General features: G+C 45.4%; 2 protein-coding genes across 3 annotated transcripts; one reads left to right on the top strand and one right to left on the bottom strand.

The window, feature by feature from the left end:
* Window positions 1–28,230: 28,230 nt before the first annotated feature.
* LOC146863815 (mitochondrial amidoxime-reducing component 1-like) lies at window positions 28,231–63,802 on the bottom strand. Of its 2 annotated transcripts, none has more exons than XM_085628153.1 (2): window positions 63,674–63,802; window positions 28,231–29,753 (listed from the first exon to the last, which is right to left on the bottom strand). In XM_085628153.1, exon 2 carries the CDS (start codon window positions 29,522–29,524, stop codon window positions 28,517–28,519), a length of 1,008 nt encoding a protein of 335 aa, XP_085484279.1. In that variant the 5' UTR covers window positions 29,525–29,753; window positions 63,674–63,802; the 3' UTR covers window positions 28,231–28,516. The 2 variants fall into 2 exon arrangements, with proteins under 2 accessions (XP_085484279.1, XP_085484285.1); XM_085628159.1 differs by having other exon boundaries at window positions 63,433–63,738.
* LOC146863814 (uncharacterized) lies at window positions 52,420–80,915 on the top strand. The gene is made up of 3 exons (XM_085636958.1): window positions 52,420–52,501; window positions 76,672–78,023; window positions 80,096–80,915. Exons 1-2 carry the CDS (start codon window positions 52,420–52,422, stop codon window positions 77,817–77,819), a joined length of 1,230 nt encoding a protein of 409 aa, XP_085493084.1. The 3' UTR covers window positions 77,820–78,023; window positions 80,096–80,915.
* Window positions 80,916–144,179: the final 63,264 nt, after the last annotated feature.

Below are 144,179 nucleotides of genomic sequence, written 5' to 3'. Positions count from 1 at the left end.
AACTGTTCAGAGAAGGTGGGTATTAGGAACTTTATTGTTTTTAAAATGTGTGTCTGTGCGAACTACTTAAAATATGAACAAGTATGCAGCATAATCTCACTTTTATTCAGGAAGAAGAGGACGTTTGTGACTGTGACTCCGGGCTCACTTGGCAGAAACACCCCCTGACCCTCCACCCCCCATCGCAAAATGTAATGCCCGTGAAAAGGGTAGGTGGACGCAGTGTTATATAGAACATAGTCCTGAGAGCACGATTGAAAATGAAAACTAGATATAGTATATGGTATAAACTATGCACCAAAAAGTGTGATATAAGATGAACCGGGCGTGAAATATAATATGCAATACATTGTGCGCAATGACAGATTCATTGGAGAGCGCGAGATAGCACAGGCACTAGCGCGTGCTATGCGATACGCGCCTTGGAGTGTAATATGCACAGGGCAGTGTTGTGTAACCTAACTAGTCTCTAAAGTTGTAATATAAAATATGTGCTGGGGAGTGTAACGTTGCATATGCACTGTGAAAAAGATATGGATCCCAGATTGTAATATGTATGGCATAGCGCTGTGCGTTATAACATAGGCATCGAGGAAGGCACGTTAGATGGGGCAATATAACCCGTGCGAAGGCAAGTGTGGCATGACATATTCACGGGGTGGTGTTACAGTGCACATGGGCTAGAGAGTGTCATAGCATACGCACTAGCTGGTGGAATACAACACAGAGGTGTGAGGCACTCGGCGGGCACTGGTGGGTGTAACACAGCATTGGGCACAGCTAGGAGCATGCTGTGACTCTCAAGTGAGGTTCGTCTCCTTTCCAGAGAGTAAAACAAAAAGTATTACACATCCGGCGGTGGATATGTGTTTTATTAACCGTGAGGGTTTTTTTTTGCATAGTTTGGTCGAATTTTTGTCGAATCCCCTTTGAATGGCTTGATGTGCGTGTATATTAAATGTGCCCGTCAATAGCTACCCATGTTTGTATAAATAAACGACAAGGGTGTCTACTTGGAGAGTACCCACCGGCGGGGGCGCCGGGATTAGGCACGGTAGGGCGTCAGACACGTCAGAGCTTCACTAACGGTGTAAATACATTCCATGTGTATTCATTCTATGCATAGTTGCCTTTTAATGAATATCACGCAAATCGTCATGGTGATAGGTACATACGGTTTGTCCAGCATGTCCTAGGTGTTTCTATAAATATATATATTTTTAAAATAATAAAAAACAAAGGCCGGCCCTGGGGGATGGGGTCCCCGGGGCCATAAGAGGTCTGAGGAGGGGGCAACGCAGCCCCCTCCTAAAGAATTAAAAAAAAAAAAAAAAAAGGCCATGACCCGGGGGTTAGGGTCCCCGGGGGCCCATTAAGGCCTTGGGAGGGCCAAATTTATTTTTTTCAACAAAACAAATTAGGGTGCAGGCCCTGGGGGATGGGGTCCCTAGGGCCAGTAAATTAGAAAAAGAAGGGGGGCCACACAGCCCTCCTTCTTAAAAAAATGAAATAAATAAAAGACCGGCATCGCGCTGGAGGCCACGCCCCCTCCTTGCAGCACTCTGCAAACGCGCCCCCTGGCCAGTTGTAAGTTGGGGAATTAATTACCCTTCAATACTGAGGGTCCCTGAGGGCCAACTAGCCCAACAGGTATCTCCAGTATGCGCCAGGGAACTGCGTTGCAGACAGGTGTTCTGAGGCCACGCCCCTTTTTACACCTCTATGCAACGCAGCTCTGTGGCGCTTACTGGAGCCTAGTGGGCTAGTTTGACCCTAGGGACCCTTAGGATTCAAGGGGACTTAATCTCTCAACTTAAAACGGCCACAGGGCGCGTTTACGCAGTGGTGAAGAGAGGGGACGGGGCCTGAGGTGACATGTGCAAACACGCCCTGTGGCGCGTTTTAAGTTGGGGAAATAATTCCCTTTCAGACCTGAGGGACCCTGGGGGCCAACTAGCCCACCAGGTGCTTCCAGTAAGCGCCACTGCTCTGCGTTACAGAGAGGTGGTGCAGGCCGTGCCCCTTTTTACACCTCTCTGCAATGGCGCTTACTGAACGTACCTAGTGGGCTATTTAAGTCCCCTTGAATCCTGAGGATCCCTAGCGGCAAATCTCCCAACTTAAAAAACGGCCACAGGGCGTGTTTACACAGTGGGGAAGGGAGGGGACGGGGCCTGAGGTGACGTGTGCAAACACGCCCTATGGCGCGTTTTAAGTTGGGGAAATAATTCCCCATTAATCCTGAGGGCCCCTGGGGGCTAATTAGCCCACCAGGTGCCTCCAGTAAGCGCCACTGAGCTGCATTGCAGAAAGGTGGTCCAGGCCGTGCCACTTTTTACACCTCTCTGCAACGCAGCTCTGTGGCGCTTACTGGAGGTACCTAGTGGGCTAGTTGGACCCTAGGGACCCTCAGGATTCAAGGGGACTTAATCTCCCAACTTAAAACGGCCACAGGGCGTGTTTACACAGTGGGGAAGTGAGGGGACGGGGCCTGAGGTGACATGTGCAAACACGCCCTTTGGCACGTTTTAAGAGGTAGTTTTAATCCCCTGCCCTATTATATACTAGGGGCTTACAGAGGAGGTCATGTTGATCACAGGGGGACCCCAACGCATAGTGTTCCCTAGTGTATGTAGGTGTTTTCACTGTATTCGGAGTGTCTTTTAACATAGCACTGGCTCTAGGACTGGTTAGTCAGACGCAGTTACCACCAGTATCCGTCTGAAAAAGTTGAGGGTACTGGATGATTTTGCAACAAGGTTTCTTTCTGCTGTTCTGTTTGTTCTTTCTGCACGTTATCCTTCTTCCTGCACTTTTCTTCGTCTTTAAGGACTCCTTTCTGCATTTCTTTTTCTTTCTGTGCGTTTTTTCTTCTTTCTTCACATGTCCTATCTCTGTAGGCATAGTTAGAAATTAGCATTTAAAAAACCTTAAAAATTCACTGAAAAAACCATAGGTTTCAGGGGCGTTCTAGTTAGCTGGACTTTTCACTCGTACAAAACCATTGAAATTCCCCCGTTATAGTTAGTTCAGCTAACTAAAACTCGCGCGCCCGCAATGCACTGCTGATGACGTCACATATTACATCACTCATGACATGGTCAGTGACATCACTCATGACATCACTGATGACATCTCAAATGACATCACTGATGACATCATCCTTGTGATAGAGTGGCAGACCTCCTCTCCCCCTAATATAACCTTTGATGCACACATTCAAAAATAGAAACTAAAATTTTCAAAACAATGGACATACCAATATCAGTTACAACAACCTATTCAGTAATTCTAAGATCCACATACACATCCACTCATTCACCAACAGTCCTTTACAGTCACTCATACATGTACTCACTCATCATATGTACTCATACACATATACATCCTGTTACACAACACCACTCATCCATAGTTACTCACACACATAGTCACTCATGCTAATATAGAATCAAACATCCATTTACTTGCATATACAGTTAGACATACACCACCACACTTACTTCTACAGAAACTTATACATACTTAGTCTTTAAACAATCACTTATAGAAACACATACTTATTCATACAGGAACTCTTTCAATCTCTCACTCTCACATCTACTCATTTATATACACCAATAGTCACATATACTAGTTTAAAACATATGTAGTTACTCATAAAGACACTATTGAGACAGTCATTCACTCACTAACACACCCATGCACACACTCATCCACCCATACAGTCCTGCACACATGCTGTCTTCAACACATACAAACAGTGAGTCACTCATTCACACACCTATGCACTACGTAATACCCCCCACCGAACCATACAGACACTCATACTGATACTCAAAAAACCAACTAATAACCTATATAGACACTCATGTAGCTACTCACCAACCCATGCAGCCACTTATACACAAAGTGAGAGACTGATACAGATATTTACAGATTTAAACATTACTCACTAAGCCATGTATTCACAAAGATACACTTAATTAGTCAGTTATACAATCAATTTTTCAAAAACAAATCATCCATTTAGACACTTATATACCCATTTATTCTTCCATTGACCTTGAGATATACATATATAAAAACATATGTAATTTTCAGAAAAACACACATTCACTGGATGATGTCATCAGTGATGTCATTTGAGATGTCATCAGTGATGTCACTGACCATGTCATGAGTGATGTAATATGTGACGTCATCAGCAGTGCATTGCGGGCACGCGAGTTATAGTTAGCTGAACTAACTATAACGGGGGAATTTCAATGGTTTTGTACGAGTGAAAAGTCCAGCTAACTATAACGCCCCTGAAACCTATGGTTTTTTCAGTGAATAATATAGACATTAGGTTTATTGACTATATACAGGATTGATCGCCTCTTGTTATGATTTGGACTTTTCCCCTGGTGCTGTGTTTCCATTGCCCAGCATATCTACCACTCTTTCCCTTGTTTTCCCATTAGTTTTTTCTTGAAATTCGCTATTCTTCCTTTTTTAATTACTTCTTTATATAACATATAAGTGATCCCTCTATAGTCCTTTAATTTCTTTGACTTTTCTAACAGACTATTTGCCCTTTTCCTCTGTCTCTATCCGGTACTTATTTCTCTTCTTTATTCTTCCCCTCCTCTCTTCAACTCCTTCCCCTTACACTCTTCCAATATTGGTTTAGTCCCTATTTCTACATTTTCTATATTGTATTTGCTTCTTTATTTATACCATCTTCACAGCTTAACACCCCTTTTCTCCTTACATTCCTAACACATAAATGGCTACTAATAAATGTTCTTACTCTCATCCGTTACGCATAATCTCATGGAATGTTCATGGTCTTACACACTTTATAAAACGCAAAAAAGTACTCTCTTACAGAAAAAAGAAAAAACTGACATCGCTCTCCAACAGGAGACTCATCTAGATGCTTTGGAGTCATCTAAACTACAACGAGAATGAATGGGAAAAGTTATCCAGTGTGGCTTGACCGTATAATCCTCGTCTGATAAGAATCAACCACTGAAGTGTGGTGTGGCTATCCTGCTACATAAATCTATACCCATCGCAACTATCAAAACTTGGATTGACCCAGAGGGTAGATATGTCTTTGCCAAACTAAAAATTGATGAAAAAATCTTTTGCGTTGGTTCAATATATGCACCAACAGGTGCCAAACACTCCTACTTTCTCAATTTAACTCGCCTTCTTGTAGACATTGGAGCATCCAGCTACGTCATCGGTGGTGACTGGAACCTAATATGCAATGCGATTCTAGATAGAACAGGACCCTTAGACAAATGCAATAATGGTGCCAGAGCACTACTGGGTGATATAACATCAAACCATGGCCTGGTAGATCATTGGCGCCTTTGCCATCCATCAGACCAAGAATATACCTTACTTTCTTGTGTTCATGGTACACAATCCAGGATAGATTATTATCTTATCTCCCATTCAGTAGTTGCAATTACTAGTGAATCCCGTATCTTAGAAGCTGCCATTTCTGATCATTCTCCAGTTCTACTCACTATGGAAGTGGGTATAGCTTCTCCAGGTAGAAAACCGTGGCATATGAACATTCAAAGATACTGTTCACCTCAGGGTAAAACTCAATTACATTCCCATATCTCTGAATACTTAACTAATAACAAATCATCAGTTACTTCTTGTAGAACTGTCTGGGCAGCTGCAAAAGCAACTATCCATGGACAGCTAATGAGGGATGCAGCCTTGGCTAATAAGGCAGCAGCTTTGCGTAGTACTGAACTTGAGACTCAAATTGATTCTCTTACTCATGTATACACTTCTTCTCCTACTGTAACCAATCGCAAAAGACTGGAATTAGATAAAATGGCACTTAATGACATATACGTCCAAAGAAGAGTATGCTTTACAACGTCTAAAAGGTAGACATGAATAGGGTGAGAAAGCGGAACGCTTACTTGTGGCACAGCTGAAGCAATGTGAAGCTTCCTGTGATAAAGTCCTTGTTAATCTGTGGTATTGGCTGGGGGAATTGTTGATATTCTAATATCTTTTTAACATTTTTTTAAAATTCGCCGTATGTTTCATTCTGTATCCGGGGCTGTGTTCAATGCTCCTTAGGCCATTTATGTAGGGCAGGTCACAGCTTCAGCTGCTGCAGACACACCCCTCCTCACGTGACTCGCACTCGGCAATATTAGCAGTCGAGACGCGAGCGCCCAGCGGACATTCCTGTGATAAAGTCCTTGTTAATCTGTGGTATTGGCTGGGGGAATTGTTGATATTCTAATATCTTTTTAACATTTTTTTAAAAATCGCCGTATGTTTCATTCTGTATCTGGGGCTGTGTTCAATGCTCCTTAGGCCATTTATGTAGGGCAGGTCACAGCTTCTGCTGCTGCAGACACACCCCTCCTCACGTGACTCGCACTCGGCAATATTAGCAGCCGATGACGCGTACGCGTAGCGGACGCGTGCAGCGGGTGCGCCGCGGGGCCCAGGGCCACATCCCCTGGCCGTGCTGACCTAGTTCACCAGAGCACTAGAGTTTAGCTCAGGGGTTTCTAGTGATCAGTGTGTAAGTCTGCCCCTTGCTTCCTACCTAACATCCGTACCTGCCATATGCCCAGGTTGTAAATTTGCTCTTCCCTTTCCCTTCCCTGCAAAGCATACTCCGGGTCCTGGACTCATTCGCCATATTCATGTAGCTCTCATTAACGCTCGCTCTCTCCCTAGTCATTGCTGGGAAATAAGGGAATTTATCGCATCTCAGGAGCTTGATATCCTGTTCATTACAGAATCGTGGGGAGATGCCTCTTCAGGCCCGTAGTTCTGTTCAGCCACCCCGGAGGGATACTGTGTGGTGAGACAGGACAGAACTACAGGGAGAGGAGGTGGCTTAGCCATAATTTATAAAGCCGACCTAAGAGTCAAAATTGACCCTTTAAGTCGACAAGATTGTGAAGCACTTCTTTTTTCTATCTCACTTAATCACAATCAGGCCTTTAAAGGGATTCTGTTATATCGTCCCCCTGGCCCACACTCGCGCTTCCTTCGGGCCCTCGAAGAATTCCTAGAACTCTCCATAAGTCATTCGGATTTTACTATTTTAGGAGATTTTAATTTTCATTTAGAGGACCTAGGGGATAAAGACACTGCCCAACTAATAGCTGACCTACATGTGGCCGGTCTATCGCAATTGGTCGATGTTCCTACACATCAAGCTGGACACACGCTGGACGGGCTGTTTACTAACAACCCTAAGCTCTCCCTCTCTTCAGTCAGTTCGGTGGTATGGTCGGACCATTCCGCAGTAATTTTCACCATTCAAGCTAACAACCGTAACCTCTCCAAAATCCTGCCCCGTACTTCTATCCGCTCTAGAGCCTGGAATAACCTGGATCATTCACTTCTCTCCCAGACTCTAGTAGACTCCCGGTATGAGGTCTCCCCTAATCCCAGCGTAACGTCCAGCAGATATCAGGAATGGATTTCTGACGCAGTGAACCGTGTGGTTCCGGTGAAATCTTTCATTTCTAATAGTGTATCACCATCTGCTCCATGGTTCACGGATGGTCTCCGTTTACAGCGTCAATACTGTAGGAACCTAGAAAGGCGGTGACGAAAGCATTATAATCCTGTCGATAGGCAGACTTATAAAGATGCCCTTGCACTATACAAAAAATCCATTGTAAAATGCAAAAGTATTTTCTTTCTGGCCCAAATTGAATCAGCTCAAAATTCAGCCAAAAAGCTGTTTCAGGTAGTTGATACCCTGTCCAACCCCCCCACAGGCCCTCCGACGGAACCCTCTCAAGTTCTGTGTAATGCGCTGGCTACTTTCTTTTTTACCAAGGTCTTCAAGATCTATTCGTCATTTTCCCTCCCTACACGTTCCGTTGCCCTTGACCTTCCTTCTCATACGCCTAAGTTCACCAACTTTCTTCCTGTTTCATCTGAATATATTGGTAGGTTGGTTGCTTCCATCAAGTCCGGCTCCCCCTTTGACCCATGCCCCCCCGCGATATTGAACACTCTCACTGAGGTCATAGTACCTCCTCTAACGGACCTTTGCAACTCCATTTTTCAATCAGGCATCTATCCGGAAATCTGGAAAAAGGCAGCTATTAAACCATTATTGAAAAAACCATCTTTAGACCCTACCGAATCAGCCAGTTACAGGCCTATTGCTTGCCTACCGTTTCCGGCCAAAATATTTGAGTCAGCTATGAACCTGCAACTATCCGAGTTTATTGACCATCACAATCTTCTGGATGATACGCAGTTCGGTTTTAGGAAATATCATGGCACAGAAACGGCTTTGATAAAGGCCTCTGATGAGATTAGGACCATCATGGATCAGGGGGGGGCGGCGGTCCTGGTGCTCCTTGATCTGTCCGCTGCCTTCGACACAGTCGACCATTCCATCTTGGTCGACCGTGTCGCATCCATGGGGGTAACTCATCATGCAAAGGATCTTATCGCTTCGTTTCTGGCCAACCGAACTCAAGCGGTGAAGCTGGGTAATTTCTACTCACCTACTTTTACTCTCCCTAGCGGGGTTCCTCAGGGATCCCAGCTAAGCCCCACATTATTTAATATATATGTGGCGGACCTGGCGAGGGTTTTAAAAGCCTACAGGCTGCGGCTAACCACCTACGCTGACGACACCCAACTGGTGCTGTCTATTCAAAAAGATGGTCCCGCAGTCGCCGCCCAATTCCAAGAAGGGATGATGGCCATTAGCTCGTGGATGGCGGATAACAGTTTAAAATTGAACTCGGACAAGACCGAGGTGCTGACCTTTGGTAGGCTTTCTCCAGAGTGGTCTGCGACCTGGTGGCCCAGTGATATGGGTCCCCCTCCCACTCCAGTAACCAAGGTCAGGAATCTCGGCATCATGTTCGATAATAAACTGTCTTTTAAGCATCACGTCAACGCTGTGGCGGCATCTTCCTTTTATATGCTGAGAAAGATCAAGAAGTTGCTGCCATACCTCCCCTCAACTGCAGGAAAAACTTTAATTACCACCCTTGTTTTCTCAAAAATGGATTATAGCAACGGCCTCTTCGTTAATGCTCAGGAGCAGGTTCTAGCTAAGCTGCAATCAGTACAGAACGCGGCAGCTAGATTAATGCTCGACGTTCCATTTCGTCATCCTACATCTGCGGCCATTCACCAGCTGCATTGGCTGAGGGTAAAGAGTCGGATAAAATTCAAGGCTTTATGTATTGCCCCGGGGCCAGATGGGATTCCTCCAGATTTATTTTTATCACAGGTTGAGCTGTGGGCCCCTATACTAGTGAGAATTTTTAATACAGCAGTGGAAGAGGGATTGCCCAGGTCCTGGTCAACTGCCAATATTGTCCCCATATTTAAAAAGGGAAACAAGAGCAACCCTCAATGTTACCGCCCGATTTCTTTAATCGACGTGTCGGCAAAGGTGTTAGGGAAGGTGATTCTAAATCGTTTAATGGACTGGGCGGAGGAAAAGGAAATCATTACAGACACCCAGTACGGTTTTAGAATGGGCCGCTCAACATCAGACCAATGCCTCAACTTATATAACCTGGTCGCAAAATATACTGTGGCTGGTGAAGGCACAGTTTTTTTAGCCTTCATGGACCTGACAGCAGCCTTCGACCGGGTTAACCGAGGAAAATTATGGGAGATTTTAGAGTTGCTAGGGGTAGACTTAAGTTTGATATTCATTTTAAAAACATTGCACATGAATACTACAGCCCAGGTTAGGTATAGCAACGAGGGGAATCTCACCGACCACTTTTCTTGCACAGGGGGCGTGAGACAAGGCTGCATTCTGGCGCCTTTTTTATTCACACTGTACATAAATGGTTTGGATAAAGCTCTAAGAACATTGGGAGTTGATTGCCCGAGAGTGGCAAATAGAAGTATACCGGTCTTATTATACGCGGATGACGCAGTACTCCTCTCGCGTACAGGGAGGGGACTGCAGTCTCTTATCGATGGCTTCTGTGAGTTTATGGCAAACCTAGATTTATCCCCTAACCTAACAAAATCCTACATCTTGGAAGCAGGAAAAAGACCAACTAAGAATTTTATTTTTAAAATTGAGGAACACAAACTAGAGAAGGTCGAGGTTTTCAATTATTTAGGGATCATCTTCGATAAACACCTCAATTTTAATATACTAATTACAGAAAAATGCAAGCAGCATGTGAGCATAATGGGCTCAATCATGAACCGAGCCACGAGATTAGGTCGTTGGTCAGTGATGGAAATATTGAACTTATATAATTCAATCTGTTGCTCCAAAATCATGTATGGGAGTGAGGTTTGGGGATTTAGAAACATTTCCACTATACAACTAGAGGAAAATAAGTTTCTTAGGAGGATTTTGCAAGTTCCTCAAAGCACCCCGGCCCATATTATCCACGAGGAGCTAGGGCTCCCCTATATCTCCGACAGATTAAGTCTTAAACCATTATTGTGTTGGATTAAAATCTGGACCAACCCTGAAGCTAGTCTAAGTAGAGAAATATTAATAGACTGTATCAACAGGGAAAAAGGTCACAAGATACCATGGCTTAAATACGTAAAGGATAAACTGGAGTGGCTGGGTTTTGCAAGATACTTCAAGGAACCTACGTCCCTAACGCCGCAGCTAAAAGTCACGATAAAAGCAGAATATACGAGGCGGATAGCCTGCGCCCGGGAAGATAGCGAAATACTGAAAGGGTCAGTGCGATCACATATATTAACAAAATCTGTTGTAGGTTTAGAACCCTACCTGGCACAGATCTATAACAAAAACGATAGATTTTTAATGACCAGATTTAGACTGGATCTTTTACATCACATTTTAGCTGTTCCTGCAGGGTTCACGAAAGATATTGGTTCAAAGGGTCCCTATGGCTGCGATCTGGGATCTCCACAGGATACCCTCCATTTTGTATTCTTTTGTCCATTATATGAATACCCGCGGGCTCTTTTTTTAAAAACCATCCTAAGAGTGAATAAATTCACCCAAGTTAGAGTAGCACTCCTATACTTAAAACTCTCCGCGGAACCTTTTACCTTGTTCTGTACTGTAAATTTTTTAAGATTAGCAGCTAAATTTAGGAAATCTAGAAGAGAGGCGTAAGTTATTCTGTTTGCCGGATACTGCAGTCGAGGCATCTGGATTAAAGCTCCTCCGCAAGATTGTTATACATTGTACACAGAATAGGAGATATTACGTGGAGTTTTTGCAATTGTTGTATTGCAACGTTTAGAGTACTTGGGATGTTATAAGAAGTTCTTTTTTATTTAGGCCATGGCTTATTTTAAAATGGATTGTTTTTATGTAAACTACGATCATGCATTTTAATTAATGTTAATGTGTTGGTATCCCATATTTTTATAGTTGTTAGCACACTGCACTTTATAAAAACCATGAATTTGTAATCTAGTCCGAAGCTCAGGCCCAACCCTGCTATTGTGATCTTGGAATGGCCCATTAGATATGTTTTATTTTAATGTTTTATGATGAACTGCTCATATTATTGTATATGATATGTGTAAATATATTGTTCTTTTCCTGGATGTTTTAATATCCGAATAAAGATACTTTTGATGATGATGTATTGCCTACTAAGCCATTCATGACTCAGGACCTAAGTTCCTGAAGGATGCTTTTCGGATTTATGTTCCCAATAGAACTTTAAGATCAGCCTCCACACATCTGCTCCCGGTGCCACGCACCAGAACCTCCACATGGGGAGACAGACGTTTTTTGGTAGCAACTCCTAGGCTGTGGAATTCCCTCCCATTTGCTATAAAAACTGCCCCTACCCTTATCATGTTCCGTAAGCTTTTGAAGACTTGGTTATTCAACCAGTGATCCCTACAGATGCCTTTGTCAGTAGGAAGTTCTGTATGCGCTGAGACACCCTAGGGTATTCGTGCGCAATAAAAATCGTAAAAACATAAACATATCCGCAATACGAACGGAATCGGGTGAAATTCTCACTAAACCGCAAGATATAGTAAATATTTTCACATCAAAGAACTCTACACTTCTGAAGATCCGGCAACTGAAGATCAAATAGCTACATATTTCGGAAAAATTGATCTCCCATATCTTACAGAGGAGGGTAGACATTTACTAGATGGTGACATTACCAAGGAAGAAGTTATTGCAGCCATCTCCAAATTACCTTATCATAAATCCCCAGGTGAGTATGGATTCCCTGCGGAATATTATAAGTGGTCTGGAGAAGAAACGGTTGATGCTCTTCATTCTGCCCTCATTGAAGCTGTCCAAACATCCTTAGACCCATTTCTAATAGAGCATTAATTGCAGTTATCCCTTAGCCGGGCAGAGAGCCGCTTGTTTGTGGTAGCTATCGCCCCATTTTCTTAATAAAGTTATATTAAAATGTTGGCAAGTATTCTTGCGTCACGACTCCGTAAAGTTATCCCTTCCCAAATACACCATTCACAGGTTGGCTTTGTCCCAGGTCATTCCTCTAGAAATCATCTCCGAACACTAGCCCATACTTTATGGTCTGCTAAGGAACTGACGGAAGACGGGGTCACTCTCTCTTTAGATGTGGAAAAGGCATTTGACCGTATTGAATGGGTTTATCTTTTTGTCGCCATGAAACGCTTTGGCGATCAGTATATTTCCAAGGTCTGCTTATTATATGACAATCCCATAGCCCAGGTCAATTGTGGAGGTTTTCTCTCTGATCCCTTTCCAATTCGGAGAGGTACTCGCCAAGACTGCCCCCTATCTCCCCTTTTATTCCTTTTAACGATGGGAACCCCTGGCCTCATTCATTTATCAATCGTCACAGATTCAGGGTATACCCATAATGGGAGGAATGTCAAAACTGTACTTATACGCTGATGATATTCTTCTTACTCTTAAAGATCTTTCTCATTCTTTACCCACTCTACTTGAGATTATTAATGCGTTTTCAGCCCTTTCTGGGTATAAGATAAATTGGGACAAAAGTGAAGCCCGCCCTCTCTCTCCAGGTACCACAAAAGCCTCAATTGATGGATTTCCCTTTTGCTGGAAATCGTCTCAATTAAAATATCTAGGAATTTTGATTAATCGCAGTCTAGTGGGGATGGTTTCGGATAATCTTTCGCCTCTTATAGTGCAAATGGAAATGGGCTTTGAAAAATGGTCACTCTTTGGCTTCTACAGGCGGTAAGAATGGTCACTATACCTCGCTTTACTTATGCACTAGGAATGCTTCCTATCATAATACCTCTGACCACACTTCGTCGTATAGATTCCAATATACGGACCTTTGTTTGGGGATCTATGCGTCCTCGTTTAGCTGCTGCTAGATTAATTGCTCGTCCTTCCCATGGAGGATTAGGCTTACCATCATTAGAACACTAGTCCTTAGCCTTGCATCTTTCACAGTTGGCTTACCTACTCCCAGGTGTGAATGATCCTCCGCAATGGGTCGCAACAGAACGCTTAATACTTGAATGTGATGATGACCTTTTTAACTTATTATCGTAAGCTTCGAACTTCCCCTTTGCGTCCTGTACTTCAAGCCACATATCAAGCATGGCAGCGTACACATCGCCTTTTAAGGACTGCCCATCGTTTGCACCCTAAAGCTACAATATTGGGGAACGAAAGTATTAGAATCAATGGTCATGCACTTTACTGGACTGATTGGAGTTCAAGAGGTATACAGACGTTAGATCAGATTATACTAAATGGTGAATTGAAATCCTTTGATCCCCTTCGTGAAGAATTTGACCTTCCTTTGCATCAAGCGCCAAAACATCTGCAATTACAGTAGTGCCGGAGATGTTTTGGTTCTTCTCCATGGACATTAGAAACATCGCTGATATTGGATTATCTCCATACTTGGGGTCGACATAAGGGGGTAATGTCGGGGCTCTACTCCACTTTAAATCATCACCTATACGCACAACCACTCCTTAAAGAGCTTCACGAACATTGGCAAGCACGTTTACATATTACCATAGACAAAGATGCCTGGCCGGACATATTAGAAGCCCTAGATAAAAACACTTGTGAAGTGCATCTGAAATTTTGTCTTTTTAAAACTTTACATAACTGGTACTGGACACCATCGAAATTACAACGAGCAGGATTACTATCGCACTCTAAATGTTGGAGATGTTCTGGTACTAACTGCGACCATCTCCATATACTCTGTAAATGTCCTTGTATACAATATTGTTGGACACAAATAGGAAAAACATTTAAAGAGACTATTTCTCTTTGACTTCCTCTTACCTCTTATATTATTCTATTACATGATCCTGGGAGACCACCTGTCATCTCACGTAATAAGTGCCGCCTTTTACGTACTACACTCTCTACAGCCAAAATCTTTCTCTTACGATTATGGCAATCACCTAGCCCTCCCTCTATGGAGGATTGGATGGTTGGGATGATTCAAACAGCATCACATGAACTTATAATATATAAGCTTCAGGATCAAAAAGAATTATTCCAACAAGTATGGGCTTCTTTTCTCTGAGATTCTTAAAATATTTTCCTCTTTTCATCTTGTCTATTACCTTCCCCATCCTCCTTTCCCTTCATATTCTTTTCCCTTCTGTCCTTTCACTCTTTACCTCTCCTTACCGAATAGAGAGATGGCTTTGACTTTCATTTCACTCCCCTATCTATTTACTTTTTCAGTTATTCAATCATATCTCTCCTCATCTATTTCATTTATTTCCCAATTATCCATTGATTTATCTATTTATTGACTTATTTAATATCCTTTATGATCTTTCATCACTCCCAGTATATACCATACAACATATTTTATACATATAATAACTTAGTGGCTCTAAATACTTTTGCCCACTTCACAACTCATTCTAACTTATTCTGTGATTATAATAAACCATAGTCAGGATCTTTTAAGATACTTCAATTTATCATGTTCAATACCCTTCTTTCTCAATATTAGCTTTCTTTTATCTTACGCCTTTCTTACCCTACTTTCCTTTCTTATCTGGTATTCTTTTTATCTGTCTATATTACATTGTATCTGTAATACCATTAGACCACTGTGGGTCTATTATGTTGCACTATATGTATTTATTTATATATCTTTAATTTCTTAATTAAGAATTACGACACAAAAAAGGATGGGTGAGTGAATACAATGGATGTACTTGGTTGTAGGTTTTTAGTTGAGAACAAGCCCAGTGGGGTCTATTCCACTATCTCATTGCTCCAGTTGATGACGAAACTCTCTAGGCATCATTGGAAATGTAAACTTAGTTGAAATTTCCAGTATAATGAGTTATGTCAAATACAGGACAAGCTGCAGATGTAAAATAAGAAGAAATACTAAGAGATATTTGCATTACAGAAGATAACAAGTATTTAAAATCCATTAACTAAATGATATAGTAAAAATACGCCCTGTGACCTGGAGAGGTGTAGCAAGCATGCCAGCACAGTGGACAGAGGAATACTGATCATCTTGGGGACAGCCCAAAAAGCTGTGGCGGTGACATCCTGAGTTTGAAAGTATGATCACATTACAGAGTGTGGCTCACATATCCCTTGTGTATAATGTTCAGCTGTTATGTGTATGACCAGAAGCTTGCAAATACATTTTATCTGTCAACCTGTAATGAACAAACTCTTTAGAGAAAAAGGCATATGTGTACCACATGCCTACATTTGAAGAATAGGCAAAGTTGAACTCAGAAGTGCTATAGTTAGAGAAGCAGTAAACTGTGGACCTCAAATCCATTGATCACAGGTAAAAGGAGTCATCAAAAACAAGGAAACATCCTCAAACACTCATATTGCAAAGCTACTACCGACCATCTGGTTTTGATATTACTGAATTCCTGCCTGTACCGGCAACCATACTTGGAAACTTTGTCATTATTAATCTCTCTTTGGATCGGACTGAATTTCATTTGAAATCAACATCTCCAAGATATTTTGTGGATGCTGTGTTAAATACTGGGTTATTATTCCCCCTCAAGACATGTAGTAGATGACTATGCAGATTATGATTCTTATGTTAGGGTCATAAACACAATGTGATATGCACTGATATTACTGAACCAAAGTGTGAGCACTCCGCACCTCTTCACTGTTTACGTATCTCATGCTTTCTCAATTCTGTTTTGTTTTTTATTAAACCTGCATATTTTTGATATTGCTCGTTTTGTTGTATATTATCTCCATTACTTACGCATCATTGTTTCTTGTATTGCATATGTAATATGAGGCATTCAAAGATCCACAATGCCAGGAAGTCATTAAAAGACTGAATAATTGGGGGGAGAGGGGGGAATGGTATCCCACCCAGATGGATTAGAGAGACTCATTGTGATGATTAATCAATTACAAAGACTTATACAGACGCTTATAACAGCTTCTTATATCTAACTTATGCAGTCACCATTTGTAAGTCACATGGTCTTACCGGGCCATCAAGTGAATTTTACAATACACCTCAAAACCACAGGTTACGTCCTCAAACAAAGCAACTTTCTAGAATGCCCGCTGTTAGTGATTGTTAGAGGTGCAGGACTAGTTGACGAAAACAGTTTTTTTTCTCAACATGGCTCTTAATCTAAATGCAGCCATTGATAGCACTGGAATTAGCGTACATGCTTGAAGGACCTTTGGCCTGGCACAGCTTTTTGCTGTAGGACTCCAAATATTTTGCCATCTTGCCATTTGGGAGGAGGAAACCTAGCATTTGAGGGGAACTGCCATCTTCAGAACACATTAAACTAGAGACATCAGAACATACATACCTTACTTTTCTGGTACCAGTGTTTCTCGATCAACAGAGTCAAAATAGTCTTGGCTTTCAAAGAGTTGTACCGCTTGCTTGTGTTCACAGCACAGTGGACACTAGTACCAGAATCACTGTTTGGGCCCTCGAAGCATGACCTCTTGCAGCGAAGAGGAATGGACATTAGATCAACAGGAACCTTGCCTCCATCCATGATGGTCAAGCTGATGTATCAGGAGTAAAACAAGTGGAAGGGATGAGTTCGACTGAGGAACCTCAAGACATGGCTTTTTGACTGAACCAGAGCTGCACCCCCTCCCCCCCTCTCAGCGCCTTGAGACTTTCACAGGTGAGTAGCGCGATTTATAAACCCCAATTGATTGATTGAATTCAGAATGACAAAGCCACAAAGATGAGACACTGGGGTGAGAAGCATTAAGAGGTTGACACAGTACACCTTTACAATATAATATTACTGAGATACCACAGCTGTTTGGGCCATGCGTATCTATGTAGAGTACTGGAGCAGGTTAATTTTCCACAGTACCTTAAAGAAAATAGTATAACAATGGCAGCGTGGGAACCTGAAGAAGGTGCCAATGCAATTTTAATGTTCTTCCTTTATTTTGCTTCTTCACAGACCCTGAGTGTATTTGGACTCCACAAAAAAAAGACCGCTGCTTGTGATTCCTGTGTTTTCATATTGGCGAAAGGTAATACACGTATTTTGGGACACTCTGGGTAGCAAGTCAAGAAGTTACAAAATACCTTCTTAGTTTCATTTGTCATTGCTGAAGCGGTTACTGATCACCATACAGCACATGTATACTACTTCTGTGTTTGTTCAGAACAGATGTGATCCCTGGTTCTCTGGAAGAAGTGAAAGGCCCTTACACCTCTCTCTTTTACATTCAGAAATTGGGAGATGCAGAGATATTGGACGACTTTCTTGTTTCAGTAAATACTTTAGCCACTACCTCTGATCTTGAGGGTTTTTATTTTAGATGTGACATTTAGGGCCTCATGTAGGTAGCGAAATACCGGTCGGTAACGGCCAATTTTCGGTAAATATGCCGTTACCGACCGGTATACAGACAAGTGAGATGTAGGAGTCCAAAAACCACTTTTCGGTAACTATGAGGCGGTAAATACCGATTCATAGTTACCGAATTCTAAAATACCGATTCATACTTACCGAATACAGAATTAACGAATCGGTAAACATGAAGTGGTAAATATGAAGTGGTAAAAATTTAAAATGACATGTAGGAGCAGTCGGTAATTAAGAAATCCATTAAAATCGGTAATTAAGAGTCGGTAATTAACACGGACTAAAAGCAGGTGGTAACCATCAACAATGGATAAAAACAAACCCAAAATTCAACAGCGTGGACAACATGGCCGCTATGTACGTCATTGCAAGGCGCCTACGTCTACAGGCAGCAGGACTGAGGGTGTGGCGACGGGAGGAACAAATCTACAGACAGCGCATCACACTATTCCAGCTGACTGATGCAGAGATACATGAGAGGTACAGGCTACACCCCGAAACCATCATGGACTTAATCAGGGACCTACACCCACTCCTGGACCAGCCAGTTAGAAGGGCGCACGCCATACCCCCACATGTGCAGGTGCTCTGCAGCCTACATCTGTTGGCATCCGGCAGTTATCAGGTGGTGATAGCTGCGGTGGGTGGGGTATTCCAAAGTTGCCTGTCCCGTTTCTTCAGGAAGTTCCTGGATGCCATGATGCAGAGAATGCACCACTACATAAGCTTCCCGAACTCACAGGCTGCACTGCAGAAAACAAAAACTGACTTTTATCACATGGCACAGTTCCCCCATGTCCTCGGCTGTATTGATGGTACCCACATCCCAATCTGTCCACCAGCAGATACAGAGCACATCTACAGGAACAGGAAGTCCACCCACTCCATCAACGTGCAGGTGATCTGTGATGCAGGGAACATCATCACAGATATTGTTGCAAAGTTTCCTGGGAGCACCCACGACTCTTACATCTTCCAGAATAGTGGGATTTACACACGACTGAGTGCCGGAGAATTCGGAGAGGGATACCTGCTAGGTAAGTCACAGTGACGCCCCTTGAAACATGCAAACATAGTGTATAGAGGCATGTTACTGATGGTTCCCTTTCACCCATCCAGGCGACAGTGCATATGCATGCCGGTCATTCATCCTCACTCCCTACCTACACCCAGCTACCCAGAGTGAGAGACGATACAACGTGGCACACAAAACAACACGCAATGTGGTGGAGCGCACGTTTGGACTACTGAAGAGCAGGTTCCGCTGCCTGCACAAGAGCGGAGGCGCACGCCAGTACAAACCCATCACCTGCTGCAAGATCATTGCCACTTGTGCAATGCTGCACAACCTTGCCACGAAAAAAGGTACAGATGTGGAACTAACATATTTTGAGGACAACGAGGATGAGTCAGGCCAGCCAGAGGGCAACGCAGCTAGAGTGCCAACTGCAATCGATGGGAGAGAGAGACGGGCAGAGATCACATCCAACTATTTCTGAGTAAGTAAGGGGACACAGCGAGTTGTGAGCAGTCATGACGTAGTTTAATGTGGCACCACGCCATGAACACATGATCAGGCCAATCTGGCAATATATCATCTATACAAGGAGTATGTCCAGGGTTACGTCACCCATTGTGAAGTGGCTAGGCAGGGCGACATCAATGTTTGCGCATACGCGCTGCAGTGGTGGATTGCACGGCCTGTGCATCCTCACTAGAGCCAACCCCAAGCCGCCTGCTGCTCCTGCGTGTTTCTGGGACGGGGGGTGTGATGCTGCTGGTGGTGTCGATGCTCTCCGCAGGATCCCCTGCAGCAGTTGTCGACGCCTGACTCGTCAATAGCACCCCTAGTGCACTTGTCACCTGCACCATCCCCCGAGACAGGTCGCTGCAGCACTGTGTTAGGCCCTCCTGCATCGTCACAGAGCGCCGGCACAGTAGGGAAGTGGCAGTTGCCAGACGGTTGAGTGCCCTGCTGGTAGTGTCCCTTCTCTGGCGTTCCCGGCGCCGTGCTTCGATGTCAGCATCTAATTTGCTGCACAACTGCTGGATAGACTGGGACATGTCCCGAATGCCCGCAGCCATGCCGCCAATGTTTGTGTCCATGTTGACTATGCTTGTCTTCATCACCCGCATGTGCCTCTGGACTGACATGACTGCCTTTGATTGCAGGCGCTGTTGCTTTAACATTTGGCCCTCGAGCCCCAAGAAGACACCATGGCCGTCAGTGGGTGCTGGTGGACTCTGGACACGCGACCTGCGGCGCCCTCTTGTTTCCGTCTGTGCTGCCTGTGAGGTGTGGGGCACAGTGGCATGGCTCCCTTCCTGGGGCCCGGTGCGGTCTTCAGGGCCCATGCTGTCGTCTGACGAGGTGTCCAAGGCTCGTAGCCTGGCTGCTGGACGCCTCCTCTGTCTCACGCATGCAAGCGGAGATGTGGCCGGTGAATCGAACATGAGTGGCGAGGCTGGCTCTGGTGGTGGTGATGCTGGCTCTGGGTGAGGTGATGCTGGCTCTGTGTGCGGCGATGCTGGCTGTGTTGGTGGTGCGGCTGCCAGTGGGCCTGCTCCCCGGTCTGTACTTGTGCTGGCTGGAGGTGTTTGATGTTGCCGTGGTGCCGTCTCTCCTGCAGCATGCCCTGTCCTGCATGATGTCACATCTGTGGACAGAAATACAACATTGGCTCAGTGTCCCCGAAGGGCTGCATTGCAAGCGGCACAATAAATAATTTCACATTCCAACATGTCCCCTGTCTCCTTGTGCCTCGAGTGCGTGACATGCCTTGTTGCCCTGTAACATTTACGTCATGGTTAGTGTTGCCCTGACTACATCTCCCGAAATGCATTGCCTGTCTGCACTGACACGTGTGGACTGCAGTGTGATTCTCGTTTCACATTTGGGGGATGTGGGATGGGGTAGGGGGGGATACATTGCTGTGCTTTCGTCTTACCTTGGTGTGTTGCGGCTCTGGCAGAGCTGTCGGCGTCCCCAAGACCCACGACGCTCTCTTGCTCGATTGTGGCCGCCACCAGCTCCTCCAGTTCGGTGAGGGCAGGTGCCCTGTTGGTTCCACCTCCGGTCTGGCTGGCCTCCTTCTGGATGTCGCCCATCTTCCTCTTGGTTACAATCCTCAGGTCATACCAGCGCTTTTTGAGGACCTCAATGTCCCTGTGGGTCACTCCCACAGCATTGACCTGCGCCTGGATGGCCAGCCATATGTTGCGCTTTTCCACCTCAGGCACTTGCAGGGATTGCCTGCCGAACAGCTTCTGGTGCTGCTTCACGACCTCCTCCACCAGCACCTGGAGTTCCTTGGGGCTAAATTTCAGCTTCCTCCTCCTTTCCCCTCCGTCTTTCTGTGTTCTCTGGCTGGACATGCTGTTCGTTTACCCGCTCGCACATGCAACTGCTCCCTGCCTCTCCTCTGCACTCCAAGCCTCTCCAGGGTCGGCTAATTATGTCCACCTGCCTGGGTGTGGCCACTTCGGCTAATTGAGTACACCTGCCTGGGTGTGGGCAGTTCCAGGTTGGGTGGGCTGTCGTTGCACTGGATTCGCTGTTTCGTCAAGTCATGTGATTTTCTTTACCGACTCCGTACATACCGAATCGGTATTTTCCGGATCGGTAACTACCACCTCGGTATTTTGCGATTCGGTAACTTCCACCTCGGTATTTTCCGATTCGGTAAATACCACCTCGGTATTTACCGATTCGGTGAATTCCGATTCGTGATTACCGAATGTTACCGAATCGGTAACTGTTACCGAATTTTTACCTACATATAACTTACCGATTCTAATTTACCGATTCGGTACGGCTCGGTATTTTAGAACCGGTAAAATTTATTTACCTACACGAGGCCCTTAGAATATAACTCATACCATTAGCTGAAGAGTAAAATACATTTTATGGCTGATTGGGGTCCACGTATTGAATGAGTTAATCGTGAATACCAAGAATTAAAACAATCTATGCACTGGGAGAATGTGATCAGTGAAAGAAAAAAGGGCGCAATAGCTCTAGAAGACACCTAGAGCATGGGAGTGATAGTCAAAGAATAGAAAATACTACATTTGTGTTACAGGTGTGGGTGGTGCGCATGAGTAGCTACGATTACATACAGAATGTGGCCATTAAGAACATTTTGCATCCATACAAAGGGGAAAAAACTAGGGCTGCATGAAATTTGCATACTTTCCTTTGCAGAAATTACATGAAATGACCAAAAATAATACAAGCCAGTATGTTGCACAATTTGTTAGCATGAAATACATCCTTGAATCCATTTTGGACACAAGATGGCATTACATGTTACAAAAGAAATCTCAAAATCGCATGTGACAAAAGCAACAGCCACGCATGTTCCATTCATTCTTGTTGGTGCCGTGTTCCTGGATTCGAATATGCCTCCTTTAAACGCTTGTCTTCACTCTGCATGCAATTACAACACGGTCGTTACAACGACCACGTTGTAACAACGCATACCATTACCCCGCAAGTCGTAACAACGACTTGCGGAGGGGGGCGCTGGATGTTGGAATAGTATAATTTACTATTCCAACTCCAGTCTGTGCAACAGTAGGGAAGGTGTTGGATTTTACATCCAACACCTTCTTCCCCCTCCGCAAATCGTTGTTACGACTTGCGGGGCAATGGTATGCGTTGTTATAACACGGTCGTTGTAACGACCGCGTTGTAATTGCATGCGGAGTGAAGGGTTCGGTGTCAGGGTTGTTTACCCCTGGATTCTAACCCGAACGACACTTCAGCTACACAACATGGTGTAATGACATAATCTCATACATTTCGCATAACAAGCATAACACAAAATGCTGGAAATTAAATGAAATTACGCTGGTGTGAACAAAATTTCACCCGGGCTGTGGCAAAACTGGGGTTGCAGGATGATGACCAAGAGCCTGAAGTGCATATTGATAGCCAGGTTGGTAGTGCAAGGGAGAAGGAAGAGAACTCACTACCCAGTGAGTGATGATATTCTTGGCGAAAGAACTGTTTGCAATAGCGGACGATGTCTGGAAGCGAAGCTATCTGTTAAATATTAACACAATGTGAGGGCACTGGTAGTTCCAGATGTTGTAATCTTTTTTTTTTTTCTTTTTTTTTTTTACAGAAAAACGATAAGCTTGTGTGGCTCCATTCGGCCAAAGTCACTTTAGATGGAGAGGCAGGCGTACATCAAGAGTGTTGGAAAAGTAAGTCCTAGTTTTAGGACAGCTGCAACAAAGAAATCTGCAGATCAAAGTTGGACTTCTTACAGGAATGAGACAAAGCAGAAAATGCAATTAATAGACCTGGGAGTAATTACACTAGAGTAATCGGAGTAATTCAGTATTACTCTTTGACATGAAATTACAGATAATTATGCCTGCTCGTGTCATGTAGTTAAGAGTATTGGGGTGGGGTTAGCATAAAAACAATTAAAATAGCGATCACAAGTACCTGCTCATGCTGCTGTTCATGTTGTTTTGCATTTACCGCTAAGAAAATAGTGCTAAATGCCCGTAGTAAGTTAGGGGGAAATTCTATCCCAAGAGCAAATTTAGCAAGCACGAGCGGGTGCTTACACAGCTGTTCATATTCAGTTGCATTCAGCACCATCTCTTAGTGCAAAATGCATCCTCACATCTATTTTTGACAAGGAGGGAGCATTTCTGCGCAAAGAAAATAGCGCTAAATGAAGACTTACTCTTCTCGCATAATTCCCCATAATCTCATGGAATTTTTAGGTAATTCGATGTGGTTGTGCTAAAACAGAAATACCCGAGATATCCCTCCCCTAGTTATTAACTATTTCCAGGGCTTTTTGTTGTTGTAGGAAAACAGGTATGTTCTTAGATAAAATTGTACCCCAGGAATAGAAGCAGAAGTAGAAGCATCAATATGAATTCTCTCCCTTGCTGTGGCTCAGAAAATTGGTAGTAGATTAAGGATATGCATTAGCCATAAGGGATTAAATAGTAATGTCCAAGTGGATGCATATTGTTTTCACTTGTAATAAGGTTACATTGTGTTGGGAGTTGTGGTATTTTGACTACACTTTCTTTCAGCTTCCAACCAGGTGCAGCTGTCTCGTGAGTCTAGACTGCTTACATAACCATTTCAGGCCAGTATGGATTCAAAGAATTCTGGTTGGTCTGGAATTTGTTTCCTGGTTTTTCCAGAGTAATGCACAACATATTCAAGGACACAAGTGACAATGTTAAGTATTTCCATTATGATGTTCTTGTGTATACCAGAGATTAAAGATCACATGTTGAACAATGTTTGCTGGAGGTGAAGTAGAATGGTCTGTTGTCAAATACATAGGACGTAAAATGTGGGATTATGGAGTCAATCCGAAACGTGTTGTTAGAAACAATTGAAAAGGCAGCCTAGCCACTTAACAAAAAACATTTCCAATTATTGCATGGCCCGTCTGGTTATTATTCCACATCTGCAGGGCATTTTGGTGACTAGATGGAAGCACCGAGGAATCCACTGTATAGGGGTACAGTGCGAGTGTGGAAGCAAACAGTAAAAAGCATTAACTGATGTGAAAAGGCAAATATAACATTTATAATTGGTACCATTGAAACGTGTCGACGCACTTCACAGAGACACAATCCGTGTTTAGGCTGGAATTACAGAATTTTATGATTATAGTATCGGATTCCTGCCTTAATCATTGTGGGATCACGGATGTGTACATTCCAATGACATATTTCTTTGTCTTGTTCTGATGTACTCTCATTTTATACAGTTACAATTTTTTTTTATTTTATGTCCTTTGTTTTTAGATACCAATTGTATATAAAGTGTCAAATTGTTCTTTAAAATATTTCAATCTCTAGGAAATTGTGAAAATATTGACTAAGGATGAATTTTTATGTATGATATTAACATGAATAGTTATATTTTTTCATATAAACTTTGCTTCTAGTCTGCTGACCTTGGGGTTTGTATGTATATTTCTCTTGTGGTATGGTGAGAACCTGAATGTTGATGAATGAGGATAGAGTGTGAGCGGATAAATTATCACATCCATTTAGGTTCTAGTGCTTTCCAAAGGATAATCTTTGTTTACAACCAAATATTAAAGGCACCCAAATTAAGACAACTTGCCATTTGGGGGTGTGAATGGCAGTGCTAGGTTGTACCCTATAGTAGAAGGCTGGGCCATCCTGCCAACACTCCTGCTGCACTGGCCAGTGCTTACGTCACTTTTCAAAGCTTGAATTCAAAGATATGCAATGCCTCAATCTTCAGTCATGTCTGGAGATAAACCTCCACGTCTTATAAAAGGCATTGTTACATCAGATTTGTCTATAGTACTGTATTACAACTATTTCACAAGGTTAACCACTGATAACCAGATTACCACTGGCGAATGCATATATTGTCAACAGACGGCTTGGGCTTTCTCACAGATTTGTTTTGCAACAAGCTCCTTTGAAACCCACATCTGCAACCCATATCAGGTGCTCTCAGCGTTTAGCGTGTGTAATATGGAGTACAGCTTGCACGCCAAACTTTAGAGTGAATTGGAAAAGGTGTATCATATAACTTACAATATGCACACCCACACTTGCCTCCGGGGCTTACACTATTGCCATGCTATGTGCACGTGTACATAGTAACTCTGGATAGGACTATGGTGTTATCAGTGATGTCATTTAACATGCCATGAGTGATCAAATAAGTGAGGCCATACACAGTTAATGGCAGGGGCACAAGTTATAGTTAGCTCAGTAAACTAAGACTTGTGAATTTCAGTGTTTCGTTTCCGTTTTAAATGTTATTTGTTATCTCATTTCAACACCAAACTATAATTTTGCTAAAACCTATATTTTTTCTGTGAATATATATTTGTGTGGGGGTGTACACAAACATGCAGGAAGTGTTTTTAGAGTTCAGGGGTATACGTGTAGGTGCAATTATGTATGGGATAGTAAAGTGTGGGAATAGGCAAATGTGCATGGATTGTTAGGGTGTAGTTGAGTATAGGGTAAAAAATAAGTTCTAGGTTTCTTTTAAAGAGGGATATGTCCCTCATGAAAAAAACAGTAAAACTCATATATATTTATAGTGCCTTAGGATTCAAGGATAGGATTTCAGGGCTTCGTGACTAGACCTAAACATTTGTTAATTACATTTTTTAAAAAAACGAGTTATAGACTTCAAATTAATTTTAACAATAAAACACAATGAGGTAATCAAAAATAATCTTACAAAACTATTATCTGAACTAATTACCATCCGAAATAAAAGATTCACATTATGGTATGGGAGGACTTGTAAGGGAAAATAGGTTATAAGACCTGCTTAGAATCTGTGCAGGTTTGAAAAAATAGTTCACAGCTTGAGCAAGTTTTGATAAAAGTTCAAAGCTTGTGAGTAGAGAAGTTGACCTACGTCCATCAAAAGCAGGCAAGTGAAATCAAGGTCTTTATACCAGGTTTTCGGGTGAGGTTTTGCTGCAAAAGATAAGACTATTATTTCTGAGCGGTTTGAGGGGAAAACTAATATTACATAGTCTTAAGTAACAATGTCATACATTATTTAATGCTAATGAATTGCAAAATAAACTGTCTGATTTGAAGTAAGAAAGAAGTGATTATACACTGATAAAAAGTCTTCGAATCTAGATAAAAATGGGTCTAGTTGCCTGCACAGGGTTTACCTAACAAGAGAAATGCTGGCTCAGATCCACAATGACTGATGAAAAAGAGTAAAGTGATGAGGATGCCTGTAGTGTCAGGAGTCCCCAGCATACCCATGCAGCCATTATTCATGACAGGCAGGGTATGTTTTCCTGTACATTCAGACTATTGTCTCAAATGCCCCAATATTGCCTACTAGAGTGCTCAACGTTGTTGGAGCAGGAGCAGCCAAGTGTATCCATATGCAAGGGAGACCCCTGGTTCATGGGAGATGATCGCCCCTAGGGTAGAGGTCTCTTTAGCGTGGATCTGGAAGTAGTATCCTGGTCCTCCTTAAGAAAAACAAGTCTGGTGCAAATGAAACCCTCTCCCAAGGCACCAAGCAACATAAATGTGATGCGTGTGTACATGCAGGATTGGATGGGTGTGGGGGGGTTAGGGTGGTGTGTGTGTGGAATCCACAAATGCTGCAATGATCAGGGAGGAGCCCTTTGTGTTCCACATACTGGTAGGTAAGACTACAGGAGGCAGATCCCTGTTTCCAGGGACAGCAGTGATGCCCTGCAGAGCCATGCCACTCCAATCATGGTCATACACATGCCAGCTGCAGGAACCCCTATCTGGCATCGCCTTGTTCTACAGTCGAGGTGAGTATTCCAGGTCTATCAATAATCAAATCATAAAATTATTTTAACTACATAAAGGCAGATGTACTTTATTGTTCTGATCATCCGGTAAGGTCATGAAATTGGTGCACAACTAAGACAAAAGGCATTATTACATTCATCCCTGTAATGTTTACAATGTAGTCAGGAATGTCCCCTCAAGCATATTCAAAGGCTTTGGGAGTGTAATGGACAGAGTTTAACCCCTTCTGCAAGTCTCCTCTATTACTGATACATGTAGAAGCCTGTTGCCTGTGCGCAATGTTAACCTTATGCGTAGCATTCTGGCATTAATGGAAATACGTTCTGTTGCCCTTTTCCAAGTATTCCCATCTATAGAAGAGCTGATTTTCCAAGATTAAAAAGTGTATTATAGTTGAGTCAGGCCTTGTTCCATGATTCGCTAACTGTAAAGCCCCTCCCCCAGCTATATCACAATGTACATCTGTTAAAAACTGTATACTTCTTTTTTGCAAGTTTTCCATATTGCCAGTCCTCACTCGGTCATCCCTGCTGCCAGCCTTTTACTTTAAAACGCTGCTAGGCCTCACGGGTGGCACATAAATACACAATTTGAAGAAAGAAGGAAAAAAATATGATTAAATAAAAGAAATTGGAAACTGAAAGAGTTAAAAACATCTGGAGAAAACAGATAAATTTAAGGGGTATGGAAAAACTAGAAAAAGGACACGTAAAGATATAAATGTGCATAGATGTGTACCTGTATGTATGTGAATATATATATATATATATATATATATATACACACACATATATACACACACACACAGACAAACATATGTATGTGTATAATACAAGAGAAGTATATAGAGGGGGTGGGAAATAAGCTCCCTCCATGAATAAAAATCTGAATGAAGTAACAGGAACATCTACGGTTAAAAAAGCGACAATATCGTTTTAATCCGATATACCTAATGCTATATTTTTCTAAACAAATGAACAATACAGCATTCTGAAATTAATTACTCCATTATTACCCCCCCAACCACGAGATTAATAATAAAGCAATTATTGAGTCATGAAATATATAACATAAAACCGGACACACGAAGGTTAGTTAGAATATAGCAAAACAAACTTAAAATATGCAATGAGATGCCCACAATTTCTTTCATTATCAAAGTTTATGAAAGTATTTATTCAAGAAACAATGTCCTGCTCAAGCAAGACTTTAGCAAAAAGTGGTTGATTACTACAAATCATTACAAAGTTTTAGACCACGCTTCAGGACCATAGTCAGTAGTTGTTATACATGGATAATTGCTTCCTTCAAAATAAGGTCACGGTCACATTTCAGTCATATTTCAGTGACATCTGCTTATAAATCTACGTCAAGATTAGAAGGCGCTTGTGAGAATCCAATCACGCTCTACGCTTGGGGAGATCTTCTGTTATTGGACCATTTTGAACACTGGGTCACCAACATGAAGCACTCCTGTTTTATCAACACCAAAATACTGTCCAAACAGTGGAGACGATTTGTATAGTGGTTTCTCAGAGGGATCACACATCCGGTAAGTCTTCAGTGTGTCCAGGGGCTCTTTACGATCCAAGATTCCGGTGTCCGGGTCCACGGTGGTGAGGATGCACCTTGAGCAGGCCATTATTCTCTTCAGCTCCACGCTGCCGATGAGGACTTGATCCCATGAATCCTCCTGAAAGGCATTGCAATTCGAAACTACAATGCAAGGTCTGAAATTGTGTATGGACACTTTTTTATCCAGCTTTGTGTTCAGATCTTCAAGAGAGGTCTCCGAGAGAAGCATGACTGGGCTGGCGTCCGGATACGCTACCTTGTCAGTGGATCGGAAAACATCAGCAGTGTCTTTTGAGGACCTCGGTGTCATGTTGAGCTCAAACTGGACCAAACGATACGGTTCACTGCTCTTCAGGAAGGTGGTGATCCAGTCACCAACTTCATCCCCGCAGTCTCTGCCCTGGATGTCTTTGCCAAAGACCCGGCAATCTTTTACTGGATTCGATTTAGACAGCTTGAGTGGAACATGTACATCTTCTTTGTCAGGGGCATGGAGCACCAAGTGGCCTTTTTCTTCGGAGATAGATATAAAGACCATGCGAGGCTCCTGTCGAGCAGTGACCATGTGCCCATCTTCTTTTACCACGAGCCAGTGTCGATCCCGGAGTGCTCCATTCTTCAGTCCCAGCGGCGTGCAGTCTGCTTCTGAGACAGAAACGCCTTTGCAGGACTTGATGGGGTAAATCAAGAGCTGCGAGACTACGCCAACCTGTTCCAGCTTGCCTCTCCCTCTTGCGCCGTTCGCTCTCTTCCACAGCCACGCAGCAGCAATGGAAGTTCCCAGCCCGGCTGCGCACAGCCAAGCCACGCGATGCTGAGACAGATGCTGAAGGCCAGCCTGAAGAGTGGCAGAAATACCCATGGCTTGTAGTCTGAGGCCTAAATTGCAATTAAAAAATGAGCTGTATTAGGCCTGGATCTACTAAGTATTAAAGCTGGGACGTAGAATCAAATATTGCTTGGTTCTTTGTCCTCTTCTCTGTTGAACTGCAGTGGTTGAATTACAGTTAGCATCAGGCAGGTTAGACCCTGTTACAAGACGTCTGTTCTCAGTTCAGATGAATAGTTCAGTCGTGAGTGCTGGGCTGGACCTGTTAATTATTAAAAAGGAGATTTCAATATAGCACTTTGCTAGACATCTATCAAAACAGACATTAAATGTAATGTATTTAGACAGCGGTTTGCTTGTATATATTAAAAAACACATTTATTGAAATACTTGCAAATCTACCCATTTCTGAGCAGTTCCTTTGTTCACAGTTATGGGAAATGGGTGATGGAGAGACAAAGCGAGTCGCTAAAGATTTCACAAATAACTGAGTAAACCAGGATTTCTGCCTACCTGTGTCACACTCTACAACTTATCTGCTAGACCACATCTCCTAATGAAAGGTGGTTCTCAGTAGTTATAATAAATTACTGCAAAGGCAAAAAGTCTGGGACTCCGAGCCCTTACTCAGCTTCCACTGTGAGCAAATATTCCATTTTATTCCAACAAAATTCAATTTGTCAGCATTCAACAAACCTATTTTAAAATGCATCTGACTGCATTCCACATTTTGATATGCAGCTCATCCAATTCCAAAACACAGACATTGAGAGCAAACCTTTTACCTTAAAATGATCTTGTGTAGGTTATGAAGAAATGTAGGATTCAGATTAGAACTTCATATTGGATGCAAGAACATGATTTACAATGACCACACATTCCATCTGCACCAGGAGCTTGACTGAGTATGCCCTCAAAAGTAACTCTCCTTGGAACTATCAGCTCTTCTCCTCAGCCGGTAACCAGCAGGCTTCCGTCATACTCAGCAGCATTAACAAGTATCCCGAATCAGGATTTTAACTGTTCCTTTTTCTAATTATCATGTTTTTCCTCTTGGGTATACCCCTTTATGAATTATATATGTGGAAACCGGAAATACAGAATGCCCATTTATTCACGCCATTATACACTGCAATGCCATACTGAAGGGTGCTTGAATATGTTCATGTGGTTTAGTATGAATCAGAATTCTCAGGTTGTTTCAATAATGGACAAGGTTTCACGGAAGCAGCGAAGTTCACTTCTCCTTTATGCTTTTCAAACAAAGAGCAAAGTTCTAAAGAATGTAAGTAAGTGGAAGGGTGGCAAGGCATTTTCTGACGATTGTTTCTTCTGAAGGGTTCAACAATAATCAGATATGTTATGTAAACTAAGAACATGACATGACAGAGTAACTTTGTACAAAGGCTCAGGATAGAGGCTCTACAGAACAGTTATCACCTTCCTTTGCTGAAGGCGGTACATTTCGCCTTCTTTTGGTGGGCGGGTCAGCCTGCCTGTCAGCGCCAATGAGAATAGCAGACACTGCTACTTTACTGAACAGGGGTTCTGTTGTTCAGACGAGGTATGGGGGTGTGAACCTCTTTAAAACTTGAATTAGGCACCTTCTTTAGTGCCAAGATTAGTTTAGTTATCCAAAGAAATGAGCGTGGAATTGTAAATACTGATATAAACAAAGACATACTTTACTAATATGTTACAGTATAATATGTGATATCTAATAGGCTTGATTGTTATCCAAAACACATCTCCCTCCAATAGTGCTCAGTGGGTTGCGGGTTGGTTGCAATTCAATTGGGTCTCTGTATCGGGTTGGCACATTGACAAAGTCCTTAGGTGGCAGGGGGTCGAGCAAACCTATTCTCGGACCGTATTCTGAAAGATATCTAGTAAACGCATAGTTGTCTTGGGAACACACATTTCTGTGAAACTTTGACTCAGGAAACATTTTAAATCCTGTGGATGCATGGGGGGGAATACAAATTCAAGGAAGGATCAACCTTCTAGACCGAAGGCATATAGCGCTGCTCATTCATACTTTTATGAGAACTCCTAATCACTTAGAATTATAAGAAGCGTGCTCATGAACACTCAGTGACCACTGAGACAAACCTTGTCATGCAGCTAGATACATCATTTACCAAGTGAGAAATGTCCTGGTTACCTATAGGTAATCTTCATTACTCTGAGTTCTACCTCTTCCCAGTCCTTCCTGAATGAGAAAAGGTTTCTCCTGGCAGACACAGTTTAGCTTATAAGCAAATAAGCACGGGTGGCTCCTCCTCTAAGCCACCCTTGTGTAAAAAGGGAAACAAAACGTTACGTTATCATTTTCTTCTTCTGTAAGGAGCCAGCCAGGTTGGGGCAGGGCTGGGAAGGTCAGAGTCTGGAAGAGGGAGAAGGACTGGTTGCTGCTTCACCTTAAGCGCGCATGCCGGTTTGGCCGGCTGTCTTGGGCCCGCCAAACCATCATGCGCACTTTGCATGTTCTCCACGGGCTGTATTGTACAGCCTGTGACGAGAACATGCACAGCCTCCCAGTCCCCATCCGAGTGCGATGCTTCTATAAGGCAGCGTCGGGATTGGCTAGGGGAGTCTGGGAGCCTGGGTGCTTCCTATTCCTCTGTCGTAGGAGAGGCCGTGGCTGGCAATGACAAGGTAAGTCTCCCCCCACCACCGTTCCCTACCAGCCGCCACTGCAAGTAAGCTTAAAGCTATACATATGGCTCATTTCTTCTTCTAGTGCTATTAAGGGGGTAGACCCATAAAACATTCCTAGTATATATCAAGCTGATAAACCTTTTTCTCTTTGTTGTCTCATACCCTGGGTAAGTGCAGAAAGGCAACCTTGGATTGAGATGAGGAAGACCCGAGCTCAGAGTAATCAAGATTATCAGTAAGTAACTGGATCATTACTTCCTCGACGGTCTTACTTGTCCCAGTTTATATTGAATGAAAGAATATCCAAACAGTGATGCACAACCAGAAAAAAGAACATACAACATATATACTGCAGTCACACCATGTACTGCAGTCACACCATGATTTAAGGAGCATTTTTCATTCAAAACTAAATTGAGATCTAGTTCATAAAAGCTTGCAGAAACACCACCCGTGATCTGGAGACTGTAATATACCACAAACGTATATGGGGTTGCCCACGTTTATGTGTTTTGTAAAGCGCATAGCTGCCCAAGGGCTACACAGCCCTGCGGAACAGGAGAGAGCGGTTACCATAGACTCAACCTGGAAACAACCATGTCTTCAGTTTTTTTCTGAAGGCAATCTCATCCGTGAGACGTCTTTGTTCTATAGGCATGGAGTTCCAGAGTTTTAGCACCAAGTGCGTGAATGATCTTCCTCCCCATCTGGACCGCCTAATCCTGGTGGTTTTGGCAAGGCGATCTGAAGAAGATCTTAGGGCTCTTTCCGGTGTGTATGGTATGATCAGTGCCCTGAATAGAGCTGGCCCTTTGCCATTCAAGGCCCTGTGGGCATAGTGCTTTGAATTTGACCCTGGCCTGGACCGGCAGCCAGTGGAGTATTTTCAGAGCCTCTTTCGCCGATTCATGCCTGGGTATGCTTCTGAGTACCCTGGCTGCTGCATTTTGTACCACCTGCAGTCTATGCAACAAGTATTTGTGTGACCCCAGGAAAAGAGTTCCCATAGTCTAGGCACGAGACCACCAGTGACTATATCACTGTTCTCCGGGTCTCCTCTGGAATGAGGTCTAGGATTTTACAGAGCATCCGTAGTATGCCAAAACAGGTGGTGGACGGTTTCCTGGTTTGAGTTTCCATGGTGAGATTGTGGTCCATCCACATTCCTAAGTTCTTTATGTTGTTTTTATGAACTGGTGGACATTCCAATTCTTTTGGCCAGTCAATGGTGACTCGTGGTGGAAGATTATTCCCTAGGAACATGAGTTCAGTTTTGTCACCATTTAGTTTTAGTTTACAGCTTGTCATCCAACTAGCTACCCTTTCCATGCAAGGAGACACTAGGTTGTGTTTCGAGTTGGGGCCCTCTGCCACTGAGACTACCAATTGGGTGTCATCAGCATACGATACGATTGACAACCCAAATTCCTGGACGATCCCGGCCAGAGGTTGCATATACAGATTGAACAGCGTAGGGCTGAGGGCGGAGCCCTGTGGCACTCCGCACACAACCTCAAGAATATCCGAGTAGTGTCCGCATTTTGTGGTCTGAAAGGATCTGCCCTTCAGGAATGACACTATCCACCTTAGCGCTCTGTCTTGTATACCTGCTTTCTCTACTCTAAGAATGAGTATTTTGTGAGCCACCATATCAAAGGCTGCACTTAGGTCGAGCAACAGGATGGCAGCAGTTCCTCCTTGATCAAGGATTCCCTTAAGTTCCTCTGTGACCAGTAGTAAGGCAGATTCGGTGCTATGTGCTGGTCCGAAACCCATGTGGATCTGGTGAAGCACCTCATTCTCCTAGGAACTGGGACAGAGTGTGGTCGATATATTTTTCAGCAATCTTTCCTAAGATGGGTAAGAGTGAAATGGGACAGAAGATACCTAGGTCTGTTGGGTCTAAGTGTGGCTTTTTTAGCAATGGTCGGACTATGGCGGGTTTCTAGGTTTTCGGCACTTTCCCTTGCGTGAGGGATAGAGTGAGTAACTCTGTGGCAGTTGTTAGTATAGTGTCTCCACCCTGTAACAAAATATGTGGGGGTATCGGATCTTTAGGGGAGCCTGATTTGATGCCTTGTAGGATCTTAATCATGGTGTCTTTTTTTAATCGCTGGAAATTCCTTTAATATGGGTCTCGCTGTGTGCCCTATGGAAGCCTTGGTGCCTTGAGGGCCTCGATTATCTCTACTCCCTCATGGAGTGGTAGATGTTTTCAACCTGGTCTTTAAAAAAGACTGCAAGTTCATTGCATCTCTAATTAGATAAAGATTGTGGAGAGGCATCAGGTTCAATTGACGTGAGGTATTTAACCACCTTGAAAAGTTCTCTGGAAGAGTGGGTGGCCGAGTTTATTTTTTCCTGGACATATCTAGCTTGGGCTATTTTGATTTCATCGTGGTAGTGTCTAATCAGTTTCTCATCTTTCATATTGTTCCTTTATGGCGGTATCATATGTAACAGCTCAGCAGACATCTCTCATGGTTGCTCCCTTTAACATTACCCAGGAATCACCTATGCCCCTGGTACATCTTACTTGTACTTTTGAGAGCAAAGATAAACCCTCAAAGGCCAAAATCGTCTGCTTGAGCCACCTACTCAAAGCTGATGAAGAGGTGCATAATCCTTGCTCTGCCAAGCCAAAAGTGATAAACAGTGTCACCATCTTTCTAAAGGAGCACTCCTAAATAGGGCATTCATAAATCATGAATGCCCTATGGACATCAAGCATATGTTAAACCACTCCTCAAGAAACAAATAAATGTGTAACCACTGGTAACACCAAATCTTCTGAGACGTAGACTGGAGAAGGAACCTTGGGCAAAAAAGGTGGGACTCTCAGGATTACCTTATTGGCAAAAGAAAAAGAAAAGGTTTTATATTCTCCTATTCTTCTACCAGAACAGATATCGGTCAAACAAGTACCATAAAGCCAGAAATTTTAAATCTGCAGAATCCAAAGGCCTCGACATCCCTGGTTCCCCATACTTGTTTGTTTATCTGTCGGCCCACAAGGGCTACTTTCTCTCAAACACTCCCCTCTCAAGTTCCCAATCTCGAGCACAGCAACTTTGCTTTGTTCAGGAGAGGACCAAAGTGAAGACGAGCCAGTTGAACCACTGTCAATTTCTTGAAAATCCTATTTGCCCTGTACCTCCCTTCGAATTTGGACTCACCACACTCTGACCAGTGGCATGTGTCATAATTACATTGGCACGGGGAAGGAGAAACACAACCTTTGTTCAGAGATTCTGGACAAAGCCACCACTGAAGGTCTTGTGAAATCGGAGATTGAACAGGTATCATGAAATTGTAATCCTGTGAAACTAGAATCCAATTCCTTTACAGATGATTTTCTAAAGGATAAAGATGCAGCTGTGCCTATGGAACAATTGTCACCTTTAGAGTCATGCTGCCTTGAACAACCAACCACTTCTAGGCTGGGACTTGCGGCTTGGCCAAAAGCACCCTCACATGAGCCACAGATTCACCTTTCTAAGTTCTGGAAGAAACATCTTCCCCAACAATGTGTAGAACAAAGAGCCTATGAACTGGAGAGTCTGGGAAGGAATCGGATTGAATTTCTCTCTCCATAGAAGGCTTGGAAGCTCATTACACCAGAGCAAAGGCTTATTTCACTGCGCTGGTGCACATTGTGCCAGTTCTGGACATTTGCCAGGCAGCTCAGTGGACGTCCCTCCACACCTTCATGAAGTACTATTGCCTGGACAGCCAGTCTATCAGAAGAACAAGTTACCTGCCTTTGGTAACGCCTTTTCTAGTAGAGCCTCTAACTGCTGATTCCCCACCGACTCATCTTCCTCCCCATTCTGTGGAATGGTCTCATACAATCCATTATTAAGATTCCAAATCTGAAGGTCTGCACACTGCCATTATTCTGATTTCAATGGCTTTGCATCAACCGGAGCAGATAGATATCAGAAAACAAGTGAGTGGAGGTAGAGCTTATATGGGGGCCCCCAATGTCACATCCGGGGAAGGACTGATCAGACATGGAGCTGTATGTCACCAGCTGGCATGTAAGAAAATAGGTAGCAAAAGTTTCCAGATCCAGTCTGGCGCCTTGAAAATTTTACAAGGTGGGGAGTCTATGGTTAGATAAGAGTTTCTAACAGAAAAGGCGTTACCAAAAATAAGTAACTTGTTCTCTTTGCCCAGCAACCTCCGAATTCTCTCCAAAATTGCTCTTCTATGGAAGTGGATTCCGAAGTAATGGTGTTTGACAGAAAATAAATTGTTCTGGGACAGTATAAATCTATAAGCAACCCCCCTGTAAAAATCCACGGCCTACATTTCAGGAACCATCTGTTCCCAAGTCTTTGCAAACATGTCAGATAGTCAAGCTTTTGGGAGCTGGGTGTATTGGCTGGTGGAGAAGGCTGGAACCAGATATTGCTGTCTAAGTAGCCCCAGGCAATAAACCCAGCCCGAAAGAGCTTGCAGTAGGGCAAACAGCTCTCTTAGAGGCAAAAACTGTGCGGCTAAAGGATGATCATAACAGTTTTTATTATTCATACTGAACTCTTCACTAGTTCCCCAGCTGGTGGCCAAACAGATTTGCTCCAAGAGATGGACTAGGGTCATATGTGATCATTTGTGCTGTGTGAGCCCTTGCCCAAAAACATGTTTTTCCCAAGGAGGGAACTCATCCTAATTTGTTTCCCCAAGCATAGGATATGAGAGTTCTCTTGAGCCATCCCTACAGTCATTATTCATAGTGGGAAATCCTACTCGCACCACAACTGTCAGCACCTGAACACAATACTGCTAAGACCGTGATATGCCTGGATTACTTGTAGCATCAGACTCAAGGTTAAAAGTTGTATTAGACAAATATTCCCACAGCACTGTCAACATTGGTGGACGGAGCTCCTCTAATGACTGTCAGAAAGCCATAAAGAGCCAACAGATGCATGTGTGGCAGTGTTGACAACAAGGCTGGTTCAAAAACAACCACAACCAAATTCCGGTTCCACATTCCAGCTCCATTCTGCTTTTCACAGGAGAAGAACTTCACTAGTCGCCAGTGTGATGATGGAGCTTGATCAAAAAAGTTCAGATGTGAGGGCAGATCTGCATTCTGCAGAACTCAGGTGCAATACATCAATACTACAGAAGAAAACAAATCGCCCCCTTTAATCACTTCCGGATTCAATGCATATCTGATAGATAGTCATTTAAAGATGGAGCACATCTATCTTTCTATTACAGAAAGATAGTCTAGCAGCACTATCTTAAAGACATGTATTTCTCAGCCCTCATCGTCTCACTGGAGAGTCTTCCAGTTTATCTGGAAAGGACAGGTCCACAAGCTACACAGCTATTGCTGGATCGCTGATGCGATGTTCAGGGCTAAATTCTTCCCCATAATCCAGGTCTTTCGCTGTCCAAGGTAAGGGTAGCTGTTTCTAGAATCCACAATGTCATCACACACTGGAATAAGTGGTAGGCAATTGCCCTCGAGAAACTTCTACCTTCTCAGGAGGAAGAAGCCAAAAGGCATAAACTCCTTGCTGATGAAGCCTTCAGAGGGTTGGCGATAACCAGGAGTCGGGAATCTAGGTCAGGGAATACCGGTATCGAAGAGTCAGTATCAGCAAGTGGACAGAATGAGGAAACAAGCAATGGAACACAGCATTGTTGTGAAGCACCCTCCAACCAGATTGAGGCCTTTAAATAGTAAAAAAACACATAAGGGAAAGGACATCGAACAGCACATGACAGAATCTTATAAGGAATACTAACTCAACACAAAGTCCTGTGGACAGCCTCACACATTCATCCTTTCTTTACATGGTACCTCTTGTGTTCCTTAAATACAAATAACATCAAGAAAGCAATCAATACACCAATGACACTCTACTTTAAAATTTCCAGGAACATTTATCCACCCATTTCCTGCCTCAAGCTACTCCAGGATTGGACGATCAGTTCTCGTCTAAAGCTCCACCAACCACAGGTCCAAGCCTGATTATTCAACAAAAATCTGAACAGCTTCATCCCACAGCTGATAGCAAGCTCTCCTTAACACCGTCGTTTGCTTCAAAGACCACATAGTCAAGTAAAAGAAACATGCATGGTTTAAGTATGGTATTAGCTCGCCCTCCTATAAAGAGTAAAACTCTTCCTTTTACAAACCAGTTACAGAAGAAGACTGCCTCTGATTCACTCACCTGGATGAAGACACCTCCCAAATACACCCTACATGCTGCCACAGGTAAAAACACACAACCTCAAAAAGAAGCAATTTGATTGGCTCCTCCTCCAAGCCTGCATCTTCTACAGATCCCCTGATTACTTAAAAACCCATCATAATGGCACTACAACTGACCTGGCAAAAAAAACTATTGATCTCAGATGGGCAGTGAGTGCCATACCAGATGCAAGAATATTGCCAGACTGGAGACACAAATTGTTCAAGATAGAAAAACCCAAAAGGCAGCTTTTTGTTTATAGTCCCAGGATATGAAACAGCATCCACACTGCCACCAAAAATGGTCCAACCCTCCTGCAATTCAGTCTCTTCAAAGAATTACTATACCAACCCCCAATAGGCAAGAACACACCTTTTACATGCCTCTCTGTATATTATATCCCTGGTCTCTCACCCCTGTTCAGCACTCCTTTGCTTTGTAGCTAAGCTAATCCATCCGCATTCATGTTTGCACAAATGTGGAGGCCATTTCAATGGAAATTGTGCTGTCTGTAAAGGACAGTGCACTACCATACCATGTGTTAGTGATATATTTGCAACAGTGTGCTCCAAAATGCACCACCAGCTACACCCCGCACACTTACTGCTCTCCTGCTGAATGGGCGAAGCTCATTTACTACATTTGGATTTTTCACAATCTCTATGTCATCAGTGATGCAACATTGGTGGTAACACCCCCAATCTGAAAATTGTTCCAGCACTAGAGCTAGTAGGAAGATATAGGTTTCTAATGGGTAGAAGGAAACTATAATTGTGGTAGGTATATAGTAGTAAAGTTGTATCATTATATAAAACAATCCATAAAAAAAAGTGTGTTCAGTTTGGACAATGCTGGACTGAAAAGAAATGTGCAGCAGAAGTCTTCTTGCTGTAGCAGGTGAAGGTAACTGTGGATAGGAAAGGGTGCATTAAGGAGCACACATGAGAGGGAAGCTTCTACACTTACTGTCTATTAATGATCACACAGGGTCCAAGGTTCACTCTGTAATAAATGTCGCGTATTGCTCACACTGGCAGATTGTCAAAGGATGGGGTGGTGCTACTCCAAACACCCTCCCCCACCCCGGTGAACTACACTGCCGCTAAGTCAGAAAGGGATATGTGGGACCCATCCCTGGTGCCAAAGAGCTCACCTCTCGTGCTCCCAGTGTCTGAGATCCAGAAGATTAGATCAACAGCACGCGCCTGAACAACTAATAAACCCATTATTGATAACAGTAATAACATTATTATACTGCATTTAGCACCACAGTATGTGCCATTTCTAAGCACTGTCCAGGGGTTACACATTATGCAGTGTAAGATTACTTAATTCACCAACTTCTAAAGGGTTAAAGGCCTAGTGGCCTTGGCAGGATTCGAATATTCAAGTCATAGCAGATATCAACAAGGAGAGTTTACTTCACTGGTCATCTACCCAGCCAGATGTGTTTTAGCCAGAGGAGACAATGTGAAACATGATTAAAACATCTTCTGAGGAAAGGTTATGACATGTGAACAGGATGGCATTTGTTTCATAGTGCCAGAACCCTGTGATACTGAATTGCTAGCAGCTTCATTATATCAAACTATACCATCGGAAACAGATGAATCTTCAAACAGTTCTTCAACTGGGCAAGATTGGGAATCAAATGTGGTTCAACAGGAAGCCAATTCCTGTATTTCAAACCGCACGATTACATGGTTCATAGAACTCACACCCAATTGTTGCCAAATTAAAAAGAAAAAAAACTTATACCAGCGAACAAGTTGGCCCGCAGTTGACAAATGTCTGGTTGGTACGTACAATTTTACTGAATTAGTCCTTCGAACCAGAAATTGATGCAAGGAGCTCAGACTCCAAACATGGAAGTGCTCACAGGATTAGCAACATCAAACTGCACTAGCTACATAGTTGTGTACCTGCTGCAGTCTAATTAATGTTAGCTGATACTCCCTCATATGATGAACGTCATCTAGAATGCCACAAAGAAAGAAGACGGTGCAATACTGTGAAGGGTGAACACCCTTGAGAAGTGGACCCCAGTGAAAGCATTTAAATCTTTGAACTGGTGAAAATGCAATCCAGATCTCTCAGTGCCCCTGAGCAGTCATTCGATCCTGACAAGAAAAGAAAACACAGTGGCCAGATTGCATGTGTATTCACAGAGGACAACAGATCAGGAGCCATGCCGCCTGATGAGCAAGCTGCGGTGTGGAGCATCCCCCAATCCTGAGAGCAATCTATATCCTGAGAGTAGGAAATAGTTGGCTGCAGTGTGAGCAGGGCTTTCCCCATTTCTTTGTACTACTACTACTTGTGGATAAAAACACCTCCCTTCTCTATGTGCATCATTCCTCTGCAATGTCCATAGGAAGGTAGCACGAGGTCTTGTGACCCTACAGTGGTTTCTCCTTCTAACCCGCAATGTATGATTCCATCGCCCCAACCCTTCTCAAGTAGGTACCCATTTTCAAGTTGAGCCATTTGACATTATAGATTGGTCATCTGAATAGCTCTGCCAGCAATGGAAAGCTTTGTACACAGAGGCGGTCATCCTGCAGCATTCAAAGCACATCCAAGTCAGTGGGTTTCTTTTTGATCCTGGCGTCTAAACAGTCAGATTCTTGCAGAAATGTTTTTCACCTGGATCTTACAACTGCCATCCTGAGGCACCAACCGGTATATATTGGGTACAGCTATCCTTCTCGCTGGGGGCTTCCCATCATCCATAACTGGACCCCGGTACTCCTCACATGCCACTACCCCCTCTCTGCTATGAAGCTCACCACCTATAGTATCCCAGACAGAACAAGGAGTTTATAGGTGAGTTCTATAAAAAAAATATTTAAAAAAAAACAATCACCCACGTGTCTTCGCTGCGGCGACGGGGATGGTACATTTCTCCACACGGTGTGGGATTGTGGTCGGCTACGCCCGTTCTGGGAGGCGGTTCTGTCCTGCTTGGGGGGGGGTGCTGGGTTGGGAGCTTCCCCCTGATCCCCGCTTAACACTGTTGCACTGTACCGAGGAGATAGGGGGTAATATCTATAAGCGACACCTCCTGTTTCTGGGTTTGACGCTGGCCAAGCGAGATATTGCCCAGCATTGGAAGTCCTCTGCCCCGCCCCCGGTTCAGGCCTGGACGAGGGCATTGGATCGCTGCATGTCCACGGAAGAGGCGGTATTCCTGGCAAGGGGTTGTCCGGCCAAGCATGGTAAAGTCTGGAAGAGATGGGCGCGATATCGGGGCATCGTATTGTCTGTGCGGGAGGGTGCAGTGCCATTGGACCCAATAGAGAGGCTAATCAGAGCCCCGGTGGCTTCCCCTCCGGGGCCCCGGGCCCTAGGACTTGGAGGGAGAGTAATCAGAATATGGAGCACATGCTGTTAGGAAATGTTGCATATTTGTGTTGGACTCTGGACTGGTGTGATGTGCGGGCGGGGGGGGGGAGGGTTTGGGGGTCTGATGTTTTGCAGACCAGGGGGGGGTTGAACAAGGATGCCAATTCTCACTGTTCTTCTATCCATATTGGTACCGTGTATGGGGACGAGCTCCCCGGTGTCCTTATAAATGCCAATAAAGTTTGTTGTCAAAAAAACAAAAAAAACAAAAACAAACAATCACCGTCCCATCCATCCAGCACACCCACACACCATACTTGGTGAATCAACGTACAAAACAAATCAAGCATGAAAAGAAAAAAAACACACCACATTCCTCAACCTCATTGACACAGTCAACCTGGTACAGCATGTCATCCAATCAACACACTCCAAAGGCCGCATGCTGGACCTCAACCTCTCGACTATCAATCGTCCTTTGCAGGCCTCCCACACCCCTGGACTGAAACGACCACCTCACTATCCCAACCTCTCACCCTATTTCTTTCTGAACGAATCGGATGCATTTTTGGAAAACCATGCGAGTAACCACCTCCAACTAAAAATCGAAAGTGTAAGCTTAACCCTCCAGCACCCTGGTACAAAGACCTCTCCGTCAAAAAGAGCTCCATCCAAAAGCTGGAAAGAAAATGGAAGAAAACACAGAATCTCCGATAACCTCATGCTATGCTACTGAAGTCCCTTTATAGAACACACAAACAACTTATCACTTGGGCTAAAGTGAAATACTACACAAACACTATCAGTGAAGTTCCCAATCAAAGCAGGACACTCTTCAACAACAATTGCTTGATCCTACAAGATCACACTGCACAGACAAGTTCAATGCCACTAAACTCTTCTTCTCCGAGAAAATACAAAAAAACAACAACAAACCTGCGTCTTCTCTGAGACGAACTCCTCCATGCTGCCTCCCACACTGGTCACCCTACAAATCCACCCGTCTCTCAAAGAGCTTGCCAGCTTTCTCAACTACCTCAAAGCCACCTCTTTTATCCTTCCTAAAACCCCTTTCTAGCGAAGCTTTCTCACCCCTTACTAACCAGTCTCAAACCTCCTTCACAAGGCATTTTCTCAGACGTTCTCAAGTCAAACCAAATCCCCCAGGTCTTGAAGAAGCCCCCACTGGACCCAACATTCATCTACTCCTCATCCGCAATATCCACTGAAAATGCAGGCTGGGCTCAACTTCAGGATCATATCCGTGCCAACCATCTCCTGAATGACTACCAATCTAGATTTAGATCACGCTGCAGCAGAGACAACTACCTTACAAATCACAGCCAACGCCCTCCTGACCACAAATAAAGATATTCCCAGTCTCCCAATATTACTGGACCTCTCAGCTACTTTCGACACTGCCAACAACTCCACAATCAGTGACACTGTAAAGTCTCAAATGGGATTCTCTCAAAACATCCATCATTTTTAGGTCTCGCCTGACCCAGCGCATGTGCTGGTCTGGCGAGACTTATTGAGAGGGCTCCAAAAAGTGCTACCAGGCCAGCCTAGAGCTACAGTGCATGTGCGCGGGCGCGCGCACCGCGCTTTACCACGATTACTTTCACTTTCGCGGCCGCACGGCCGCTTTGATGTTTGATCGTGATCGCGATCACTTTCGCTTTGCATAGCCAATAGGTCTCGCTTTTGGGACCTTATAAGTATTTAGTTATGCAACTGTTGCATGGCTAAACACTTATAAGGTCCCAAAGGCGAGACCTATTGGCTATGCCAATGCTTGTTTCTCCTTATAGCTATCCAAACGACTCCAGTTGGTTCATGCATGCACCTCCAAGTCAAAGATTGATTGATTTATACCTTGAATTAGATCAACAATTTTAAAACAATAAATCCATTCCTCATTGCAGATAAGAATTTTAAAACAATTTGACGAGAAATATTTCTTTTTTTTTTTTATAAAAAACCTTGTAATATACATATTAATTTAGAGGAAACTTTACTAAATAGATCAATTTATCAGCTTTTGTTCTATTACATTTAAAATATTGGGTAGTTATGTAATGAACATGTGCCGCTGCAAGCGCAGGGCAGATATACAGTGCATACCTCAGGTCTTGTATCCCTCCTTGGCACAGGTTACATATAATAAACTTGTTAGTAGAACTGGACCAATAACGTTTGTATGCATTTAATGGAAGGACACCCAACCTGAGTAAAAGGATTACTCTGCTAACGCTGTGATCCAATGTAATAAAGAAATATTTTTGTAGTTGCTTATTCGCTAGGATAGCATAGAAATATTTATACATTGCACCTCCAGGTTCCAGAAGTTCCCTAAAAACCCATGAAGTCCCCAAGGAATCCATCTGCCACCCCTCCCCCACGCCATCTTTGACCTGTACATTGAGCCCCGCGGGCTCTACTCGCAGATAACACCAAAACGAACCAATACGCCAACAGCATTCAACAACCTTTGAAAGTCTCCTCTGCTTAAGATATCCAACACCTCAGACACTACCTGCACCTCATCAAGGCCTGACTATTCAACCTGAAGATTAACTCCACCAGAACATAATTCTTGCTGTTTGCCAAGGACAACAGGCAAAATGAAACCCCGACGCAACCACAGGAATCTGGGCAGGTTAAAATGACTACTTTCAAACAGTACAAAGTCACTCAGATTCACCCTGGACATCAATCTCATGCAACACACTGCCAACAAAACTAAGATGGCCTGGTACCAGCTCTCTCCACATAAGAAGGTGAAACCATTCTCTCAGAAAGTGAATTAAGAACTGCCTTTTAAGCCCTCCTACTTTTACCTCTGAATGATGGCAATGCCTTGCTCTATGGTCTCCCGGACTCCATACTGACTCCGTTATCCCCCTCGTAGAGACATACTGACCTTAGTCCTATGTCAAATCTATAGTGTATGTTATTCCAATGCGCAGAGCCTATCAGGGTTATAGGAACTACACTACAAGGGCAACCTACAAGATGTAGCATGTCTCATTAATGACCTGAACAAATGGGCCCACACTAATTCCTCCTCCCTCAAACACTGCAATGTCTATGATAACCTTAAAGGGGTGAAGAGCAGATGTTGGGAAGTTGGGGCCAGAGTACACATCCAGAGACCTGAGGCACCATATAGTGATACATCCAACGTTTTCTGCCCCAATGAAGATCGTGAGGGTGGGATGTCATGTGGTATGTCTCGAAAAGGGGCAGACATGGAGCAAGAACAGGGTGTGCGCAGCTCTGTAGGATGAGGCACAGGATAGTGACAGAGAGAGTAAGTGGCTGATCCACTGGCGGATATCAATGCCTGGAGAGTGAGTGAGTGAGTGAGAAGTATCCTGGCATTATGAAGATTTGTAACAAGGAATTCTTGATCTTCTAGTGGTTTGTTTACAAGAGGATAGGTTAGTTTATGGCTCCTCCTTGGAGGGCCTAATCCTTTAATCAATTGATATATATTACCGATGTTCTTTTTTGTTTAAAAGGAGAGGGATCTCATTCAGTACATTTTTGCGTAGTTTGAGATGTTTTCCCTTTCATTGTCCAGGAGGGGAAATGTGTTATAGATTCCCTTCTTCCACCCGCTTCCCTCCCCTATTATTCCACTCCGTGTTTTCCTTTCTCTCTTACCCTGCAGAGTCCACACTTGGACGGCTCCATCTCTGGGGTTTTGGAAGGTTGGTGTGAGGCGATTAACAGAGGCCGCTGTGCAAAGCCGAGTGTTCTCCCTTGTTGTTTCCTTGATGGCGATAAATAAATCCTACACTTCTCTACCTGACTAATGCGTGTCTTTATTTACAACAGGCTCACCCTTCATTGTTGCTATATGGCTTATGGTATTTGGTACAGGCAATGTGTCATATGGCAGGATGAGGAGTGGTGTGGGCAGTGGCGGAGGAGCGTCGCCCCACTGCTTTTAAGCAGTGCCAAGTAGAAACAAACTGATAACAGAGATATTATCATTTTATGCTTTGTGTCCTGCTGCTTTGCAGGTGGGCGGGGCTGCTCTGCTCTCGGAGCAGGAGAGGAGTGGTTTGCCAACTCCTAAGTGCGCAATGACTTTTTGGTCGGCCCATCATGCGCACTTTCCCTTTCTCCATGCAGGCTGCATTACAGCCTGCATGGAGAACATGTCCACTCCTCCAGCCCCTGGCTGAGTGCCGTGTCATGGCACCCAAACTAGTAGCGTTATGAATAGTTTAGAGGAGGAAGCCGGGCTGACTGCTTCCTGTTCCTGGAGTCGGAGGCAGGAGCAGGACCAGAGATGCGGGACCTGGCCTCAAGGTAAGCCCCCCCACCATTTATCTCCCCCCTCAACCCCCGCCACCCACGAGCCATACTGGCCGCCGCTGGGTGTGGGTGACTCCCAACATAGTCGAAAGTGGAGCATGGAGACACAAGGTACTTAAAGTTCCCAGGCTCACCTTGTGGCAGACACCTGATGGCTGTTTGTAAATGGGTGTGTTTTATCGGAAGACAGGCCTCAATAAATTTAGAGTCATATTTTATCAGGGTAGGCTATTTTTATGGCCTACTGTCCTGATCAGCTGACAAACAGGTGTTCGGTTTACTCAGAAAGTGAATGAGCAGCAAAGACGCCTTTAAATCCTGTTTTTATCTTGTCACATTTGCAGTGCATTCAAAGACAGAGGTCAAATGTCAGCATAGGTCCTACAATTTGCTGCTTATTTTATCCTGGAGGTTGGTATTTACTTTTAGAGTTAGAGGATTTTGTGAAGTGAACTTCCTCGCAATCATGCTTTACAACAAGTGTAAAATGAAAGGCTGTAGGAGGTCAGGTTTTTTCCCTAACCGCTAGTAAGTGAACTCTACTAATATTTCAAAATATTTCAGTAGTTAGAAAAGCACATTGTAATTCTGTGTGATGGAAACAAAGATTTTAATAGGAACAAAACAATTCAGAACACTTTTCTTGGAGATTTGCAAATTACAAATATTTTTCCTGAAATCCAATTTCCCCACATTATTGTTTATACGCTATAAAGTTGTATCAATAAAACTGCATGTTAAATGGGAGTATTCGTGGCCAATTCAATGGAAAATGTTCTGTCAATGACTGTAGTTATAACATCACGCTATAGTAATATATTTATTAAAAGTGAGTTTTTAAAGATGAAATGATAACCATTCCTGCCCCCGCCCTGATAACAATGCTATTAATGAACTAAGAGGCAAGGCACCATCGTGTGAACCCTATATGTGAGCTAGGTTTTTATTATACATGGAGAAAAAGTTTAGTCTATTAAATACAGCACACATGCTGGGCTTACTTGCTTGAAGGTTCTCTTGTATGTCATAATGAAGAAAAAGGCAAGCACATGGCAGTTAGATCCAAGTAGATCATTCAAGTCACTATAGACATGCAGGTCTGTTAACGTCCTTATGGTTTTAAGGGGCCTGGACGGGTTGCCCTGTTACAACAGGGAAATATTCAAATACAAGCAGGACCCTTGGAATTATGCGATAGTGCAGCAGTGCTTTTTTCTGCAAAAGGATGGATTTGCCACATACGCCATCATCCGCTGTAAAATGTACAGAATTTAACAGCAAAAAATGTAACTGAATGGATCAAAAGTTACTAAAAATATCACGTGTAGTGGAAGACCTTTCACAGACGTTGATTGGTCACCTTTCAGAGACTTAATATTGTATTTTGGTGCTAAACTGGTAGTAATGAGGTGAACGTTTTGCCCACTGCTTATATGTGTAAAAATGACCAAGCAATAATGTAATATGGATCTACCCTAATTGCAATTTAGGACGACCTCAAAAACAGTAGTCAAAATGGAGACGCTGCATTACTACTGTTGGCACTTAGTGCAACTTTTGACACTTTATACCATGACACATTACTTCTGAGACTGAAGTTGGTGCAGATGGCATGCCCTCTACTGGATTTCTTCTTACAACAACAGATCACACCACAATCACACACCAGCTTTCTCTTCAAATCCTTACTGCGTAAAAGCAAGTTCCACAAGGATCTATCATCGCACATCTACTTTTCAACATATACATGGAAGCACTTCTAAGTCTTATCAACAGTTTCAAACTCACCTGCAGACAATGGATAATTCTCAAAACAGGAAAACTCTAGACGAAGGAAAATCAAAACTTAACACTTGCATCATAGCTATAGAATGAGTGACGTGGACTCACCTCAAGCGGAATGCTTCAAAACCTTAACTACTGACCTGCGGTGATTGGAAAAACTATGACCGTATAAATTTCTGCACAGATGTACTGGGACCCCTCCAAACATAGCCACAGAAGTGACAGATCTAGGAATTTTCTTTGACTCAACACTTTCCATGAATACTTCAGTGACAGGCTGTCCCTGTCAACCTTCTTCTACACAATGAAAACACCTAGACAAATGTTTCCACATCTCAGATTTCCTCAAAAGGTACAAACATCACTCATCCTCTCAAAACATGGCTATGTGTACTGACTGCACCACAGCAGTCCACTCTAAGCTATCAGACTGCTACAAAGAATCTAAAACTCAGCAGCAAGGCTACTTCTAAATATATGAAACTGCTGCATTAATTGGGTAACCCTCTCTGGCCACGCTTGCTTTCGTTACCCCTGGTGATTTCCTGCTTAAGTTGGGCTTGGCTCCGCTCTGCTACCACAGGTGATACCCTCTACAGCCGGGCTTAGCTCCGCTGTACGGTTCGCCCGGACTACATCCCCCAGCATTCCTGCAGCCCCGGACGACGCCGATCACGCAATTCCCAGGCGCCAGGGGGCGCATAAAGGACTGTGTGGAACTTCGTCCCGCGGGACGCGCCGGGAGAAGCCCGGGACAAGGGCGGGCCGTCTTAGGCCGTCAGAGGCCGAAGGAGGCTGGGCTGGGCCAGTTCCTTTGCCTGGTAGAGTGAGGTTATTCCCAGGAGATCTAATGTCTTGTTTGAGGTTTGTTTACAGTGCAACTTGGGTGTACTTATTATATTGTATTTCTTATCTTTGTGTTGCCAACTGCTTCGATTAATTTGGTATAACAATTGAGGGGTGTTATATTGCTGTATTGGTTTTTGCTTTGAGAGTGTGGTACTGGTTTATACTGAGCACTAATAGGCTTGAGATAATGGGCAAAACCAAAACAGTGACTAGTCGTCCTTGTACTAGACAAAATGTGCCTCACAACACCCCTCTTCCAAGCCTTACGGCAATCGATAAAATGCTGCAAAAAACTATTGGGGTGGTGGCAAATGCAATTGAAAATACTGAGCGGCGTCTATCTCTTACCCCAAGTTTAATTTCTTCTCCTACTCTTGGGAATGTCTCTATTCCTTTAGACAACAACTTGGTCTCGTCTCTTGTATCCTCTTTTGCTGAGCTTCCCTGTGCCCAAACCATCTTCGTGTCCAGCCCTGTGGGTACTCTATCAAACACCATATCATTACCCCAGGATCTCCATGTTACATCTAGTACCCAAAAGCCCCGGGGGGAAAAAAAAAGAAGGCTAAACCATGTACTAAATCTCCTACGAATAACTCTGCACCCAGAACATCTTTCAATGCAGGTCCAACTCAACTGTCTGCCCCTCTAACACCTCCGATATGGGCTACCCATCTCCTAATTGACTTACAAACCCAACTGGAAACACTCATCAATTCTCAATTTAAAACTCTGATGAGTAAGATTGATCGAGTGGTATCTTTAATTAACTGTAAACCATCTGTGTATCTAGTTGCCCCCCCTGGAAGTGGGTCTTTCCACAAGCCCACCGCAAATTCTTTGCCTAGCTATCAAGGTACCAGCTCTACTGCTCGCCCTTCTGGTTCTAATGACAGTGGGGTACGGGCATTACCTAGCATGAAGATACCCCCTCCTACTTTGGATCCAAGCGTATCCGAACCCCATTTACCTGCTAGGTTGCCTATACCTGTTCCTAGTATGCCTCCACCTCCTTCTACTCTTTTTAATCCAACATTGGGTAAGAGGAGAGAGGATAGTGCTTTTACACCCCAATTTAAAGATGGGAATGTTCATAGTACTGGGCAACCACCACCATCACTTTCTCCACACTTACCTCCAGAGGCCTCGCCATATGTGGTGGTTCTTACTGGTGTTCCCCCACTGTCTGGTGCATGCCAGGAATCCTACCACGAATTGAAGAATAAGGTTACCCATTGGTTGAATACTCATAGATCTTTACCAAGAGGGAGTTCCGGGGAAATTTTGTTCGTGCGAAGGGTGGGATGGCTGGGAGTAAATTAAAAAGACAAAGGAGGGGATTGTGTTATTATTAATTTCAGGGATCCTAGAGTGGCCAATTTTATTCTAGAAAGGCATGATCGGTCTTTCCAGAGTTTAATTTTACCTTTGCCTCTGAGTTATTTCTATCAACGGCCAGTTGGCTTGGTAAGGTCCGATCTAAGGAACCCCCATTCTGGTCCTCTTACTGTTGCCTATAGTATTCCTGTTGCTAACTCTTTTGGCTGCTTGGACAATGAGGCTTGACTAATATTCCCTGTGTGGGGGCAACTGATCTACTTTATGGTCGGCCTAACATTTTCAAGCCGGAGGGGGCAAGTGTAGAGGGAGGTCTTTCTATGGCTTGTGCTGTTAAAGCACCCGTGACCCCACCGGGCTTCAATATTGGTACGTCTGATGGTGATGTAGGTCTGTTTCCAATATCTCAACGAGGTGATTCTGCAAGTACAGAGATTGTATCTCCTAGCTTCCCCGACAATGCAAACTCTGGTTCCTTAATAGGGTCGTGGAATGTAGCGGGGCTGGGTACTAAACTTTCCAACCCCGACTGGGAGGCACTGATAGATCAGTACGACCTCTGTCTCTTTCAAGAGACTTGGATGACGACTACCCCGGTCAAGGCTGGTTTTGCTTCTTATAATGTCTTTGCTTCTTATAATGTCCCGGCTGTGCAGAGTCCCAGGGGGTGTCCCTCGTGGGGTCTATGTACTTTGGTGGCTACCAACTTGGGGTGTACAGTTACTGTTATTGATTCCCATTCTTTGTATAAATCTGAAGTTCGGGGATGGCACTTCGATACTAGTAATTAATATCTACTTACGTTCCACTCCTTTACATCTTGGACTTACCATTCTTAATGCCCTCAATGACCTTTTGATTTTGTTTTCTGCACTTCCATATAAGATCATTGGCGGTGATTTCAATTGCCACTTTGAACCCTTGGTTGGCATACCCTCTATTACTTCCGAGGTTGATCTATCCTGGAATATACAGGACTGTCTTATGTACCCTGTTCTGCGTTTTACACCTCTGGCTATGGAGAATAACAAGCTCGTAAGATCTCATTCACTGCGAGCCTGCAATGGTAGACTTGCCCCAGATACCCCCGGGAAGCATACTTATAACAGACTGGGCAAAAGTTCAACCATTGATTACATCTTGGTATCTGTGGAGTTTTGGTCCCATCTTAAATCCCTTACCATAGTGGACAGGGTTGATAGTGACCATAATCTCCTCAGTCTGGAATTTTTACATCATCTGGATCCAGCTCGAGCCCTAGGGACTTTAGTTCAATCTGTAGCACCCAATTTACTAGCGGTGGCTGATGGACGTCGCATTAGGTGGGCTCAGTTTTTGTCTACCCCAAATAAAATTGCGGCTTTTTATTCACAGGTGGTCACCCATTTAGCCGAAGTATCTGTTCTCATGGAGGCCAGACAGGGTCCACTTAATTTTGAAGCCCTGGAGACTATCCACATGAAACTTTTTTCAATGGCCGCTAGTTTTTTTTACATCACGACAAAACCTAAGGCAAATAGGGTACGGAAACAAGCCAATTGGCATAATTCTAGTTGTAAGGATGCTAAACGGGCCCTCCTATGGGAGGTGAAACATGGGACGTGTCATAGTATCAGAGGAGCTAGATTTTTCTATAAATCTGTTATATCTATAGCTAAAAAAGACTGGGAGGTTGACAGGTGGGCTAATATAAAGGATGCCCTGGATAGTCATGATTCCAGGACTTTCTGGAATTTAGTCAGGTGTGGTAGTAGTGCAGGATCCCCAGCTATAACACCTGGTCTTAGTGAGGAGGTTTGGTTGAGGCACTTTAAGCCCCTCTTTAGCAATCCGACAAGTGACGCTGTGGTTGAACCTCTCCATGCCCCTATCGTAGCAGGGGACTCTGATCCAGTTCTCTGCACCTCTTCCGAAATCCAGGCTGCCCTACTGAGTCTTTCTTCTGGCAAAGCCACTGGTCTAGATAGGATCCCTGGGGATTTATTTAAAAGTGAACCAACGGTTTGGGTTCCATACCTGATAATATACTATAACGCAATTATTTCTGGTATGGCTACCCCTCATACTTGGAAGGGCGCAGAAATCATCCCTATTTATAAAAAAGCCTCCCCTTTAGATCCAGTAAATTATCGGCCTATCAGCCTTATTGATGTCCTCCAGAAGGTGTTCGCCCGAATCCTATTAACTAGGCTAGAAAGCTGGATGGAAGAAATCCATATTCTATCGCCCTTCCAAGCAGGCTTTCGTCCTAGAGTTTCCACAATTGACCAACTGTTCAGGCTGCAGTTGGTTCACTGGAAAACGGTGTTCCTGGGGAAGGGTTCTCTCTACCTGATCTTTGTGGATCTTAGATCCGCTTTTGATCTGGTACAGAGGGATAAGCTTTGGTCAATTTTACTCGAGATGGGCGCCCCCACTTACCTTTGTGACCTCTTCAGGCGACTCCATTCTGGAACGTTTGCAAAGGTTCGCTATGGTAGGAATGGTGAGCTCTCTGCGCCCTTCCCGGTGGACAGGGGTGTTAGGCAGGGGTGTGTGTTGGCCCCCACCTTGTTCACTCTATTCATCAACGGTTTGATTACTCATCTTTTGGAGGCAAAGGATCTTGATTCTCCGGTTTTAGCAGCACGCAGAATACCGGCCCTAATGTTCGCTGATGACACCCTCCTACTTTCAAAATCTCCAATGGGAGCCCAGCGAACATTGGAGTGTTCTTTCTGCTCTTTGAGAAATTTGGAATTAAATCTTTCTAAAACCAAATATATGGTTTTTAATTCTAAACCATCAACTTATCCCCGTCCGCATTTGGAGGGATGTTCTCTCGAGAAAGTCTCTACATTTGACTACTTGGGAGCTACCCTGAATGACAGGATGGAGTGGGATTCCCATATGGTCAAGGCTAATCTTAAGTTAATACAATCATCAGGTGGAATCTTTTTTTTTTTTTTTTTTTTTTTTTTGAAACCGTTTATTGCAATCTCAAGAATATACAAGGATGGGCCTACAACCTTCCGGCCGGCCGCTAGAATGACAGGAGCATATGACATTTATACAAGAACCCTGGGCGGTGCCGAGAAGCAAAATCAGGAGGTATCGACATCGTGGGCCACATCACTCTGACCCCACAATACGGTTTCATTTTATACACACAACACAAAAACCACACCCGCAAGGCAACCCGCAGTCGAAAGTAACAGCACGTGCTCCCCGAATGGGGGACCCCAGCCATCAACAGGAGTCTAAAGAGGGGAAAGGGAACAGATCGAGGACTGGGGGAACTCCGTGCTTGGGGTTATGGAAAGGAGTCAACTAAGGGGACGGGGCTGGTGAGGCCGCAGGCAGCAATGGTGGCGCGCAGATACCCCCGCGGTAGGCGTTCCAGGGGCCCCATACTTTCACCCACACCCCAGGCTTACCCCTCGCCACATACACCACCTTTTCTCGGAACATGCACCAATCCATGTGTTCTTTCCAGGCCGACACCGCCGGGGGCCTCTGGGATCCCCACAGTTGAGCAATGTCACGCTTAGCTATCATATATCCCAGAGTCACCCATCGCGTCTGCGGAACCGAGTAGTCAGTTGGTTCCCACACATTCAGCAGGCATCTCCTCGCTTCAGGCAGCAGCGCGACATGCGTAACCACTCGCAGGACCTCATGCACACCACGCCAGAATCGCTCCACCTTCGGGCATTCCCACAAAATATGAAAAAAGGTCGCCAAAGCACCACACCCACGCTTACTCAACCCATCCTCAACATAACCCATACGCAGAAGCCTTGGCCCCGTCATGTAAACCCGGTGGAGTATCTTAAGCTGGACGAAGCGAAGGCGAGCCGGTATGGCCACCTCCTTCGGAGAGGCCACCGCGGAAATCCAGTCCTCGTCGTCCAACTCCAGCCCATCGGCAACCCAAGCCTCGCGGAGGCCAGTCAGCAAGCCCGAGCGGTCATTAATCAATTTTTTGTAAATAAGGGAGATCGTGCTGTCCGGAACGTGGCCATCCAGCACTCTATCCTCCAGGGGGGGAAGACTCCGGGATGGAGGCGACGTCTGGGAAGACGGAGCCCAGTGCGTGACGGACCTGCAAGTACCGAAAGTATTCACTGCCCTGCAGCTGAAACTCCGTCTGCAGCGTCTCGAATGTTTTAAATCCCCCCCTCGTCCAAAGGTCCCCCACTTTACTAATGCCGATCGTGTCCCACTTCTCGAAGCCCTTCGAGGTCCACAGGGAGCCCAATCTCTCAGACGCGTACAACGGTGATGCCCGGGTCAAACGGTCCTTCCACCCCATAGCTGCGTTAGCCGCGTGCCATACTCGTACCATGACACGCGTAGGTCCCGTCAGGCGGGGTCCGGGCGCGCCAGAGTAGAGCGCTCGATTATAGTCGCCACCAGGCAGGAGCATCTTGTCCATTTCAAATGCCGGGTTTAAGGCGGGCCCGTAAAGGCCATGATTAATTGCAGCTAGCTGGGAGGCCCAGTAATACCGTTTAATATCCGGGAGGGCAATCCCCCCGTCGTACCATGGGAGCGTCAACTTCGCCAGGGCAATACGCGGCCTCCCGTCCCAGAACAGGCGGCGCTGGAGACTCTCCACCTCACGGAAGTAGCGCGCCGGGACTAAATCCATAGTATTCTGGAGAGCGTACAGGAAGCGTGGCAACGACATCATCTTAAACAATGCCGCCCGGCCGAGCGGCGAAAGCGGCAGGCGCCGCCAGCGCGCGACGTCCTCCTTCAAACGCTGGAGGGGGGGAAGCAAATTCCGCTCGTAGCGGGCCTCCGGGTCCAGAGTAATGTAAACCCCCAGGTACCGAAACCCCTGCGAGGCAATCTGGATCGGACAGCCCCGCGGGAGGACGGGAGCCTCCCCGGAAAGCACATACACACATGATTTAGCCCAGTTGATGACAAGGCCTGAGTTGCGGCCGAATGAGCGCAAAACATCAACCAGGACAATCAGTGATTTACGCGGGGAGGCTAAGTACAATAGGATATCGTCAGCGTATAGGGACACGATCAGGTGGAATCTTAAAGGTTTTTAATGAATGTTTTTATAAACCCGTGGGCCCCTCAGTGGAAATCTATAGGGCTCAGGGTAGGGGAGCAGCACTATACGGTGTAGAGCTTTGGGGCCATGTTAACGCCAGCTCCATGTCCGTCACTGAAAATAATTTTATTAGACGTCTCTTAAATCTCCCTAAGAGTACCCCTTTGATCCCCCTAAGACTGGATTTGGGATTGTTCCCTATTCAGGAGACTATTCTTCATCGACCTCTGTTTTACTGGAGGAGACTTTGGTCTACTCCAGAGTTATTAAGCTACAAGGAGGAGTTAGTCGACATTTTGTCCGTAAGGGGATCGGGTAAAATTGCGTGGCTTAAACATGTTAAACAACTCTGCTACGATATACAAAGGGAAGATTTGTGGATCTCACCAGACACATCCTGCCCTCTGACTAGCAAAAGGGTGCTGGGGGGCATTCCCAACCTGATCACCTGAATCTCCGCGATCTGGACTCTAGCATGGGCAGGCTGTCTCTTAAATTTTTGGAGGTGAAGGAATATTATGTTTTTGAAAATTTCTTAGATGACATCCAGCCCTCGCTAGCAAAAAAACGTTATCTCCAGTTCAGACACGGATCCTTACCTTTGCGGGCTTTTACAAACAAATGGATGCCCTCGTCATCTAGGTGGTGCCCCTGCCCTGGTTGCGAGCATGTAGAGGAGACTGATGTGCATGTTTTGCTTTTCTGTCCCTCTTATAACAGGGCGCGATATAAATGGATCATTTCCCTTTGTAAATTAAGAGGTCTTAGGGATTACAGGGAAGTTTTTAGACTATTAAAATATGATACGACCCCTGTGTTTGTCTTTGCCACTTCGAGATTCCTCCTCTCCATGTGGTTCGTAAGAAATGCAATGATTAAGGCAAACCACGTGTAGTATTATGTTGTTTTATCTATAGATTTACTGTTCCTCTTTTTTGATCACTAACTGTTTTTTTACTGGTGATATTGCTTTTAAGCATATTTTAATTATCTTACCTATTGTATCATGGCTGAGTATGTATTGTGAATTTTTATCATTGTATTATATACCTGTGCTTTTATGGTTTTTAACGGAAATAAAAGCTATGAATGATGATGAAATATATGAAACCACATTTTTTCAAACTTGCAGGCTTTAAACTGACCCCAAATTAATTTAAGAAAAAATAATAAAATTGCAACACAAGCCCAATCCGGAAACTTATGTTCCACACTGGCACCGAGCTTAATAATTCCTGCGTATAGAAAGAAAGCCAATGGTGGCACCACTTCCTCTTTGCACGCAGCAGATTTTGGAATTCCCTACCTATAAAGATATAACACAGTACCTCGTATTAAAGATAAAGTACAAAGTCAACCATTTGTAATAATAATAATTCCACATTTGTAAAGTGCAAACCCTAGGGGTATCCAGCCACAAGGGCGATAAAGTGAGCTATTGCCTAGAGTCACATGATAGAACTGTGAACCCCACGCCCCGGATCCAGCTGCTCTGGCCGCTGCGCCACACCACACCAATAATGTTCAAAATCTAAGTAAAGAAAACAGACCATAAAAAACCACTGATATTCAAAACAGAAAAAACTAAGACGGAACAACATATCAAATGCCCACATGTAATTAAACTTTCTGTGTTTCTTCTACTTTCTCAGACTGCATCGTACCTCAACTTTGCAAAAGCTACAGGGTATTCTCTCGCCTTCCTTTCTAGGTGAATGATACTCTCTTCACACTCCCTCCTCTGCCTGCCTTATTGTTTGAGTTGACCCTACTCTTTTACATGCTGCTGCCTAATTCTTTACTCTACTACAGTAAACTAACCGTACCTCATTCAAATCATAAACTCTACTTCCGAGTAACCATTCCTGCAACACCAAAACCTTTCTGACCTGAAATCATTTTTTTTGTAAAATATGTTTATTGATTAACCTTGTACAATACTTCAGGAGCACTTCAATCAGGAGCTTCCGCTCACATACCAGTACCCTAAATTCTGACCTGAAATCATGATGTCTCGTTCTGTGTAACCTCTCCTTGCTCTCCACCCTATTTCTTCACCCCTCTTTAAAAACTTACATTAACTCACTGAGTCACTCTGATAATTACACCTAACTCCTTTTAGCTTAATATATTACTGAAAGTGAGTAAGAGCGCACTGCTTGCATGCAACAGCGCCATTACCCCACAGGATCTTGGTAGTTGTTGTTCAGTTTTTCAGACAAAGTTCATAATCTTTTTCAGCTAATGCCGTCTTTCAAAATCGTATCTCTAGACGCCAGAGTTTTGGGATTCCTCCATCATCAGTAGTAGAGAATATTTATGGGTTGCTGTCCACCAATTTTTTTTCACGTATAATCCCACTCATAGCGTGCAGGCGTTCTAAAGCTCGTCAGCTTGGGGGGGGGGGGGGGCCTCATGAACTACATGAGAAACAGGGTCAAGACTGATTTGGATATGGCAGGGTCTGAACTGGGGTGGCGAAGTGGGCAAAAGAATGATGATGGATTCAACCCAGATCTGTGACTGGGGGTGAGTGCCTGAAAGGTTTCAGCACTCCGTCCATCTACTCCCTGCGATTGCTTTGTTTGCCCTAAGTTGGCAGGGTATGCCCAGACGTGTGTCCTTTGTTCACTTTGCCACTAAATTCAAGCAAGCCTGGCTGATGAGGGCTGTTACCATAAGATGATCCACAGCCGCCTGCGTGACTACGCAGCACTGCACAGAGGAGATGAAGACAGCGACGACGAAACCCGAGGACCCAAAGGGGTCTCCTTGTACCCTCACACGGGGGGCGCTGGAAGGCTCAGGCAATGAAGAAGACGACGACAGCTGAGGACCCAAGGGGTCCCCCTACCCTTGCCGGAGGGACGGGGGTCCGGAGGGGCCACTAACCTGTTTTTTTGCCCTTTTTCCCTATGCCCACGAACCGGTCGGTGACGGGAGAGGAGAAGGCGGATGAAGACAAGTGGAGTAAATGTAGTTATTTACTGTATGTATTTGACTGACGTGACATATATCTTGTGCACTTGTTGTCAAGTTTGTTACCAACGACTTGCGATTAGGGTTTTTTGGAAGGTGACGATTGACGTATCTGAACCATAAACGAGGCCCTAACAAGGGTTAAAAAAAAAAAGAAAAACAGTCCCAAGATGCTCGTTTCTGGTCCAGGGCAGACCTAGCTTGGCAGTTCGGGCTGGACTGTTCCCATAAGGATCAGGGTCATGACTGATTTGAATATAGCTGGGTCTGAACTGGGGTGGCGTGGTGAGCAAAAGAACATAATGGATCTGTGGCTGAGAGAGAGTGTCTGGAAGGTTTCAGCGCTCAGTCCAACATCTCCTTGTGTTTACATAATTTAGCAAACCCTGCCACATAGTTTGGTCCTCCCACATGATGCATAATTTCAGTGGCCCCGACTACAGATTGCGACCATTTAAATCGACCCAAGGTGTAGCAACTTTTCTCTCTTTTGAGTCCTGTTACTCGGCATCTCCGAGTTATTGTGTGCATTAATTATAGTAATAAATGGATTGCTTTTACAGCGGCATGGAAGGAGGAGGGGGGCGTGCTGGTGAAAGTGGCCTGCCCCTCTCCCAGCACAAACCCCCGCTGCCCTGGCCGTCGGTGCAGCCAGTGAAAGAGCTGCGTGCCCGGCTCCAGGAGCATGAACACCGAGCGAGGTCCGCGTTTCGGCCCGAGCTTAAACTAAAATGGAGATTCTGTTATGTAATCACGTCTATGCTGCCAAGCATGTGTTGCAGTTTGTGTTACAGGATTATTTAAAAATCTGTGGTTTCAAATTGTAAAATGAACCTGGTACTTAACTTTGCTCATAATATTCGGGGCGATGGCAGACCCCCGTCTCCCCAACCTCGGGGCTCTATGAGAATGCCCCCTCCTTCCCTGCCTCGTCTGTGGTGTTTGGGGCCCTAGGCCCTCATGCTAGTAATCATGGACCCAGACACGTAGTTGGATGGTGGGTTAACTGGCCACGAGCACGTGCGCTCGGCCCCTTTTATTGACAGCGTCACCTGACACAGTGACGTCTGTGGTGGGTGGGTGTACAGTGTAATACAGCAGGTCGGAGCACTAGAACGTGTCCATGCTTGGACACTACATCCCTCCCAATTTTTAATAACAAAACCAAACGTCAAAGTTCAACCTGGGGGAGAAAGAAAGATATACACAGTTGTAATACAGTGACCAAACTTCTGCAGAATCGCTCACGCTTCAGCTGCTTGGAGTCGCAGAAGATGTTCTTCCTGTCGCGGACGATGCTCTTCCTGTCGCAGACGATCACCAGTTCACTGTGGCACCAGTCATGGGTGCTCGATGGATCTAGTCTGTTTGACGGCTCTGCCTTGAAGTTGTTCTCACAGTCTTTCCTTCGCTTTTACTTTCTTGGCGACAAACGCAGTTGAGTTCTTGTGGTTTTACCGCTAGATGTTGCCGTTCGTCTTTTCGTCCAGTCCTTTTCTTTACCTGTGGCGTGTGTTCTGTTTTGCAAAACGGATTGGTTGCAAGACACCCCTCTCACCAGGATGCCTCTCTCGCAGGTGTTCCCCTGCCACGGGATATCCCTGAGGCCCTCTGGCTCGTCCTGAGCTGGGTGTACTGTGTCGTGTTACTCGCACGCCGATCCGTGTGGGTGCAGAGGAGACGACAAGTCTCACCTCGGGTTCTGCAGTCGTGCCTGGAGGGTAGCTGTTGGCTCCTGTCTTCGCACACAATGTCTTCATCCTCCTGGGACCTTTGCTGGAGGGCGGCTGATGACCATCTCTCGTCGCGGGGACGCTCTCTCACTGGCATCCCTGAGGCCTCTGCCCCTGGGTCACCACGGCTGGCGTTGTCCAGTGTCCGTGTGACCCCAAAGGTGGGTGTTTCGAATAGTCCGGCCTGCTCACCCCTGCAGATCCCAGGTGCGCTGAAAGCATCATCAAACAGATGGTCTTTTCTCCGTGCCACGGGTGTTCTTCAGGACTTGCGCACCGTGCTTGTCACCTTCCTTGTCTTTGAGGTGTGAGTAGTCTCGCCACCCTCTTCTCTCTTTCCTCTATTTCTTTCTCCGTGAGGATGTCATGTCACTCTGACTTCTTCTTTGTTGCAGTGGCAACCGTGCCACTCAGATCTCTTCCTTTCCCCTTTCTTTTGGTGGCAAACGTGCCACTCCGATATCTTCATTCTTCTTTTCTTGTAGTGGCGAACGTGCCACTCAGACATCTTTTTTTTTCTTAGTGGCGGACGTGCCACTCTGGTCTCTTCATCTCTTCGCTTCACGCCCTACTCTGGACCGTTCCTGTTCTCCTCTTATCTGGCCAGGCTTCTCCATGCAGCGCGCGCACTCTGCACGTGTTCCCCCTGGTCTTGTCCTCGTCCGAGAACACTCTCTTCATCTTCCTCAGCATTCCGAGTTAGGGTCGTGACCTTCTCTTCATCTTCACCTTGTCACCAGTTACTTCGGTTGAAGTTCGTGGGGCCATGCTCATGGTCCGCTTCGGTCTTCTCCCTTTCACCAGTTGCTTTGGTTCATCTTGAGCTTCTTTGGACCACTTGACGGTCCGCGCTGCCGATCACTGGCAGGATATCTTCGGTCTTGCGTCAGACCTCTTTGTGCGACTCCTGGCGAGTCGGCTTCTTTGGTGCGACCATGTGGCAGGTCGGCTGGGCCTTTGTGGTGCGACCGTTCGGCTGGTCGGCTTGACCTTTGTGGGGCGACCGTTTGGCAGGTCGGCTTGGCCTTTGTGGTGCGACCATTTGGCTGGTCGGCTTGACCTTTGTGGGGCGACCGTTTGGCAGGTCGGCTTGGCCTTTGTGGTGCGACCATTTGGCTGGTCGGCTTGACCTTTGCGTTGCGACCGTTTGGCAGGTCGGCTTGGCCTTTGTGGTGCGACCATTTGGCTGGTCGGCTTGACCTTTGTGGTGCGACCATTTTGGCTGGTCGGCTTGACCTTTGTGGTGCGACCGTTTGGCAGGTCGGCTGGGCCTTTGTGGTGCGACCATTTTCTGCTGGTCGGCTTGACCTTTGTGGTGCGACCGTTTGGCAGGTCGGCTGGGCCTTTGTGGTGCGACCATTTTTGGCTGGTCGGCTTCACGAGGTGTGTCACGTCGTGTGACTACCTGTGTCCGCTGCCTTGTCAGGCGCTGGTGCGTGCTACTCTTCGTACCGTCGTGGTACAGCTTCAGTGTAGCGTTGCTCCTAGTATCATGATCATTTGATGTGGTGGCTTCTTGGCGCCACTGGGTGTTGCTCTGCATCCTTGGCCGCCAGTGTCGGATACTTGCTGCGCCCATCCTCTTCAGTGGGTTCCTCTCGTGTAGGCGCTGCAGTGTACTGTCCGCGTCCGGGGTACCTCTGCGCTGAGTCCGTTTGTTCTCTCGAGGGTTCGCTCCACTTGATGCGGCGACAGCGCAGTCCTCGCTGGGGTGGATGTGGCTCAACACCGTTCTTCTTTCTTCCTCCTTGTTGCTGCGGGATGACGCTGCATCCCTGTGGCACACCGTCTCTTCTTCCTGTGCTTCTGTCGCGTTCCTGCGCTTCTGGCACATTCCCGTGCGCCTCCGTCGCACTCCCGTGCGCTCACCTTCGCGCCTCCGTCAGACCTTGCGGTGCGTGCCTTGCTGCCTCTTCTCCCACGCCGTCGGTCTCTTGTGACTGCTGGACCTCCTTGGCTTGCTGTAGGCTTGTTGATCTTCCTCTTGCTGCAGTACCACCAGTGGCCACTGGGTGGCAGTGTTGCTTTTCTTCGGCTCCAGCAGCAACCTTCTGCGCTGCCAGAACTCTATGCCTTGTTTTCCTTTTCTCCAGGCTTCACTCGTGAGTAGGAAGGCTGGAGGGGAGCTGGAGCCAGGCAGAGCAGTGGAGTCCAGGACACGTGGCAGCAGGTAAGTCCTTTACGTTTTTTTTTGTATGGGGGGCAGGAGGGCACTGGCAGTCTGTCCAGTTTATCTCAACTTCTATTGCAGGTTGCAGCGTGCTTCTCTGGGCCACATTTCTGCCTCTTCCCCACAGCTCCTGACGGTCACCCGGGAGGACTCTTGACTCGGTGTGTGCCGTCCTTTCTTGGAGGGAGGGGCTCAGTAACTTGCTCTCTCGCGCTTCCCTGGCTGCTCAGGGACACACGTTGCAGCTGGCAGCCCGTTTACTTTGCTGGGGGCGGGGCCGGCTTCAGTGCATGCTGCCATTATCTCTTTAGTCACTGCAAGTGGGGAGGGGGGGGCCCCTCGCAGGCTGTCCGTCCTGCTCTGTCCTCACTGCGGGGTCTGTCTTTCGCGTGGTTACCGGCCACGCGCGGAATGTCTCAGGGGGCGGGGCACTACCCCGGACTGCAGCTCACGCTAGGACGCCTCACAGGCAGCCCTCTCGCCAGAATCACCGCACCGCCTCCCGAATCCCGGTAAGCTTTTAACTTCAGGCTCACCCGCCGCCGCAGCCTCACCTTCTCTACGCTGCGCGGCGGGGAGTAGGGTGTTGGTGAACTTGGTGCAGTCGCGCTTTACTGCGGGTGCTGTCGCTGCGGGTGGGCTCCGCTTTTGCTTACGTAGCTTTGGCAGGACGGTGGCAGTGATCCACTTCGCTGCACCTTCGTGCTCGCTCTCCGGGCTCACCTTCTGCCCGGTTGGGCGTCCTCTAACGCGGGTGGGCTCCGCTTGATACAGGCTCCGGTGAGGGGGTCGTGGCCGACGCGGGTGGGCTCCGCTCGGTCCACTCTTCGAACCGGGCACAGCTGCAGGCTAGACAGGCTCGGGTGGGCACCCGACTTTCTCCGGCTGAATCACGGCGTCGCGGCCGGTGCGGGTGGGCTCCGCACGGCTCGCACTTCTCCTCCTTCACCGGGCAGGTCGCGGCCGATGCGGGTGGGCTCCGATCGGTCTGCTTGTCGTCGGGGCGCTTCCCACGCGGGGTTCACGGCGGCAGACTCGGGGTGGGCACCCGGCCGCCACGGGACATGCTGCGGGCTCCGCCTCGCCCCGTAGGCTTCTCGGCGCGTCGCGCCTTCATTCAGAGGGGGGGGGTGTCCTCACCGGGCAGTCCTCTCTCCCCCCATGTCGTCGATGGTGCGCCGATCGGGGGCTGCACACGCGGGTGTAGATTACCCGCCTCGTCGCCATTGTGGTGTTTGGGGCCCTAGGCCCTCATGCTAGTAATCATGGACCCAGACACGTAGTTGGATGGTGGGTTAACTGGCCACGAGCACGTGCGCTCGGCCCCTTTTATTGACAGCGTCACCTGACACAGTGACGTCTGTGGTGGGTGGGTGTACAGTGTAATACAGCAGGTCGGAGCACTAGAACGTGTCCATGCTTGGACACTACACTCGTCTAATCTGTGCAGACACATGGGTCTTGATTCTCCAAATACATACTTCAGTCAGTTTATGCTCATGGGGGGTCATTCCCGAGTCCACTCCCGCGTGGGGGGCATCGTCCGGGGGCGCGCCCTACAGGTGTCCGGGAGCTGTGGACGGTCGCCGAATCAGCAGCTGTGGGGGGTCTTGTTAAGCACTGGGGGCGGGCTTGTTAAACAGAGCAGGGAGCTCGGGGACCTTGTTAGGCAGGACAGTATCCCTCCCCTCCCCGGCCGTGTGCTCGGCGCTCCGCCGTTACCTGCTGCCCCGGCCTCTGCTCGGTACCTCGATGGCCCCTCTCGGCCCTGCACGCCCAGCGCTGTCGGGAGAGGGCGGGTCTCCTCGGAGCTGCTCTCGGTGCCAGCCCGGCCTTAAAGAGGAACGGGCACCGGGACACCGCCAGACAGCGTGGGAGAGAGAGGCGCGGGGCTGTGCTGGAACAAGTCCTGTTTAGAGGTGCTAGAGTCTGCACCCCCCTTTAATAAAACGCAGCAGGCCCCCTGAAAAGCGCCAAGGCCCACCTTTATACATTTCTGCTGCTGTGCATTCAAATGTTTACGAGCCCTGCTTCGAGAATCGTTTGGCGTTGGCATATTTTGAGACACCCCGCCCCCCTCGACCAAAGTTCAAGTCCAAATTCAGCCCAACTAATATCAGAACATTTTAAACATAAACGTCAATTCGCCAAAATGCCAGGGGTAGCGCAAGTGACATCACTCGCCCCCTTGGACACATTCACACTTACACACACTTTCTAGCAAGCACACAACATACATTTAAAAGTATTTGTTTTACTTACCTCACCTTCCAGGGTAGACCATATTCAAACTAACTGTATTCCATTTTTATTATACTAATTGTGAATAATTAAATATTATTTACTATAAGGGTAATAAAAAAAAGAGAGAAAAAACAAAGAGAGTTGAGCCACAAATGATGAACCTAAGTACGAGCTGCTACTGTGTTCCTGGCACTGATTTTGCCACCTTTGAGGCCAGGGGTCGCAAGGGGCAAGCCAGGGGTCGCAGCTACGACCCCTAAATGACGTCCATGATTTTAAACATAATGCTAATTTCTATTCAATAGCCTTATATTGACAGGAGGCTAAAAGGGCTGTTGTGCCGAGAATCACGGGGAGGACACTGGCATCAGTTTGGTAATTGCGTGTTGATTTATTTATAGTAACCTCCACAAAACGTGTAATACAATGAGCCCACGAGGAGCGGCGATGTGCACTCGCCGGCCGCGCTCTCCCCGAATGTCCCGTCCCCCTCCGCGTCACGGAGCCGCCAGTCCTGATAGGACGGGGCGTCACGTGACACAGAGGGCAACGAGACACTCGTCTCTATGGTGAAGAAACACTAGAATGTACAACATCTCCCCCCTCAACAATATAAACAGCAAAACAGTATTCATGTCATGACAAAATCTTCAAAACGCTTGGGCGCCCTAACAAGTCTGGTAGGCCTCCTCGGAGTAACAAACCGAGGGTGCCCCTCGGAGCATGAAGCGCTACTACATCTGGTAGAGTCCTGGGCACCCTGGATGCCTTCACATTCTTGCATAGACTTCGTTCCGCCCAGCCCACCGGCACCACATGCCTCCAATCGCCAGCTGAACAGGCATCAGCCGCAAGGAAGCAGACAAGGCAGGAACGGTTCCTCAGCCAAGAAGCGCAGGCGTAAGAAGAAAGGCACAGGTGCGCACAGCCCCAGCAGAACAAAAGGCAGGGGCACAAGGGAACACACTAAGGACATGGCGGTGGACCAGAACGAGCAGGCGTGCGCAGCTGACAGTACCATGGAACAGTGCACCCAGAACAAGCCAGGCGCAAGCCGAGGGCAGAGGCCAGGGCAATTCAGAACAATCCCCAAAGGAGGATCAATCAATAGACACACAATGACCCACGAAGAGAAGTGGGACCAGCCAGAAGAGAAAGAGGAGAGACACGGAGGACGGACCCAAGCTGTCAACCAGAACACAGGAAAGCCAGGAGAAACCTAGCCCCCCTGGAACACCAGACAGAGGACCATACCGAAATGCCGGACAGGAAGGCGGAAACGCCACAACACAACACCATAGACAGCATGCCAGACTGGTCGAGCGATGCAGCGAACACTGAGAATGACAGAACCTAGAGCAGCGCAAGCCGCGCCCAGACAAGACAAAAGAGACCGCACCAGCGGTATACAGTGATGCCAGGAAAGGCAGGGAACCCGAAAAAAGGGGCAACCATACCTTCCCTGCGCAGGACAGAGCTATGCAATAGCTACGAGTACCCGACATAGGGTATGATACGTCCCAAGAAAACATGGGAACTCCTCTTAGGGAAAAATCCCGCAGCAGAGGACAAGAACGTAAAGGACCTGCAGATAGAACCACAGACAGCTTGCCAATCAGCCAAACAAAAAACATACAGAAGGCCCAACCTGAGGACACATACGGGTGTACCAACAACCAAAGAACCACAAAAGCCAAAGGGGCTGAACCAGCAGCCAACAGTACAAAGGGATGAACCTAAGGACCCTGAAGGCACGCTAACCCACACAGAATATACAGACGGTCCAACCGAACCACCAGACCCCCGAAAAAAGGGCGGGATAACGCCGCCCATAAAGCAGCAGAGGACCGACAAGCCAAGTTTACGGAGGGGGAGGAGGACGGAGCCCCGCAAAGAGCCGCTGAATGGCGGAAATCCACATGGGTTTTAAACAAAAGCACCCCATCAAAGGGCAGGTCAACCAAATGCTCCCTAACATTCTCAGGGAAAACGCTATCCCTCAACCAAGCATAACGACGGAGAGCTACTGAACTTGCCATAGTGCGGCCGAGAGCATCAGAAACATCCAGGGCCGAACAAAGAATAAACGCGGCCAACTCCCGGCCACCCATCGCATGGCGCCGCAGATCAGCGCAGACATCTTCTTGAGAGGCACAAGACAGAAGGGACTCCACGGAATCCCACAAGCTGGAAGTAGCCCTGGCCAACACACAAAGTGTGTTGAGCGCTCGCAAAGCAGCACTGGAAGAAGCGAAGATGTTACGCCACCATGAATCCAACCACCGGGCCTCCCGTGATGGAGGAAACAACACCAAAGGTAAGGAAGGAAAAGCAGTCTTCAGAAGAGGGCCCTGGGTAGAAGGGTGGAAAGAAAGGCAGACTGGATCGTGCGGAGCAGGACGGTGGCAGTGGAGGAGCGACTGGGGCACTGGATCCCCCATGGCAGAACGTCTCCAGGCCCCCAGAAGAGAATTATGGAGCAAAGCTTCGAATGGAAGAAGCAGCTCCCGTCCACAAGAGCCCTGATGGAGAACCTCAAGCAAATGGTCCGTAGGGAATGGGGTGGCGGGGTCGCCTATGTGCAAAATGCCAGCTGCCGTGGAAATGGCCCGGGCAAAGGCTGCACTCGCCTCTGTAGGGCGTCGTGGGGGGGAGAGCTATTCCTCCGTGGTTGACGGCCACCTCCAAATCCAGCTGGAGGAAGAAATGGCCAGCCCCGAAATGGTGGAAGATTCACAGACGAGTGGGGGACCTGAGGTGCCTCCGGGGAAGTCTGGGGACGCAGGGACGGTGAAGAGCCCTCCCTGGAAGACACCGGGGAAAAGGCCATGACGCGGTGTCCCATCTCCGGGGAAGAAGAGACAAAAAGTTGACGAACCTCCGGAGAGGAGGGGGCCTCTGGAGACGAGTTGATGACCCGACGCCGGCACGGCGCCGTGTAGTCCGCCACAGGCGCCAGCATGACATCGACCTCCACCACCACTTGTGCCCTAGGAGAATGGGGACGGGGCCGGCTCTGGGTCGGCGAAAGAACGGCGCCGAAAAGTCGCCGACTCGACCTCCGACGAAGCAGCCGCCTGTGTGGAGAGGCGAGAGGGACCCAGGGACACGTCCCGGCCCCTAGACAGCACCCGCGGTGCCGCATCAGCTCAGCCTCTGGCAAGGCCATCGCCTGCCCAGAAAACCGAGAAGGACTCTGGGACGAGCCACGAGTCCCGGCGACCTCCCGGGACACCACAGGGACCCCCTCGGGGGTTTGCGGCGAGGCAGAGGCGCCATGGGCCAAAGAGGGGAAACCTGTAGGGCCGCACCTCGACGGCACCACACCTCCAAAACCTGAAGCCAAACACGTCGACTCCACGGAAGGCCCCGCAAGTGGCAAGGGATCCGTGGACGTCCCAGGAAGAGGAGGAGGGGCCAAGGAAGCCTGCAGAGCCGCCGCATAGGCCTCCATTTGGGACCTGGTCGCCCCAACGCCGGGAAACGGCAGGTAGGGTGGCGAAGAATGAGTCCGCATGTCCCACGGAGAACCCGCGCCCTCCCCAGAGCGGGGACCAGGCCTCGGGGACAAGCTATAAGACTTACCGACGGGCGAGCAACGCCCTAGGGGCCTCGGTGACGGGCGAAGTCGGAGTCGGAAGCGACGATTATTGGACCCTTCCGTGGGGGACGGACGCAGAGACGACACCGATCTGGACAAGCGGGCCAAAAAGAAGCTTCATCCGGCGCTCCCGCCGGGACTTAGGCTTCAGATGCTGGCAAGCGTCACAGTACGTGGAATCATGGTGCTCGCCCAAACACCACATGCAAATAGGATGAGGGTCCGTCGCCGACATCTGACGCGCGCAAGACGAGCACGTCTTAAGGCCCGAAGGCATTTGCACACTGTCCCACAACACAAAGCGTGAAAAGAAGGCCTGAAAACAGGTCAGGTACACGATCCGGACCCGCGTGGCACGCGGAAAAGAAGGAAACTGATGTCAGCGCGCCGGGGTGGGGCTTATGTGACCTCGCTGACATCATGCTCGCGGACGATGTCAGGGCGGAGGCGCGTGGTACCGCCCCCCCCGGCACGCAGTGATGCTTGGGCAAAGAAAGTTTTCCGGGTCCAGTCTCACGCCTGGGGATAATTCTACGTTAAGGAATCTGTGGCTAGTAATCTCTATCAGATACACGCACACAGGGCACAACCCAGCCCAAAAATATCTCACCTGCGAGGTGGGTTTTTTCCAGCTCAAATGGGAAAAATGGTCACTCATTTGTGGGGGAAATAGCCCAACCCGGCAACACTGGAAGCTGCCTTTTAGCCTAGATGGCATCATGTCATCAGCTACTCCGGGTCCCAGTCCTGGCCTTTCTTTTGCACGTCATTTTTGCCCGGCAAATTGGTCCAATTGTCAAAGGGGAGCACACTGCCAGCAGGTCAGCATACATACCGGAAAGCATTATGGTAGATGCAGTTCCTGTTGTTAGATGTGTTTTATCATTGGTCTCTGCACAGCCGATGCTTGATGCATTCCTGGACATGTGTTTCTGGGTTATTTCCCTTCTTTAACAGAAAGTTGCAGCTGTACTGAGATCAATTAAAGTTCCTGCTTCCATTTGTATCTGCTGCTGTGCATTTAAATGTATATCAGTTCTACTGAACAAAGTGTTGTCTTCCATACTATGCTTATCAGATGACACCATGTCATCAGCGATTCCAGGTCCTTGCCCTGGGATTGCCTTTACCTTGTAGGGTGCATTAGTCCAACTGTTATAGTTTAAATGAAACAGGAATACAACTCCCAGAATGCATTTGGTTCTTAAAAGGAACGCTTAGATGTGAAAGATGTGTCCTTTACTGCGTGAATTCATTGGGAACCTATCATATGCAGTTGTTCTTAAGTGTGTGTCCGTTCCTGTGCTAAGAGCTGCCCCATGGCTGTTAAAAATGCCGCCATCCTACTGAGACTGTATATGGAGCCCCTGCTGACAATTGTCACACCAGTGGCATTAAACACTTCAGCTGCGCTGGGAGGGCTGGTGCAGCCATGCCTTAAACATATACCAGACCTACTGAGAAGTGTGTTAAGGCCATTACACTACTATCACCCCTGACAAAAGTGCCCCAATTACACAATTAATCAAATCAATTTATGGACGATTAAACAAAAAATCACTGAAATATAGACTATACGATTAAACCAACACCTTAGAATCACAATGAAAATGGGCTTTCTGTTATCGTTTACAGAACCCAGAATTTAATATTTTCAAGACAGATGCCATCAAGCATTCAACCCATAATGCAACACTCTACTTAATATCACAATTCTTGTATCAGGCACTGCCTTTCCAAACTCAATCACGGAGTCACTGAAATATGGGAGCACACTGTATGGGAGCACACTGTATGGGAGCACACTGTATGGGAGCACTGTTGCGGGGATTCTGCTCATGCACAGAACTATGCACAGGAAACCAGGACCTCTGTGAATTGTGGTGTACCAAAAAAACTCAACTCAGTACCCAGAACCCCTATCCGACTAGCATCAGTGTCTCATTCGTTCTCCGTACTACTGCGAAGCTACCAACAAGCGACTTAGGGTACTCTCAGGAATGGTGGGAATGAAGAACACTCTTTCGTTTTTATTCTCATATCAGTCCACAACATGAGTAATCAGAGACATGGAAAAGTTTAAAATGTTTCTTTTTAACTACGTGCTCTAAGATGCAATATTTTGGCTAACATAAGCAGACAGATGATTAGAAATAATACAATCAGCATTGTTACAATTCCATAAAACACAAAGGGAGAAATCATGTTAAAATGATAGTGGAAACAGGTCTTATAACGCCTTGTGTCCCACCCTCCCATGGCTAGAAGCTAGTTTTATAATAATAGAAGGTCTCTAGGTTTGAATGGGGAACCCCATACCTCCAAGATCAGCTTAGGTGAATCACATCACAGGATCAGCAACGCTCTCTGTAGATGGAAAGGTTTTCTCCAAGTGCCAGGATCATGCATGCAATGCAATATTAAAGGCACCCGAGTTTCAGATATTTTGCAGCTGTGTGCTTGTTGTGTCTAGAGCGTGGGCCGATCAAACTGAATCAACAGCATACATTGCTATTTGACCTTGAAGGCTTCTGCACTCAGTGTGCAGACTAAGGTCGCGGTGTAAGTCTAGGGATGTGAAAAACAGACCGTTCTCATGTGAAGAAAAAGCAAGCAAGCAGTTTTACTTATAATAACAGTTACCTGTAGTGTTGTGTGCAAAAGCAGCAAAGTGGCAAGATGGCGTTTAACTTCTAATACGCTTATGCTAATATAACAATGTGTGCAAGCAGAACCCTGTCTCCACTACAGCATATTGTATGGGAGCACATTATATGGGAGCACACTGTAGGGGAGGACATTGAGGGAGCACACTGTATGAGAGCACACTGTATGGGAGCACACTGTATGGGAGCACACTGTACGGGAGCATACTGTATGGGAGCACACTGTATGAGAGCACATTGTATGGGAGCACACTGTATGGGAGCACATTGTATGGGAGCACACTGTAGGGGAGCACATTGTACTGTATGGGAGCACATTGAGGGAGCACACTGTATGAAAGCACACTGTATGGGAGCACACTGTATGGGAGCACATTGTATGGGAGCACACTGTATGAGAGCACACTGTATGGGAGCACATTGTATGGGAGCACACTGTATGGGAGCCCACTGTATGGGAGTACATTGAATGGGAGCACACTGTATGGGAGCACACTGTATGGGAGCACATTGTATGGGAGCACACTGTATGAGAGGACATTGTATGGGAGCAAATTGTATGGGAGCACACTGTATGAGATCACACTGTATGAGAGGACACTGTATGGGAGCACATTGTATGGGAGCAAATTGTATGGGAGCACACTGTATGGGAGCACATTGCTCCTGTGCCTGTTGCACACAGTTCTGTATACATACACATGACCAAGGACCCTGTAAGTTGAGGATCTGCCCTTCTCAAAAATATTGAAATGTTATCTATGCCTGTTTGAGTATCTAGTTGTACCGTTTGTTCCTCAACGTTTGTTGGGATGGAATGGCCCATCACATGGTGATGGACGTTAACCCCTGCCCTGAGTGCCACAGCTGCAATGATGTCTGAATCCCTGGTGCTGATTTTTGTTGTTATGGGCGAACACAGATCATGCATGTTTGCGTGCCATGACTTAGGCCTGTCTCTCGGATTGCGGTCTTGTTGGACCAGGAGGGGCGCTCAAAGTGCTACCCTCATAGTGTTGAAAGGCTAATGCCTTTGCCATGAGTTAAGTAGCACAAGCGCAGTGGTTGCAGCATATGTGTAGCCATCTGTAGGAGTGAACAGTACTTTTTAGGTCTCGCCTAGGCAGCGCTTGCACCGTCTCTTTGAGACGTGTTGTATGCAGAATATGGCCTTTAAGCGCGGCCCATTTTCCACCCATGTATTTAATTGGCTCCTTTGACTAGCTTTTAGAAATGCTTTTTTTCCTTAGGCTAATTTCTTTAGCAGTCCCTCCTTAGTCCCACCTTTTCTACTCTTGTAACCTTCCCTAAGGACTGCCCCTGTTTCATGTGACAATACACTAGTTTAATTTACACTTTCTCAGCACTCTTATGTTAATGATTTCGTCGTCATAGCTGGTGTCCCAGGCACAACAGCTACACACTTCCCGACACATTGTTCCTGTAATTAAAGTGGTGTTTTTAATTTGTTTCAGTTCCTTACCGTGCGCTGCTTTGTAAGAGTGCTGCATTAAAACATTATCTTAATTTTTTTTGCAGCGCGCCATGCCGTGCTTTGACTTTAGCAATGGCAGCCGCGTGGCTTTCTTTTTTCCTGCGCGGCTCACCGTGACAAAAAAGTTCATAAACGGAAATTAAGTAGTCAGCACAAACAAGGCATTGCTGCTTTCTGCCTCCATCTTTGTTGTCAAGCGTCACCGGAGATAGAGGGAGTTGTAAGCACGTTAATTTGCATTTCTGCCGTCTCTTTAAAAACTGGTCACACTTCACAATGGCTGACAGGCAGCAGTCACAGTGATTCTGGGTGACTATCTGCACCTATCAGCTGCAGAACACATTGCTGCCCTTCCCCTTTCATTCGACTCCTGACATTGCTGTGACAAACGTTGACATCCAATGTTATCCTGCCAACCTTGGGTAAGTTAATCAGCCAAAAAACTTCAAATGATGCACGGCTGGCTCCATTTGAGACACTGGAATGCTAATGGACCCTGGTGATGTATCATTGGTATGATGGCTGATCCTCCAGTCACATATTTGCTTTGACCAGGCCTCAAAAGCAATAGAGACTTACAGAAACATTAGCTCTGAGATCGCTCCTCAACCCAGTCACTTCACAAGGGGTGGAAATGCAATGTTCACTTATGCTAAGCTATGAAAAAGGAACTACACATAAAAGGAAAATTGTCTAGAGAGGGCCGAGAGTTTTCAGAATTTTTGTAGTGTTTAATCTGTCCATGTCAAGCTGCTAGCCTGCATTTCCATTTAAGGAGCAAATGTCCCCTGTAACTATCAGGAAATTGCTGTATTGAAAATGATCGGCTTGTATGGGAAAGTGGTTACCCAGCTAGACGCTTGTTGTGATACTCTTTTTTCAAGTCATGCTACTGATGATTGTAATGCACCGAGCCTTTTGTATGTTATTTTTTTTAACAGCAGATATGCACTGAAATGATATATTCATTGAAGAATGATGTAGTGTCTCCCACACTCTGAAATTGCTGTATTGGTATAATGACAAAATACCAATGAACAAAGTTTAAAAAAACACAAAAAGGAGCAAATGTCACCTGTTGATATATTTCCTTTTGAAGGGGCAGAATGTGTGACAGTGAAAGAGCAAAGAAATGAACTTCGACCATATAATTTTTACGGGAATACACAGACAGCATGTTTCTAAACTGTCCCAAAACATATAGTCAAGATTGGAATATTTCTAATTCTCTTAATGAGAATCGGGATACCCCGTCGCGTTTTACAATTCAAGATGGGCCAGGGTTTTGAAAGTTATCAAATGTGACGTCTTCCACATTTTATTGTCTTTTTTCATCCACGAGTAAAGACTGTTAACAGCTGACAATTTTTTTTTTTTTAGGTTACGCTTGCACTGTGCTTGTTTTTAGGTTTTGCCTGCACAGCGCACAAATAACTTCAGTCAACTGACTTAAAATATCGGTTGTGTAATCCAGCAAAACGCCCTGCAGCAAAGGAGGCGTTAACTTATCTGTCATGGTGTTCATGTGACATAGTTTTATGCCTCTCCAGCTGTATGTAGCCCATTTACAGCTCAGATTCGGCATTTCGATCTGTGAAACTGCAACAAAGAGCGAAACTAAATGCTCCACCAGGAGTCAGGAAAAATGAGTAATTGTTTGTACAGAATCGGTCTTTTTTTGTCCAGTCATGATAAACGTTGTATCATGCATAATAAGTAAAGTAGTTTTCCTGCAGCTATGATAACACGTTGTTGCCACAATTCATACTTACATTTATGGTATGGCACCATATCATAAAGTAGGGGATGTTCAACTTCTTAATTTCAGTTGAACAGCAGAGCACTCTGGGAGTTGTAATTCAAGTTGGCATCATGAATTAAAACAATGGTTTGTTAACGAACAGCCCTGTAATCGAACTCTGCTTTTGGTGACCTGGAGAAATCTGGAAACCTTATCCAGTCCAGATTTTGTTTTCTCTCTCATGCGCTTTGAAAATGAGAACTGATACTAAATGATGAAATGCAGGTATGGCTTATGCCCCATCAATGGTTGGAGTCCTTGTGCCATTTGGGTGCGAAACCATTCACCACCAGCGCGACTGTGATCTTTCCCTGTGCAAACCACAGCTACCAAAGTGCCTTTTTAGGTCTCGCCAACGCAACGCACATGCGGAGGGCCTTTAGCCGTCGCTCTGCTCATTTTAAAGCACACGCACAGGGGTATACAGAAAGTCCATCGATATTTAATCAGATTCTCAAGAAGTCTTTAGAAGATCTGAAAATGCCCGAAAGTTCAGTACTTGTGCAATACATCGATGACATATTGGTGGCCTCGAGGACGCGAGAGGCATGTGTGGTGGGCACAGTGGCGTTGTTGAATCATTTGGCGGATGGAGGACTTAAGGTATCCCCATCGAAATTACAATTTTGTAAAAATGAAGTACAGTATTTAGGTCATAAGATTGAGAAAGGCCTGAGAAAAGTGACTGCAGACAGAATCAGAATAATAAAGGGAATGAGAGCACCAATGACTCAGAGAGAAGTGAGAATGTTTTTTGGAATGGTGGGTTTTTGTCGCCAGTGGATCAGCAACTTTTCGCTGATTGCAAAACCTTTGGTACGCTTGACAAAGAGTGATGTGAAAGATCCCCTTGAACTGAATAAAGAGGAGATGAAGGCCTTTAGACAACTGAGAGACAGCTTGTGTGTAGCACCAGCTCTTGGAATGCCTGATTACAAAAAGGAATTTGAGCTCTATTGCAGTGAGAGAGATGGTTGTGCACTTTCTGTGTTAGTTTAAAGGCATGGAAAACTGAGACGACCGGTTGCATACTTTTCAGCTGTACTAGATCCTGTAGCCGTAGTGTTGCCTGGTTGTTTGGAAGCAGTAGCTGCTACTTGTAAGAGTTTGGAGCAGAGTGAAGGAATTGTGATGGGATATCCTGTGAGAGTGTTTGTACCATACGATGTTGCAATCCTTTTGACACGGAGCCAGACACAATTCATGACGCATAGTCGACTGACGAAATGTGAAAAAGTCATTTTGGGTGCTACAAATGTGAGCCTTGTGAGGTGCCTTAATGTAAATCCCTCAACATTGCTACCTGATGCTGTGAATGTGGAAGTGAAGGACGACGTGGATCAGGATTGTTTGGAGGTGCTTGATTTTGGCACTAAGCCACGTCCGGACATAAAGGATGTACCCCTGAAAGAAAGTGACTATGTGCTGTTTTTGGATGGGTCATGTCTGAGAACCGAAGAAGGAATTCTGAGTGCTGCGTATGCGGTCTGTACTGTAGCGGCTGTGTTGGAAGCGTCTTGCCTGAAAGGAGTAAGATCAGCTCAGGTTGCTGAATTGTTTGCATTGACCAGAGCGTGTAAGTTGGGGAAGAATCTGCGAGTCACTGTGATTACCGATAGTCAGTATGGATTTGTAGTGTTGCATGACTTTGGGCAGATTTGGTCTCAAAGAGGGTTCTTGACGTCGAGTGGAACTCCGATCAGGAATGCTGAAGTGGTTGGCAAGTTGCTTGAGGCGAAACAGCTGCCTAAGCAAATTGCGGTTGTAAAATGCGCAGCCCACTCGAAGGGTACAGACTACGTGTCTGTGGGCAACAAATTCGCAAATGACGTAGTGCAGTATTGTGCGCGAAACCAAAACTCATTAAACTGGAACCGGGAAAAGGAAATGAACTCATGTCCCTTACTTTTTACTAACACCGTGAATACCTGAGATGAGGTGAGGCAGTTACAGGAAGAGGCAGGAAAAGAGGAAAAGAAACAGTGGATAAAATCAGGATGTACACCACGCGAGCTAGACAAGGTTTGGGTTTATCGTGATGGAAGACCAGTAATGCCTGATAGCATGATCTCTACCATGGCACAGATGTACCATGGACAGGCACATGTAGGCAGGGATGCCATAATCAGACTTTTCAAACAGACCTGGTATAATGCCAAGTTCCGGCTTGTAGCTGAGAGCCTTTGTCAAAGATGCCTTATATGTCTGCAATATAATCCAGGAAGGAAAACAGTGGTGAGTTAGGGAACCATAGGACGGGAGGGAGGTCCTTTTACCCGAATGCAGATTGATTTCATTGAAATGCCCCCATGTAATCGGCTAAGATATGTCCTGGTAGTTGTCTGTCTGTTTTCACGTTGGGTGGAAGCATATCCGACTAGAAGGAGTGATGGAGTTACAGTTGCAAAAGTCCTATTAAGAGAGTTCATCCCTAGATTTGGTTTTCCAGTAACGATTGAATCAGATAGAGGAAAGCATTTTCAGAATGAAATTATAAAATTGATTTGTGAAGCATTGAATGTGCAACAGAAACTACATTGTGCCTATCGTCCAGAAGCTTCTAGAGTGGTGGAACAAATGAATGGCACCATTAAAAACAGATTGGGAAAAATGTGTTTGGCCACAGGTTTAAAATGACCAGATGACTTGCCTCTAATGCTCATGACTATTAGGTCGATTCCTGATAGGAATACTGGCCTGAGCCCCCATGAAATTGTTATGGGTAGAGCAATGAGACATGTTTTCATTCCTGTCAACAAACTACTGCCCATATCTGATGACTTTGTGTTGGATTATTGCAAGGGGTTGGCTGATTCCATTCATTCTGTGTTTCATCAGGTTGGACCAGATGCAACCACACTTGAAAAGAAGCCAGCTCATGATTTAAGTCCTGAGACTGGGTGAGGATCAAAGTGCATAGAAGGAGAAATTGTCTCGTCCCACGTTGGGGAAAACCACGTCAAGTGATTCTGACCACGACGACTGCTGTGAAGTGTGCCAGGGTAAAGAATTGGATTCATGCTAGTCATACTCTTCGGATCCCCAGTCCTGTAAACCGGCCTGAGGAAGAGTACTTGGAAGAATCCGATACCAGTTCTGAGTCCGAACAAGAGGAAGCGAGAACAAGACGAACTCCAAGAACCGGAGAATCGGAGTTGAGCCAAGTTGCGGAGACGGAGAATATACCCCTGAGGAGACGACTGGAAATCTTCGATACTAGCTCCGAATCAGAGACTGAACAGGTGGGAATACAAGAAAGGATACCAGAGAATATCGAAGAAACTGAACAAGAAATTCTTGATAAAGAAGCACCAAGTGCAAGCACAAGAGAAATTCCGCCTGAGATCATAGAGGTAGGAGGTGAGGAATTAGATACAGAGAGTAAGGGTAAGATTGTTGCGGAAGAACCCCGAGGAGGTGTAGGGACAACACACATCCAGGTAGAAGAAGGGACAGTTAGTCAGCAGGAAGATTGCTTGGAAGAAACACGAGGAGGGAAAACAGTAGATAGTGAACCTGAGGTCTCGAGAGTAAAGTCTAAAGAAGGTAAAAGCCAAACCGATACAGAGTCTGAAGAAAGTGAAGGAGAAGGCCGAGGAGGACGAATCTTGAGAAAAAGAGCTAGGAAAACCGAGCGAGGTGAGAAGGGGAACAGGTTGAAAAGACCATCGAAAGAGGAAATCTGGGCAAATAAAATTAAGAGATTGAGATACCGACTGACGAGAGTAAGATCTTCTAACGCTGAACAAGTGAATGAAGTGTCTAGTCAAGAGAAATCAGAGGACACTGATCAGCCACACTTGAAAGGAGAAAAGAGGATAAAGAAACCCAACCAGAAGTACAAGTCACCAGAATGGACGTATGTGGCACTTCCTGAAATACAAGAGGAAGCAGACAGCCAAGGAAGTCTAGGAGTGACCGTGCCGGAAGTGGTTGAAGACGAAGAAGATTCGGAAATCCTGAGAGTTATCTTATCTGACATCAGAGAAGAGACGGATGATCAGGAAGGTCTGAACCGAGATTGTGAAAACCAAGAAAAAGACGATCAAATGCCAGATTAAAGTGACAAAGAAGGATGCAGAGAATTTAAAATGCTGGACGAGACACATAACCCGGAAGAACCAAGTAGGCACTTAAAGCCTTGCGTTTACAAAAAACGAAGTTGTGAATAAAAGAGGCTAAGTCAAAAGACACTGATCATTTCTGAAATGGCAAACACAGAAGGGAGAACACCTACATGTGGGTTTCTCCAAAGATGGTGCAAGGTGTGTTGTACAGGATTATTAATGCTTCTGTGGATTATATTAGCAATAACAATTTTGTTTAGAGTAACATTCGAAAAGGTAGAGAACCACACTGAGAATAAGACTAATAGAGAAAAGGTTTATGATACTCACGCAACTAAACTGGTAGATAGAACAGATTTCCATAAGGATAGGTCTATAACTGATTTTTTTAATAATGTTTTTTCAAGGTTACTGTATGAATATGTAAGGACTATGGACGCTAGAGGTTGCTATGTTTGTATTCAGTTACCTGCATCGGTGTCAGAGGGTGTCACCTACCATCACCTTCCTTTGACATATGGAATAACATGTAGTGTATTAGCAAGTTTGTTCTATAAAACAAGGAAATTAGAATACAATCATACTAATGTAGATAATGTTTTCTCACAGGTACCTGTAGTTCCTGAACTTAATAAGGTGATTCCTGGTAGAACTTTAGGCGAATTCTTCTTAGAAACTAGAGAATTAACATTAGAAGAAGTGTTTAAGAATAATCTTACTTGTAGTCTGAGAAAAGAAGAGAAGACTTTCTTGGACATGGTAGAAGAGAGGAGAATTAAGATGCAAAGAAAGGTACCTGGTGAAAAGGGGGAAACAACAGTTTGGAATGTTGAGAAGGAGAACCATTTAAAGGGAGAAACAAATCCTGCAGTGGCTTTGTATTGGCCTCAGAGAGGGAAATTGTGCATCAGTAGAGATAACACTGTTTATGATAATTATTTTGTAGGCGCAAGTGAATGCCATGATGTATATAAGATCATGGGAGGATGGGGATTTAAAGGAGGAAATGATCCGGTATTCCCTGGAATATATTACATTTGTAGGTACAGGGCTTATTATAGGTTACCGGACCATTGGTATGGTACATGCTACCTAGGCCTGTTCTTCCCAAAAATATTTCATGTGGGAAGGGGAGAGGACGGTTTGCACGAGATAGGTAGACAACTAACACGTAGAAGGAGGGAAAGTTGGTCAGAAATTGTAGGGGATATTTTTGGAGCACTGATACCAGCCGTTGGAATAGCTCTGAATGCACATAAAATTAGAAAATTGTCTACAGTTGTGGATCGCTTATCGACAAGCACAGCTGGAGGGTTCTTAATGGTAAATACCGAAATGGTTGCCATGAGAGCCATGATTATGCAAAATCGACTTGCCCTTGATATTATTTTAGCAAAAGAGGGAGGAGTCTTGTGGAATGATGAAGGTACAACATTGCTGTACTTACATTCCTGACGAGAGTCAAAATTTAAAGAAATATATTAAGAATATAACTGATTTTCATGAGGAAATTGTTCCATTGAAGGTTAAAGGTGTTTGGGAAAAACTTGGTAAAGGGTTTTCTACTATAAAGGGTTTATTAGCAAAATTAGGTAGTTCATTTGTAGGTAAAATACTAGTGCCAGTGACTTGTGTGGTAATACTAATACTGATTTTGAGATTAGGATGTGTATGTATAAAAAGAAGAAAATTACAAAATAAAATAAAAAGAGAAGTTGTGAAAAGAAAGGAAAAGGAAAGGATGAGATGGGAGAGACTATGATGTAACGCAACTAAGTGTAAGGGAACTGAGTAATCATTTCCACAAAAATGTTATGACATTTAGTGGGATTTGTGGTGATGTTAAAAAATCACCAAAGGGGAGATTGATGGAGCAGGTAAAGCAAAATGTTGTATACCTCCTCTTTTTTTGCATGAAATATTAATTACATAATCATTCTAAATATTAATTTGTACTAATTGGTTTGGAGTGGAAATACTAATCAACAAAGTGCACCTTAATAAACACAAGATACACGCGGGACTAAAATGCAAATTGCATGGCAACTAATTAAATGATTAACTGTAGGATGTGTTGAAATAGAGAATTGCACGATTTATGTTGCTTTTGTGATGGTTTGTGCTTCCAGTGCTGCAGAATGGTGAGTACTATTGCTTTGAATGTTGCTACGAGCTAGGAGAATACTAATATATATTGGGATTAGTGTGGCTTTAACCTTAGAATCTTCATTTCCACATATTAATTACCGTTATGTTTGTTTTTGCTTAAGTTGGCATTCAGGCCTACTAGGACGCAGTACTTAAGATGGAGTTCGGAAGTAGCCACTGTTATGTGAGCGCGATGCCTACTGCACAGACTCGGATGGCTCTGAAGATCTCCAGGCGACCTCCGAATAAAAGGCGAGATGTTCCTTGTCAAGGATAGAAACGAAGAGGACTGCCAAGACCCAACTAGTGTGAATGACTGAAAAGACAATAGCGACCTGTACAATAAGGTTTACATGTTGTTACTTTGGAACTTTCGCCTGTGAACCCACAAAAAGAATAACATTTTGAGAGATGTCATACTTGGTCCCATGGGAAGCAGGCGAACTTGAGAATATCACCAATTCTTGCAAATTCAGAGAATTTAGCCAATCAGAACACTTCTACTCTAAAATTGTTGCACATTGTCTTAAAGTAAGGAGAAAACAGGGTATATAAGGGGAAATTTAGAAGGGTCTGTATCATTTCCCGTTGGTGACGGTGTGGAGGATCAATGGACTGATTCATTGACGCGATTGCCTGGTCCTTGATCAAATTGTGGGGACTCCTTCGTGCTGAGGGAGACTTCCTAGACTTACCTGGGTTTTTCTTTGATTAAAAAGGGACAATTTCATCGGCAGGGGTTTTGATTTATGCTGTGGGTTGACGGGTTCTTCTGGAAATGGTCGCCAATATTCAAATCTAGGTAAATATAATTGTTATGTCAATTTACGTTCAATATCAAAAAGTAGATTATCACTTAAAGAAATCTGAATTGAACTGTAATCCTGAATATGCCAACAGATTGAATTAATTAGATAAACTAAATATTGATTAATAAGAAAATTAGTTTGTGATTCTTTAATAAGGTATTGAAAGTTAACCGAAAGGTTCCGAAGCTTTAATGCGTTTTAGCTGGTTCTAAATCACCATCAACCAGTCCAACTAATTGGTCTATCGACCAAGTGGTGGAGTGCCTTGATGTTAAAGTTAGGATTCTATAGGTACTAATGTATATAATGTATATAATTTAAAGATTTTTCTCCCGATAGGTAACAAGGTACCCCCACATGTCCAGAGCTTCTTTTCTCCTGTGTGCAGATTCGAGTGAGACGTATGAGTATTGGTGTTATGGGCCCCACCAATGAATGAATGTATGAATGAGTAATGTGGTGACGAATTTGTGACATAAGGAGCTATGTAAATTTTCCCTTTTCCGCTGGAGCACAGCCTGTCCCGTTGCATTGTCGCTAGATGGTGCCCATGGGCTCTCACTGCGTAGGCTTCTGCATGTTTTTAATTGTATATAGCGTTAACTCGACACAAAGGTATTGGAGCGCTTTAAATGAGCTCCAGTGACGTTACACGAGGACATATTAATTTTCTTGTAGGCACTTGGAGATATGGGGAAGTGCGCAGAATCACAGGATGTTAAGCCTAGGACAACATTGGAACCTGGGGCTCCCGGCCATGGGACAGTGCACAGATGTTCCTTCTCTCCACCCTTTTAACCCTTTCCAACCCCTCGCTGCTTCCCAGTTAACAGGCTGTTAAATGTGAAATGTACAATGCAAAAAATTCCATTGATGCAGCGGGCCTGCGGTTTGAGGATTTTTTAAAATTGTAAATAGCATTAACTCGACACGAAGGTATTGGAGCGCTTTAAATGAGCTCCAGTGACATTACACGAGGACATATTCATTTTGTCGTAGGCATTTGGAGATTAAGGGAAGTGCGCAGAATCACAGGATGTTAAGCTGAGGGCAACATTGGAACCTGGGGCTCCCGGCCACGGGACGGTGCACAGATGTTTCTTCTCTCCACCCTTTTAACCCTTTCCAACCCCTCGCTGCTTCCCAGGGAACAGGCTGTTAAATGTGAAATGTACAATGCAAAAAATTCCATTGATGCAGCGGGCCTGCGGTTTGAGGATTTTTTAAAATTGTAAATAGCATTAACTCGACACGAAGGTATTGGAGCACTTTAAATGAGCTCCAGTGACGTTACACGAGCCCATATTCATTTTGTCGTAGGCATTTGGAGATTAAGGGAAGTGCGCAGAATCACAGGATGTTAAGCCGAGGGCACCATACCTGGGGTTCCCGGCCACGGGACGGTGCACAGATGTTTCTTCTCTCCACCCTTTTAACCCTTTCCAACCCCTCGCTGCTTCCCAGGGAACAGCATGTTAAATGTGAAATGTACAATGCAAAAAGTTCCATTGATGCAGCGGGCCTGCAGTTTGAGGATTTTTTTTTAATTGTATATAGCGTTAACTCAACACGAAGGTATTGGAGAGCTTTAAATGAGCTCCAGTGACGTTACACGAGGACATATTCATTTTCTCGTAGGCACTTGGAGATTAAGGGAAGTGCGCAGAATCACAGAATGTTAAGCCGAGGACAATATTGGAACCTGGGGCCTCCGGCTCTCTCAAACATTCACATAGCAAATAGGTCTCGCCTTTACGGTCTTACAAATGTTTTGCCAGACAACAGTTCATAATATTGCACCAAGGATATTATACTGCATAACTAAATACTTATAAGGTCCCAAAAGCAAAACCTATTGCCATATTCAATAATACCTGATAAGTGTTTAGTTATCCAGCACAATATCCTTAGTGCAACAACATCAATTGTTGCATCGCTAAAAACTTATGTAAATGTATGGTTTTTTATATAGCGCCGATCACCACTATGGGTATCTCAGCGCTGTATTCATACCGCTGAAGGAGCCCTTCCTGGCTTTCCATGTGAGGTGTCCACTCCTGGGCACCCCCATGGTGAAGGCCAGGCATCCCAGCGCTGTTGGGGCCGTTGTGGAGACTAAGCAAGCTATTGCCCAGAGTTGCAGTGTGGGACCCATGATTAGAATAGGCACTGAGGCGAGAATATCCGGTCCGCGGAATTTATAGCCCGAGACCCTGCTGTGATGGGAATCAAACCCTGGTCCCGGACCAGCGCTCTGCATCGAGGTCTGCCGCGCTAACCATTGAGCCACACTTCTCCACATAAGGTCCCAAAGGCTAGACCTATTGGCTATGCCAATGCTTGTTCTTTTTGCCCACCTCCTGTCTAATGGTTGCAATTCCACACCAATTTCTATTGAAACCCCAGTTTTCACCACCTGCTGCGATGCCGAGGTTTTCCTTTTCCTACACGGGCTTCAGAGGATAGCACCGTGCAAACACCACGAACAGAAAACAAACCCAACTCTCTAGGAGCCATGATTCCTTTCTGTAGTTCGTCCTCAGGCAAGCCCCAGATTCCTTTAACAGCCTTACACTCATGTTAGGGGTGCCTTAAGAGAAAGAGGGGTCGAGAAAATAAATCTTCTACTAATGCTCCTATTTCAACCGGATTGCTGTGTGGAAGCTGTTCTGCTACAACTTGAGTTTTCAGAATAATTATTTAAGTATTTTGCATTGGAATAAAAAGATCTGCACGGCAAAAAAACAAAAATGGTGCATTTTTAAAGCACAAGCTAGCAAAAATCTCACTTCCGTTCCAATAAAAACAAAGGGAAACCTATGCTCAGCTGCCATCAATGTAATAAGGGTGCAGTACCTTATATGGCCAATAGAGGTCCATTTAGAACTCCACAGGGACACCTAGTAACAGCCTGTGGGACTGCACCCTTTCCTTGCTTAATACATTTTCTTTTCTTATGCTACTAGCAGAAGCCATTCCGCCACGTAAAGCAGCATCTAAACACTAAGTATCCAAAATATTAGCATTTATTTTTCATCTGCAAACTGCCTTTAATGCAGGTTGTTCTTGCAGAGAACGTCATTAAAGCATCATTACTGGTGCCGGGGGAATACATTTAATTAACATTTAAAATAATGCACATGTTCCTAAATGCTGTGCTGCCAGTCCTGGATTTCATTGGCCGTTGGTACAGAGTAAACACGGCCTTCGTGGTTTCTCCCGCAGGAGCCAGCTGGAAAACATTTATAATATAACTTAAACACTCAGCGTCGCTCTTTCAGTGCCACTGAAAAAACAGTTAATAAACAGAGATTAAGTAGTCACCACAAAAAAGGCAAAATAAACAACAATGGTACATTTTTAAAACACAAGCTAACAAAAATGTCACTTCCAATAAAAACAAAGGGAAACGTATGCTCGGCTGCAATCTTTTTCTTTACAATTGCATTAAAGGTTCAGTGCCTTATGAAGCTAATATAGGTTCCTTAAAAACTGTAGTCCTGCACCCTTTTCTCGCTTGATGGATTTTCTTTTATTACTTATACTACTGCTGGAATTCGTTTTCCCCCCCCAAAAAAATTCAAACAAGAATCATCATTTGCAACTCCAATAGCTCGAACTTTCACTAATGTGAGACCTATTGCGTTGCAGAAGTTTGTTAACTGTGTCACTGGTGTGAGGCCTATCGGCTCACTCATTTAAAGTTCCGCTACTGTATACTTAACTCACATTTGGCCTACATCAAGTTAGAATGTAGGGCTGTGTAGAGCCTGTGTGTTGTATGCATGGGCAGGGGGTATCTGTTCCTGTGAATGGTACAATACATGGAAGATTCTGGGTTCCATTTGGGAGCCCTAATGCTGACTGGAGGAGCCGGTACAGGTAGAGGAATCCCCGGTCAGATTTGTGGATTACTGCATTCTTGTGCGCTGAGTGGTTAACACACTGGAGTACGAAGGGCCAGGCTCTTCAGTACACTTCAAAAAGGTGCTCTTTAATTCAGGAAGAGGTCACTGAAAGGGGCCTGGGCACATTTCAGGAAGGAGATGGGACTAAAAAGAGAATCATTAAGAATTGGGCTGAGATCTTTGGTTAACCTTTCGATACACAAATCGCTGTGGCGGACATCCAACTGTGAACCTCAAGTCATTCTAATTGCCTGTGTTGTGGGGCTTTCAGATTTGAAGTCGCTCCTCCTCTGACAGACTGCTTTCTAGAGCGCATAACTTATATCACATTTGTTGTCTGGAAATAGACTATAAGAAGGGGAGTTTGGGGTCCCCAAAACTGACAACTGTCAAGAGACCAGCCATGTTGTGCACAGAGGAGGTGCTCTGTAAGACTTCTGCCTGTGACCAGGACTGGGGGTTAAGGCCTGCCAGTTGCCCAGCAGTGTGAGGAGACATCACCCAGGAAAAAAACAAGATCACCACCAGCCCCTGGAGCAGCAGTGCCCGCCTGCTTGCCAAGACCAGTGTGCCATGTGAGGAAGAGGAGATTGCTGGAGGAAACAAGGTCCTGTCGGGGTTCATGGTGAGTGGATCTCTGTAGTGCATTGTGAGGAGTTAACATTGTCAATCGGGCTGTCGCCTGTGAGCGCTATATGAGTCAGAAACTCTGTATGCCAGAGGGGGGCGCTGTGAAGTTAACCATGCAGATCGGGACATCACCAGTGTGTTGTGTGAAAGTCGGTGACCCTGTATGCCAGAGGGGCTGCCATGAAGTTAGTTGTGCCGATCGAGCTGTTGCCCTGTGCAGAGGAGAGTCAGTTCCCTGCAACTGTCACCATGGTTGATCTCACGCTCCCTTCAGAACACCGATGAGGTAAAGGAATTCTGGACACCTTAGCAACAGTCACCAAGCAGGGTGACAGCTCTGATTATAACATATCTCCTTTCTTTACACATTGAACTAAAAAAGAACTACAAAAAATAAACTAACTTAGTAATTAATCACTGTACTAGACAATTAAAAGTCATGTCCCATACAAGCAAAAGTCATATCCCATAACACCACCCTGTTGGTTCTCTAAATAAAGCAAACATCCCCTTTCCACATAATGAAATAAAATACATTAGTTCATTAACAAATACATTAGTCCATGACAGTCTTGAAACCTGACAGGAACACAATGTTGCCTGAGTCCTTCACCTCTCAAATCGACAACCACATGTCTTTCCCATTCCAGGCTCCTTCTGATGCCATCAATCTCTCTCCCTTGCACCCTATTCCTTCAGCACCCTGATTTCACCATCTTCTCATCATCCATCAACATAAAACCACTGCATCTCTGTTTCCTCTCCTTACAACCATCCCACTTCCGCATAACATAATTTCTTTTACAATACAATGCCACCCTCCTTTTATTCCACCTTTGCCCATCCTTTAGAACAACATGCCACTCATAAAGCTTTTGCACTTCTTTAGAAACTGAAAACTTGCTAATGCCATCTCTCCTTCCCCCCAATTTGATTTTCACATAGTCTTCTTCAATCCTTCTTCCACTTGAACTGAGTCCCCCTTCTTTCACCACTCCACATTCACTCATCCACTGAGGCGACAACTTTGTCCTTGCTACTCTTCCTCTCGTCCTCACTAATTGTGTCTCATTTGTAGCCCCGTTTTCTGTTGTATTGTATGCCCTCAAAACGTTTCCGATGAGGTAACAAAATCCTGGACACCATGGCAACAGTCTCCAAGACGGGTGATAGAACTCATTATAACAGCGGCCACCGGAAAGGACACGGCTCGTAGCCTGGTTGATTATGTCACGAGGAGGAGAGGCCGCCGTGGTCACGAGCCCTGTCTGAGGATCAAAACCAGAAACCGTCTATTCCCATCCCCCTACCTGGGGGAATGATCAAAGGTAACTTACTGTTGCATCGGAGGAGTGACGAGGACACCCATCGACAACCACTCCACAGCCACAAGAGTTATTCACAAAGGCAACTGTTGCAACCTCCTCACCCAAAAATGACATGCTCTCAGAGTCTGTGGTCATGCAACCCTGCTGGTGTGGGTAAGACTGATTGAACGGCCAGAAGGCCCCAGGAGAACTTGTCTGGCAGATAGCGGTATGGCGCTGGAACACTTTTGACTTATCTAAAAGGGTTGGGTGGGACTCCTGAGACTCGGACTGATAGTGGGGCTTATCCTGAATGTCGCCTATAGTGAATGGAGAACAACCACAACAGCTGGTGATGAGAAAGTGGGACTGAGGAGCCGGCCTATTAACCCCTTCGATGCGCATGACGGAGCGGTTCCGTCATGCGCGTCGGTTGCGCTGTGTGCCTGACGGAACCGCTCTGTCATGGCCCCACCCGCGCACGGAACCTTCAGCACGGCGCGGTAATCCGCGCCGCGCTGAAGGGGTTAAACACTAGAGCCCCGTCCTCAGAGGGGCTGATTGTATTGTTTGTGTATGCCGTATATAACTTTCTGTTTGTATGTAAACACTACTTTTGTCATAAAAGACATTATTTGACTGATCAATCATTTATTACTGCTATTGAACATACTTTGAGTTTTGAGCCTGTGTCCACCCCCTCCCTGTATCTGCCTCCTCCGCAAGAAGGCAGGCAGGTAGCCCGACCCGCGCTACCACTGAGAGTCAAGTGCTAACGGGGTACGTGACCCAGTTGCTCAGGTTCCATAGTAGGTCAGGCCCCAGGACATCAGGAGTAAAAGGCTTCAATAGTCATAGTTGGGCCTCGTAGCTCCTGCTTGTCCTGTGGCCATCTGAAAGGGGTACTGACAACGTTCATGAACTTACACCAAGGACCCCCTCTCCCCCACCCCCCAATTTTTTGTGACCAATGGGCATCTTTCATCTGCGAGTCTACATTGTGAGCAACATCTAAAAAGCATCAGAGCATATCACCACTGATGGGCTATAAAAGAATTGGAAAACGAATCAATACGGTAACAAACATATTACATGTATATATTGCACTTACTATTTAATAGCACATTGTGCATTTAAAGTATAATATTGTCCAGTGAGAGTGACCAACCCTGTATTGGATATAAAGAACAATTTACCAAAGACATGAATTCTTCCCAAGGAATATTTGAAAAGAAAAGTAGAATTCTGAATTTTAAAGAACTTTGTGCTAGGAAATCTGGGTATTACTGGAATGATTTACAAAGACACAACATGTTTGTTAAAGATTCACTCTTGTACCCTCATACCCTAAGGTCTTTCCTTCCACCTACTGTTGTATCCCATTTGCCTCTCAACACGGCCAAAGAAGATGCAAAAGCGGTAATCTAATAAATATAGGCTGCAAAGCTCTTGACATTGCTTTGATCTAAGGGTGCAGACTAACTATTGGTAACTGTTAAATGCAGCTTACAACCTCCCCTCTCACTGAACCAAATGTAACATTAGTAAGTAGTCCACCCATTAAGAAACCATTTTTGGACTTCCCACATCTGAACACCACCACGTTTGTTTCTGCTACATTGACCTCAAAGTTCTGTATTGGAGTTCACAAAGCAGTGATAGACCTCTGCGGTCCTACGCTTAGCACCTTATCGTCAGATAAATGAGGGGCAGATTATTAGATAGACCTCAGCAACAGTGGATGGAATCCAAGCAGAGTGGAGGATCCTAGAGATGGGATTCAGAGGCATATGGGAAGCTGCCCCGGCAGACTGACCGACTGCCTGGTTAAATCTGCCTGCGAGGAGGTTTAAATCCCAGAGGTTCGAGTGACAGAAGCCATTAGATATGTGGGACTCTGCAGATGGATGTGGGTACCTTTCCCCTAATCTGCCGACCAAAACTTTCCATGTTTTTGAGCCTGGCTGTGTTCCCATCCAACAGACTTCCCTTTCTTCCCTTCCTTCCACCTCCCTTCTCCTCCACTCCTCTCTAAAAGTCAATTTTTTCTCTCTCCCCACCCCATTTCCTCCCCAACTTCACGTCCTTCTTCTGATTCACCCAAGCGCCCATCCTTCATCAAGGTTAGACACCCCCTAGGGTCTTCTTCTACTCTCTTATTGTTCTTTTCCAACTCCCCACTTTGTTGCCTATTGCAATCCACCCTCTAACCCTACTCCGCCCTCCTATTGTACCACTTACTTAATCTTTAATAGTATAATTCTAAGTGTGGGACACTCTTGTCTCCCCATCACGGTGTACATGCTTTTTCCTTCTTGAGGGGAGGAGTGAGCTTGTGTGGCTTAATAGTAGATGTCACAGGTTTATTGGTCAAACTCAACAATAGGATTAAAGTGATGAGCAGGATTGAGAATTTATGTTTCTCTTCGAGTCAGTCCTGATGGACCAGGACATTTATATTGTAACTGTGGTTTGAAACCTAGAAGAATGAGAATAAAGTAATAACACAAATTCAGAGGTCCAAATCTAGATGAATTTCTCACACATACCATACTAAAGAGTTCAATTTGATTCTCTCATGAGGGCTAAAAAGGTTGAAACCAGTTTGTAATGCTTATGTTTTAGTCGACCCGTCCCTACAGGAGCAAGACCAAAGTTGACGTGATTTAGGTTAAAGTAGCAGAGCGGGCAACAACAACAACAAAAACACAAAAAACAATAGATTGGGATGTGTAATTACCAGTGGCTGAGGTTAATTCAAGCATTCCATTGATCTTTTTTGGTTTTCTAATTCTGGGGGTGGGCACACAAATCGTTACTTTCATCATGGACAATGGGATAGCGTGCATGAACGCACCCACCATCTCGTGCTGCACGCACATATCTCAAATAAGGATAGGTAGTGACCGGAAAAGGCCAGGAGGTCGACTCCTTTGTGGCAAAGCCAGCGAAGCACATTGACCAATCATCTGGGGAAGATCCACAGAGCACACGAGAAAGTGATGGAAATGACAGGTTGACGCAGCTTTACACAACCAAACAGAGGATGTCTACCTGAATGTACAGAGTTGACAATGTTATTGATTTGACCTACCTGGACCAACTGGAGCCCAAAGAATGGCACTGAATTTGCTTCTTGGTAATCGAGGAAATCATATTGTACAGCTGTCACCCGTACACCCTCCGTCGCATTCTTGTCTCATGCGCAATCACTCGGTCTTGTGATTAAGGACACACTTTTAGTAGGTTGGTCAACTTTACTTTCTGTTTGTAGACTAGCAACTCCTAGACGATGCTGCTGCTCACTAGTGATCGTAAGTCTACCTCCTCCAAGCTCAGACCGAGCCTGCCTTGGTGTAATCAGTGCTTCGAGGTGTTTAAAGTGCCTGCATTTAACATCTAAACAAACCCAGGTCCTGGTCGTTGGTGGGGCTACAGATCTTTGAGCACCCAATGGCGCTACGGCCAGACTTGGGATTTGGTTGTTTATCCTCCACGTCAAACTATTTCTTGGAGACGATATCTACACCACTGTAAATTTATTTTCTTCGAACTGTTTTGCCTAAGGCACTGCATTCCATTGAGACCCTGTTGGAGTAAGCGGAGGTGATACCTGATACCTGATAGCTAAGGTGTGGTGTGGAACATTTCCCCCTGGTGCGTGGCGTGGTCCCCGGCAGCGCGAACGATCTCTGCCCGGACTACAGTCCCCAGCAGCACTCGCGGCGGAACCGGAAGCCGCAGGACACTTTGGCGCGCCCGGAGGCGCTTAAATTGCAGCAACGCCGCTGACAGAGCGGGAGACCCTGTTGGAGTAAGCGGAGGTGATACCTGATACCTGATAGCTAAGGTGTGGTGTGGAACATTTCCCCCTGGTGCGTGGCGTGGTCCCCGGCAGCGCGAACGATCTCTGCCCGGACTACAGTCCCCAGCAGCACTCGCGGCGGAACCGGAAGCCGCAGGACACTTTGGCGCGCCCGGAGGCGCTTAAATTGCAGCAACGCCGCTGACAGAGCGGGAGACCCTGTTGGAGTAAGCGGAGGTGATACCTGATACCTGATAGCTAAGGTGTGGTGTGGAACATTTCCCCCTGGTGCGTGGCGTGGTCCCCAGCAGCGCGAACGATCTCTGCCCGGACTACAGTCCCCAGCAGCACTCGCGGCGGAACCGGAAGCCGCAGGACACTTTGGCGCGCCCGGAGGCGCTTAAATTGCAGCAACGCCACCGCCTCGCGGGTCCGCGCGCGGGGCCGCGCCGGGCTAAGCCCGGGCAAAGGGCGGGCCCTCTTAGGCCCTCAGAGGCCGAGTGAGGCTGGGCTGGGCCCCTCCTCTTTGGCGTATGATCGTGGGACACCATCTATTATCCGCAAACGGACCTCACCCATTAGGTAAAACTGTGACATTCTTTTTTGCTGTTATTGAAGTGGAGAATTTAGGGGGCTGGCTGCGTCCCCCACGGCTCGCATTTGTATCCTATTATAGCGGAGAATGAGCTCTAAAAATTGTAAAAGGACTGGGGGATTGGGGACTCTTGATAGCTACCTAAAACATGCTGAATCAGCCATTGTAAAAGAAATAGCGTCAGTGGAACGTAGACTATCTCTTGAACCCCCCAGGTTAGTTGCATCTTGTACACCTCCTACGACCATTGCAGCTGTTGTACTCCCCAATGATGCTAACCCTTGTACGTCCCAAAATGGGTCTGAAATGGTGGAGACCTCCTCAGTTTTACCTGCCCTGTTATCTAATCCTAGTCCTGCCCCCTCTCCAGTAGCTGTCAGAACTAGACAATCAAGAAGCGCTCCTAATCAGCCATCTAAGGGGGGCAAAACCATGGCAGGTAAAAGAAAGGCTAATAATTCCCTGGGAGCACGGAAACAGGCAAAAATCCCCAGAAAGAACAATCCTGAACAGGGGCTGCCCCAGGTTAACCTTAGTGTTCCCTGTTTAATTGGTGAGTCATCGTGTGGGGGAGTCAACCACTGTACAACTCAGGGCCCCGATATTGGTAACAAGTGTATAGGGTCAGATATAGCGTCCATTATTGATGCTCACCTTAAGCTATTAACTGTACCGTTAATGGCTACCTTGAAACGAATAGAGGACCGCATCACCAAAATTGAGTTACACCTTCAAACTAAGGTTTTAAATGCTGTTCCACGACCCGCGGTAGTTGATTCCCTTAATGCGTGTACAACCATAGTTGACAACATGCTGGATTCTATGATCACCACACACCAGCAACCTACACTTCCTTGCACTACCCCAGCTTTAGGCTCTTCTACCATTTCCCAACCCCCTATTGTTGAAGTTATATCTCAGGGTAGGAAAATACCCAAGCTGACCCCAAGGGGGAGGATCTGTTCTGCGGATCGGCCCCCAGGGAGGGACTCGACACTACATTTACCTCCTGAGGCATGCCCCTATTCTATTATTTTAGCTAATGTTCCAAAGCTTGTGGACGGAAACAGCGAACACTGGTCCTCATTAAAGAACAAAGCCCTTCACTATTTGTCAAATAAAACTGTACTGGGGCAATACTTACATAATAATTTTTTGATGATTAGACGTGTACCTTGGGTGGGTAAGACTAACAAGTGCTTAGATGGTGACTGCATTGTCATAAGTTTTAGATCTCCCAGGTTGGTTGAGGACATTCTGAGGCAGGCAGGTTCTGTCAGAGTTCATTATGATTATGTTAATGTCTTCCCCTTGGGTTTTTTCTATCCCCCCGCTCCTGACCCAAGGACGACCGTTAACTTCCAAAATAGCTGCGCCCCCCTTGATTTTGTCGTACCTATCTCCAACAGATACTCTGCCCTATCCACCTTGGATGATAATGAGTGACTAGGGCAGCTAGAACTAAGTATAGTGCCTGAAACTCAGCCAGCAGTTCCAGATATGGTACCTTTGACAGTTAATAGTGTTTGTAATGGTCCCACGGGCCCTCTAACCAAATTGGTCTCCTGGAACATAGCAGGGCTAAGAAATAAGACAGATGACCCGGCCTGGAGACAACTTATTTGCTCAGGCGAAGTAATCTGTCTCCAAGAGACTTGGGATACGGACAACACGCTGAGTTTAGATGGATATAAAAGTTTTTTTGCACCTGCTGTACCGTCTCATATGGGGAGGGCCAAGGGAGGTTTGGTCACCCTGATCTCAGCTAGCATTCCCGCCTCGCTGACTCAACGCGATACAGGCTCATGTAACTGTTTGGCAGTTCAGATCTCCCTTAATGGGGGTAGTAATTTTTTAATTGTTAATTTTTATAATTCCTTTTATAGAGACACCACGGTTGATCATCTTACCGCACTACATTGTTTTTTGGCTAATTTTAGAGAGAAAATTGAGACAACTTGTCCTATTATTATCATGGGCGACTTTAATATTCACAGATGCCCAGAAAAATGCTATCTGGTGGATCCCTTAGGCCCAACTGAATCACGGGAGGCCCATTTTGAGCACTCTTCACAGGGTGCACTTTTGGAAACAACTCTTGCTGACCATGGCTTGTTACTCCCTGCCATGGTGGATGAGAATATTCCAACATTTAAAGGGAATGGGAAATATTCTGTGATCGACTATATCTTTATCAGTTCAGAATTGAGGAACTCGACTAAGGAATATTCGGCAGTTTGGACATATTTTAGTGACCATAATCCTGTGGTCCTAATCTTGTCTGATCTTTTCTTACAGCCTGTTATAGTCGCCGACAGAACGGACAAATCTCATATTCGCCCAACTGATCAGGATCGCAGAATCAGATGGGACAAAGTTATCCCCGAGGATTTCTTTGCAAATCTGAAAAAGAAGGTTGGCCCTGAGTTGACCACTTGTCTTGACCTGGAAGCAGGGAACATGGAAGTATTAGGGGCGTATTCCGCAATCTGCTCCCAGATCTCAGCTGATCTTCGGTGCCCAGTGAAAACAATGGACAAGGCAGATTTAGGCTGGTTTGACAAAAATTGTTCTTTGGCCAACAGAAAATTGAGGGCGGCCTTGAGCAGTAAACCTTTGAACCGGTCTAACATAGCCCAACTTAGGAAAGATTATACTAAAACTTTGGATACCAGGAAAAAGGAGATCCGGGAGGACGCTTGGGAGGAACTTTCTTCCGTTGATGTCCTTCGCAACAGTGCAAAGTTCTGGTCTGTTGTTAATAAACCTTTCTTTCGCGATCCCTGTAATACTCAATTAGATTGCGGTATCGGGGTTCACCAGTGGTACTCTCACTTCAAGTCAGTCTACGAAGTGGGTATGAACGGTGGATCAAACCCCCCCCTTCCCACTACAAAACAATACACTTTATTCGTAACCAAGGGCGAGGTGGCTGAGGCCATCGGCAAGATGACGAGCAATAAGGCTCCGGGTCCCGATGGCGTCCCCTCGGACCTTTTTAAATCAGACATTGAGACTTGGTCCACAGTTTTGCTGAACATTTTTAATAGGGTCTGTGTCGCAGGCATTCCGGACACCTGGTCCGAGTCTGTGATCATACCCATTTTTAAAAAGGGTAACAGAGGGGACCCTAGTTGTTATCGCCCCATCTCACTCATTGATTCCGCAGTTAAAGTCCTGGGGCGTGTAGTTTTGGGTAAATTAACAGATTGGTTGGAGGATACCAACACCCTTTCGTGCCTACAATATGGGTTCCGTAAGGGCCGTGGCACTATCGACCAAAGCTTGAATCTTTACCTTTTAATAGGCAAATATACTATAGCTAAGAAAGGGACGTTATACCTGGCCTTCATGGACTTATCCTCGGCCTTTGACCGAGTGAATCGGTCGAAACTGTGGGATCTCCTCCTCAAGCAGGGAGTAGACGATAATCTTGTCTATTTCTTAGCAGATCTCCATAGAGATCTCACTGCTACTGTCAGATACGACCGATTGGGTAACTGCACTGGTAAGATTGGAATCTCCAATGGTGTAAGGCAGGGCTGTATTTTAGCTCCCCTCCTTTTTACACTTTACATCAATGACCTTGCCACTGCCTTAGAAGAGTCTTGTAAGGATATCCCTAAGGCCGGGAAGTATCAAATTCCTGCACTATTATATGCAGATGATGCTGCATTGCTAGCGCGTACAGCAGTAGGGCTTCAAAGTCTTTTAGACACATTTGCCGACTTCATGAAAAGACTTGACTTAAGCGTGAATTTTTCTAAATCTCACGTCATGACTGTAGGATGTAAACCCAAGAAAATAAAGACCATGCTATGTGAGGGCCACGTTTTATCTAGAATCACCAGCTTCCCATACTTGGGGGTCATCTTTGATGACAAGTCATCCTGGGCCCCTCAATTAGTTGCAAAACGTAATGCCTTTGCTAGATCCATTATAGGCGTTCTGGATTTTGCTCGTAAACTGGGGGTGAAACCCATGCAAGCTATTCTGAACATTTATGCGGCCAAATGCATCTCCATAGCTATGTATGGTGCGGACCTGTGGGGTTTCAAAAATGTGAAGGAACTTCAGGTGGTAGAGGACAAGTTTTTAAAATCCATTCTATCGCTTCCCCAGGCTACCTCGGGTTATATTGTACATCAAGAATGTGGGGTTGGTTACCTAACTGATCAGATAGCTTTAGCCCCCCTATTAAAATGGTTATCAATCTGGCTAAATCCGGAACTCGATCTAAATCGTGAAATTATAACTGACTGTTTATCACTTGAGTTCGGAAGGGCTATCCCATGGCTTCGTTATGTTAAGAGCTTAAGTGACGATATAGGTCGCCCAGACATTTTCGATAATCCCAATAATCTTTCTAAGGGAGACCTCAAATGGGTAAAAGATATATATAAGCGCAGAACTACTTTAGCCAGAGAAGAAAAGGAGCTAATAAAACCTACAGTAAAGGCCCATCAGCTATTAATAACTACATGCAGCATAGAACCTTACTTGACCATTGTGAATAATATGAACCATCGCTTTTTATTGACAAGGTTTAGACTGAACAAATACCATCTTTTGTTCACTGATTCCGCAGGATGGATGAAGGACAGGGACTTAGAGATCTGTTCATGTGACAGTTACTCTCTCAAGGATACTGTTCATCTTATCTTTTTTTGTAAACATTTGTCCCCTCTCCGCAGAAAATTCATCATCCCACTTATCAAGAATAAGGGATTCAGACAAGTCAAACCTGCACTTTTGTATCTCCAGTTGCTAAGTACTACCTGGGAGATTTTTAACATTGCAAATTTTTTGACTATTGCGATGAGATTAAGAAAAAAAATCAAGTGGTCTTAGTCTTGTTTAAAATTGATTGTGATTTATGAGCAAACCTGACCTTGTCTTATTTTAATGTAGTGTTTTTTAATTATGTGCATATGCCTATTTTAAATGTAATATATATTGTATTTATTGTGATGCTTTGCACTTTTATGGCTCTTGATATGAGCCGAATAAAGTAATTTTGACTGACTGACTGACTGACTGAGTCACTGAACAAACCGCCATAATGATGTGCATACGGTAATGCAATTAATGGGCAAAGTAATGGACTCAGAGTTCATTTTGGCAGCATCTCCTCAGCATTTGCTGCCCGTCCAGAAATGAACCAATCAAATAGCCTCAGAAATTAATATTCAAACTAAAACACCTTCACTGATTGCCACTTGAGAAGCAAACACATTTCAGGGCGTTATGCATCACTAATGCACAAGCAGTACCACACATTTCTGAACTCAGAGTTTCGATTCCTCCCACCCAAATCCTTGAGCAGTATTTGCCATTCTCTTAATGGAGGTGGTACTGATATTCAAGAAAACACGTACACAAGGCTGCACTTTCTCCTGTGTCTGCTGCAGCCTTTGGCATTCTTTGCCCATAGACATTAATCTATCTGTGGTCCGTTTGAGCTTAAGAAAAAGGCTAAAAACCTTCATATTCCAAAGTCTTCTCTTTTTTCCCTGTCACTTCACTTTCCACTATAAGATTCGCACAGCTTCTTGCACTGAGAGGCCTTGTGGTGTATCGACACAAACATATTGGATAACTTAGGCAAAAAGATATCCTATACATGGCCCCTCTGTTTGTAATAGAAGGTGTAGAGCACTGAGGAACAGAATGTATATCTAACTTATTGAGAATAATTGAGGTTCTCTTTTTGGTCAATGTTCATCTGCGTGGTGGCCCACTAGCTTAGGTGCCCGCCCTACGCATGCTAATTCTGCCAGGCATCTTGGCATCTGATGGACGATAAACTCAACTGTACTAAAGCTAAGAAAATCTGCATTTTATTACAAGACGGGAGGCTCCTGTTCTGCTTGTTTAAAGAATAGCTACAACAGAATGTGTACACAAGGAGCAAACTAACAATAAAATGTTCAAAATGTGGAGACATTTGACCAATCTGCAGATCTGAGAATGTCCTCAAGATGATCCCTAGGCCTAGACCAAAAAACTTAAGCGACCGTTGCTCTCTAGAGCAGTGAGTTCCGAAAGAACTGGTATCAATTCCAGAAAGGTGCATGACTCATCTTACCCAATGAGCCAAAGAAGATGAGGAAACAGGCTTATGTGGTTCCATAAGAGAAATCAGAGGTTGCCTGAAAGTGGACAGTCTCAAAACCCTAATATCAATATCCATCTTCAAACAGTTGCCCACACAAAGTTTAGGTTGGAGAGGAGTATTTGAGTATTGTACTGACATCAGGTTTGTATGGTCCTTTTAAGCTCATTGAAATACACTTCACTGGTTTACCGAACAGAAGAAACTTCTAAGGCTCGAACATCAGAAAGACATTTAAAGAAATCAAACACAGCAAAACAGTAAGCCTTGCAGACTAAAATGAAATGATAAAATTACTATCCAGCCAAGAAATAAACTAATTTAAAACAAAATTTACATCCCACATCATATTATATTTAGGTTTTGGATGATTAGAAAATTGTACTCCCTTCAAAAGATAACCAACAAGAGGATGGTCTCCCACTAGTCTTTCATTCTCCCAAATATGTTCCGCAGAGATGACTGATCTATATGTATAAATGGTTCCACAAGCTTTTCATTGGGAGGCTAAAGAGATCTTATAATTGAGACTACATCATCTGAAAAGGGATTGAAATCTCTGTTCAGGCACCAAATATAGCATACTGACCATGCTGAAAGATATGCTTTAGTGGTAACTAGGACCCAGGATTGGAATATGAGATCTGAAGCTTCTGCAGAAATACCTCAGGTTCTCCAGACAGAACTCAAATATTCCATCCTACCAACGTTAGGGATTGAATGTGCACTGCAGGCTAAGCAGAATATTCTGAAGCAACAAAAAGATTACAGGACAAGCGATGGACAGTGCCAGGACATAATAGAACCAGGGTTAAGCTTGCAAGAAGGGAGGTCAGAAGAACTGATGTGGCTTTCTGACAGACAACCTGTGCCAAGAGACGAGCAATCATAGTGTGTCAGGGAGCGGGCTCCTCTGACAAGCTGTTGCCCGATCGACACCTGTCCCCTAAGAACTCCCCTTTATTTCTTCCACAGCCCCCTATGCTGATATCGGTTTAAGCGAACACCAGTGACCTCAGACCCCAAGCTACTGGCCCTTTAACTGGGAAAAGACGGCAGCTTTGACCCGAGGGCGGGGCCTCCACTTTCGACAGCGGAGTTAAAAGTACCAACAGCCAATGAGGTCGTTGTCTTTGACCAGCGGGAGAGAGCAGCAGACGAGGAACCAGCAAGAGGAGCCACGGAGACGGAGTCTCGGAGTGTGGTCCCGGAATACCCGCGCGCCGACAGGAGACCCCCGGACAAGCAGCCCGGAGGCCGGCACCACTCACCGCCCAGCCACGTTCCCGGAGGAACGTGGCTACAACAGGTGCGTGCGAGATTCCTGGGGCCAGGGAAGAGGGAGGACTCCTTGTATACGGGAGGAAGCGGCGGGGGCGGTACAGGTTAGGTTTCCTCCTTACCTCTCCCCGGTGTCAGTACCCCCTGTCTGCACCTCCTCGGACGCAGAAACCGGTGATCCTGCACCCCCGACCTGCACCTGAGTTTAAAACACCTGAAACTAAAGGCCGTTTTTGTTTCTGCTTTGTTTTTTTCCCTTGGTTCATCCCGTTTTCCCATCTTCATCCGGAGTACCGCAAGGAGTAAGCAGGCAAGGCCGAGAGAAGACTAGCCTTCCTGGGAAGACCGACGGGAACCAATAGCTGTGATCTCACACTACCAACCTTGTTTCCTAAATAAAAACACTGAACGCATAGCTTTCGTCTCCTGTGACCTCCTTACCCCTCAACATAGTGAAAGGAGTAAATCCATCTATTGAGAAAGGGCCCTATTTGGAAGAAACATTTCTGAAGCTGATGGAATGCAGCCTCCAGTTGCTGGAATCCTGGAGATGTCTGGAACCTTGGCCACCATTGCGTTGAGACTGCCTGGTAGGTATTACGCTTGAACTAAAAGTTTCCTTAGAAGACAAAATTCCTAAAATCTCTTGTCCATCTCTGACAAGGGTCTGGATCTTTTTCATCCTAAATGATTGATCTATCTGACTGCCATAAAGTTGTACATACAAAGGAAAATGGAACAACTTATCTTGTCTTTTCTGAAGGTTCAGTTTGCAAAGTAGTCTGCAACCATCACTAAACAATTTATATGCATATCTGACCCCTGTTCTCACCATGTATCACCAATCGGGGAACTGGCTTCACCTTGCTCCCTACCCTGCAAGGTGTGCATTGAATTCTAAGGCTAGATCTGTGGGGGAATGGAAAATTTGCCTTTCGGTTCCTAGCACTAAGATGATCTAGCCACCGATGAAGTTCCAAATCGGATTCTTGACCTAAGTTTATAGAATCTGTACGAAGGAGACCTTGCTGAAGTTGGGAATTGTCAGTCTTCAAGCGCCAGATAATGATGGTGTGGGGAAGTAGGATCTGCTTTCATGGTCACCCCCACTTTTTGCTGGTGTCATTATGTTTTACTGACTAGTATGACTGGGATCCTGCTAATCAGGACCCCAGTCTCTGTGCTTCTATCCTAAATTGGACATGGTGAGTATTTAGGTACACTCCAGATTGGCTACAGGTGTACCCTTGTAAGTCCCTAGTATATAGTACTAAGGTACCCAGGGCATAAGTACACCAGGGGTTCCTCATGGGCTGAAACATGTAGAATGCCACCCATGGGAGACCACTCAAATTGTGACTACAGACCTGTCATTGCAGCCTGTGGAAGCTGGTGCTTGCACCACTTACAACAGATATGTTTCCGTATATCTGAGGTCACTGCACTTAAAACTTATATGTCACGCTTAAGGCAGGCCTTTCCATCCTGAAGGAAGGGTGCTTGATTATAAGTGTGAGGAGGACACCCCTACGACCCTTGGAGTCCATTCTCCCGGGTTGTAAGTGCATCAGCCATTACAATATATAGATTGGCCATGCATCATTATGTGACGACTATCTCTACATTTGCAGTAATGAACCCTCTTGTGTTTGGTATCAAACATGTTGGAATCATACCCCAACAGCGTAAAAGGTGTTGGAGGTATGATTCCATGCAGTGTAAACTCCTCCGGGAGGCCCTCAGTGCTCTAGGTACCAGTCTTCTAGACCCGTACAGCAAACTTTGGCTGCTGCCGACCAGAGACACGATTCTGCCCTCCTGATGCTTAGCCAAGCTCAAGCAGGGAAAGGCAGGATGTTGGACCTGTCAGCCTTAGGGCGGTCTCCCCTTACATTTTTGCCCTTTTGCCTCCCACTTTGACCCTACACTTTTGTTGGACTTAGGACTCTGGGCACCTTACCACTGCTAAACAGTGCTAAGGTGCAGGTGCCCACCCCTAAAGACATGGTGACATTGGCATACCTGCCACAGGCCCCTGCTACTGCAGTGAGGCCTACCCCTCCATAGGTTAACATTGGGAACCCCCCTTATGGGATAACCTCTGACTGGGACCTAATAAGTCATGTTTGGTATAGTTGGAATCATAGCGGGGAACCCTCTCTAGTGGTATATGGGGTTTGGGCACTACTGCTTTAGAAATCCCACTTTTAGAAAGTGGAAATTTTCCTGCCTGCACTTAGTTTGTGCACTGCAGACTCCCCCCCCTCCCATCTGCATGCAGATAGCCTTCCTGGGCTGTGAGGAGGGAGTGGTGATTCACACCTTTACACATGAATAGGCTGGGCCCGGCTGCCCCACAATAGGCTTATCGACCCTTCTTTTGTCACTGTAGACAGCCAGGAGCCAGGTCAGGGATGGCGGGGAACACCCCAGAACCCCCTAGACCCGTCCAGAAGCTTCTGCCCCCTTCTAGTGACTAGGCACCAGGGTATAAAAGGGAAGGGCCTGGCCACACATTTTTGTTACACCACTGGACCAGGAAGAATCTCTGCTGTAGTGAAGACTGATGTGTCAGGAGGATTGCCACACTGCTGAGGCTGACTGCTCCCAGGAACTGCTGCCCCAACTTGCTGAGCTGCCCTACTGCCTGCTGATCTTGCCCTGCTAGGGAGGACTAAAACAACACCTCCACTGTGTCTCCACAGCTGACTGACTTGCCCCCTAGTTATTGGGGGCTCGCAAGGATTACAGACTCCAAAGACTGTCCCTGCAGCACCGTGCCCGTGGAGCTGCGTCCAATTTTAAACCTGACTTGCTTACAGAGGACTCCATGTTCAAGATCAACCACCACGCGGTCTGCGTGGGGTTGCACTCCACTGAGGGACATCTACCATCCATAAAATTGCCGTCAGGTCATCGCCGTGGGCCAGAGTTGGACCGCGATCTAAATTGTCCCCTGAGGTCACCGCCGCTGGCCCGAGCGGAGCACGTCACTAAAGCACCCCCGTAGCGCGGTGCGCGGGTGCCTGCACTCTACTGCCGACCGGATTCAAAACTGACCCCGAGATCACCGCCGCTGGCCCCAGTGAAGACCATATTTAAGGCTGTCCTCAAGATCACCGCTGCTGGCCCCGAGTCTGCAATGGTGTAGTGTAGTTCCTATAATCCCTGATAGGCTCTGCGCATTGGAATAACATACACCATAGATTTGACATAGGACTAAGGTCAGTATGTCTCTATCAAGTATATTAAACTTAATTACTTGTGTGTGCCAGCTAACTCAGAAGTCACTAGAAACTTCTCGAATATACAAGAAGGGATTTATTCTCTGACAACCGCATAAACATGACAACTTTTTTTCCCTTTAGAATCGGAACAGTCTCAGAATCGTGGAAAGAATAGATAACAGTTTCGCTCAGTCAATCGTGCATGCTTCGTTTATACAGAGTCGCAAAGAAATAGAGAGACAGGCGTTTCAATAAAAGGGTTTATTGAACAGTCTTATTTCTCATGCAAGAGATATGAATTGCTACAATCGTAAGAAAGACTGCGAATTACAATATGTAAGAGGTTAGCAGTAAGATAAAATAATACTGCAATAGCATTGTTTGTAGCTATGATATATATTAATCAAAAGACATACATAAATAACATAAGCTAAAATGTGATACTCATCTGATGCTTCTAAATTGTTCTACCCCAGTGTACCTAACCTAAGTGCAGTACGAGGTTTGAAGTAGGTGCCATTTCTAAAGTATAGCTAGCTATATTTTAGTTTAGCCAAGAGTTGCCAAAAGTTTCTCTAAGTTCTAGTCAGCTCCATACCTGAGAATGAGAGAGGTTGGAATCTCTTTTCTGGACTTGATAGTCTAACCCCCCGCAAGGGAAGTCAGAGAGCACTGGAGCTGGATTCTCTGCGAGGAGGATGGCAGCGTCAGGTCAGTGCATCAGGCTGGAACTCGATCTCCTTCCGAACTTGCCGTGGCGAACCACGTAGTCTGGGTTGGATCGAATCCATCGGGAACCGCAATTTGCCAGGGCAAGTGCTGGTATATTTATACCTTGAAGGTGTCTAGGAATGTCAGTATTGACGTAAAAGTCGGGCAGAGGAACGTCATGAATGAACCCCTAAGGAATAGATGTTCGTGCATACTTAATGGGTTCTTAGAGAAATCAATATTCAAGCTGAGGGAAATTCCTAAAGGCTTAAGGGTCTGGTTTGCCAAGAATTCGTTGTGACGTGGATGGACGGATGTAGGTGGCCATGCCTGTATTTGGTTTGTACGGACAATGTCTAAATAAGGGCAGATTTCTATGTCCAAACAAGGGCAATGTGAATTGTACCTATATAAGGGTATAAATCGGGAAACCTATATACGGAATCTAAATCTGCACACAACACCCAGTCCAGTTTCGTATGAATGATGTTACTAAATCCTAAACGTTCTAAACATATCTTAAAACAGAGTATTGCATGGGTTTGCTAAAATAAGCTAAAAACATATCTAAAACATATGTTCTAAAAATACATTACAAAACCATTGCTATGCATAAAGTGTTGTATATATTAAAGGCAATGTAAATATAGAAAAAAAAGGGGCCAAAACCATTTCATATCAGGTTACATAAGTCAAATTGTTATTCATGACAAGGTGGCATACTGTCCCTGGAAGTGTTATCAAACAATTCTGTTCTCTATGAATAGTTCTACTATAAGCAGATTACTGTGCCAAAAAATGAAAAATACAATTTTGGGACTGGGAAGCTGAAAAAAATATAATCATAGAAAAAGTTCCAAAGTCAATATTATGTATGAAAAAGAATGAATGCCAAATTCAGAGTCTCTCCGGAACACTGTGTGCTTGAATCAAAAGTCAGTGTGTGGGGATGAAGAAAACATAACATTTTCTAATCCTGTAGACAACAAGTTGTTTACCGTTGTGGGTGAGAGTTGGAATACCTTGTGTAGAAGATCAACAGCACATAGATGCGAACTATCGCCTTCAGCATGGGAACCATCAGCAATGTCCGGATTGGATGTTACTTGCGCGCCTGGTGTTTCCTCTCGTACCTCATTAGTAGCATGTTGCGTCTGTGAGATCTCAATGAATGCCGCCATCAGGATTGGTAGCCGCTGGGGACAACCCATAGCATGGTCTGTTATCGGGTCCAGCAGAGTATTGATATGCATAGGCATGACTGATTGAAGTGTCAGACAAATGTCCAGCACGTATTCTTCACCGCATAGCAGGCAGTGTAGAACAGGTAAAATGCAATCTTGCCAGATTTGTCTGAATGACAGAAACCAAGTGGTGTTTAATTCTCGTAGACGAGGTAAACCCAGAATTTGGACAATGGGCTCACGACACTTCATCTCCAATAGAGTTCTTTCCATGGTGAACTGGGTGTCGCTGGTGATTTGGCTTGCCATATCGTAGCAATAGGAGCAAAAATAGTATCCTTGCAACGAGTGCTAAAAGGAGCGGCAGTCTGCCAAACACGGAGTGCACGAAGTTTGGAAAAATTCCGAGGACTGCTTGAAAAGGTGCTAACAGTCCTGCACACACATTCTTAAATACATGTACAATACAGCTCATATCAGACATGTTTAAGATACAACCTAACATTTCTGAGAAATGCACAGGGCAGTTTGTATACAAAAGGGTATGCATCTCCGCAGAAGTCCTTGCGACTTGGAGATCATAGGTTTCTTTGGCAGAGGTCAAAGGCACAGTTTTTTGTAAAAGAATGGCTTTCATTCTGCTTAGAGTATCAATTTGTATAGAAGAGATATTCAGCGAAGGCCATAAAGGCGACTCCCTGACTATGTCCATTTGAGGAAACAAGACTTGCATACAGCAAGTGACCCTGGATGTAACCGTTACTAGATATGGGATACAGCAGCTCTGATCATTCAACATAATGTAACTCCCATTTGAAAGTTGACCAAAGATTGGATTAATCACTGCTGTCGGTGAACCGTGCAGGTGGCAGGATAAGAATGTTGTGGAACCGTCACAGGCCCCGTGTAAGTTAATACCCTGACAAAGGAGAGAACCGCTTAGTGCGTGTTCACAGTTTTCACCGCTAAGAAACACTTCACGTCCCCCACTCCAACATCTGTGTGTGTAAGGTCAATCCCAGGATGTCTTGATGTATTCTTTACCCAACCTTTCATATTTGCCTGCTGATATATTTTTTAGGCAATACTGAAAATGGAAAGTCGTAACAGGCAGAGTACTCTTACCATGTATGATCCACTCAGTAGCTGGTTTTTCTGTCACTGTGAATGGTAATTTCTCCAGTTTTTCACTGCTCAGCACCGTATAGTCTGCTCCCCTTTGTGGCAGTTTGATCTGTCTATCAGTGAGATTGAATTCTGCAAACAGTGACGTAGTATTGATTAAACGCCAAGGCACATAGCCAGAACGCAGGTTTTGAAGCGTTCAGCCTAATAGCATGATAGAACGTAGCTGCGACTGACCATGTTGCAACATGACCAAGTCTTGTTCCATGATGTCTATGACAGAGGATACAATGCTGTCCAAAGAACATGTCCTGGACGACAGAGTCGCTAACCCATTGTCTACTACAGAGAGAGATTTCTCTAAATTAATACGATCAATTTCTCGTATTCATTCTGCAGTCTCTGCTTGGGTGACCTTCCATGCTTCATTATAAGCAGCGTAGATACCGGCCTATATGAAACGTTTTTGACGCGGTTTTCTTGGTCCTAGCAAGAATTCCCTAAGGTCTGCTCCTTCTTAAAGTAAAGTTGTGTTGTTTTAAATCCTCTAGTGTAGCTTTCTGTAGCCAATCAAGGCAAAGTTTCCCTACACTGTAAGTTGTTACTACCCCCGGATGCTGTCTTTGGACATGACGTGGGTCTGGCCTATAAAAGGTAAAACCTTGTGTCTTGTTCAGGAATCTATCTTGACAGTTGTTTGTGTCTAAGGGCCAAAGCAACCATTTTTTCCATTCAGAATCTGATCTGTTATTTTTCAAAATAGAATGTACGTCGACCTTCCCCTGTGTAGTGCTTTCACTTGTAGGTGCAGGTATAGACGGAGTGTTCATGTCTTTTATCTTGGCTATTCCAAGGCATGATGTTTGTTAGACAGTGTCGTTCAAAAACATAATTTGCTCAGGGATGATACAGGCTCTAAACAAAGCTTCTATTCCCTGTACTTGCCAATCTTTAGTACCCCAGACAGTTTTCGTCTCAATGTTGTCTTTCCAAAAGTCGTAACCCTGTCTAGACAGTTGGGCAATAAAGGCTGTAGAATAAATCTGGTTGGTATTCGTTAACATAGTTTTCATTCCTGTCTTATTGACATTCTTAAAGTAAAATGTCTCTGCATCCGAGATATTAAACCATGAAAAATATGGAAATTTCATTGCAAATGTTTTTGAGCTACCCTTTGGTGGCGTAGGACAATGTTCACATTGGTTATACATAAATACATTTCTAGGTGTTGCAGATTTATGCAAAAAATTATGACCATAGTGGTTATAACAATACAGTTGTTCATAGTCTGATGAACCTTGTAAATATTCATTATTAGTAAATGCATTTGATATCTCTAGATCAGACATCATATTATTAACAGTCTCGAAGTCCCAATCATCAGAAAAGATATTAGAGGTAATAAAGTCACTTAATGAAATTTTAAATAAATGTGGAATCTTCAAAAGCTCCAACGGGCCAAAAATGTCATATTCGGTTTTGTCCCAAACTATACCATCTGGTATAGGAATCGATGTGATGTTCACTGCTGACAAGTCTCTTGCTTCACGATGTAAGTTCACTCTTTTACTTGCTGTGTCCATTTGAATATATCTTCCATTAATCAGCATACCCAGAGTTATTACCAGAGCTAACCAAAGTAGAAAGAAGAATAATCCCAAAACAATCCATAGTTCAATCCATGATGAAACCAGATAAGTCTTTTCCAGTAGATGAAAAAAGTCTGTTGCTTGTTCTTTGAAAGTTCTTTGTACTGGCGTTGTTTCAGGCTTGCTGGGATCCTCAGAAAACGTATCAAAGTTCATGAAATAGCCAGAAGCAATTCTGTCAATGGTTGGAATTGCATCCATATTTGATGAAATTGCTGGAACCAGTTGATCACTTCTTACTTCGTTGTAAACAGGTGTATCTGGACGAACTGTTATTTGGGTCTCAAGAGGTACAATGTTCATAGCATTGTTGCTTAGTCCTCTATTTCTTATTGTCGAATCTTCAAAGGTGATGAGTCTTTCAGTTTGAACCTCTTGGATTGTAGCTAGAGGAGTGCGTCTGCTACATTGGTGGAGTCCACTTGGCCTACTGTTCAGTATCGGCCACATAGTGTGGTTTGATCAGGTCGATGGATACAAATCTTTTCTCCTTTTTACCAGCAAGGGACGGCAAAAGTACTGTTCTTGATCCGTGGATTGCTAGGACAGGTACTGGTTGTCTGTAAGAAGGCCCAAATTCCTTCTTGTCCACAATCTTTTCTCTGACTAGATCCCCAAGCTTTGGGATCCAGACAAGCCTTGCTGGGACAGCCGGATTTTTCTCAGTGGCGGTTGGCTTCGGGACCACGTTGCTTTGTTGCGTTCTAAGTTCATTTAAGTCCTGTAAAACAGTCAAACAATCTTTGATATCAAATTGTTTGTTTTCCACCACTGTGCCTTTCATATCTAAGTCCGGAACCAACATTCTAGTCCCAAACAGGACCTCATATGGAGTGACACCCACTAGAGCACTTCTTAGCAAATTGTTTGTTGCACGCTGGACCCCATATAAATGTTTGACCCACCCATCAACCGAACCTAATACCCTAGCTGTTATAGCTGCTTTATGTCCTGTTTTTTTCTTTCCACAACAGAATTTCCCTCAGGATGGAATGGAGAAGAATACCGCAATGCTACGCCCAGACTGGCCATGGATTCTTTTTAAGCCCTAGAGCTAAATGCAGGACCCTGGTCAGAATGTAGTGTGCCAATTGCCTATGTGCCGATAAAGACTCGCAAATCTTTTATAACAGTTTGAGCGTCAGCCGAGCGCTGAGGCCACATCCATAGGAACCAAGACTTAGGTGCCGATTCCGATCCTGGAAAAACCGGGTACGAACCATCGGTTGGAGGGTTTTCTCCGTCCGACTCGTACCCGGTAAAAAAACCCTACAAACTTGCTAGTACGATTCGTACGGAAACACCATTTCCGTACGAGTCGTAAAAAACACCGACCGACTGTAAAAACACATACCAATGTGATCCGGGACAGCGCCGACGTGACGTCGGGACGCATGCAGGCTGCATTTCACGAACCAGGAAGTACGATTCGTACAAACACCAGTCCGGACGGCAAAATTTTACGGCACCCAAAAAGTGCCGGAAAAGTGAAGTACGGCGCGATGCGAGCGGAATTGGGGGCCCGGTACGCGCCGAACCCCCCCAGCCCCGTAAGTACGCTCCGAACCCCCCCAGCCCCCGCATGTACGTGCCGTACGCCCCCAGCCCCCGCATGTACGCGCCGTCCCCACCCCAGCCCCCGCATGTACGCGCCGTATCCCCCCAGCCCCCGCATGTACGCGCCGTCCCCCCAGCCCCCGCATGTACGTGCCGTACCCCCGTGTATGTACGCGCCGTACCCCCACCCGTGTATGTACGCGCTGTACCCCCACCCATGTAAGTAAGCGCTGTACCCCCACCCGTGTAAGTACGCGCCGTACCCCCACCCGTGTAAGTACGGCGCATACCCCCACCCCTGTAGGTACGGCATGTACCCCCACCACCGTAGGTACGGCGCGTACCCCCACCCCCGTAGGTACAGAGCGTACCCCCACCCCCGTAGGTACGGCACGTACCCCCACCCCCGTAGGTACGGCGTGGACCCCCACCCCCGTAGGTATGGCGCGTACCCCCACCCCCGTAGGTACAGCGCGTACCCCCACCCCCGTAGGTACGGCGCGGACCCCCACCCCCGTAGGTGTGGCGCGTACCCCCACCCCCGTAGATACGGCATGTACCCCCACCCCCGTAGGTACGGCGCATAAACCCACCCCCGTAGGTACGGCGCGTACCCCCACCCCCGTAGGTACGGCGCGTCCCCTCACCCCCGTAGGTACGGCGCGTACCCCCACCCTTGTAGGTACGGCGCGTATCCCCACCCCCGTAGGTACGGCGCGGACCCCCACCCCCGTAGGTATGGCGCGTACCCCCACCCCCGTAGGTACGGCACATACCCCCACCCCCGTAGGTACGGCGCGGACCCCCACCCCCGTAGGTACGGCGCATACCCCCACCCCCGTAGGTACGGCGCGTACCCCCACCCCCGTAGGTGCGGCACGTACCCCCACCCCCGTAGGTACGGCGCGTACCCCCACCCCCGTAGGTACGGCGCGTACCCCCACCCCTGTAGGTACGGCGCAGACCCCCACCCCCGTAAGTACGGCGCGGACCCCTACGGGGGTGGGGGTACGGCGCGTACTTACACGGGTGGGGGTACAGCGAGTAAATACACGGGTGGGGGTACGGCGCGTACATACACGGGGGGTACGGCGCGTACATGCGGGGGCTGGTGGGGACGGTGCGTACATGCGGGGGCTGGGGGGGTACGGCACGTACATGCGGGGGCTGGGGGGACGGCGCGTACATGCGGGGGCTGGGGGGGGACAGCGCGTACATGCGGGGGCTGGGGGGGTACGGCGCGTACATGCGGGGGCTGGGGGGGGGTCGGAGTGTACCGGGCACCTGTTTGGACGTCTCCATGGTTGCTATAGGAGTTCGGTCCGTACGGTGTTTTTTCCATTCGGTTGTAAAATCGGAAGGACGGGACGGTTCGTACTTGCGCGGTCGGACTTCATTTTTCCGATTCGTACGGTAAATCATCCGGGGATGTGTCGGACACATTTTCCGACCCGAGGACGTGTCGGGGAATTTTCCCAATGCGATTCGTATGGACTTTTTCCCATACGAATCGTACTTGCCAGTTTGTACGGTACTTGTACGATTCGTACGGGAAAAATCCGGATACGATTCGTACGGGGAAAATTTTTCCAGGATCGGAATTGGCCCCTAAGTGTTTCTGGGGTTGCATTTTTTCAAGAGGACGCCTGCATGTAGATAGTCTACTGCTGTCTAATGGTGTCTGAACTGAGCTGGCTATGTTGTAGTCAGGTATCTGGTGGCATTATGTACTGCGATCTCTATTGCAGTCTATGCAGTTATTAATGAAGATGTGAATGAAAGTATTCATCCCTGACCACCAGTGCATCTCTTTTAGTTCTAATATTGTCTTTGATATCCCTGATGTATCAGACCCTCTCCCAGATGTGCTTCGTAAACAAAGCTGCTTTGCGTTCCCTATTTGGAATCACTTTATCCCCCACTCCAGGGATTCGAGCAAACGGAACGCCATTCGCATCAATTATATATGAGTATTTGAGTGGAAACTTATTAGGTAATGCCGCACCGCTACCTTTGCTTGATGCATTGACAGCCAGCATTATTTTGCTGTCTATTTTCGTTTTTGAACGAGTGATTGCAGCTACGGAAGCCGTTTGCACAGCCCCTTTCGCGGCTTCATCAGCCAATGAATTCCCTTCAATGTGAAAGCCATCACGTTGGTGACTCAGCGTGTGTATCACGTGAGTGTTCTGTAGTCCGTTTCGCAACTGAATTACTTGTTCCCAAATCAATTTGTACTTGATTGTGCCACCTTTTACATCCTTGAAACCATTTTGAATCCAATTCTGTAAATATTCATTGTAAGATTGAACACAGTAAAAAGAATCGCAAACTATGAGTGTGGGGAATTTGCTATCCGTATTTTCAAGTGCCATCTTGAATGCTTGTAGTTCAGTTCGCTGAGCTGTACAATCTCCTAGAGATTGGGTTTTTGTGACTATTGGTCTGAATTTGCCATCTCGCATGCGACCTTTAATGATAGCACACGCTGCACAGTAAGCTTGTTTACTCCCCGTAGCGGGTTGGGCAAATTCATACTGGTCAAGAGGGAGAATTTCAGTAGGCAGAGGACATTCGTGTTCATAGTGCAGGAATGCTTGTGTTTTTAAATATGGATCAAAAACGTATTCAACATCAGTTGCAGCAAGAGAATTAACCCATTGTATCCATCTCGGATGTAAAGCTTTTGCATATGGAATGCTAGCCTTTGTAACTCCCTCTAGGGCTGGTACAGGAGTCACAACTATAATGCGTTTCCCCTGTGCTAGGGCTCTTTCTTTTGCTACAGTGGCTTGAACTGCTGTCAGAATCTTTTCTGTAGAAGTGAATTTCATTTCTGCTTGTATATACAAGTGGGATTTGTATGCAATTGTTACTTTTTCAACTTCGTTAAAAGTTAAGTAGGTGAATCCGCATTGACCCAGAATTATTCGGATCACTAAGTTGCGTCTGTTTACGCGTTTGCAAGTGTTTCGTTGCTAACATGTCTGTTTGTAGTGAACGCAAAATTTCTGTGTGTTTTTGTGTCCAATGTGTGATTTTAAAATCAGGTTGGATTAATTCGTAGAGAGGTTTAACCCTTTCTGCGTAATTTAAAATGTAAGTTCTTCCAAAATTCAGGAAAACAAGAATCGACAGTAAATTTTTCAGCGTTTTTGGCAGTTGGAGCAGCGCACACTTTTCTAAAAAGTTGGCTGCCAGGCTTTTGCCTTCACTTGATAGGTCATATCCTAGCAAAAGGACATTGAGGTGGGCAATTCTTGACTTTTTAAAGTTGAATTTGTAACCCTCTGAGGTGAAGCCCAATATTATGGTGCTCACCCTGTTCAAGTGCCTTTCCAGGTCATCGTCTGTCAGATATATATCATCGACATACGACAATGCCTCATCATCATAAGTTTGTAGTAACTCTGTTGCCCTTGCTGAGAATAACCCCGGGCTGTTTTTGAATCCCTGGGGCAGTCGACATAATTGACGCTGGGTCCCCATTATTCAGAAAGCGGTCAAATATCTGCTTTCTGGTTTGACAAAAGAAACCATTTGCAATGTCTAATGTGGTTTTATATTTTTTACGCACAATGTTATTCATTAATGCTGTAGTATGTGCATTTTACACTGCAAATGTTTTGCAACAAGAATTTAAGTGTCTGTAATCCAAAACTGTCTGGTTTGAAGACAGGAAACAAAGGATTGTTCAATGATGAGGTGCCTGTTTCAATCACCCCCTGATATTCAAGTTGATCTAAAATCTCCCTGACCTGTTTTTTAGCTTCTTGCTTAACTGGGTACTGCCTTTGTGCAGTCGGTTGATTATTTAACTGGATTTTATGGTGAGGTGAGTCCTCATCCCATCCTACATGATTTTTATACAGTGCTGGGGCCTGGGCCACTGCCCATTTCCTGGCTAATGTATATTTTAAATGAACTGGAACATGGTTGGAGAAGGCAGGCCTAATGATGGCCTCGCCATTTGGGCACTCCCTGACAAATTCTGGTGGCCAGTCCTGTTCTGCTAGAAGTATATCATAACCCTTCGAAAGATGCTCCCAAAAGAGTGCTTTCACTTTTCTTGGTATGTCTCCCTCCATCCGGAGTGTTATTTCATATAACCTATGTGGAGAACTAACCCTGGTGTCTACAGTCTCTACTTGTATGTCTTCATTCAAGTCCACTGTCTCCAGAAGTCCCTTCTGGTTCTGGCAAGCTATTGTAACTTGTGCTTCACTGTCCAGCATGGTCTGGGCCCATTCTCTCTGTTCCTGAGTTGGGTTCTCAGTATTCTCGGCATGACTGATCTTCAGACCTGCTACCTTTTTCTTGGAGAATTGAGGTTTTGCTTTATTTTTCTGAACATGTTGATGGTATTTGGACTTTACGCGTTCTTCCTTGTTTTCTGACCGTCCTTTTCTTTCGGATGTCTGTGACGATATCTGAAAGGTACGAGAGGAACGTGTATCATTATCTTGATATCTGTCAGGTTTTCTCAAATTGTCCATATTCCTGAGGTTGTGCCTCCTTTCAGAGGGCTCCTTCTGTGGAGGAGACCTGCCTAGGGAATGAGAACCCTTCTCTATGGAATTCTGTTTGCTATTTTCCCACTTCTTTTTAGAAGACGTAAGAGTGCTTTTAGGAAAAACCTTATCAGGACTTTCAGACAGTTGTGGTTTAACTGTATAGTTCTATTAGCTTTTGTATGTTTTTAAGTAATTCCTCGTCTGACATTGATTCAATGTCAGGGTCAGGTGTGTGGCCGGCAAAAATCGGCAATGTTGCTCCTGGTCTACCTAGTGGACCGAGCCTGGTAATGTGATTGTAATGTTTTAGGGCGCCTTTAAACCAGAGCAATGCTCCTGGTATGTGAGTGGAATTTCAATATCCTCGAAAGGAATATATTCCTCAGGTGGTTCATCTTCTTTGTAGAAGTGAAACAAGTGTGTACTGGATTTGATTCTGGGAATACTATCCATGAATAGAATACCTCTGTCTGGTGAGATTCATGTGCCTCTATCATAAAAACTGCTCTACCACCTTTTGGTGTTAGGCCATGTTTTATAAGTTTTAGAGTGATGGCTCTCCTTACATTTGGTGGGATGTGTATAACACCCGCTTCGTTTTCATTAAAACCTGTAACGTCCGCCGCAGCTGTACCGTTTTCAACGACATAATCACCGTGTTCGGACATTGTTTAAATAAAAAATGCAGAGCAAGTTTCAAGGAAACAAAGATAAGGTGCACTGTATTTTGGAACACTGTATCCTTCGACGTTGAACAAAACCAAACAGCTAATACATAGGACTTTCGACCTACTCAGCTATGGCGGATATTATCCCTACCCACTCCAGACGTCTTATGGAGTTTTATGAGTAGAGGGTCTCTGAGAAAAGCATGACTGAGTTACTTCAGTATCTAGCGTTAAATTAGTGCCTTACCAAACCGTTGGGCGCCATGTAGTGTAGTTCCTATCTCCCTGATAGGCTCTGCACATTGGAATAACATACACTATAGATTTGACAGAGGACTAAGGTCAGTATGTCTCTATCGAGTATATTAAACTTAATTACTTGTGTGTGCCAGCTAACTCAGAGGTCACTAGAAACTTCTTGAATATACAAGAAGGGATTAGTCTCTGACAACCGCATAAACATGACAACTTTGTTTCCCTTTAGAATCGGAACAGTCTCAGAATCGTGGAAACAATAGATAACAGTTTCACTCAGTCAATCGTGCATACTTCGTTTCTACAGAGTTGCACAGAAATAGAGAGACGGGCGTTTCAATAAAAGGGTTTATTGAACAGTCTTATTTCTCATGCAAGAGATATGAATTGCTACAATCGTAAGACAGACTGCGAAGCACAATATGTTCGAGGTTAGCAGTAAGATAAAATAATACTGCACTTGCGTGGTTTGTAGCTATGACATATATTAATCAAAATACATAGATAAATAACATAAGCTAAAATGTGATACTCATCTGATGCTTCTAAATTGTTCTACCCCAGTGTACCTAACCTAAGTGCAGTACGAGGTTTGAAGTAGGTGCCGTTTCTAAAGTATAGCTAGCTATATTTTAGTTTAGCCAAGAGTTGCCAAAAGTTTCTCTAAGTTCTAGTCACCTCCATACCTTAGAATGAGAGAGGTTGGAATCTCTTTTCTGGACTCGATAGTCTAACCCCCCGCAAGGGAATTCAGAGAGCACTGGAGCTGGATTCTCTGCGAGGAGGATGGCAGCGTCAGGTCAGTGCATCAGGCTGGAACTCGATCTCCTTCCGAACTTGCCGCGGCGAACCGCGTAGTCTGGGTTGGATCGAATCCTCCGGGAACCGCAATTTGCCAGGGCAAGTGCTGGTATATTTTTACCTTAAAGGTGTCTAGGAATGCCAGTATTGACGTAAAAGTCGGGCAGAGGAACGTCATGAATGAACCCCTAAGGAATAGATGTTCATGCATACTTAATGAGTTCTTGGAGGAATCAATATTCAAGCTGAGGAAAATTCCTAAAGGCTTAAGGGTCTGGTTTTCCAAGAATTCGTTGTGACGTGGATGGACGGATGTAGGTGGTCATGCCTGTATTTGGTTTGTACGGACAATGTCTAAATAAGGGCCGGATTTCTATGTCCAAATAAGGGCAATGTGAATTGTACCTATATAAGGGCATAAATCGGGAAACCTATATACGGAATCTAAATCTGCACACAACAACGGGACTGTTATTGCCAGCGAGGAAGCCGCGCCGCATTCCAGCGTCGCCTAGCAACCAGGATTCCACCCGGGCGCGTCACCACAGGCATAAGGGCCGCCCTGCGGGACGTCCACAGCGAGCCGAGGAGGAGAGCTGCGTTCGCTCTTGGCGGGGGCGGTCCGTCCCCCCTACAGCGTTGTCACGAAGGAAGAATCCCCAAAGGCAGCAGGAGTATCGAGCGGATATCAGCCTCGTCGTTCACCACCCCCCCCAGGTAAAAGTTCAGCGTTGCGCGCTGAGCTTCTGTGCTTGGTATTGCCTTGGGCGGGTTGTAGGACAGGTGCTGGGGGGACACCTACGGCCTGTCGGGGACTGTGTTAAGCTGATAAACGGCCTGCCAGGGACTGTCCTCACTTAAATAGCGGGCCGCTGATGACTGTACTCCATGGACTGATTAGTGATTACGCCATTGGGGGCATACTTTTACCGTGTCTGGCCCCGGAGTCACAATTTCCCTGCCAAAGCAGAACACCAATTAAAAGTGGCACCACGCACCGATGATGGGTACTAAAAGGCATGTAAGAATACAATCTCAAAGCAAAAACCAGTCGTGACAAGGTCACCTATCAGGCCCTCTGTGACAGGCTTGCATCTGCCTAAAAAGAAAATTAGCGCAATCTACGAGATCGGTTGTAATAAAAATCCTCCAGAAAACCTTTTGAAGACACTTTCTCCTGAGAACCTTTTTTATTGTGTACGTTACATTCATGCCGTTTTTAACCTTGCCAGAATTGAGATAAAGATATTTTTATTTTTATAATCACTGGTGTGGTGTCCATTTGTGGGGGGGTCTCACTGGGTTGTTGTGGATGTGTTGCACAAGTACTTTACACATTGCATCCTGAGTTTAGCCTACCTGCTCTGCGCCAAGCTACCAGAGGGTGGTCTAGGGTATTTTGAGGCCTACCTTGTTGGAACAGGTGGTCCCTACTTGGACTAGGGTAACATACCCCTGCCAACTAGAGACCCCGTTTCTAACAAAGGACAATAGGTTTCCTGTCACAGGGAGGTGTGACCACCTCTCATACAGGACTTAGTGTATTGGGACAGGGTGGGGAGGCATGCCAGCGCCTCTAGATGGCTTTGAAGTGGCGCTGGCAAGCTCCATACAGCTTCTTCATAAGGCCTGTGGACATCCAAGACACCCGAAAGAATCTTCCTTGGAGTGAAGGAGTCACTCCCCTGCATCTTCAGGCACCACAACATAAGCTAACCGGTCTGCTGTTCCTGAGCGCCTACTGACTCCGAAAGGTTCAGGAACACAGGTTGTAGTTCTGCAACTCTCTAAAGGCCTGCCCTGTCTTCACAGCAAGTTTGAAGTCAGGATCCCTCGTCGGAAACGCTGGAGCAGTACCCCTTTGCACAGCGTAGACTTGACATTACCAAGGCTTGATGACTCTCTCCTCCAGAGATCTTCGGGCTCCAAGAAGTTCCAGCCTCAAGCATCTCCTGCAACCAAGATCTTCACCTGCATCGCATCCTCTGCACCGTGGACCTTCATCCTTTGGTGAGCTGCTCGAGGTCCTCTTGCTACTCCTGTGCCTCCGGCCTGTGGGTCCTCTCGATGGTCTTCTTTGGCTCCAGTAAACTTCCCTGCTTGCCCAGGCCTGCTCTGACTTACCTTCTCATGGTGAGTCACTTGGACCTTGCTTGTCCCGACAGTGCACCTTTTTCAACGACTACGTTGTTTGCCGTTGCCAAGGCTTGTTGGTGCGCCTGCCGGACACTGACCCCTTGGCTCTTGACATCCAACATAGGACAGCTCCTGAACGGCTCCAGGTCTTCCTCAGCATTACCTGGTCCACACAGCTGCATCTTCAAGGGCACCGTCAACTCCCCTGCAACCCCAACATCAGTGGGCATTCGTCTTCTGTGCCTCCTGGTCACTCCTGAGTGGCATAGACTCTGTCCCCTCTGCTTGCAGGTACTTCTCATCTTGAATCCACCATGGGGTTCCACCGGACACCTTCACCTTCTTCGCCAGCGACATCCTTTCCGAAGTCCTCAATTGTGGCCTACGGAGGTTTCCGACATCACTTAGCACCTATGCATCCGGCATCTGTGGTGTAATTATCCTGTTTCCTGGGGTATCCACAGGTGGGGTGATTCTCCAACCTTCCATCTTCTACGGGTTTTCTTCAGGGTCCACTGGGAAGGGTCCTTCTTTAAAATTGCAACCACAACTAATCCATTTACTTGAATTGAGTACATGGTCCTGTTCCCGCTCTGCACACAACCTCGGTGGGGTTCCTAGATACTTACCATAGGTGGTTCCTCGGGTTCCCGTCTCTTGTTCTTCTTCTGGGTCCATTCTCTACTTAGGTCGTAGTTTGCATTCCACTATTTTAGTATATGGTTTGGTCTCCCCCTGGAGACAACTGTGTATTTGTGCTTCTTACGTGTTCTAATTCCAAGGTATTGTGTGTATTGTGATTTTATCTATGTGTAGGAGATATTGCAATGTGTTAGTGAGCATTTATAATAAATACATATTTTTATAACTACACTCTGTGGTTCTTTTTCACTTAACCTACACCATAAGATTAAGTACTGGTAAAATATGCTGCTTTACACTCCTTGTGGCACTAAGCCTGAAGGTTGCTCTCCACAGTTGCCACTTAGAGAGCTTTCTACAGTTGTCTAAGACCACTAAAATCACCATAAGGGTTGTCTGGATCAGTGCAAGGTGCTACACTTACATAGGTGAGCACCATATACTAAGCCAGCCTCCTACATTGGTGTGCAGCAGTTGAGATTCCAGCCTGCATTGTTTTACCAGCTAATCTAGGTGTGGATTAATTGAAAAACCATCACTAGCATTAGGTACATATGATACTTTATAGACTAAATAAGTTCTACTGAACTTATAGATAGATTGGGTCTAGCACAGGGGGTCTCTAACCTTTTCTGTAGCAAGAGCAACTTCTGATCAGTGAAAATCATTGTGAGCTACTGAAGGCTTATCAACTAGTACATTGTTATCAGACACCCCCGCGTCCAGCTTAATTGACTTTAAGCCTAGTTTGCAAAAAGCCAGATACTATGGTTTAAACAAAATATTTTGACTTGAGACACTATGAAAGGTCTGTCGTGTGTCAGTGACAGTGTGGTCTTTGAGGATGAATGAACATGTGCACATATGAATGAAATATATTCGAATGGGTGACTGAGAGTCTGTGTCGTATGCAATTGCAGCACAGGACATACCTTTGGCAGTATGTGGCACCATTTCATGTATAACACAAACATGCACTCATTTTTTTTAAATGGGATAAATCTAAACATTTAGAAAAATGACCTGCAAAAATATTCATAATATGGAACATTTTTTTGCACTACAAATGTCTCTCATTTAAAAAAAATGTTTTTTCCAGCTATACTTATGGCACAGCGTCTACTGGCCATTGAGAGCAAGAGGCCTGTTGTTTGTAAAACTTTGAAATGGGAACTTTGAAATGGGAGAGAATTTAAATGAAGAGTTATTTTAATCATTAAGGTAACTTTTCATTTAACTTTTTCCTATTTAAAAGCATTCAGAAACATGATTTTCTTCACAGCTCAAATACTGAGTTGCCAAGGACTCATATGAAAAGTTAAATACCTCAGTGCTTCAGTTGCTCACCTCTGTGCTCCTGGGTCATAAATTTGACTGAACACTGCTCATTATCAGACCCTGCTATCTGCAGCCTGATGATAATAATGTAAAATAAACACAGGCTTCCCTTAACTTTAAAACAAATTTATGACCGTGTGCTTATTTAAAAATAACACAAATAAGAACTCAAGGCGGATGTGTGCTACTCTGAAGGTGTTAGGGAGCTACTGGTAGCTCGCAGTCAACTAGTTGGAGACACCTGGTCTAGCACAACCCTTTCTCCAATCTTAGGAAGATTCATTTCCACTAGTGTAGGTAGGTGCAACAACACAATACACCTAGTAGCCATGTCTTTAGTTGGGGATAACAGTGGACCCCAGTCTACTAAGTACAGTGGCCTGAAGTTCCAGGAACTAAGGACCCTGTGTAGCCTTAGAAGAATAAAGGCAGGTGGTACCAGCCTTTATTTTTATACGGCTACACTACTAAGCTGCTCTTAGAGCTGCTTCATCAGGATGACAAGAATCCTGGAGAAGCAGAAACACAGCACAATGTGGGTGGGGATGCTCCTGAAGAGGGACTCCACACTGGCAAACTCTGTGCCATCTGCACTATTCCCATAGAGGTTCAGAGGATGTCCGATTTCTTTCTCCTGGGAGGGTTCAGAATAGGCAGAGGAGGTCTAGGTCTCCCTCTGTCGACTCCAATGCTTCAGATAATTCCATAGGGACCTCCATATCTAGCAAGAGAGAGGATTCCTTGGAAAGGGAGTACCATTTGATCAAACGTGAGAGAGTTAGACTCAGACGAGATCAATTGGCCCTTGACAAGGAGACCCTGTAAGTACAGGAGGCTAGGAAGAAATTGGGACTAGAGTCCCATGATGGCAGCAATAGTGTACCTAGAATCAGGGAACCATCCTTTGACACTAGGAACCTGAGCAGGATAGTCCCGCCTTACTATGAGGGAAATGACATCCATAAATTGGTCACTGCTTTGCAGAGGGCCTGTAAAGTTCAGAAGGTCCCTCAAGGGCAGTGGACAGCTTTCCTGTGGCTCTCCTTTGCTAACAAAGGTAGAGATAAGCTCCTCACTGTTAGAGAACAAGATGCTGACAATTATTCAGTCCTGAAGAGTGCACTCATAGATGGGATTGGCTTAACCACTGAGCAATTCAGGATTAAGTCCAGACACCCTCAGAAGGCACACACCCAGGACTGTGTAGATTTCATTTACAGTGACATAAGGCTCTGGAAGGCTGGCTTCATGGAAGCAATGTACAGGATGATGAGGGATTATACAAATTGTTAATGAGGGAGCACATCCTTAATAATGGTCAGAACCAACTACTGTACCAGTACGTGGTGGACTCTGATCTGACCTCTCCCCAAGAATTGTGAAAGAAGGCAGACAAATGGGTCAGCACCAGGGTTAAGCAGAAAAACCATGGTGGTGGAGGTGACCAGAAGAAGCAAGACTCTTATAAACCCCCCGGAGAAGGGTGGGAAGAAGGGCAAAGACAAAGAGGAGTCTTCTCAAGGTACCAAAAAACCTGCATCTGGAGGTGAGTCCCAAAACACCAAGAAGAGTAAAAAGAAACCTTGGTGTTATTTATATAAAGTAAAGACACATTGGACAATAGATGCTGATTGTCCAAAGGCCAATGAACCTACAAACTACTACTGCCCCTAAATCAACTGCTCCCCCCTAGCACCAGTACAAGTCGTAGTACAGCAACCAAGCGATTAGTAAGGTTAATCTTGGGTTCTGAGGTGGGTTATGGCCTAGTCAGAACTTCTAGTCTGTGATGGTGGCATTGCTACCTTAATAGTAAGTCCCACTAACTTGGGCAAGTACAGGCAACAGCCTTTAATCAATGGCCAGGAAGCAATAGCTATCAGGGACAGAGGGGCCAGTGTCACAATGGTGACAGAGAAACTTGTGTCCCCTAAACAAATCATACATGGACAGATGTAACAAGTAACCAACGCCAGCAATGTCAGGACTAATCATTACTTGGCAGTTGTGAATCTTAGCTGGGGAGGAGTAACTGGACCTAAGAGAGTTGCGGTATCTCCAGACCTGCCTGTAGATTGACTGTTGGGCAATGATTTAGAAACTTCATCCTGATCTGAAGTAGAGTTCAGGACTCATGCAGAGATTATGGGCATCGCTGGCAGTGGTTTTATTGTAACCAGGGCTCCGGCCAAACAGCTCAGCACTAAGGGAGCACTAGATATTGAACAAATGGACCTGATTTCTCCTAAGAGAAGAGAAGGAGCAGTAAGGGTAAGGAATTATCCTTCTCTAAAGCTCCCAGTGAGGAACAGTCTCTTGAGGGAGAGGATTTCAGTCCCTGTGAAGGAACTGTCCCAGAGGAACTTGGGCCTGACCAGGCAGAGTTCTTGGGGACAGGGGGGCCTTCCAGGGCAGACTTGAGTTTGGAGCAGCAATCCTTCCCCTCTCTTGAACAGCTCAGACAGCAAGCTGCAGCTGAGGAAACAAGGAATGTCAGTGGGTCCTATAGAATCTATTGGGAAGATGGTCTCCTGTATTCTGAAGGTAGAGACCCCAAGCCTGGTGCTACCAGTAGGTTGGTAATACCCCAGAAGTTCAGATGTTTTCTTCTCTCCCTGGCACATGACATTCCCCTTGCAGGACACCTTGGGCAAAGTAAGACTTGGGACAGCATTGTCCCTCATTTTCACTTGCTCTATATGTCTGAGGACACCAAGGAGTTTTGTCGCTCATGTGTCACTTGCCAAGCCAGTGGTAAGTCAGGTGGCACTGCAACGTCTCCCTTAATTCCCGTCCCAGTGGTTAGGTTCCATTTGAGACGGTGGGGATTGACATTGTTGGTCCCTTGAACCCTCCAACTGCATCTGGATACAGTTACATCCTAGTGGTGGTGGACCATGCCACTTGGTTTCCAGAGGCAATTCCCACTAGTACAACTACAGCTCCTGTAGTGGCCAGGGCCCTCCTGGGAATCTGTTCCAGAGTGGGCTTCCCTAAGGAGGTCATAACAGCCAGAGGTACCAACTTCATGCAATGTGGAAAGTGTGTGGAGTAAACTACAAGTTTACCACACCCTACCATCCACAGTGCAATGGGTTTGTTGAAAGGTTCAACAAGACCCTAAAAGGTATGAGCAGGGGACTCCCAGAAAAGCTCAGGAGAAAATGGGATGTCTTACTACATGGCCTTCTCTTTGCCTACAGGGATGTTCCTCAGAAGGGGGTTGGCTACAGCCCCTTTTGAACTTCTGTTTGGACATCCAGTTAGGGGTCCATTGTGCCTAGTTAAGGAGGGCTGCGAGCAACCTCCCAAACAGGATATTGTGGACTATGTGCTTAGCCTGCATTCACGTATGGCTGAGTATATGAAGAAGGCAAGTAAAAACCTTGAGGCCAGCCAGGAGCTTCAGAAAGCTTGGCATGGCCAAAATGCTATACTGACTGTTTACCAGCCAGGACAGAAAGTGTGGGTGTTGGAGCCTGTGGCTCCAGCAGCTCTCCAAGACAAATGGAGTGGCCCCCATACCATCCTTGAAAAAAACGTGAGGTCACCTACTTGTTGGACCTAGGCATTCCAAGAAGTCCCCACAGGGTACTTTATGTGAACTGCCTAAAACCTTTTGCAGACAGGGCTGAAATGACCTTGCTGATGGCCACTGATGCGGGACAGGACGAAGAGAGTGACCCTCTCCCTGATCTCCTCTCACAGAACCCTGTTGATGGGTCAGTTGATGGAGTGCCTTGGCAGGCAGCCTTACTGACCAGAAGCAAGCTGTTTGCAGGAAGGTCCTCAATCAGTACCAACACATTTTCTCTCTGACACCCAGCCCATGAAGTGGCTCCAGTGAACTTCCCTGCTTGCTCGGGGCCTTCTCTGACTTACCTGCTCGTGGTGAGTTACTTGGACCTTGCTAGTCCCAACACTGCTCCTTTTTCGACGACTACGTTGGTTGCCCTCAACAAGCCTTGTTGGTGCCCTTGCCAGACACTGACCCCTTGCTTCTTGACATCCAACGTGTGACAGCTCATGAATGGCTCCTGTTCTTCCTCAGCGTTGCTTGGTCCGCACAGCTGCAACTTCAAGGGCACCGTCAACTCTCCTGCATCCCCATCATAGGTGGGCATTCGTCTTCCGTGCCTCCTGGTCACTCACTCTGTCCCCTCTGCTTGCAGGTACCTCTCATCTTGAATCCACCGTTGGGTTCCACCGGACACATTCACCTTCTTCGCCAGTAGCATCTTTTTTTAAGTCCTCCATTGTAGTCTACATCGGTTTCCGACGTCACTTTGCACATATGGACCCGGCTTCCCTGGTGTAGGTATCCTGGTTTTTGGGGTATCCACAGGTGGGGTGACGCTCCAACCTTGCATCTTCCATGGGGTTTCTTCAGGGTCCGCTGGGAAGGGTCCTTCTTCTTTAAAATTGCAACTGCGACTTATGCATTGACTTGAATTGAGTATAGCGGCTGTGTTCCCACTCTTTGACCTCCCTGGGGTTCCTAAACACTTACCTTGGGTGGTTTCTTGGGTCCCTGGCTCTTCTACGTCTTCTGGGACATTCTTGATTTAGGTCGTGGTTCTCATTCCACTATTTTAGTATATGGTTTCGTCTCCCCTTGGAGACCACTGTGTATTTGTGCTACTTATGTGTTCTATTTCCAAAGTATTGTGTGAATTGTGGTCATATTTGCGGATAGGAGATATTGCAATATGTTAATGAGTGTATATAATACGTATTTTTATAACTACACTATTTTTCACTGAACATAACCATAAGATTACGTACTGGTAAAACAAGCTGCTTTACACTACTTCTGGATCAAGCCTTGAAAGCTGCTCTCCACAGCTACCAATTAGAGAGCTTTTTAAGTTTGTCTAAAACCACTAACATCACCATAAGGGTTGTCTGGATTAGTGAATGGTGCTACACTTACATAAGTGAGCACAATATTCTAAGCCAGCCTCCTACAGAAGGAGATCTGGAAAATCTTCTTAAATGGAAAACACCAACTGACTTACCGGATGAGTAAGCAATCCAAGAGAAACTGAAGACATGTTCAGAAGCTGAAGTATTTTTCTCTTTATCAAATCAACCTTGGTTTGGTGAAACTGTAAAATTGACTTGTTTGAATCTATTAGGAAACCTAAAAATTATATTTGCTTTGAGGGTATTAATGAAGATTTTTCTTGATTTATCAAGAACCCTAGATTCTGCAAGAAATTGATTAACATCTCTAGATGTTGGACGTTTCTGTCCTGAGCTAAAACAAGAAAATCATCTCGATAAACAATCAACCTTATTTCCTGAGACCTCCAAAAAGAAACCCCAAGCCTCAAGACCTTTGTAAAACACCATGGGAGTGAAAAAAATGGAAGACATCCAAATTGGAAAAACATCTTTCCTATTGAAACTTCAGACATTTCCTGAAAGAGTTATGGACAGAAATGGGAAGATATACATTGGGAAGATCCAGTCCAGTCACCCTCTGAAAGGGAATCCCTCAGATAAATAATGCTCTCCACATGGATGTGACGGTAGACAACACAATTGTTCAACTGTTTCAAATTTATCCCCAGATGAAAACTTTGTTTTTCTTCTGTATGTCCTGTTCATTCTTAAGACCCAGAAGTCTTGAAAAAGGTTTTCTCTAGTCTTGTTTTCACCAGTGATTCCACCTCTTGTGATACGAACATCCCTTGAGCCTCTGTAAAATGTAGAGATAGAGCAATATTGACTGACATTTTTTTTTTCAGGGTTTTCTGGAATATTCTTCAACGGTTTGAAAAACTCAGGGGTCTGCTGTAATGTCCCAGAAAGCAAGAAGGAAATGAGCTAGACGACCGTCTACTGGAAATAGACCACAACTGAAAATGCTTACCTGTGATGAAGACTCCGATTCCTGAAACCTCGTCTTCGTTGTGGGAATCTTTATCGAGTAACAGCCAGCAAAACAGTCCATGCCTTTGCCAGCCCTACCAAAAACATGAGGCCCCAAAAAAATATTTGGAGCAAAAACTGCAACGTAGCAATAGAGCTGAAATTATAGACATGTTAGCTCATTTCCTGGTTGAAGGAGTCCTCGAACAAAAGACCATTCGCCTGTGGTCCCTCTTTCTTAGAAGCCAAGCCAGTATTGGATAAATACAGTGCATTCCTGCACTTTCACTTTGACATAGGGCAACGCAGCAAGGTGACTTGTTTTGCTGCCCTATGCCAAATCCTCATAAAAGTGCCCCCAAGTGAATCTATGGTCTTCAATTTCTTCATAGACTTATTTGGTGTCATGCAGTAACTAAACGCTATTATCATGCTTTGAGGCCCTCTCTCCTTTCAGTTAAAGCATCCTCCTTACTTTCGGTAAATCCTGAACCATTCACTCCTCTTTTTTCGCTATTTTACTTTTTCTTTTCCATTACAAAGTTTACATTTAGAAATACCGAGCAATGCCTGTCTACTAGTCTTACGACATAGCCCAGCATCTCATATGGCATGCATGTCTTAGCCACACATACCTATTCGCATGTAAAAGTAAGTGAAACCTATAGGGCCCAAAAAAGAAATGCACACCTGTGGCCAAAAACCTTCGAGCACATCCATCTTTAGAACTGACGACTAAAACTCAGGTACTAAGTCACTGGAGTATCAGTAAATGAGAAGGGGAGAGAGAATTAGTGGGGATGTAGGATACGGTCTCCCTCCCCAAAATCATTGCTCACACAATAGTGTATCCAACAACCTGTAAGTACCAGTAGAAACAAGCATTGGCATAGCCAATAGGTCTCGCCTTTGGGACCTTATAAGTGTTCAGCCATGCAACAGTTGATGGTGTAGCACCAAGGATATTGTGCTGCATAACTAAATACTTATAAGGTCCCAAAGGCAGACCTATTGGCTATGCCAATGCTTGTTTTAATATACGTTGTATCATGCTGGTGTGTTTAAACTATATCTTCAGTTTACAGTAATTCAAAGCCAATAGTATGTTGTCTTTGTGCCAATATGAATCAACCTTTCTGCTGATGTACAATAAAAATAAATGGGTTGTTTATCTGTTCTAACTGCCTGTTTGGAAGCAACCGTACCAATCAAGTAAGTGTAGGTTTTTTTTTTAATTGATAATTTGCATTGCAAGCATTTGGTTACCACGTTCAGGTGTAGTGTATGCTTGCAAAAATAATATATATATATAAATATATATACACACACACACACGCACATACCATTGCACCAGCTTGCCAAGGCCCTACTTATTGGCTTTGCCAATGCTTTTGCTTCTTTTTTGTGGCGATCTCTTAGATGTGCAGCGACAGGTGTGAGTTTAAAGATCTTGTTGGGGGATGAAGGGGGACTGTAGGAAGGTGGAATCTGACTATATGGTTGTCCCCACTTTTCCTGGTGTTTTGCTGGTTTAGGACTTAGTTGGACTGGGATCCTGCTATTCAGGGCCCCAGTCTATCTGCTTTCTCTGTAAAGTGGTTTCCATGTACATTAGGTGCATATCTAATTGGATTCTGGAGTGCCTTATAAGCCCCTAGTATATGGTATACTATGTACCTAGGGCTTAGGTACCGCAGAGGCCTACCAGGGGCAGGAGCATGTATTATGCCACCCCTGGGAAGCACTCCAAAATGACACTACAGGTCGGCTACTGCAGCCTGGGTAAGGGTGGGCTTACACCCCTTACTGTGGTATAGGCTACCTATATACTACCCTATATAGACACATATAAACCTATAAGCCACTCCTATGGCAGGCCTTGACAATCCTGAAGGCAGAGTGCTTGGTTTTATGTGAGAGGGTGCCTCAAGCATGAGCTGAGCCCCTCTGCAGCTTTCGGAAATACTTCCTTATGGCTGTTATGTGATACCGCCATACCATATACTCTTAAGTGCATTATAACCTCGCGGTAAATGCTAACTTTGGGATGGCTGCATCAAAACATGTCGTGTTTGGTGTCAAACGCTTTAGAATACTACCCCCCCCCCCCCCACCCCAATTCTGGTGGCGGGGGTAGCATTCCACCCTTCTAGAGGGAGAGACATGTTCACACTGACTAAACCCGGTAGGACTTTCCTGAGCCCTGGTATCACAAAATGGATGCCTCTGCCACAGACACGGGTCTGGCCTCCTGCTGCTGACCGAAACTCCGGCAGGGGAGGCCTGTACAATAGGTTTCCTGTCGAGGGGAGGTGTAACCACCTCCCCAGACAGGCTGATGTGTCTTGGGGCTGGGCGGGAGCACTCTCTGGTGCTTTGAAGTCCTGCACTGGGGGCACACTTGGTGTCCCTGTACATACATGTTCAAACCGGTTGCAGGGGCTACCTGTCCCTGCTCTGGCGCAACACTGGACAAAGGAAATGGGTGTAACCACCCCTCTTTCCTGGCCCACCCATAGGTGGGGCCTTAGAGTTAGTCCATCCCCTAAACTCACTATAAGTATAGGAATCCAGTCCCTAGGACTTTAGATTACCCTGGATGAAACTCTGCAACGGACATCCTGGACCTTCAACGTTCTATCCTGACTAGAAGACTGAAGAGATCTCCCTTGGGGTCAAGGAGTGACTCCCCTGCTTGGCAGGCCCCAAAGAAGCAACTGACCGGTCTGCATTTCTGAAGCTCCCGCCAGACACCTAAGTCTTTGCATCACCAGAGGTGGATTTCCAGACTTCCCCGAGGCTACCCTGAGTCCACAGCAAAGCTGAGGCCCGTATCTATCGTGGGTGACGTGGAACCGCGACCCCTTGACACCGTGAACTTTTTCAGCAACACTATCTTCCTGATCCTCCTCGAAGTTGTGCTTTGGGCTCTGAGTAGCCCCAGCCTTGAGCACCTCCTGCACCGAAGATTGTTGGCCTCCACTCCACGAGTGACCCGTGGGCCAGCTTCAAGTGCGACCGCTCGAGGCTCCTTCGCGATCACTAGCGTTATGGCTAGCAGGTCCCCACGAAGGCAACTCCTTTTCTGCTTGGGCTTTCCTGGTTGCTCCAGACATGCCCTTACTTACCCTCGCTGGGTGAGTCCATCAGACCTTGCTGGTCTGCACCGCAGTCCTTTCTCTGATTTCCAGTGACTTGCCGTTGCCAAGGCTTGTTGGGTCAATCTGGTCGCCGACACCGCAGCACTCGACAGACTTTGTGGGACAGCTCGAATCCGGCTCGTGGACTGCGTCGACGCCTCCTGGACCTCGTGGCTAAAGAGTCAAGACACAATCAGAAACACAGATACGAACGCATCTGAATACCGGATGCACAGCATCCGGTATTCAGATGCGTTCGTATCTGTGTTTCTGGGTTTGGTCCTGAGTCGATTAGAAGTGTCCCGAATGTTTAAAATTCCAACCGCGACATTGCCCATAGAAGATAACGGGACCCCGAGGTTGTGTTTACACACCGCATACAGTCCCCGTGGGTCCCCTGTGTCACTACCTTCGGTGATTCCTTGGGGTCCCAGCGTTTCTAGAGGCTATAGGCCTAGTGTCTATCCCAGTTGTGGTTCTTATACCACTTTTTTGGTATATGGTTTGGTACGCCCCTAGGGCCCAAACGTGTATTTGTGCTATTACTGATGATTGCTATTATGTAACTTAAGTACTTTGAACTCCAGTCTCATGAAGAGACTAGAGGGGTGTGTGTTAACCTAAAAACATATATTGTAAATATACCGGTGTGGTTGTCTTTTCATTTAATCATTCAAGAGATTATAGACTGGTAAGACAAGCTGCTTTACATTCCTTCAAGACTTAGCCTGAAGGCTGCTCTCCGTAGCTACCACTAGGATAGCTTTCAAGAAAGGTTGTCTTTAACCTATCACCATAAGGGGTTGTTTGGACTGATACAAGGTGCCCACTAGAACTAGTGGACAGCATACATCAGGCCACCTTCTCACAGGGACCAATCACTGCTCCACTGGCCATCAGTCCCGAGCTCCAGGGAATTAACAAACAAAGCAACTGACCTGTGTTGCTACTGCATCTTCATCTTGAACTCCACCCATAAGCTCACCTGCTAAAAACCACCTTTCAGAGTCCCCTCCAATGCGGACTGAAGGACACGAGAGCACAATTTAGCTGTGACCCCAGAGTGACCCACACAAGGAATGGTTTCTATCCCCGGGTGCCTCAAAGGAACAATTATGCTGCTTTAGTTCTTGCACAACAAACAAATCATTCACTCTGGGACATTAAAGGGACAATCATCAGATCCTATCTGGCCAGTGCACACCTGCAGTCAGCCACATGCATTCATGTCCGGCTACCAATACAAGGATGTGCCAACACAGACCATGTGGGCTTCCGAGGGCGTGCACCGATGGCCGGATGTGTGATCTGTGGTTGCAGGGGGCATGGAGAGAAAGGCCTGCTCTGTGAGGTCAGTGATAAATTCCTGAGGCATGCATGCTCGATGAGTGCACACTAGCATGTCATGCTGAGTAAGGCATGCTCTGCGAGGGCACACAAACATATGCTCTTCGTGGATGCTCAGTAAATTGGACAGTGGCATGCATGCACGCTCTCGGACTGTGAGGGTATATTGACATACATGCTGGGTGAGAGGGGCTGGCGTTCAGGCTCTGTTGAGGGTATGGCAACATGGATGTTCTGTGCACATACAGTAGCATGAGTGTTCTGTGAGGATACGGAGAATTACATACATGCGATTCACGTGGGAGACTAACGATTTTTAAAGTTCAAAATAACGTTATTTTAGGTGTCTCCCGTCTAAAATCTACTCTTTTCAATTTATTTTTCTCTCGAAAGGTTGGCATGTATGGGGGTGCTGCGACATGCATGCTCTGTGAGGAAGCAGTGACATGCATGCTCTGCGATTCAGTCTCATGCGGAGGGCTTTGGCATCCATGTTTTGTAAGGGTTTGGTGGCATACACGTTCTTTGAGGGTTCGGTGGCAAACATGCGCACTGGTAATCTTTACCTGTACATCTTTAGGTGAGGCCTGCTGGTAGTTCAAGGCAGCAGGGTGCTGGTAAGCAATGGCTGTTTTTTTTTTTTAGATTAATGTAGCGGACCCTGCCAGTCTCTGTGCGGTTCGGAATGGCTGGAGTGAGGCGATGCAGGCTGGGCGACGGAAGAGGGCTTTTGCTAATGAATGTGGTTTTCAGGTAGGCGCAAGATGTGAAAATCCACTAGCTACATCCGCTTCCTAAAACCAAGACTAGCTTCTTCCACCATCAGGCTCGTTGTAAACAACCTACATCATGCGAAACCGAAGAGGTAAAACTCTCACAACCCATGCCCTAGTGCGTTGTGCTGCTACGGAAGCCGAAATGGCAGCCGCCTTCCTTCTTTCGCACCAACAGTGTCACCGCACTCAAAATATTTAAACTAGAATAAAAAAAAGCAGCGAAAAATATCTCAAGTTGCAAATCTCTTTATTAGCCTTGTGTGTTTTACGCGCTGTCCCAGGAAAGCGCGCGAGCCCATAGCACGCAAAGTGTACACGCTTTAAATAACTTACAAAGTGCCCGTAATGAAGAGAAGTGTTATCTGAAATCCTCACTCAGCGGCCGCCTAGCCTCAAGCAATCACCGAACAGCGCTCATAAATTTATATTAAAACTCTGCTCAATAGCAATTATTTACCAACAAAGATTTATTGATTGCGTTCGTTGTTTGGAGACCGAAAAGGAGGTGGGGGGGCATTCTGGGACAATGGATACTGCAGGTCAGTGACAGTGGGCAGCACATGGAGCAAGAGGTGAGGAAAGCACTGTGCAAGGCCGGCTGGAGTGGGGTGGTGGACAAAAACAAACAAGCCTGGGAGTTGTGTGCACGAGCGCTAAAATAAATTTTTTTAAAAGCACGCGAGTGGTGCGCGCGCCAGCAAAAGTAAAAGCAGGCTGGCAAGTCCAGATGGCGCCTGATCGGGCGCTGAAAGCTGGCGGCTGCGCGCGCATAACTACAAGCGCTGGAGAAGCAAAAGCGTGTGACAGCACTTTTAAAAGCCACTTACTAAATGTCTCGCAGAGCAGCGCACGCGCTGGCTCAGGCGAGACCTAAAGAACCCATAGACAACTCTCCTAGTTGCTTTGAAAGACCCTTACCCACTCTTATTAGTAGCATACTTCATCACCATGTCTCATCCTAGTTCCTTAAGACCAGGATGGGCACAACCATATTCCATGGAGCGCTTGTCTTATTTTTTCTACTGAAGTCTAAATCTAAGTTTTAAAAAAACTAGAGGGCACCCAGGTATCCCTTTTATCGCGGGTGCCCCTAGTATAGATAAGAACAATGTATTTGCTGTTTGTAGGATATAATGTCCTTACACCCTCATTTGAATCAACGTGTTTCAGCCTTCTTTATGTGGCTGAATGGGCCCCGGGCTTGTTCCAGGACAAGCCTGGGATTCAAGAGGCCACATAAATAAGAATTAAACACAAATGAGGGTGTAAGAACATTAGGGCATATTATCAAGCAGCAGCGATAATTATCGCTGGCCGCGCTTAGCGTGAAAATTTCTTTCGCCGGCTATCGCTGGAAATTATCGCCATGCTAGCGATGTATTAACAACGCATAGCGCAATGTCGATAATTATTCCCGCGATAGCAGTGTTTTCCATGGAACATCGCTGGTTTTCCAGCGATGTTCCATGGAAAACGGCGATAACCTTCCTGATACGACCCTGTGGTCGTATCAACATAATCCACCTCCAATGTTAAGTATACGTAAATTAGCATTTTAGCAGATGTTAGTTTTTGGCGAAAACCGGGGTTTTCGCCAAAAACTAACGTCTGTTAAAATGCGTGGGCCTCCTTGTAAATATCGCGATGTGCACATCGGCGATAATTTACATGCAGTACTGCCCAGTGACGCCCACTTTGCATCTCATTAGAGATGCAAAGCGAGGCGTCGGGGAAAACGGGTGGTAACATGCGCTAATGCATGTTAGCAACTACTTGTAAATAGGGCGATAGTTTTATCTCTGCTTTTTTGGCTTTTAAAGCCAAAAAAGCGGAGATAAGGCCCTTGTTGATATGCCCCACTGTTTGCTGCAAATACTCAACATGTTGTTTTCCTGTTTCTGTAAAGTCACTAACATTTTACAACGTTGTATTATCAAATCATTTTTTTTAATTTTTAATACTTTTTTTTTTTTTTTTTACAAATTATGTAAGAAGTTCTTGCATACAAAGCAACCCTGACAATTTTAGTAACAGGTGAAATATTCCCAGCATGGTCAGTTAAATCTGGTATAGAAAAAAGGTTCTTTATTGTCAAGTGAACAATTCAAAAGGGCGTAGACATACTGCACACCTAATGTAATATAAACAGGTGAAACAGAAGCACCATCCAAGTTCAGTGAACAAAAGCGAAAAATAGAAACTTGGCAACTTAGACTTATTCAGGAATTTTAATATACACTCCCCCACGAAATAAGTTTATCAACCAGTTATATGGCTGTGCCAGTACACCTAGCCAGAATAAACACAAGTTTTATTTATACAGAGGTACAAAATGTTTCAGGTAAGAGTTGATACTTTTGTGATTCCTCCATGTTGGCATCAGCTTTACTCCAGTCCAACCAATGAATACCAAAAAGGGCATTTAAATAAATTGTTCATACAGTTCAGTTTCTTTGAATTTTTGGTCTAATATTGGCTCCGGAAACAGTTGGGTTCCATAATGCAGAGCTGATCTAGCTCAACAAATTGTATATTAAAAGTAACAATCGCCTCCTCAACTAAACTTTTAATAAATTCCTGCAAAGATGCTCAAAGACATTTTCACTTATTCTTCTGCTCTTAACAGACTTTTCACATTTAACACGTCATTTCGGTAAAACAGTGAACTCCTTTACTGCTGTGGTGCCACAAAAGACTACTGTAATCTAATAAAACTTTTCTTTAGAAATTCAGACTAGACCCGCAACTTTGGGTCAGAGACACTTTATGGTTACTGAAAGCTGTGCATATAAACGTACATAACATCTACATTCACATTGTGCAAAGAAAGGACTATATCATGAGTAACTAGATTTAGTCTATAGCGTGCCTATGGCTTATTATAGCTAGCAAAAACTACTGAACTGGACAACACAGAAGAAATGATCTGCTTTTTCTTTAGGGATGGTCACAATCAGGAAAGGGAGCTTAAATATGGACTGCTTATTGGCCACTAATATATATGTGTATGTGTGTATACACACTCTCCTCACAAAACGTCAGTCTACACAAATATATTATTTCTACTGTAGGTAAACAGTAACTTATACCAAAATTTGCACTGTATATGTTAGATCTTCCTGTCTGGGCATAGAACGAGGCAGCAGGCCAAGCGCCAACCACAAACAGCATGATACAAGTCCAATATTAAATAGGGGTACACCAGTGAATGCCTGCTTCTTAGTTTAGTGGACACATGACATCTCAGTTTATGTGCCTGCATAGGTATGCTTCAACATAACATAACATCAGTACACAACTTAACAAAAGTTGAACCCTTGTACATCTACTTTCCTTATTTATCTGATAGTTGTATTTAGTTTTTTGCTCAAGCCGGGTGAGTGCCCTACATTTTTTCCCCAGGTGCATGCATGAGTGCTCCTCCTGGTTTCTGTTCTAATTTACAACCTTCCACCGTGTAAGTTGCTGTTTTGGGGCACCAGTTTGTTTGTCTTCTCATGCCAATTGGTACACGTCTTACTGTTTCTCTGTCCTGTCTTCTCTTTACTCTTTCTCTCTTTAGTTCTATCCCTCGTCTCCTCGCTTGTTTATGTATCTGAGAGAACTGCCTGCATGTTACCCCCGTGATCATTTTTAGAATGGCTATTTATCACTATCTCTGCTCCTCTTTGAGGAGTTTCTTTGGCAAAGCAGCAGATTACTGTCTACTGGCATGTTTACTACACCATCTTAACCATCAGCCTGTCCTATTTCTTTAGTGGACAAGGCTGAAGGCAATAACTTGTAAGCCTATAATTAACATAGATAAGAGAGTAATAGTGTTCAAGTCAATTTGTATTCATTTTCAAAAACCTAACAGGTATAGTTTTATGTACTGATTGAACTTTGATGAACATCAGTTGTCTACAGTATACATGGCGGCAGTGTGGTTGTAATTCTTCTCTCACATCCATCTTGACAGAAAACCATGTGGAGCTATCCCAAAGCGTTTTATGTGCTCGGCTCATTAAACTTTATTTGTTGGCACTGACAGCCGCCTAGTGTGCCATACAGCTCCCAGATTCACTTCTGGGTCACCTTGAGGTACTGCTCCACCCAGCTGTTGTCAAAAGATTGTGACCCTTCTCTTCAGGAGTAACTGCTACCATTACCTGCTGTATGGTGTCAGCAGGATATTCCCTGCAGAAAGAGTTCTCAGATTAAATCAAGACACCACACATAACACAATCCCTGGAATCCAAAAGACTTAGCTCAAAAGTATAATTGTCTAAAGGTTAGCCACGTGACATGGAGGAAGATGGAAGTCGGGTGGCATACTTAGCAAGCGCGAGTATAGCACCTGCCAAATAGAAGAGTGTCACCAAATGAAGTTGCTGATCCTTTTAAACCCTCCCTTTCTCGTATCTCATTGCTGTCTTGATGTCCTGTGTTATCTGATACTTCACTAGGGTGGTGCGTATTAGGTTTTTGAACGGTGACTTGAGTTAGATCAATAAGCTTGTCAGAACACACATTCTGTTATCTGCTGTTTCACTCCTGTCTACATATGCATGAATGTCTCACCTTCACTGCCGGCTTATAACAAATGAGTTTATTTCTTGCTAGAACTCCATTTGTACTCCGGATCCACTAAACCTCTGACCCAGTACTGGTGTGGCATGTCTTGCAAAAGTTTGCTGATGGTAAAAAAATTGTTCCTAGATTGGCGTACACAAAGTGCACGTGTTCATACTGCGTAAGTTTGTCAGTATTCCACTTGTGGCCCTTGTATTTACTGGTGATGTGTTTATCGTCTTGACTGACAGACCCTGGCCCAGTGGTTCATTTTACCACAGTTTTTGCAGCTGGTTCCCCTAGCAGGGCATTGATTTCGATGTGGGAATGAACCACCACAGTTAGTGCAGTGTTTGCTTTGCGTGCGGGCCCGCCGACCCCTCTCCGAATCTGATGTGGAGGGTTCTGAACCAGGTGCCTTCTGGGTGGAAGGGGATGGTCGGTCTTGAGCTGCAGCTTCTTCCAACCTGAGTTTTCTTCGTAGATGAGCCGATATTTCAGCAGCTTGCTCCGTGGCTCTGGCTGCGTTTAGGATGCTTTCCAGGGTTATACCCTTTTCGCATAGGATTTCAAATCGGAGCTCATCTGATCGACATCCCAGTATGATTTGCATGCGGATTTCTCTCATTGTGTCAACAAACTCACAGGTAGAGGCTAAGCCAATGAGCCTCGTGTAGAACTCGCGCATCGTCTCACCTTTCTGTTGCCGTGCTCTGCGGAACGTTAACTCTTCGATATCCAGGTTAATTTGAGACTTGAAGTAGGCTGTCAGCGCAGAAGTCGCTTTCTCGTAATCATGGTCATCTCCAGTGTCCGGCAGAGTGTCAAACAGCTCCTGTAACTCGATTCCTGCTAAATACAGCAGCATTGCCCTCTTAGTGCGCGGGTCAGTGACTTTTGTAAGCTGAAAGAAGTTCTCCAGGTATCCTAGCCAGCCCTTCCATCGAGTGGCAGGGCGGGTTGGTGCATTGTACATTTGAAATTCTGGTGGATTGTTGTAAAGGCCTAAATCTATGATTCTAGTGCTTCTACCAATGGCATCGTCTTGCATGGCCATGGCACACAGCAACTGCTCTGTGCTAATACTGCCTGGGGTTGTGAAATGGTGGTATGTCTCGGCCAGCTGGGTTCTGCATCAAGTGCAAGCAGGGTGGCATGAAACGTTGCCAGTGGTATGTGTGCCCCTGTCACTTGCGCCTTATTCTGCAATGTCTTTGCGAGGGTCAGTGGCCGTGAAATGTGGTCAGACTGGTGCAGGCACGTCGTATTGTATGCGTCCCCTGGCTATAGTACACCACGTGCATGAACACTTGGGCTCGGCTTTCCTGGCGTAGAGTCTCCGCTGTTTTGGGTTCTTTTCTTTGAAGGGGCTTCGGAGGTAGCCCGGCGTCGATTTACGATGATCCAGGTAGCCTTTTGTTTAATAAAAAATAACAATACTGTACAAAAGCCAACTGCGAGTCTTGGTAGCACCGTTACTGTTCAAATCACGCGGGAGAGTGACGCGGCGGCGTTACGTCCCGTTGCGTCGTTGCTAGGGTGATTTCCTCTGATGTGAGCTAGCCACTAACAGGTGGCGTCCGCTGTCTGTTAAGTGTCGATATCTGCAGACGTGGCGGTATCCCTTGCCGTGTGCATATATAACGCGTATATCGCCCGCTGCTGTGTCCCGATGTATAGGCAGCACGGTTCAGTTGGTGATAAGGAGACAGACAATGCTTCTCGGTCCGTATAAAACAAACTCCATGCGCCTCTCGCGCGCATGCGCAGCTGTGGCGCGCGTGTGTTCACCCCTCTCAGCTTCCGGATCTATAGAATCTGACCCCTGGCATGTCTGCATGTACTTCTGCCAGCCAGGGAGCCTGACCTTCCATGCAGAGACAGGTACGTGGCGGTAACTGTAGTGTATGGGAATGAGCCCCTCCAGAATGAAGACCATGGACAAGACTGAGGACTGCTCAGGCTTCTTTATTAACTTATTTAATATCTCGAGGGGAGAACCGACTGCTCGCTGTTGTATATCATTGCAATGTATAAAGTTATTCAAACACGTAGTTTGGTTGCACAACGCAGTTGCGTCCCTGCTGTTTCCTTGGTGACGCGTCTTCAGAATGCTGGCAGCATTTATATCTGACGTCACAGAATTCTTGTCATTCTTTCCTCAGCTGTTGACCTTACAGTCACGCTGGTTGTCGGCTCATTGTGGGCCTTATTATTCGTATCTTAATAAATATATAATTAAAATATATTTACGTCCATTCTTCGTTACTACAATTTGGCGACGAGCGATTTCTACATCTTCAAGATGGAAAATTCAGGCCCACATCGGACCGAAAGGAACTCTTCATTCTACGAGACTTCGAGATTTTTTTAAATCTATAAGGCAAGTTACTACATATCTCGTTTATGACTTGACTTGACAAATAACTAATCTTAGAATGCATTTTGCATTCAATGTCTTCTATTATAGCTTAACATAGAAGCTTGTGGACAGTTGAAGAATGACAGTTGGAGTCCGTTGATGTAACTGCATTTCCAGCTGTACCTGCCAACTGTTGATTGCTGTATTCGGCAACGGAGTTCCTGACGCATAGCACGTAACGTGATGCGACGTGCGTGACTCCATTTTGTAAATTGATCATTTCATGTAAGTTGATAGGAGATCGGTTATTACGGCCAGTGAGTTCGTGGTTGAAATTTTCACCATTTACAAGGTATTGAAGAGAACTTTTAAATTTTAACAGATGGTACTGTCAATAAAATACTTATTTAGAACGTTTAAAATAATATATTTACAAGTAATTCAATATTAAGTATTTGTCAGAAATACTATTACTTTTGGACTACATGGATGATTTGTACAAAAATTTCAGTTCTACAATTCATCATTAGAGTTATGACATTAATTTCAACATTTCTTAATATTTAGCATTTCTCTACCATCAAAAATTGCATTTAAGGTAAAAATTGAGGAAGACTCTTGCGCAATTAACAGCATGTCTCAAAACTCTAACATTAATGCTCCAGTCGCATTTTTAAATGAACCTGGCAAACCATCAATGAAATGGAAGAACTGGCTTCGTGCATTTGAGAACTATTTGGTAGCAATAGATGGTAAAAAGTACGAGCCTGAAAGGAAAAAAGCTATTATGTTTGGGCTACTTGGCGTCGCAGGTCAAGAAATTTTCGATAGCTTACCTGAATACAAAGCACAACCTGGTCTATTCATACCATTAGATGAATTTCAAGAAGCAGTAAAAAGATTAGAAAAGCAATTTGGTGAGGAACCAAATATAATAATAGACAGGCATCGTTTTGCTTTGCGTAAACAACAAGAATCTGAGACTGTTGAGGAATATATTGCCTGTCTAAGAGTGCTAGCCACCAAATGTGAATATGAAGAAATGGTCGATGTATATATTCGCGATCAATTTGTATTTCATTTTTTTTTAAAAAGATTCAGGAAAGACTTTTGGCGTGTAGAAATCCATCTCTTCAGGAAGTAATAGACATTGCCAAAGGAATAGAAAGATCTTGAGAGGGTTCAAAGGAACTTTCAGCTAATAAGAATTCAAATGAAAATGTTTTTTATATTCAGGATAAAAAGAAAAACTTTGTAAAAAAATATACAGAAAAGTAGACCTGGCACTTTTGTAGATACTAAAACATTTGTTTGTTTCAGATTCGGGTCTAAAAACCATATTGCAGATTATCCAGGATGCCCTGCGCTTGGTAAGAAATGTACTAATTGTTTAAAAATTGGGCATTTCGCAGGAGTTTGCAGGAATTTTAAAGCTAAAGCAACACAAAATGTAAAAGTCAGCAATGTTGATGAGTTTAATGAAGAGATGTGTTCTAACATTGTGCTAACCGTTGAGGCAAATTGTGGCACAATTAAAGGGCCATTAGGTGTTGCACATATTGGTGAAGAAGAGATAAATATTATGGTGGATTCTGGTTCTCCTATCACCATTATTTCTGATACTAAATATGAAAACAACTGGTCACATGTGGGGTTAATAGCATCCGATGTAAACCCAAAAGCTTTTGGTGATTACGACATAGACATGTTAGGATACTTTCAAGAGAATTTAAATGTAAAAGGAAGGTCAATTTCAACAAAAATGTATGTTGCGGAGCGTGGTAGAAATATTGTTGGGTGGAAGGACCTAGCAAAGTTAGGCATCATTTTGAAACCAGGTGCTGATGATCCTATTATACTAAGCGATGTGTTGGTTGCTTCTGTCCAGTCTTCTTGCATCCCTTCTTCTTCTCACAACAGTTTAGAAGCGGTATTATGCAAGTATGAATCATTATTTGAAGACCGCATTGGATGCGTTTAAGGTTACGAGCATTCTATCAAGTTAAAGAAGAATGCGATACCTATCAAACACAAGGTAAGAGCTGTTCCTTTATCCATCAGAAAGGATCTGCAAAAATTGCTTGATAAATTAGTTGAAGAGGAAGTCATTGAACCTACTGATTTCTCAGAGTGGATTTCTGCTATTGTGATCATTAAGAAAAAGAATGGAGATTTGCGCCTATGTGCCGACTTGAGGTCACTTAATAAAAACATTTTGGTGGATTGCCATCCATTACCAAAAATACAAGAGATTTTAGCATCCACTTATTTTTCATTGATTGACCTCAAATCGGCATATCACCAGGTGAAACTTTCTGATGATTCTAAAGATTTCACAACATTTGTTACTCCAGTGGGAGCTTTTAGATTTATTAGGCTTCCATTTGGTTTAGCATCATCTGCAAGTGTTTTCCAAAAATTGATGGAAAATATTCTCAAAGGAGTAAAGGGAGTAGAAAAATTCCAAGATGACATTTTGATTCATAACTTACTGTTGAAGAGCACAACAGCATTCTTCATACGGTACTATGCAAATTCAATGAAAGAGGTATGACAGTTTCTAAAGATAAGTGCAAATTTCTTCAAAAGGAAATAGAATATTTGGGCCATTTTATTAGTTATAATGGGATTAGACCAAAGTTGGATCTTGTAAAGGCTATTTCTGAGGCTCCCAGACCTGAAGATAAAGATGCTCTTCGGTCCTTCTTGGGCCTCAGTGAATATTACTCACGGTTCATTGAAAACTATGCGGAGAAAGTAGAACCTTTACGATGCCTTCTTCGCAAGGGAGAAAAGTATGTGTGGTCAAGTGACCAGCATTCAGCATTTTCCGTAATCAAATATTCAATTGTTAATGCACCAACTCTACATCCTTATGATTCAGAAGGTAAAAATATAGTAACTGTTGATTCTAGCTCTGTAGGCGTTGGTGCAATATTTACTCAAAAAGTTAAGAATACTGTTCACACTGTGGCTTTTATTTTCAGGCGCTTGCATGATACTGAACTACATTACAGCACAATTGAAAGAGAAACACTAGCTTGTGTTTGGGCAGTAGAAAAACTTAAAATGTATCTTTGGGGTAAGCAGTTTGAATTAGTCACTGATCACAAACCTTTAACTTATATGGTTGATGGTTATGGCAGAGGTAATGGTAAGGCCTCTGCCAGATTAGTTAGACTTATTGCAAGATTACAAGAGTACAACTTCACCATTAAGCACATTCAGGCAAGGATAATATCCGTGCAGATTTTTTATCCAGGTTACCATTAGAGTCTTCAGAGCCACAGATGAAAGGAGATACGGAATGTGTAGTAGCTTCTTTAGATATTCTTTTAAACTCTGAACAGTCTTGCACTGAGACTGAATGGTTGGAGCTCAGTAGCAAAGATTACGTGTTGAACAAAGTTAAAGAATTTGTTAGAGGAAACTGGCCACCAATCAGAAATTTGTCTGCAGAGTTTAAAACTTATTGTCAGGTGGAAAATGAACTAAGCATTGTAAATAATTTACTTTTCCGTGGTGATTTATTAATTCCTCCTTCAAAGTTGAGGAAAAGGTTGATAGACATTGCACATAGAAGCCATCCAGGCTCAACACTTACAAAGAAAATATTGAAAATGCATTATTGGTGGCCAGGAATGGATGCTGATGTAGATTTAATGGTTGACACATGTGTAGTTTGCTTAAAATCTGATAAGCACTGGAAACCAAGAGTTAACGAAATGCAATTGGTGTCCATTCCCAAAATGTCTTGGAACAAAATCGCAATCGATTTTGCAGGTCCATTTAACCTTTTAGAACATGACTGTAGATTCATGATAGTGATTACTGATTACTACAGCAAGTGGATTTATGTTGAATTTGTAGAAGCTATAGACACTAATGCAGTTATCACTTTTCTTGAAAAATGTTTTGCTGTGGAAGGTCTACCTTGTATTTTGGTTTCTGACAATGGCAAGCAACTTACCTCAGAAAAGATGTTGTCATTTTTGCAGCACTATAGTATTGAACAGGAAAAGACTCCTTTATATTCACCAAAATCCAACGGACAAGTCGAAAGAGTTAACAGATTCTTGAAAGAAGGCATACAATTGGCCATGGCTTCAAAGTTTCCAGTGAAAGAATTCATACAAGAAAAGGTTAACGCATATAATAACACTACAAATACTGTGACTGGTTATTCTCCTTTTTTCCTTATGAGAGGCAGAAAGAGTAAAACTTTGCTGACAACTACTTTTGTTGACCGAGGGGAAAATCCTACAAATGTTGTGGAAATCAACGATGGACAAATAAAAGTCAAAGAAAGAATCCAGAAACATCAAATCAAATCTAAAACTTTTTTTTTTTTAACTCTTTATTTTTTGAAATTGTTAGATACAGCAGGGAGAAAACCAGCAAGCATTACGCTTATTCGTATGAGGAGATACAGCAATAACACCATTTCACAGATTACATTACATTACATTGGAGGTATTCATTAGGTCGTGGCAGTTCCGCCCTCCATAGAGAGACACAAAAACATCGTCAGTGCAGTACCCTCCCGATGGAGACGTCAGTCCTCCCTCCATGCCTCCCATAAACCATCTGACACTATCCCTCAGCGCCACTATGAGGTACACCCTGGTCCTCATGTGCAGAGAGGTATCTCGTCAGGGGGCCCCAAATGTCAGGGGGCCGAGACACAGGCGGCAGCAATTCAGCATACAGCAGAACATTCTCCTGACAGGTAATCATATCCCGCAGCCATTCCTTAAACTTAGGGCTTCTCCCCCGCCCCCATCGGCATGCCACTCGTCTTTTGGCTAGCAACAGCGCACAGGTAACAAATCGTCGATCCGCCTTGGGTATATCCCGGGTGTACCCCAGCAGGGCCTGAAGAGGGGAGGGATGTATCGGGCCCCCCTGCATCTCGCCCATGGCAGCATAGACTCGGTTCCAATAATCGTCTATACTCGGGCAGGTCCAGGCCAGGTGTAGAAAATCTGACCCCGGGGAGTGACATCTATCGCATCGATCGTTGTCTCGGAGATGAAACCTGTGCATCTGGACTGGAGTGCAATAGAGGCGGTGTAGGAATTTGTAATGGATCACACGGAACCTACTACTCGAGGAAGTCATTTCGGTTTGCAGACAGCAGTACTCCCACTGCTTATCAGTGAACACTGTACCGATCTCAGTCTCCCAGCCGGCCCGAGACCTCAAAGTGTCCCCCCGTTCACGATTATAGAGGCGCCTGTAAAGCGAGGAGACCATGTGCGACGGGGAGGTGGAATCGAGAAGGTAATGGAACGGTTCTAGAACTGCAGGCTCTGCCGGATATGCCGGCAGTATTTTTTGCAGGCCACTGCGCAGCCGAATGAACGCAAAGACCTCCAGGGGGGTTGGGACAGTAGCTCCAAAAAGGAGCGGGAGGTCACGAAACCTGCCCTCATGGAACAAGTCCCCCCAGCACGCGATTCCCGTTTTTTGTTTGATTCGCTGAAACAGACCTTCCTCAAGAAGTGGAAGAGCCGCGTGGTACACCAGGGGCATCAGTGGGGAATAAAGAAGCGGCGCGCCCATATGGCCAGCCAAAACACTCCAAGCATGCGCCGTGGCCTGAACAGGATTACGGTCAGCCCGTGACGAGGGGACCTCCGCGAGGGCCACGCCCTCCAACGGGATCGGATCCGCCAGCCAGTGCTCCACCGCTATCTGTGGCATATAAGGGGTGGGGCGATACCAGTAATACGCGTAGTGTGCCTGAGCGCAGTTGTAATAGAGTTAAAAATCAGGGAATCAAGGCCCCCCTGTGCGTACGGGCGCGTGAGCACAGCCCATTTGAGCCGCGGCCTCCTTCCCCCCCCAAACCAAGCGGATAAGTTCCGACCGCAAAGCCCTAAAGAAATATCCCCCCGGATGAAACGGTATGTTGAGGAAGAGATAGAGTAGCTTGGGAAGGATAGCCATTTTGATAAGTGAGACACGACCAGCCATGGTCAGCGGCAAGGTCAGCCACCTAACAACACTTGTGCGTATATCCTCCAGCGTCTTGCCATAGTTCATACGCAGCAACTCGTGTCGATCCCTGGAAACCCGCACCCCCAAGTACTTCACGTCAGTGTCACACCACTCCAACGGGAAATCGAGTGGGAATCTGTCGATCCCCTCAGTAAGGGGAAAGACCGCAGATTTGCCCCAGTTGATGTGTATTCCCGAGTACAGCGAGAACCGGACAAACTCCCTAAGTATGGGGTTCAAGTGTTCACGGGGGTGTTTGATGTACAGCGTGAGGTCGTCTGCGTAAAGCGACACTAAGATTTGCCGCTGTTGACAGCGCAAGGAAGCCGCGAGGTAGTTTTGCCTAAGACGGGACGCCAGGGGTTCTATTGCCAAGGCAAAGAGGAGCGGTGATAGCGGGCACCCCTGTCGGGTGCCCCTAGTAACCAGGAACGGTTCAGAGACCCGCCCGTTTATAAGAACTCGTGCCATGGGGCGGTGATACAGGATTTGGATCCATCTGGAGAAAGCTATTGGCATGCCCATATTACGCAGAATCAAATGAAGGTAGTCCCACTCGACCGAGTCGAACGCTTTGGTGGCGTCCTGGAACACCGCCACCAGCTCGAGAGAGGGATCAGCATTATTCAGGACCGAGAACAGGGTCCGCAGATTGTGGGAGGTGGACCTGCCAGGGACGAACCCGGATTGATCCGGCAGAATCAAGTCTCCAATCAGAAGGTTAAGGCGGTTCGCTAGAACCTTGGCTAAGATCTTCACGTCGCTATTGAGGAGGGAAAGGGGTCTATAGGAGTCACAGGAATCGGGGGGTTTCCCCGGTTTAAGGAGTGAGACTATCAGGGTCTCCGACATACTGGGTCGCCTCCTCGAACACCTCGCGCAGAACCGCCGCAAGCGGGTCTATAAAGGTTTTGTAGTAGTCGACAGGGAAGCCGTCGAGACCTGGCGCCCTATCCGATGACGTCTGCATGATGGCTTCCTTGATTTCAGCTATGCCTATAGGGGCCGCCAGGAACTCCCGCTGAGCGTTTGAGAGCCATCCAAGAGTGAGCTCTGAAAGATACTCAGACATTTCTAACGGTGACTCCCGTCTGGATGTGTACAAGCCCGAATAGTGGGAGACAAAGGAAGAGAGTATAGAGGGCGTATCTCGGCATATGGAACCGTCAGGGCCCCTGACCTCCAATATATGATTAGAGCCCCGCGGGGGGCGAATTGCCCCCGCTAGGAATCTGCCGGGTCGCTCTCCTTCCCCATACGCCCGCGCCATGAAGTGCTTCCCCCTAAAGTGAACTTCTCTCTCCGCAGTGCGCTTGTACTCAGAGAGCTTAGTACGATATTCCAGCTGCGCTCCAGGATCTTCCAGGAAGTCTGTGGCATTTTCCAACACCCCCAGATCCCGCTCCAGGGAAGTTAGAGTAGCACGAAGAGAGCGCAACACCCCAGAGCCCTTCGAGATGCACACCCCTCGCATAGTGACCTTGAGGGCCTCCCACACCGTCGCAACGCTATCCACCGACCGTCTGTTGCGGTCTATGAAGTCCATAATCTCCTGGGACATTTCATGCTGGAAGAGCTCGTCCCGGAGGATGTTAGGCTGCATGCGCCAGGGGAGCGGTGCACCAACCAGCCCATTCCGGGCCAGAGTGATCAGTACCGGTGCGTGGTCCGAAAAGGTACGTGGTAAGTGGCGCGCCGCCATCAGCGAGGTCTCCAAGCCCCTAGAAAGCAATATGTAATCCAACCGAGCCCATGTGGCATGTGGTGCCGACCAGTGCGTACCCTCCCGCGCGTCCGGGTGTATCCGGCGCCAAGCATCTATCAGTGAATGGTGGGTCAGCAGGTCAGAGATATATGCCTGAGAGCGGGGATGGTATGGAGCGTCTACAT

The sequence above is a fragment of the Triturus cristatus genome, chromosome 2_1 (assembly GCF_964204655.1).
Source record: "Triturus cristatus chromosome 2_1, aTriCri1.1, whole genome shotgun sequence".
NCBI classification, from domain to species: domain Eukaryota; kingdom Metazoa; phylum Chordata; class Amphibia; order Caudata; family Salamandridae; genus Triturus; species Triturus cristatus.
This window is presented reverse-complemented; position numbering and strand designations above follow the sequence as displayed.

Bases quoted from the DNA above. Each gene is read 5' to 3' on its own strand.
- LOC146863814 (XM_085636958.1), top strand. From the start codon at position 52,420: ATGGGCGCCCCCACTTACCTTTGTGACCTCTTCAGGCGACTCCATTCT. The intron at 52,502-76,671 runs GTGAGCTCTCTG...TGAGGATCAAAG, and splicing joins GGTTCGCTATGGTAGGAATG to TGCATAGAAGGAGAAATTGT.
- LOC146863815 (XM_085628153.1), bottom strand. From the start codon at position 29,524: ATGGGTATTTCTGCCACTCTTCAGGCTGGCCTTCAGCATCTGTCTCAG.